The sequence below is a fragment of the Morchella importuna genome (genome assembly GCF_003444635.1).
Source record: "Morchella importuna strain M04M26 chromosome Unknown Morimp01GS002, whole genome shotgun sequence".
Lineage (NCBI taxonomy): Eukaryota > Fungi > Ascomycota > Pezizomycetes > Pezizales > Morchellaceae > Morchella > Morchella importuna.
The window spans coordinates 1,325,227-1,465,943 of record NW_025763399.1 but is presented as its reverse complement, the minus strand read 5'-3'; the positions used below and the strand labels follow the sequence as shown (position 1 = coordinate 1,465,943).

Sequence of the window (140,717 nt, the reverse complement as noted above, 5' to 3'; positions counted from 1 at the left end):
ATTTCCATGACATCACTTAAATATTACCACAACTCTAACACCTTACCCAAGTCTACGGAACCATAGCCCTCTTCTTACTCATAATGACGCTGAGGGGGCAGTAGGAAAGGGAGAGCCCTACGTACGATTTAGCGTCATGCATGGCTAACATCTATTCTTGGTAAGGCCATAACTTTATTCGAACATCAGCTTCGCATCCATCCGACTCAACGACAGGTGCCCTAGGTTCTTCGCGTGCTGCACTAGGCTACCCTCGGTTATCCATGGCCCAGGGCAATTTGGCTTCAATGGCCTATCTTTGTCACCATTTATAAAAATCATATTATTCCATGCACCAAAAGTGTTCGTTAGTACGGTACAGGATTAAGGTAGTCCAGAATGTGCGGTTTAATTAAATATCTCTCAACTTTCGGCCGCCGTTACTAGCTAGCTAATAACACATAAATTTGCCTGCCAAGTCCTACTCTTTAACATTTGACCTAAAGCTCATGCTCATGATGCTCGGGTGCCTCTTCATCGTTTTCATCGTCCTCATAATCAATATCAAACTTCATCTCTTCCTCACTAAAAACGATCTCACTCAACTGCTCGCCTTCATATTCCTCACATCTCCCGAGCGCCAAGATCGCCGTTGCATGCCACACAGCCCTCGAAGTCTTGTACACAAACTCCTTTGCGGTGGCTTTATCACCCAACCAGATAGCCTCAGAGATACCAGGGAATGTAACCGCTGCGTAGCCGGTGTCAAGACCGGGGGCGTAGATCACTATCGTGGCTGTGAGCGGATATTGTACTAGCGCGGAGACTAGGAACACTTACAATGTCTATAAAATTCCCTCCCGGGCAGTCCACCTTGACTCACGAAACCTTTCTCGAATGACTTAAGGCGATTATTAATCGCTCTCCTTTTCCAGTGGGCGTGACGGCCCTTGATATGGTGTGATAGTCTCGTGAGCTTCTTTGCAACCCTTGCAAAGCCCAGCAGCGAGTGATGAAGCGGGCCCAGGTCCAGATCAATGTCAGATTTTTCAACATTGTCCTTCAGGGTCTTGTAATACTCCCATAAAGACTCGGCGTATGTTGCTGCATTTAGCGGTAACAGCGGCTGCTCCACAAGGTTGAGGGCAAGGAGCCCAAGGAACTGACCAGCGGCGACGTGGTGGCTGAACGTAGGGTCACCGTAGGTACTCATCCAGTGGAAGGAATCATAGTTGGAGTGGTAGTGGTAGACAGGGTCTTCATTGGAGAAGGTGAAACCCATATCAATCTAGATAGGGGAAGTCAGTGAGAATTAATATTCTCTTTCTCAGCCTGAGGGACCTTACAGATGCGATACCAGAGTGAACAAAGGCGGTGTAGTCGCTTCCACTTCCTAGAACATCGATATGCTGATTTCTGGCGGCCCAGTCATGATAAATTGTCTTGTGTTTGTTCTTTGGGGAGGGTACTTTTTTCATAACTTCAAGGATGATGTCATGAAGCTCAGGGACTGCAGCAATTGCCCAATTGGGTCCCGAGACGCCAATATCAACATTTAGGTAGGCAACCATGTTGGGGACTGCCCATGTAGAGAACTCCTCGAACCATTCAGTAGAGCCAACGAGACCTAGACAAATATTAGCAACTGGGTCTAAGGACCTATAATATAATCTCTTACCGTATTCTTCGGCATCCCAGGACGCAAAAACACTAGATGTTTAGTTAGTGTATGTGTTGACTGTTATTCGGATACTGATCCATACATTGTCCTTTTAGGCTTCCAACCGTGCTTAACCAGTTTTCCAAAGGCTCTCGCAAGCTCAATCAAGATAGCGGATCCAGAATTGGGATCACCCGCGCCTCCAGCAGTCCAAGAATCTCGATGATTCCCGATAACAATTACCTCATCCTCAATAGTTCCGTTGATGATTCCAATAATATTCCAGATCGGTGTAATCGTATCATTCATGACGTTATCCATATACAGGACCGCATTAGGAGCCGGTCCAGTTGAGTACGATACGTTCGCCAAGCCGCCTTCCCAGCCCGTGATGTTAACATCCTTCGCTGAAACACCCTTTCCATTCAGCGCTTCAAGCAACGGCTTGGCCTCCCTGAATGAGATCGGTAGGGACGGAATATGCGGTGTTACTCCAGATTTATCCTCACGTGGAACACCAGGTTTCGATGGATACCCGGGCGTCGTGGGGTCGCCAGGATACTTGCTCAAAAACTGAACCGATCCTCTCTGCACCGACGACGGATTCCGAGCTGGGCCTTTGGGGTAAGGGGCATAGCCTTCTTCTACACGCATCTTACCATCGTCGCCGGGATCACTATAAATGATGGCACCAATCATCCCAAAATCCTGCGCATTCTTAACCTTTAGGCCACGGAAGGAGACACCATATTTGAGTAGTGCGATCTTTCCTGCAAGAGGGACACCAAGATCTGCGAGCCTTTGGAAATCGGTCAGGCGGCCTCGTCTGTTCCTCTAGTTAGACTCGATTCAATTTATTAGAAGATGAGGGGGCTTGCCCAACGTAAACGTATTCCGCGGTTGCATTTCCTGTGAACGAATACCCATGGAAAGTTGGTATACGATTCTCAAGGCCACTAGTTTCGTCCTCCTTCAAAACATCTTCCTTCAAAGTGGCATTGAAAACGGAACCGTTTGGATAAGAAAGTGAGAGATTATGAGAAAGCGGATAGTTGAGGTAAACATCATATTCGACAATATGAGAAGGTATCCCGTTCTCCGTGAATCTATCACGGGTCCACACGGCCTGTGAGTAGTTTGCACCGCCGAGGTGCGGCCCGCTGGTGTAATAATAGGACCATTCGGACATTGAAACATTGCTCAAAGACTTGAGAATTACATGCTCTTTGTCCTTCAGCGACATGTGGTGGTGGTGGTGAGGATGTTTTTTTGGACGCTCAACAGAGCTCTGGGAGAGGATTTGCTGGTCATCGAGAGGCCCAGAGATGCTCGACCAAACGGGCAGAGCTCCAAGTGTGAGAGCGAGGGTGTACTTCGTGAACGGCCTCATTTTCGGTGGAGTGAGCTGAGAGAAGCTCTGAAGGCTACGGCAGATTATACACCAGCTGGGGTCATTTATATATGACGACGACGGCGATCACGGAAAAAGCATCTCCAACACCTGCCGAATTTCCAGGTCGGGGAATACACCTTCCTAAAGAGAAGCTATAACCAACGAAGCATAGTCTTAGCGCGACCGGACAAAGCCAAAAACACACGGTATGAGATATTCTGTGAAGTGGCCCAATTTGTGCCTGTTTACTACGACGCGTTGGTTGTCGCGTGCTAGTTCCGTGATGATCACTGTATAATACTAATGATGTCATCTATTCTTTTGAGTGCAGTCTAGTAGGTACATTGTATTTCTGCTTTAGACACCGCCAGACTGACGAAGGCCATCTTTGTAAGTCCCAAATAGAGAGGGTTCACTCAGAATATCAATTAAGGAAGCTTGGTATCCTGGCCGCGGTTACTTCAGTATTCAGACCATTGTAGTACAAACAACTGTGAGTATTCGCTATGCAGCAATTAATGTCAATTGACCGTATTTTTGAGTCCAGGACGTATCCCTTAAGCCGTCAGGACCGATTTCAATCTCGTTACTCATACCTAATGCGGAAGTCGTGATATGAACATCGCAGAAAGTGATTATGATGTATAGCTGCTCACGCTAGTTCTTATGATAGATCACCTCATGATGATTACATGTACTTCTCTGCGATGTTCATATCACGAGTAACGGGATTGAATCGGTCTTGACAGCTCAATTCGTAGATGTAAAAATGGAGATCTAAGCAATGGTTTCGTGGTGTAGTTGGTTATCACACAAGTCTAACATTAGTTCCACTTGTGGTCCCCGGTTCGAGCCCGGGCGAAATCATTTTGAAACTTTGATTTGATCTTCTACATTTGTAGAGGTCCTATCTAGCTTTGACCTTTTTGAAACTATTTCATTGCTTATGCTTCCTCAGGTATTGATTTACAAATACTATACTAGTACGTAGAGTAGGTAATTATATATTCTGGAATACAAAAACTATATCCTTTCTACCGTACTTGACTTTTGAAGTTCTAAGCTCGGTTTAGCATCACTAAACCTCTCTTAGTCCCCAACTCACCCGGATCAAGCATGCCAACGTAACTTTCAAAAATTCCCTCGCAATAAGCCTGGTCAACGACAAACTCCATAAAAACCCCGCCTCCTAGTTCAACTTCCCACCGGGGCCCCCAAAGCCGAACAAAGCGAGTCATTAGGTCAAATTCATCACTGTCAACGCACAGATCACCCGAAGCACGCTCCCTGTTTCTTCGTACCCAGAACTGAGTCCACCTCTCAAGGCTTGTTACATCTGAGTACGATCCGTTGACGGTACTTGATCCACCAGCTGCTTTAATCATGGCATATATTTTGTCTAACCGTTGGTCATATGCATCGCCTCTATAGGTGTTGAACAGAAAATCATCAGGGCCACACCTCATACCCATACCAAGATCTGAATCAGCCCATGAGCTGGAACCAATTATGCGGTCTGCCCATCCCTTCACTGGCTTCTTATCGTTTCGTGGTGGAGTCGGACCACTTGGGTTGGCCCTGAGAACCTCCCAGATTCGGTGTATCATGATAATGTCAAGAACAGTGTACCCTTTATTGTCCTTGATATCAAGATCGGTGCCTGAATCAATGAGTGCCTCGACGAGAAGAACATTATGATGAATTGCTGCGCCAAATATTGGGGTTCCACCATAGCAACTCCGGGTGTTGACTAGATGGGAGAGTCTTCTAACGACTTGGATGATATATCTTCGAATTTCTCCACTTCGTTCCTCTGGCTCTACACTCCAGAAGTTTTGGATGCGGTGAAGTACGGTACCACCTTGACAAGGAGGCAGTACCACCAACTTTTCTTGCTCGTAAAAGTGAAGGAGAAAGTCGAGCTTGCTAAGCCCGCTGTGCTGACTTCCCGTAATAAGGACTCTAAGAAACTCGTCCCAATCCAACCCAACATGTCGTCCCGTATCTCGATATAGCTGAGCAGCAGTGTCGAAGCAGTCAACTGTGAGGGCAGTTTCAAAAGGTGTGAGATATATCATTCTAGATGGGAGGTTCACACCAATACCAGCATCGCCATATTGCAACAACTCTCTATCGCTCAGGAGACACCCGTGTTTTATGAGCTCTGCAACAAAGAAGGGGTTCGACACTTTGACCGATTTTGCAAATACGACGGCTACGTCGTCACATGTTGCTGCTCCGTAGTCGAGTAGGAGGGAGAAGCATTCCATGTCACCCAGCCGCATTGCCCACCAGAGAGGAGGGTAAGTATCATCAGATGTTGCAAAAAGACAGTCGGTGAAGAATGGATCGAGAACTAGCTGAATGATGTCGTGCCTTCGGTATACACATAGGGCTGTAAATCCTACCTTCTGCATTCCAAGACGGATATCAGGGTACCAGAGCTGAATGAAGTAGTCGATTGCCTCAAATGTGCGGATTATTGTATAATTGTGCTCAAACCCGTTTCTTTGTATGATATCTAACGGGTCAGATTTCGTTCCTATGACCAGGTAAATTTGTGCAAGCTCGGAGACGCTGAGCTTGTGTCCTTTATCGGCATGATCCCACATAAGAAGGTAGAGGATATCACCACAAAGAAGTTCTGCAGCAGTGTTCATGTGCTCTATAGTATTGCGCCCACCTAACTGCAACAACACTCGAACACTCTCGAGGCTATTCCGTAATATAGATTTCATCATGGGGTCACAAGGCATTCCACCTAAAGGAGCTGGATTTGTTGCAGCGCCCGGAATCTTCTTGATAGCCTGAGTAGCAACATCTAGGACGTCTTCTGGCTTGAACGAAGGGAGTTCCTGGAGGCAAAGCCTCTCAAATACGGGTACCGGATATATGAGGGCATTCCCCTGGGAGTAAGGAGGCATTTGAGACAACAATAGAAGAGCAGTGTTACGATGACCGTTCCGGAAGGCAAGACACAGAGGTGTCAGTCCGGTTTTGTTTTTGACTTGCCATTCACAAAGACCGTTATCGATAAGGCCTTTGACAAGTGCTTCCATACCAGTCGCTGCTGCAAAGTGGATGATCCGGTTTCCAGTGATCATTCCAAGGTCCCGATCCACATCTCTGATCAGACTCTCTGAGTCAGGATCATAGTCAGTAAGGATAGCTTGGACGAAGGCAAGTACCCCTTCTGCAAATTGAGCATAGTCGCATATATTGTGATCTCCTCCTGGAAATATACAACCATCACATGATTTTATCGTGTTCTGCGCTTTTCGGATAATCCGTTCATAAGATTCGGGATATAAGGACTTTAATGCTTTGCATGCCCCGAAGTTATTATTTTGGACGTGTTCCTCTAGCCAGAGAACCACCGGAAGATCTAGAGGACACTCAGCGCCATGAGCCTGATGAAACTGAACCACTATGCCTCGTGCCTCAACGTGGCCAGATCCGCAAGCTTGAATCAGTGCAGACATGGCATTATTGTAATCCCTCGGCGTCCCAAAACCGTGATAATAGCATAGGAAAAGCTGCCATGAAAGAGATCCCGGAGTAAATTCATCGACTGCGTTATGGTTGGAAGCAGATATATTTTTGATGCTGTGGAAAATCTGTCCCCGTAGTCGGTCGTCGATAGTTGCTTTCCGCAAGATGGTCTTTAGTTACATATACTCAGCATACAGAATCTTTCAATTGTTTATGGGTTAGTAGTGGAACCCACTCTGATATCAACTAATGTTATTGGCCCCACGTATCCCGACTCTGGTACCTCCAGTTGACGACCTTTTGAATACCTTTTCTTTTGTCAGATAACTTCAATAAACGCTTGTAGGTAAGACTTACTCCTCACGTGACAGCACATAACCATATCTTTCAAATAAAGGAGTTAGATATCGAACTCTAGTCTCTTTCGGACATAGAGTAGCAGTTAAGACCTCGGTGGCGAGATATATCTCAAACTCTGATAGCGGCAGCTCTGACAAGGATTCCAGCGAAAGTGGGAGGAAGCAGCCGTCTTCCTTTAAACTCGAAATATCCTCATGTGTAAGAGACGCGTTATTGCACAAAGATTCGAGCCATTTGAATGGCCCGTGACCATCAGTGAGGATATACCACACCACCAAGCCAAAAGAGAAAAGATCAGTTTTACACAGTTCTTCCTGGGTTAGTCGTTCACCTGCCTCAGGAGCACTCCAAGACTTCGTCCCTCCTGACAGATACCCATGAGTTTCTTCCTGCTTGAGGATCGTTGAGCAGCCGAAATCAGCGACCTTTGCGATGTACTTGCGCTGAGAACCGGAAAATATAAAGATATTGTCAGGCTTAATATCAGAATGAACTACACCGTGCTGGTGAAGGCAATCAAGAGCTTTAGCTATGTCAAATAAAAGAGCTATCTTCTGCACAAACGGGATTCCTGGATTTCCACGCAATAATCCTGAAAGAGGTCCTTCCGCCGCTTCGAACTCGGGGGTGGGCCACATATAATTCCAGTTATTTTCTATAGATGGATGCGGCCCTGGGAACCACTGTATATCCTCTAGATTTATGATATTTGGATGATCTCGCATGGGTTCCCAGAGACAAATTCGTAATTCGGTGATAAGATCACGGTAGAATCTTTTTTCGTCGAATTGGTCGCTCCCTGGAAATATCCGCGGAATCTTTGCAACTCCTTTATCCGAGATTTGAATGGCATTTGAAAAGCCACCTGAACCGTATAGCTTCTTGGCTGTACCACCGTGTGAGTGTGCAAAGTTGTGTTCTGGGTTTTCTGGGACTGTTTTCCAAAAGCCATCATACAATCCAATGACAGTAAGGAAGTCATCATCGCAACGACGTAGAGATACCGGCTTAATTTCTTTGGTACCCTCTTTGAAAGAATGATAGTAGGAAGATGCGAATGTGGAGGTAGGAATTTGATAAGAAGAGTTCATTTTGACCACCAAATTGTTCGCTTCAAGTTAAAATCTGGCAGCCCATAAGAAGCATTGCGGATGCTTGGACAGTTATATACGAAAATCGGGCCTTCTAGAGACACCGAGGCTATTGCCATAAAAACGCCCAGCGTCCAAAAAAAAATCACACTCTGAAAGCCTTACATGACTCGGGAGACCATTGACAATCACTGTATCGTAGGTCATGATACTTTAAGGGACATTATTACTGTATCAGCTTAAAAAAAATACGATCATTGCCAATTGCAATCACAGCCTACAAAACATGCCAATCAATGCATATGTATAGTAAGCTACTGCCTAGATGTAACGTAAGGTAACTTTTGTTTTTATTTTGTGTATATTATACGCATCTACCTAAAAGTTGGGCTTGCACAATACATACATGGATGTTTCTATAGAGTTCAGAATGGTGGCGGCCATTAGCGGTGGTATTTTCGATCATGGAGAGAACAAAACGATTATTGGGCGGGGGCGAATGTTGAAGTATGGACCACTTAGATCGCATCTACATACCTGCAGATGTCATCAAACTTTGTTCAACCCCACATGAATGTTTTATCCCTCATTGGTCAACCAAGCGAGCTAGCAGAATTGAGTCATAACATTTGTTTTCTTTTCCATCTATCTCCATTTCATCCATACCTGCCGCGATCAAGCCTTTCTGCAGCATCACCATGGGGCTCGAGAAATCTCTTCAGAACGGGTCTGAATATACACTAGGTAGCCATCTGATATTCTGATATGTCGCTAGTTGTCATCTGATATGATAGCTGATAGATGAGCAGCCATACCTGTATTTACGCTTGCCGCCGTTCACCGGGAAAATTGAGGACCAATGACCGGCCTCGCAGAAATTTGGTAGAATTCGTGATCGGATGATATTGATACTCAGCCTTTCTGCCAGTAATAATTCCTCAATAATCATCCCGGGTTCTAGAAGAGTTGCAGCGAGCATTGCTTCTGGTATCCTGGGTTGCATATCATATCATATGTGATGCGGCTTTTGTTTTTTTTGTTTAATTCATTAATTGCATATATGTGATGCGGCTGAGTGATATATCATGACTAGACCAATTGGAACATGTGAAATAGAGCTGAAATGTGCCTCTTGGTCCCATTGACTCAAGATAGGGCTCAACTTTAATCCGGCTACACATTTGGTGCTTTCGAGATAGGCACGATACTGCAGTATTTCCGTGTTATGCATCAAGGTCCGAGTTGCTGTAAAAAGCCTTCGGATGTTCCTGCTTTAGAACTGCGGCCTATACATGTATTTACTGCTCCCTCAAATTTTACCTAGCTGCACTTTGCATTACTTTTATATCTGCATGTGCTGATCCATCAAATGATAGGACATTCTGATTTCTACACGGAATGCCGACCTTCAGCGCATGATATTGGCTACCGAAAGGTGTTACAAGTACTTGTCACGTGCAAGCAATCAGTTTTGGTGTTCAAAAAGTGGTTCTGGCCTATAACATACATGGGCGAGTGGCCTAATGGTTCACATTCGCCTTCCGGAACACCTCGTGGTTGAGCCGACCTTTGAACGTCTATAGAAGGTCGATGGTTCAACCCAGGGGTGGGGGTAGTAGATACCAAATCTGCAGTACCTTTTGTTCTTTTTATTGACCATCCTACTAATTTAGTTGTTCCTGCTAATATCAACACTTCTTTTTCTTTCTTTTCTCCCCAACTATTTGGGATGGATGAAGAGAAGCACCTCCGGCTGATATCCTACCAGCCACCCATATCATTTACAAGACCTTCGAGAAACGCATTAGGACACATTTATTGATATGTTTAATGATGCCATGGTTTCACCAATTATATAAGCTTTTCGTGTGTGTTACAAGCATAACTGCACATGCCACCTAACTATAAGCTTGGCTTGGTGAAGTTTCCTTATTATAAACTCACATTTCTTCTCTCGGCTTCTCTTTCAATCCATGCGTCCTTCGCTTCATATCTTTACGCCCTTTTTCTCTATTATAATCATGATTATCATGATGCGGCCAACAAAAACTCCTCGGGGCTTGGCACAATCACCCACATATCTATCGCACATATTGGATCTGATTGAACACTGCATCGTTATGATAAGTACTGACTACAGTTTACCAAATCTCCTGCAAGATTTCCTTTGGCCTTTTATCACCTGGGCAAGCTTATAATCACGAAAAAGAACAGACCTTGAACAGAACACCCAAATGTACCAGGAAACCCAATATACATGATATCAACAATCATATACTCATCGTGCTATCTACTGCGCTTGCACTTATCAAGGCAAAGCCAGGTATCCAGGCCATCTACAAAGAGAGCGCTGATTGTCCCAGGAACCTCTTCTCGCACTCCTCCCAGTTAATGATATTCCAGATGCCCTCGACATAGGCCGCCTTATTGTTATAATACTACCCACACTGTTAGTCGCCAACGCCAACGAACCAAGGAAAAGGGGGGGGATATACCTGAATATAATAAGCATGCTCCCACATGTCCACCCCAAGGATCACCTGTTTTCCACTCGCAACTGGGTCCTGATCCTTCGTCGTCTCAATCTCCAGCCTCCCCTCCGCATCCTTCACGAGCCACCCCCATCCGCTCCCCTGCAGCCCCAACAACGTCTTTCCGAACCTCTCCTTAAACTTCTCCAAGTCGCCAAACCTCTCCTCAATCGCCTGCACCAACCTCGGCGCCGCCTCGACCCTCGCCTCACCCGTTCCCGCCGGCGCAAGGTTTTTCCAGAATAGCGAATGATTGATGTGCCCGCCGCCGTTGAAGCGGATCTGCGCCTGCAGCGCAATCTGGCTGGTTACGTCGGTGGCCTCCTGAGAGAGTGCGGCGTTGAGGTTGGTGACGTAGGCTTGGTGGTGCTTGGTGTGGTGGAGCGTCATGATTGTGCTGGAGATGTAGGGCTCAAGCGCCTATATATTTGCCTCTTATGTTAGCATTTAGTGGCCTAGAGGAGGGAAGAGGTGAGGGGGCAGACGTCATAAGCGTATGGGAGCGCGGGGAGGGTGTATCGTCCGGTCTGCATCTCGGGGGTATATTTGCTGCTGCGCCTGTTGCTGCTGGTCCTACTGCTGTTGTACTGGGCGTAGAAGAAGAAGCTGTTGGGTTCGTGAGATTGAACACAAACTGTGGGAGCTGCGTCAATATAAACGGGAGGATCTGCATGGTGGGCCTTTTATATATTTATTTTTTGGCTGGCTATCTATTCTATTTTTCTCTTTCCTGCGCTTTCTTGCTTGTTTGTTAAACAGCTTGAAACGTTTGATTTTGGTGAGTGAGAACCTCAATGGACTCGGAGGGGCGCACCTGGGAACCTTGGTGGGCGGGCACACGGGTACCTTGGTAGCTTATTGTTCTAGTAGCTGTAGTGAGGTAGGCTGTAGTAGTGAGGTTGTCGTGAGCTAAGGTGAGAGAGTTACCGTTCGAATGCGGGCGATTGCGGCTGTTTAGTAGCTAGACAATCCACGCTAACCGGGAATTGAAGTATTAGTAGCCTCTTGACTGGATGAGGGATGGGATGGGGTCTCGGCAGCGGGTTTTGACAGCTGCCGTGGGTGCGAGGGGGAGGGGGTGCAGCAGGGCTAGGGCTGGCTTGTTGTGAAACTGGGGGGCTGCAATGTGCATTACTCTAGAGGATTGCATGCATCATTGCATTATTGCATTATTAAGCGGCAGATGGGAGCTGGTCTGACTTACCTACAGGTCCTACGTAAAGGGGACGTTGGGAATGTGCACTAGATCACACATGTCTGGGGAGGTCCTGGTATTTCCTTACGTGCAGCTCAGGAGGAGGAGAGGACGTCAACGAGGAGCCTCGGAGTAGGAGGAGGAGAGTCAGGGTCTTGTCTCAAAAAGGCTTAATTGAGTTGAGCCTAGAAGCACTCCTTCCAGATCTGCTAGCTGGCACTGTACTCTATGTAGAGCGCCTAGAGTATGTAGCTACTAATTCTCGGCCGTGTAGCAACTACAGTCAGCTACTATTTCCCTGCAAAGCTGTGATTGACACTGTAAGGGCTAGGGTTTGTGGTCGAGTGAGTGAGTCAGTTGTTTGCGTCCTCTCTAATAACTAATTAATACGGAGTTACTAGACGCCATCTCGCTTTCGGTTGACGACCTAGCTCCCTGCTTCGCTTCGTCTATTATATTAGACGTCGTCAATGCCACGAGAGACTCCACTCCCATTGCCATGGGGGCCACGCCGGCCATCTAGATAGAGTAGTCTAACCCCCACCCCCCCTCCCTCTCCCTCCCTTCGTTCGTGTCACCTCAGAGGTTGTGTGTCTGGTTAACTAACTCCTTTTTCCTGCTTCCCCATCCCCATCCCAATCCCCATCCTCAATCGTTCCCCAAGCTAGCTAGTCGACGGCCAGGTAGTTACATACTCGGATAACTTCTATTTAAGCAGTTTCCTGCTTCCATGTTTCCGCTTACTGAAACACATCCAGGACAAGCCCGCCAGGCAGCAGCACAAGCACAACCCGTCACTACTATTAGTTAGTTAGCTAAAGAAAGAAAAGAGAAGGAAAAAAATTACTTTTACCTTGTCTTGTTCCACGCCCCCCCGTTCGTACATATTTTCCGCTAGAAGAATGTGGTCTTCCATGAAGAAGGGTGGCGCTCTGTTAGTTTCGTTCCAATGCTTCTTTTTTGCTTCTTTCCTCTTCTTCCTCCTCCCACCCCTCCAATACATACTCTGCCCATGGTAGAAAAGAAAAGAAAGGACAGAAGCTTCGCCCAATGGAACATTTATCGAAGCCCATCTAGAATAGCAGCTCCCGCACTGATCCACGGGCATGTGGCCGATCACCGCGACGCTACTCCTCTACATACTTACCTACCTTCCTACCTATCCCTCCAATTAACCCTAACCCCTGCACAAAACCTTCCCCCCCCAAGCCCAACAACTCAAAACTCGTCCGACAGAACTAATCAGGGCTCCTCTCACTCACCTGCATGGACAGCAGAAATAACAGATATCAACGCGACTTGTCCTCCTCCTCTTCTTCTCTACCACCACCTCTTGATCCTCACCACCACAACCACCACAACCACCAGTACCAAAACCAAGCGATGAACGGCTTCCACACCCTCCCGCACGAGCTGCAGATCCAGGTCCTGCTACATCTGCCACCGACGGCCGTGTTCGCGCTGCGATCGGTATGCACGTCCTGGAACGAGATCCTGTCCTCGCCGCAGATCGAACATGCCATCAACCTATCGCTGCTTTTTCCGACGACCGCGCCCGATCTCCGGGCTCGGCTGTTGCGGCGAACGAGGCTGCTTCGGGGAGATCCGGTGCAGATCTGGGATGTGGATGATGGCGAAGAGACGCTGACGTTGTATTCGGAAGGGTTTGTGGTCATGGCTCATAGTAGGTTTGGAGGCCCAGGGCGGCTGGGAATATGGGATTGTAGGCGGCCGAAAGGACAGGATGGGTGTGTTACAAGGATTGACTTGACGGCTTTGGTGAAGGAACTTTATTTGGAGCTGTGGGAAGGGCGGATCTTGGGGGCGGGGGAGACGGACGAAGAGGGCGGGGGGCAGTCGGGAGGGGACCGCAGGGCGGAGATTCCTTTCAGATTGATGACCCATTATTCGTGGGCCGAAAATGGAAGTGTCTTGCTGGTTCTAGGCGAGCCGGGGAATCCGCGCAAGCCAAAGCATCCAAAGTATGTAGTTTCTTGTATTATTTTTTATATATCAGTATTTATCCTCAAAGTGGCTTGATTGGTTGACGTACTAACCTTATGATCACAGAATATTCTTGTTATTTTCTCTGGCCACTGGAGACTTGATTAGGAGCTGGAAAGTCTCCTTTGCTGGCCGCGTTATATCTGCGCATTTCACCTCGACGATATTACTTCTCGTCACCTCTTTGCCGCAGTCACTCGATATCTGCGATGATCTCCTGCACCATATCACTACATACTCAATCAGTACTGGCGCACAGCTGTACACCCAGCCCATACCATCAATTGAGCTCCCTGCGCCGCCTTCATATCCGCCTGGGTCTGCATGGTGCCACGCTCCCACAGCAACCTACTACCACAACCACATCACCCTTGACGATGCGGACAACTTCTATACGCCTGAGGTGCAGACGAATGCCAAAGGTCCGCGATACCACGTCTACGAAGCACGCTCCGCTCACACCGGTACTCTCACGGCCACAATCTCTCTCTCTCCCGTCAACGAGGCCGTCGCAGCCTCCAATCACTGGCGCTACGACTCCACAATCGTCACCTGTCCTTCATCCCGCGTCCACCACTTTAGCACCTACAAGCCACACCCGGAAACGCTCGCCGATCTCTCCCTCTCCCCCGGTGAGGAGCGCGACATCTACAGCACCACCTACACCAACTGGAACTCGACCACCCTCTCCCGACGCACCTCACTTATCCTTCCACCCCTTGATGGTTACAATATTGCTGGCACCGACGCGCCCGAAATGACTTCGTACCTTTCTTCGGTGCGCTGGGGGGTCGCTGTTGGTGACTACTACCACTTTGGAAAGCGCTGCTGGGTCTACAACGTCTCGGGCGCCAACGAAGAGGTCGTCACCGGTGCAACCATTCCCGATGCGACTGAGGGTCTCCGGAGATGCGCGCCATTGGCCTGCTATCTCCCTAGCACGCCACTAGACCAGCATCTCCATTCACCCACCGGGTCGTCGCCAAAGTCGTGGCGCCGTTTCAAGATGCTGTTGAAGGCATTTGGAGTGCGGCCACCGGCAGGGGCAGTAGGTGAGAGTATTATACTCGGAGACGAGGAGCCGCCGTGCAGAACGCACTCTCCAACATTGCCCGAGGGAGTCGTGTGTAGGTGGTTGCCGGAGGTGCTGAGGGAAGCGACAGTAGTGGGCGGGGACGATGGGGTGTGGGCGGTGGCCGTTAGTAGCGATGAAGGAGGGAGGAGGGCGAAGAGACGGGTGTGGATCTCATGGGATGAGGGATTGAGACTGCCAGGGAGGGGATGGGCGAGGTGGTAACGTTTACTGCTTTTATGTGTGGTGGCTGCGGGTCGGCTGGTTTTTTTTTTTGTATATATATTAGTTGGGCAGGTAGTTTATCACGATTCATTTATTCTGTGGAGATTGCGGTTGCTGTCACAGATCAATCGCCGTATGTAGCAGGACGACTTCTGCCCAGCCGTGTGAGGCATGCCGTAGTATATTGCGGTGGACTCGGCAATGATTCATGGTGAAGAGTCGGAAATTGCGGTTGTGTATGCAATGTAGATCGCCATCGGCACCTCTCTTCCTCCCTATCTGTTCCTTGTGCACATCTATCTTCCTTATCAAACACCCTGATACCCGCTCTAAATAAGCGAAATTAGAGAAGCCTAGCCATAAGCCAGGATGCGGCGGTTGGGAATGACCGAGTGATATTTCATGTTGCGGCGTCTGCCGGGCGGTAACTGGTGACACCGGGTGGTAGATTGCTCTCTGGTGGGACCCAGAGCCTTACAAAGTTTGTTTGCGACTGGAAATATCGCGTAGATAGTAAATATTGCGACATAGCAGTAAGTATAATGATTGCTAGACCCTCGGCGTTTGCACTGCTGGTGGTGCTCTGCCGCTTATGATCATCTGACCAACCAAGACTCAAGGGCAACTGCTGGTGTTGGAGTGACGGTCATTAGCGTCTAGTGGAGAAAATATCAAAGGGGGCTCTCTGTGACCGTTCCTTACTTATAACCGCACCCACTGCCACCTCCTTTTCTTCTTTTCCTTCTTGCGTCACGAACCATCACTGTACTTTCACAATCAATCAAGTCTTTCACCACGAAACCATCTCAACAGCTGGAACATACATGTAGGTGACTAACGTTACTATGAAGAGGTCGGTTGCTGGTCTTATATATTCCATATATCGATCCTCTGATACAAGGAACTATTGAACAGGGCATTGTCGTCTTAAAGATTTCATCTGTGATGACATCAAAATATCAAACCCATCCGGCTCTCTATATGACCTGTCAGCGGTGCAGTGAAACTTTCCACACAGTGATGTGGGACCTTATATTTGCTGTCTGTATATGGACTGATTCCTCAAGACAGACCATGATGTTTAGCAGGTTGTCTTCTAGTTTTAGGGTCCACGTAGATATGAATACCAATAATAGCCTTTCAAGTATCGCCTAAATAGCCCCACTTACAATTTATGTATCGGCTGTAGTTGGTGCTTAAGACCTGTGATGGTGATGGTGATGATGATTGTGATGATGATGGTGATGATTGTGGTGATGATGATGTTGATAATGGTGGTGATGATGATGATGGTGGTGGTGGTGGGGCGGTGGGGGGTGGGGGGTGAATTATGACCCACAAGCTGAAATGTGACAGGGAGAAGGGAGTGAAACGTCCATGCACATACTCTATATGTAGCTGCGGGTGAGAAGATGATGCGTGTGCATACATGTATGTGCTGGGCGGAAACCGCTAGCTTGGCGCGGGCGAGCGCACGGCCAAGCTAGTGCGTTACAGCTACATGTATGTACGGCCTCTTCTCCTTCTTTCTTTTACTTACATGTATGCATGTAGTTATAATTACAATGTCCTGAATACTTGTATCATTCAACAAATTTAGTAGATTTTATTACCATTGCAAGCGGCTAACACCAAAATGAATTAAATAAAAAAAAAAAAAAGCGGCTAACACCAAAACCAGTTCTATCTATCATTACCCCTTCTCCCTCCCCCCACGCTCCCCGGCACCTCACTCCCCCACGCCAAAAACTCCCCCTTCACCCTCGGAGGCCCCTCCACGGGCACATTCTCCAACTCCATGCCCATAATCATCTTAATCTCCGGGCACCACTCCCACACCCTCTCCCTGCGCTCCCTCTCCATCCACACCGCCAGCGGCATCACCGCCCCCGACCCTCCCAAATGATACCCCATCGGCTCCTCCGCCCACACCCCCTCCACGCTGAACCCCGCCTCCGTGCTCCCGTTTGCCATCCGCGCGCCAGGAAGTGTGCCAATCCGCCGTACCAGCCACATGTCCTCCATCTCCCGGTGGTGCGCGTAGCGCCGCTGCGTCCGCAGGATCTGGAGTATTCGGGATACTCGGCGGAGCGAGAGACCGCCGTTGCCGCCGTAGGCGTCTTTGAGGTTCCTGTTGCATCCCACACGGAAAAACGGGAAAATTAATCATTGACCCCTCCCCAGACACAGACACGAATCAACGAGAATGAGAACTCACCACGGCGCACCAACCCAGTCGTACAGCAACCACTCATCCAACGACACGCCACTATTCGCACACAGAATACTATCGCTCTGGAACATCAGCACCCACTCGACCTGCGCCCTGCGCCCGCCGGCCTCCCCGTCGACGTCGTCAACCCACTGCTCCTCCCACTGCCAGCGCTCGGCGCCTCCCAGCCACTTCCAGAACCACGCGCTGGTGAGCGTCTGCGAGAGCGCTTCCTGCCCGGTGACGTTGGCCCTGGGCGGGATGAGCGTGAGCGCGAGCTTGCCGAGAAGGATTTGGTGGCGGATGGCGTGGGAGTGGTTTAGGTGCGTGATGGAGGCGGGGGAGCCGAGGAAGAGGAACTGCCAGTCGGGGGGGACGACGGTGATCATGTGTAGGAGGAGTGGGGCGAGGTGGGCGATGGGGCGGTCTTCGATGAGGAGGGCGAGCTTGGAGGCGTTGTAGGTTTGTTGTGGGGGCGGGGATGGGGGTTGGGGCTGGAGAGGAGGGGCGGGGAGGTGGAGGGGGGTTGGTGGTGGGAGGGGGTTGAGGAGGAGGAAGAAGGTGCTGTGGGCGGAGTGAGTATGGCAGTGTTACTTTGAGGTAGGGATGATATGGGGGCTTACATGGTGAATAGAAGACCGGCATTGATGAGGAGTATCCGCTGGAATTTTGGCTTGAATGCGGAGTTGAGGAACGTACTGAATATCGTCATCGCGATAATACAGTTCCGCAGGTGTCAGAGCGCTCATAGGCGTGTATCATGAAGAAGCCTACTTGCCATGCCTTTTTCCGAGTACGTTGCTCTGCTCTGCTTTGTTGACACGAACAATACCAAGAGCGAACAATGTTAAGCATCGCCGCAAACGACAAAGGAACCAGAAATAGAACCAAGCTTTCTGTCATCCTGGGGAGACAGGTCCAAAAATACCCAGGCCTAATATTTGCATAGCAATTAACGTCTGAAGAAATACGAACCCTCTCCTGAAGACTCAACCGGAGCATCGATCAACCACTATACTAGTCGTTCCAGCACCGTCATAGGCCATCACTCGGGCCCTGGCAATGCCCAAATCGATCGAAAACACCACAGTTTTCCTTCCAATGCAAACAACTAGCCACACCGCGACAGTGCCAGATATGATACCAGAAGAACTGACACCTACATATAAGCGAGTACGTGTCCAAAACGCTAGTTTCTTCGCTGCACTTACGGTAAGTAACCTGTTGGGATTGACCCCCCTTACAATAACCCCAAGCGGTTTAATTCTGACACAACCGCTCTATGGCCAGGCTTTACTTCTTTGCGAGCACACATCTACCCCATCAATCACTTCTACGCGAGAAACCTTAAACACCTACTGGAAACAACCATCGACAGACGCACAGCAAGCACGCAATCTATCACCAAACTAGGAACAACTGTAAGAATGGTTTTAGACCCTTTTATTCAAACGAAATTGGTATCTAACTTCACAGCAGCTCATCCACTTCCCAGCGGCAAGCAGCAAGCCCAGATCTCTACCAGCAAGCCCAAAACCTGCAAGCAGCAAGCCCACATCCTCTATCAGCAAGCCCAAAACCTGCAAGCAGCAAGCCCACATCCTCTATCAGCAAGCCCAAACAGATGGCGTATGTGTCTGTAAGACGTCCCCCCACCCCACCTGCGGCAGATGGAATTTAATGCAACAGATGGGGTGTGTGTCTGCAGGACGTCCTCAAAGTCAAGAGTGCTTAGCACAGAGCTTTTCGAGACAAAACTTCAGGAGAACTTGTTTTGTGGAGGGCACCACAGGCACCGATGACGTCAAACTCATCATACCACAGCCCCAAATGGAATTCAATGAAGGCCTCCACACCAAATGGAATTTGATGAACCAGGTGCGAAGTCTTCAGATCGGTCCTGAGACAAAACGTACTTGACACAGACCTTTTCGAGGCAAGACCTCAGGAGAGCTTGGGTAGAGAGAACCGCAAGCATGACGTCAAACTCATCATACCATCGCACCAGATGGAATTCGATGAAACAGGACTTCCACATCGGGTGGAATTTGACGAAGCAGATTTCCTCACCAAGATGGAATTTGATGAAACAGATGGAGTTTGTGTTTGGAGGGCCGTTCCCCCCCCCCCCACCCCACCTGCGACAGATGGAATTTAATACAACAGATGGGGTGTGTGTCTGTAGGACGTTCCCGAAGCCAAAAGTGCTCGGCATAGAGCTGTTCGAGGCAAAACTTCAGGAGAGCTTGGGAGGAGAGAACCGCAGGCAGGCATGACGTCAAGCTCATCATATCCCCGTACCAGATGGGATTTGATGAAATGGGTGCGTAGTCGCAACTCGAGACCAAAAGTATTCGGTGTCGAGCTTTTCGAGACAATACTTCAGGAGAACAAGCATAATTCTTTTTTTTTGATTGGCGGCCCGATGTTGCTGGAGTTGAAGTTGGCTACGCAAGAAAACACACACAGACTATGTCAGGTCAGCTTCCATGTCAATACTACATATCAAAAAAGTATTGGAGAATGTTATACATAAATTTGATCGTCTTCCTTGGCTCTCGTTATAGTGATACTTCATATAGTGATACTCTCGTTATAATGATAGCAATCGGTGGTCCCGAAATACTTTTTTACCAGTATCTCCTTACTCCTTATAGTGATACTCGCCTTATAAGAATATATTCAACACAGATTTTCGGTCCCGACCGTATCCTTATATCGAGAGGCGGCTGTAGTTCTTTTTTTTTTTTTTTTGATTGGCGGCCCGATGTTGCTGGAGTTGTTGATGCTGGCTCTGCAAGAAAGCATACGCAGGCTATGACAGATTAGCTTCCATGTCGATACTACATATCCACATAAGTATTGAAAAATGTTATACATACACTTGATCGTCTTCTTCTCAATAACAAAAACAGCCACTAACGGGAAAAGACACACCATGACTGTCTGTACAGGTATATCCTCCCCTTAAAAACAACCCTGGAGGGCCATTTTCATTCTTAGCAGTTGGATTAACCTCCGCTGCCCTGTATATATGGATTGAGTTAGTATTGACGGCTTCAGTAATATATTAGGGCAGGGGGGGGGGGGTGCTTTTTATGCATACTTACAAGGGTCTAAATAATGCCTTACGGCTTCCGGGAACATAACCTATTGAACCCTCGTGATGCTGATACGCTAGGAAATCTTGACACATTTCAAGCCGGTCTCGAGACAAAAAACATATTCGCAATTGGTGTAGAGCTGCTCAACAAGTGCGTCGCGTAAACACTGTAAGACGCGTCTCGTCAGCTCACGAAGAACAGTAATTGATTGGCTTAATTCTGGTATCAATTTTTTGACCATCTCCTTCCCAGGTCAGTGTAAACCTACATGCATGTCAAGCAGAAACACACTGAAGTGTCCCTGCCCACCATTTGGTTGTGTTGTGGTTCACACAATACGCGTACGCGAAGGATGGTGGTGAGGAAACAAAACAAAGTGGGAGGAAACGTGTCTTTTAGAAAATAATGGAGTCGAATACCCGGCTTTGAGATAAAAAAAGATGTTTACATCGTCACCTCGTCATGATCTATTTATTACTAAGGTTAACCCGCTTAGGTTAAGCGAAAGGTTCTTGGCAACGCTTGCGAGTGATACCGTATGATGACCTCAACACTCTTAGCACCCGATTACACTGTCATGCCCTCGATATGATTGATCTTGTCCCGAAACCCCGCCAGAAGCTGGAATTAATGTTAATGGTATGTAACTTCTCCGTTCTGACCGGAGAGGTAAGTAATTGCAATTACGGGTTTGAGTACATACTACAGAGTCTGCGCGAGATTACATGCATGTAGTGGGAAATACGTTTGCGCTAGCGCTTTTCTGCAGTACTTTACGACGTCCTCAACCGATATATATAGAAAACAACGATCGCGAGCGGAGAGAATTGAACAACTGAAGTAAACACGACTATAGCGCGGGCATTGGAGAGTATTTATCTTTATGTGGTTCATATTTTAGGCTTGTGGATGTGAATATTCTTGGGCACAGAAAAGTTGTTATTTGCATCTAACGGCTATTCTAACAAAGAGAGTGCTCTACGGATTAATTAACTCCTAGGGACTCTCTCATTCCCGATTTCTTTTATCCGGATCACAAGCTTTATACCCTTTTCACGCCAATGGCTCAACTTGGCAGCAAAGTAGTGGGGCCTTACGTTCCCTCTCAGCAGGCCTGGGGAACCGATAGGGAGATCATTTCAAGCCTGCGAATTACGCGTGTCACTGTCAGTTCTACCCAGGGATAGTTGCGGAATCTCGTTTAGACGAGGGAGAAATGATTGCACAGAGAAATCTTCATGAAAGTCCTTCGCTGCCTCCTTTTCAAGAAATCTCTCGATGATTTCCCTTAGCGATTCGTTGTTTAAAGGCTTTAGCGTGAAGTCATTCATTCCGGCTTCTCTTGCACGATCACGATCGCCAGCCATTTCTGTTGCCGTAACAGCAACAATTGGAACATCCTTATAGGCAACTAGACCAGGATCTTCCGCCTTGCGAATGATCGCAGTAGTTTCGTAACCATCCTGTTCATATATCACAATCAGAACTAAATCAATTATATGCTCGATCAGGGACAAACCAGTAACGGCATCTGAAGATCCATGAATATAATATCCAAAGCCTTGAGCTCCCCTTTTTTCATTCTCGAGATTGCGTTCTGTCCGTTGATTGCGACTTGTACATTACAGCCCATTTTCTCCATCCTCTTCGCAGTCACAACTTGGTGAGACCAGTTATCTTCAACAATCAAGACATTTGTTCCCTTTATTGAGACTTTTTGTTTCTTCCAATAATCATGCCTGATTGCAGAGTGTAAGTCACCGATTCGGAGAACAACACCCATGTCATGAGCTAGACTGTCTTCTCTACGTGGGATTGTTACTGGAGAATTCTTTGGAGGCCGAAGACAAGGTACAGAAAACCAGAAGGTGGAGCCTTGGTCAACAACAGATTGACACCCAATATTCCCTCGAAGGATTGTGGCAAACTATAAAACTTAGAAAGGTTTTCCTATGCATGAGAGAGATACATACGCTTTTCGCGATAGCTAAACCAAACCCTGTGCCATAGTGGCCGGTTGAGATATCGGCAGCTGCAATTTCTTCAAAGGGAAGAAACAATTTCTTCAAATGATCTTCAGAAATTCCAATGCCAGTGTCCTACGGCTGTTAGTTACATCGACGTGATAATACCAAACGATGCATGGTATCACCTTGACCTCAAACCTTAACTCTAAGGACCCCTTTTGGACCTTTTTCGTGATGACTTTGAGACTTACAGTCCCCTTTGAAGTAAACTTATATGCCTAGTAAGAGGTTAGAATATCTTTAAAACCTCATAATCGGCCAAACAAACATTCGATAGTAGATTAATGACAACCCTCCGAACTTTTGCATCATCACCTTTAAGGAGCAGTTGTGTACCATCGCCGAAAGCACTATATATGACCTCTGTGTCATCGACCTTAAACTCAACGCCTTCCTTTGCCATACTATTCCTGAATAGTGTTTCCAAATCTTCAACAAGGTGTTGCAAAACAAAAACATTTTGATCAACCTTAACGTCGTTTGATTCAATTTTGTTGAAGTCGATCAGATCGTTGATGACAAGAACTAAATCATGAGAAATTGTGACAACTTTGGCAAGGGTGAGGTTTGGTATAAAACCTACGGAAAGAATTGACACTTCTGAATATTTGACGGACTAGAGTTCTCTGTTCTTTTCCAGTCTGAATCTCGTATAAGAGCTCCAAAAAAGATATAACACCTGCAACTGGTCTTCTTGGCAGTGACTAATTAGTATTATATACGTATATATACTGAGTGATGGATCCTCAGAAAAGGTGATCTCTGCAATTGATTGCTGCGCATAAATCCATAGACTTACGTTTTAAGACCTCTGGATAGGTTCATGAGAAACACCTTCCTTATTTCCGCACTCCTAGAAATTTCCTGTTCTCTATTCGCACGTTCAGTCTGCTCTACAATTACGGTGAGACCTGCCAGTAAATTGTCTTTTTTTTCCGGGTCTTGCCACAATGGGGTAGCTTTAAGATCGAAGACGCGTTCTTCACCATCTACAAGTAGCCCAACTGTAGCTCTCTGTGGAAGCTTCGTAATAAAAACCTTATTGGTACACCATTCGTCATAAGGCAAGCGCTCAGAAAAGTCGGGACGCCAAACGTCCAAGTTGGAGATCCAATCCCGTCCCTGACTTCTAACTCGTTAGACTCTTAACTTGTGTAAACTAGAAATTTCAATTGATAGAAAGATGGCGAACCCAACAGGCGACATTATGTCCTGGCCTAGCACCCTCCGGCACGCCTTGTTGGTAATGCAGATGTCCCCGTCTGGAGTAATACATGCAAACGAATACTCCATCTCATCAAGAATCATATCTTTTAATTTAGCTACTCTGTCAACAACATCTGTTCCAGTTGTTCCAGCAGCAACGCTTTGTTTTGCCGATGGCTTCCGGCTTTTCCCTCGCAAGGCAGGATTGAATTCGGCATCGACATCATCTGAGTTTGGGACAATGGATAAAGCTATGAATACTCCCGAGTTTGTGGGGTTGTTAGTGGTCTCGAGTATAGACATATACAATTCACCTCCAAGTAGCTCCCCATCCTGTTTAGTAATAATTATCGGGATTTTTTCCTTGCGTGAATACTCATCAATTCTGCTCGAATCTTCGCTATTGTCAATCTCATTGTCTCCAGAGTAATCATCCTCCTTTTTGCCTGTATCATAGAATTCCGAGTAAGCGCCAGAATCGTAACCATATGTATCTAGCTGGGTTTGCTTCCGGATCTTTGCCTTCACAGTTTTGAGTACTTGAGCAAGTGAGATCCATTTCCGCATATCAATTCTTGCCAAATCCATTGGTAAATCCTCTAAATGAAAGCCCTCAATTCCTTCATCGTGTTCATATATCCCCTGAGAGCCTGTTGACGAAAATGAGGACTTCCCACCGGTTGGACGAGTGGTAGGAATAATAGGCGGGGGATGGAAGGTGGGGTCACCTAAATCGATTAGAGAATTACGCCCTAGTAAACGTGTTGCTGATCTGTTTGCGTATACTATAATATTACTGTTGGAGATCAATATTTGAGGTGTGGGTGAATTATCCAGAAGTATGGAAGGGTTAAGTCCTGTCGGCAATGAGAAGGAGGTAGGTCTGGTCCTTATGTTTGCTGAAGCTCTTCTCGCGATGGTAGCTGCAGCTGGCGTGTTTCTCCCCTGGTAGCCACAGTTGGGACAAATCGCGATGATTGTCTTATTTGAGGGGGAGTTCCCTTCATCACTTTCAAGTTGTTTTTTCCCATGGTATTTTTTCCCGAGACATCCCTGCTCATGAGCAGATTCACAGTATTTGTCAGGAGGCACGCTGCGAGAACGGTCATGGGAATGGAAGAAAGGGCTTGAGGAAGAATCAGCTACCTTGAGCATATTGGAATACGTGTTCATCCTTCAGTGCTCGAACTACAAGCGAATAATCGAAATTATGAGGTTTAGGCAGCCAATTCCAGTACCTCTCGAGCCAGCGAGTGTAAAAGGGGAAGGTGATTTATTGCGGAGGGATATTATCTGAGAAAACGTTGTATTTCCCACCTTCCAGAGGTATACAAAATATCGGTGGGGGTTTGGGCGGGCTGGGTTGGTCGGGCCGGGAGTTGGGGTTGAGGAACGTGATTGTAGACACAGAATTTTAGTTATCCGAATGGACCCAGGTGAAAATAACATCTGTCTAAGAAAAGTACGTAACAACTAGCATGCACTTTGATAAAGAAACGTATATACACCATTGTCCTACAATAATTGCAAGTCGAGTGATGGATTATGCTAACCTACTTCATGTAGTTAACCTATTTTTCTCTTGTGCAAAATTATCTAAGCACTCGAGAAATGACAAGGGTGAGTGATACTTCATGTCACGGTGGAAGATGGTTCTCTGCACCAAACAACCCAAAGCTAACCTATGGTAATAATGAAAATTCGTCGCCATAAAGTCCTAGTCGAGATTTCTAACCGGAATATTCTTTGAGATTATGAAGCAAAAAGGTACAGATTGCTTATATGCATACATATGTAATTATCTTCTTTCTTCTCGGCCGAGGATGCACGTTTAGTGATCCTGGCCGATTACTTATACTAGAGGAAAAGAGCTAGAGCCTCATCTACAATGTCAATTGCGTCATTGTGAATTTCAAAGCAATTGCGCGACAAATTATCGCCAGCTCGTACTGTACTATTCTACAATATTATAGATATTGATGCAATCCAAGTGATCTTCCATAATCAGAATACCAAATCCTTATTTATACCTCACATTTCCACGGTGCTTATAACTTATTCTCGGTACAATATTTATATCTCGCAATCGATCTCGACGTTCACAATTACAACTTAACTTAAATCCAATATTTTACCACTTAGACAATCATCCTCTGCAATGGCCGCCATCAAGCCCCTCGCTATCATAGCCGGTGTAGGACCAGGAACCGGTGCCTCAGTCGCTCTAAGATTCGCTCGCGAATACACTGTGATCCTTCTATCTCGCACTGCCTCGTCTTTTGATTCAGTTGTTTCGGAGATCAAGTCAAACGGCGGAGAAGCCTACGGAATCCCCACCGACATCTCGAACGAAAAAAGTGTGAAGGATGCATTTGCACAGATCAAGTCTAATCATGCGGATACGCCGGTAGCTGCTGCAATCTTCAATGCCGCAGGTGGATTTGTCAGAAAGCCATTTTTGGAAGTTACACTGGGTGAATGGGATGGAACTTGGGCCGTGAACGGGTTTGGGTCTTCGTGCCTTGTTGATAGATACAACTACTAACGCTTATGACAGTCGTGGGGCATTCCTTTTCTCCCAGTCAACCCTTCCTCTTCTATCAGCAAGCACGAATCTTCCTCATCCACCAACACTGATCTTCACCGGTGCAACCGCATCTGTGAAGTCTTCCGCTCTCTTTACAACCTTTGCCACGGGAAAGTTTGCATTGAGAGCACTCAGCCAATCTCTTGCCAGAGAGTTTGGACCCAAGGGTGTTCATATTTCCCATGCAGTGATCGATGGGGTGATTGATATCCCGAGAACTAAAGAGTGGTTGACTGAGGTCCCTGATGCCAAGATTAGCTCCAATGCAGTAAGTTTTTCTCATCCTAGTGGCCAAGGGAATGAGCTGACAGCCACAGATCGCGGATGCGTATTGGCATTTGCATACACAGCCTAGGACAGCGTTTACATGGGAGATTGATATCAGGCCATATGTCGAAAAGTGGTAGTTTTGAGACAACATGATTCAATTCTCATTAGCTATCTCGAATTAACTACATATGTATTGAGAATGCGGACCTTTATAAGTCTGTGCCTAGGTTTATCTCGATTGCCTATCATCTGCATCCTTACGGTGTGAAAGCAATAAAGATTTCGATGGACCAAAACTTGTAGCTACATGCTACATGTAGCACAGAGAACCTATTGATTATTTTTAAAATGTGACAAGTCTATGATTATGATTTTAGATATCTAATAGCCTAGTCTAAAAAAACGTTAGGAATTTTTAAGTAGACTGCGCGTATTTTTGAATTCATCCGTTTCAACTTATCCCATGCTCATTCCCACCAGCAAATTATAGGCTTCCAGACTATCCAGTCTCAAATCTTATATAACTAGAAACCTACATGGGTTTCACCACGTCAAGTGTGCGCTATGCGGTTGTAAATCTTTGCGCAACATATCTGCCTGTGATTCCCTTTCGTCACCTATGCATGTAGCTACATGTACCCAGAGAAGTAATCCGGAAATATTGCTCGCTAATAACAATTTAGTTGCAAAATTGCGCCATCAGAAGGTGTTATCGAGTTCCTCAACGAAGCGCCATGCCCTCTTGTACTCTAGGGGGTGCTCTTGAAGTTATTATAGTGATCGATCGAATGTGTTTATAGATACCAAAAAGTCAAGATATATGGGTAGTTTTGAAGTGATCGGTGCGGCCGGAATCAAAGGATCATTCCCTACCAACTATGTAGTTAGTCCGACGGAAGACGTGAAAATTGATTTTGGACTACTCGAAATAGGAATTCCAAATCGAGGTCTCCATCATAAGTTAAAGCCAAGGATGTACTTGCAGTGCTGGTATTCGGGTACTATGATGTAGAGTAGATATACATGTAGTTGCTGATAGAACACCCATACTCAACAGAAAGCACACTTAGATCCCATAGAATGACAACACCATGATTCGCACACTGATCCCAGGACGAGACGCAACCCCTTTGCTTATCTAGTTGATTTTAATAGATGCTAATATGAAATTTCATCTTTTAGATAACTTTTGCATGAATGTAGTCTGAGCGTATCTATGGCGAGCGCATGCGAGGTATCAGCAGTGCTCATTTAACCAGTAGAGTACCAGGATCCAAAACAGGAAGCAAAAAACCAAACAGTTACGTAACGTGCGTCATACCTTTTTAGGTTTTCATTACGAGATCTTCCACGCTGTGGACCAACCCCTTGATAGATCTCGATAAGAGAGAAGGGGCGTTGGTTCCAGCCGCACTGGCTTTGCTTCTGTAGATGATCGCCGAAGCTTAAAGCGAAGCAGTAGATATATGATATCCCGATCCCAACGTTGGGAGGTACATGCTATAACTACCCGCTAGTGGTTTATAACCCTCACCGGAATTAATATTGCATCGAATGCTACCGCAGTACTAGTAGGGTGTGACCTACCGACTTATAACTCAAGATGCTGCAAAGTACCGGTCATCAGTTTTGAGCTATCAAGGGGTTTGTTTTAAGGTTTATTAGACACGCTAACAATTAAAATAATAGGCTATTTGTACGATGGCCGGCCCGACCCATTGCAACGTCGCATAAATAAATTCTCCACATGGAAAGTTAATGTTAACTTCAAATGGCAGGGATATATATAACTATCAAACAAGCTCACCCCGCTAGGGAAACAATCGACAAATAAAACCGAGAAACGCCAATAAGAAACGCAGTCCCAGCACTACATACCCCCCAATATCCCGGCTGAAAAACCTTGTGTAAATATATATTACCATCTAGGCTCACCCCTCGCTGTCCTCCACTGCAGTCCATATCTTTGCAGCACTACAGTAACCGGCATCATAACTCCAAAAGTCAATAAGCCCTGTGCCGAGAAAGTCCATGTGAACCCTACGCTGTCACACCATGGTGCAATGAAAAACGGATTCACAAACGCACTCAAGTTAAGAAGTACGCTATAGAAGACTATTACTGACATTGCGTGCGATGGATAACAGTCGACTATGTAGGCGGAAATGGCAGTGTTGCCGATCTGGATTCCTGCTGCGACTGACTCGGTGTTAGCAGCAAAGGGCGGGAAACCTGAGAGAATTGCAGCAAGACTCACAGAGGAAAAGCGCAACCTGGCCAACCATCCAGTGGTGGCCTTTATCGACACTGATTCCCCACAGAATTAAACCCACTATTCATATCGAATTAGTAAAGCAGGAAGGAGGTAGCTTCTTAGATGGATCATACCAGCGGTTATAATTACAGCAGGATATACTAGCCAAAGTCGCATTTCTGCAACACGGACATCATTGTTCTTCTTAGCTAACAACGAGACTATCCGGTCGCTCAATGTACCAGAGCAAAAAATTTCGCATATCAGAGTTCCAAGAATCAATCCGAGAAAGAGGAGCCCTTGAATATTGGCGGCGTATTGTGGATATGCAACTGGGAGGTATGTAATGACTGACAACACCCACCAATACCTTCAGGACCCTTGTCAACTTTGTCACTTTTGGGATATATACCAGGGGAAACAAACCAAGCAAAACAATAAAAGAAGACTGAAACAGCTATGTTTGGGAAGGACCAAAGCTTGCAGAATTGCATAAAAGCGTCCCAAGGTTTAGGATGCTCAATCCCAGCAATCTTCGTAAAGTTAACGAAAGGAAGGTTCTTAGTTCGCTTAATATCTAAAGAAACCTTCGCCGAAGTCTTTTCGGGATCATCACCCAAACCAACCTCCGTTGTGGTTGTTGGGAGACGTGATAATATCAACTTACGGGGATATAAAGTTTCCGGCAAAAAGAATATTTCCGCAACTAAAAGGACGCCAAAGAGAATTGCTGTGAGCCAGGCTACCCAGTATTGGTCCACTAAGGATACAAAACCACCAACTTTCCGAGAACAGTTAGTAACTAGGAAACCGTCGTCCTAAATAGGAGTTTCGTTGTACATACTCAACGGTCCAATCAACAGTCCCATGTCCAGTGCAAGCACCCACAGGCCTAGCTTTTGACCTCTCTCGTACTCAAAAAATAAATCATTCACAATGGCCATGCCGACAGTCGCTGCAGGACTAACACCAAAACCCTGGAAAAATCTTGCAGCCATGTACCGCTCATAGGTGGGTGCCACGGCAGATCCAATGGTCGCGATAAACGCCATTATCGTCCCTGTAATGAAAATTATACGCCGACCATATATATCTGCGAGGGACGACCAGAATAAGGGGCCTAGTGAGAGTCCAAGTGCTGGGATGGCGACGGTCCAGTTGACCTGGGAGTATGATATTGAATACTGCTCTTGAAGAAGGGGGAAGGATGGAACGGTCGTTGTCGTGATGTACGTGAAGAGGAAATACCTGGGTTTCGAAATTTAGCACATTCCTTTGGCCTTATTATTTCACCGAACCATCACCTCAACACTTCAGCTCCTCAGCGCCCCGCAGAAAGACGGCCTACTCACATCCACATTACAATCCCTAAGATCGTCCATTTTTCTATTCTTGAAAAGTTCAGCGGATCAAGGGGGTCTTCCGTCGGTTTAGGATACAGCTCGATCCCCCCTTTTGCCGGAGCAAACTCTTTGACATAGCCAACAACCTCCTCGTTGTTTATTTCTCCAGGAAAAACATTACTTTTACCCAGTTTCTCAGAGCTTGATGGAAGGGCGTCGCGGGGAGCCTTTTCGCCAGTGCTGCCCCCGCTAGTGTTTGCTGTGCTGTGAGCCATGACTAGCTACTGAGTGGGCCACTCTAAGTTACTCCCAGACACTCCGTTTGAGAACTAGCCGGGGATAACTAGTCGAAATGGAATAGGAAAAACTAACTCGCTCTTAGGGTTCAAATCGGAATGCAGAAAAGATGAGTCTCGCAGCGAGAACTACCTCCTATCCAGATGACGCGTGATCAGAGACAGCTTGCAACTTGTCTGAGGGAATGATCTGTTCTATATGTATCCTTTTGATAGCCAATTTGTTGTACGTGACAGGGTGCAAATCCTCACGATCCCAACTCCTTGAATACACCAGTTAGGGGTGCTTGCCTATAAAAAAACAAATAGAAGATACGCGGGGGTTTGAAACGCTCAGAGGCCGGGATCATGTGACTCTCATGATAAACGATAAGTAACCTTATCCTTATCACAATCAGTAGATCTAATTATGCACGTTCAGTGTAGTTTCCTAACATCGCCGGGAAGTGTCCTATCAAGAGATAGACAGAGACATGAATAATTTACAAGACTAGGGGATTCACAGATTATCAGTCACGCCGTTTCGTGATGAGAGATAACTTCTTTGTCTGCTATCTAATTGCTCTAGCGTAGCCTTATTCAATCATGAGGCGACGTGGATCCCAAGAAAGATGTTTCTTTTTTTTTTACTGAACCATATATATTCATCTATTCGAAAAGCAATTTCGTCCAAGCTTGACTTCTGTGATATCAATTCTTTGTGGTGTTTCTTTTCACTTATTAGGTGAGTTGCCGTTGGTCCGCTGCGGTACACTTCGCTACCATCTACCTGGATCGACCATGCGCTGCGTGCATACAGTCGCGTGCGGCAGTGGGATAAGCGAATGTTGGGCTCTATTAGTTGGCTTCTTGCTATCAGCTTGATGCACAATTGAAGAGAAAAAATCGGATGTGTTAGTAGACATAAACACAGGTTCCTGATAGACCTCGGTCACAAACTAGCTGACCTACAAGCATATTCTGGAGGATCACATTCTAATTATATGCTTATGACGTGGGGTGGATCATTAGCCTATTCGATTGATCAGCTTGGAGGAAATAGACGGGCAAAATCACCCTAACAATAATTTATACTCATATATTCGAGCACTTGTATACATTAGATTAACCTATAAAAATAAATATAGTTTCAACTTCTCGTGGATCCTTGTAACTTGCTTCGTCTTATATCTTGGTAAACAAAAGAGTCAAAATATAAACACTCGGGGCCGGCCAGGTTAGGTTCACTTAGGAGACAAGAATTAGTTTTAGCGGGTATTAGGAATTCAGGAAGTTTAAGTGATCCATCCGTCGTCCTATCACTATAATTTCTAGATAATTGCATCCATTATTTATACGTATGTACTAATCTCTGTACATATAAGTATCTCTAGTTCCCATGAAAGCCGTTTATTTGGTGATTATGCAATGCAATGATTATGGATTTGAAATTAGGAATAGACATAACTGAGGCTTGAGCTTGATTAGATTTAGGTTAGCATCTCTTTGGAGATCACAAATGTTTGAATTTCTCCACCCCGAGATTCATGCATGATGTGACTACCGTTTTGCTATTCTGAAATATTCGCAAAACTTGAGTATGTACTAGTACTTAGCTAGCTAGCCCTAGATAGCTACGGTGACGGAAACCAGCAGTTCGCCAAGTAGTCAGTATTAGTCAGCATAGAAGCTCATGATCAAGCAGCCCCCGTAGACCAACCATAGACCAACCAAGCTTAAGTTTAACTAGCTAGCGAAGCTAGTGATCAGTTCATATCATCAAAATTAAACTCTCACAGCTACTCTGGAGGATTTTCGGTGACAAAAACTGGCAACTACCCTTCGAATTAACGGTACCAGTTCGTATCTACTTCCCTCCATTAAACTTGTCTCCTGAAGAACAGAAGCAAGCTACTCGAGGGTTGGGATGAGCCCTGTCCACCCGGGCTCTGTTACCCTGACACTCGCGACCTCCGTAACCACCCGGCCTCAATGGATCCAGGCCCCCACACATATCCAAGGCATTGATTCATTTACGTAAGACCACGCCAGATAACTCTTGAAGCTGGGATTGGCTCTATTCAACGTCTGGCTCTACATTACTTCCGTCTTTCCGCGTCGATGATTCCTCCGACTGGATGAAATAGTAAAACTCAATTGAGATTCTTCTTTGGGACTTTTATTGGTGGATGATGCAAAACATCCTTTCTATCTACCGGGCTTACATACTTTATGAGAATTTCTACATACCAGTACCTGTATTTGTGATATGGTAATTTTACTCGGTAGATATTCTTGGAAACTTCTAGCTTTGATAATCCAAATATTGTTAATCTAATCTGTCTCAGGCTAACCCAACCACCCATGCAGAAGATCTTATTCTATTCTGCCCTTAGGTAAAAGAATCGAGTAGTGGGCCAATAGGAAGATTTCCGGACCCTTACTACAACTACCTTTACCTGCCCATAAGGATAGTCCGATGCGAATATTACCAAGTTTCAAGTCCAGACGAGTCAGCTAGCTATCGATGCCCCGCAATTGGGGCAAGTAGATAGGTAGGCTACGCACTTACCATCATGTAGTCCCTGCCTGGTGCTATGGTTTACCTTTTTTCGATCTCGGTTCAAATCCAAGAGAACTGAGAAGAATATTGATTCGTCTTCGTACTGCTCCGCTTGACTCGTTATGTAAGAATAAGACTTTGTGGAGGAAATACTATGTTGTTCACTCTGTCTACCTACCTTCTATGGTACAGCTCGCTACTGGTCCTTTACTCTTACCCAAGGAAGAAACCTTTTACTGGTAGACCTCTGTCAACGCCACCATCTTCGGCTCTGTCATTCCGTAACCGTAATCTTGGTAATCTTCATCACTTCTACTGCCAGTCTTTTTCAGTTCAAAAGCTTACTTTTCTCCCAATATTCAGGTGCACCCTTATATCAGAGAGATATACAGTATACGACGCTACTTCTTAGTATCAACGGTAGAAGGATAGATTACCCTATATCATTCGTTCTACTCACAATACAGATTCCACGATGCGAGATCATACGTATACGGACACCCCAATTACGACAAAAACCACATCAACATGGCTACCGCCATTCTTTCGATCAAGTAGCACTTCCAAAACAAGTCCAGATGAAACTTCAACATTACTTCCAAAACCTCTGGATGGCACTTCACATTCCATCACTTCCAACTCTGCCCTGGCAGAGTTTCTTCTTCTGGTCAAAATGAGCGTTCCTGTCATTTTGGCTTACACCCTTCAGAACTCACTGCAAACCATCTCGGTCCTAATAGTCGGACGGATGTCACCAGAAAATCTTGCCACCGCTGCGTTCTCGTATATGTTCGCTATGTCAACCGCCTGGCTAATTGCTCTCGGTGGTACAACAGCATTAGATACACTTTGCTCCTCAACCTTCACTGGTTCTCGAAACCCTCACGAGCTTGGGATCCTACTTCAAAGGGCTTTTATTGTTCTGGGCCTATTCTATGTGCCTGTTGCAACACTATGGTGGTTCTCGGAGGGTGTATTTTTAAGGCTAGGACAATCCGCAGAGCTGGCTCAGCAATCCGCGCTTTTCTTGCGATGGCTTATACCAGGAGGATTGGGATATATCTATTTTGAAGCTACAAAAAAGTTCTTACAGGCACAAGGGATCATGGGGGCGGGAACTTATGTACTATTGATAACGTCTCCAGTAAATGCGGTGCTAAACTACTTGTTTGTTTATACGTGGGGATGGGGATTGATTGGTGCGCCTATTGCCACGGGGATAACATATTGGGCAAGTTTTGCAGCAATTGTGGCATATGCAAGGTTTTCCAAGGGGTGGGAGAGTTGGGGCGGATGGGATAGAGCCTGCTTCAAGAATATGGGAGTCTTCGCCCGGTTAGCAGGATTAGGGGTAGTCATGGTGGGAACTGAATGGGTAAGTCAAACACCAGTCGAGAACTCAAAATGACCGTTCCACTGATATATTTACCCACAACAGTGGGCATTTGAAATTGTCGCGCTTGCGGCTGGCCGCCTAGGCACCGTCCCCCTTGCGTCTCAGAGTGTCATAATGACCACCGACCAAGTCCTCAACACAATCCCCTTCGGCATCGGCGTTGCTGCCTCCACCCGCGTTGGTAACCTTCTAGGTGCCCGTGACGCCCGTGGCGCTTCCCGTGCCGCTAATACCGCTGCTGTCCTCTCAATTACAGCTGGCGCCCTCGTCATGATAATCATGCTCGCCGTTAAGGATTTCTACGCTAAGATTTTCTCCGATGATGTCGATGTGATAAAGCTCACAGCAGAGGTCATGCCACTTGTTGCGCTGTTCCAAATTGCAGATGGATTGAATGGCAGCTGTGGTGGTGCACTGAGAGGCATGGGAAGACAGCATGTTGGAGCTGCAGTTAACCTGGTGAGTTATTACTTGGGGGCACTACCATTGGGAGTTTGGTTGGCCTTTGGCGGATGGGGGTTGAAGGGATTGTGGGTGGGACAGTGCCTGGCGCTCTATTTGGTAGGTGTGGCGGAGTGGGCACTGGTAGGGTGGAGTGATTGGGAGTTACAGGTGCGGAAGGCGTTTGAGAGGATGGAGGTGGATGACCAAATTGAAGAGGGTGGGCTATAATTGAGCCATATCCGACAATATGAAACGATAGACTATGTATAAGCTACTTTTTGCTTTAAAATAGAATTTTAGAATTTCTTTCCAATCGTGGTAGTACAACCTGTTCTCCTTTAAAAACTTGAATAATTACCCTGCGGGTTGTTGTTTGTACCGGAAAAACAATAATCCGAATATAAATCCCTTTTATCCTTCCTGCCATTAGGAAACACCCGTTTCTTATCTCGCAATTGCATTCCAGTGGCGCATGCAGCTCGAAACTCTCGTCCACGCCCACAACTCACCCAATTGGCCCCTCGCCATCTCTCATCATCAGAACAAAAACAAGATATGTAGGTATATCCCCGTCCACTACGGGGTTATTGTAGATACATTTGTTAGTAATCCCTCTTAGCAACCCCTTCAGATAAGAAGTTTACGTAACAACCAGCAGAGTTACAACCACATTCTTTACATAGCCGCTGTTACATCTTCTGTGATGCGATGTGCTCTACCACGATTGTAAATATGCTGGGGAAAGAAGGAAGGAATGGAAAGTATGTATGTACTCTGGAGTACCTACATGTAGATAGGTACATGTGAGCGATAAGGAGTACAAAGTGTAGTATGCAGCGAATGGATAAGGGCCGGTTGATTGGCTGGGCTCCGAAATGGGGCAACGGAGCGACGTTGATAATGCCCCGATGTGGTAACTGGGGTGAGAAGGTGCGCTTTTTGGGCATGCACGGGCCAGCTAGTGGACCGGCGGAAGGCTGTACTACTATCTATATTCCTATTTGGGATATACAATAGAGAACTCGTAGGTCACCGAGTCACGACAGCTTGCAATTGTAGAATATAGGTAGAGTACTTCGTGCACCCCACCCCGTACCGGTTTTTTTTTTCTACCCCGGGTCGAGAGGTCTTATCCGGGATGCTGGGAATCGGAGAATTGTGATTGCGTTTTTGCTATTACTTTACACTTTACCTATTATGAAGATCGTATCATATCGAGTCAAAAACACAATCGCATCTTCGCTGTCCGATGAATACGCCTCCTATGTACCTGGCCAGTGAGCTATGAGGCCAGCATACCTTGCATCTTCAAGAAGAAACTTCGACCGTTGCCACTTCAGGATATACGGGAGGGCAGGACCCCCAATTGAGGTGATCCGGGGGAGAGCGTTTCGTTCTTTTTCCTCTTTCTCTTTTTTACTACTATAAGGAGGAGTACGATAGAGCAGTAGATTTTCCAGAGTATAGAAATCGGATTACCTAAAGCTCCGAGTCTCGCGATCGATGCTTCGGAGTTAAGATTCGTCTCCAGATCCAGATGATAGGATACCGTTGATAGATGCTTTGATGCGCAGAGGAGTTATTGCATCCTGCCATCGATATCGTTTGATAGCTACCCGCACTGTTTCTCCGGTGTGATGTCAATGACCGATCATTGTCTTTTGAAGGGCATGAAATGACAATTTCTTTTACCTAATGGATATAACTTCTGAAACTTCTCTCTTCTTAATAATATTCAGGTCTTGCTCGGATTCCTCAACTTGAGAGCAGCAATTGAACATAAATCGGACATAATCTCTGTTGAAATTACTTCTCCAACAGATGTACATCACTACTCTCATCACTTTAACGATGCATACCACCGCCCTTCTTTTTCTTGCAGCTATATCCTCTGTCGTAGGACATGAGCACACAGGAAGTTTACAAGAACGCCTCAATGCGCAAGGACCTCATCGTGAGAGATTGTGGTATAATACTCTGCCCGGTGACGGCGGCACTCAAGTATATCTTCCTCTCCCTTTAATACTGTGGTTTATTTTAATTTGATTGATAGGCGGACTCGGTATTCTCTGGCATCTCCACATTCGGACGTCTACCATACTATCCGTGCCTAGCTTCCGACGCAGAGAAATTCGATATTGCCTTCCTCGGTATGGGATGCTCCTCTATGCCAAGCGTTTTACTTCTAACACGGAGATACAGGTGCACCATTTGATACCGGCACGTCCTATCGCCCTGGGGCCCGTTTTGGCCCATCCGGAATTCGCCAAGGCTCCCGGCGTCTCAACCTCTACGGCGGATATAATGTTCCACTCGCTACCAACCCATTCAATTCCTGGGCCCGGGTACTTGACTGCGGTGACATACCGGTTACTTCGTTCGTTCCCCATTCTCTCCTGTCCCCTATCCAATAAAAACTGACAGCCGGTAGCTACGACAACGACTACGCAATAAAGCAAATTGAGAACGGCCACTATGCGCTACTGTCCCGCACTCCTGCCACGGACGCGGACAAAGCGGGCCCCAGTCTGAACGGTAAGACGTTGCCAAGGGTTATCACTTTGGGTGGGGACCACACCATCGTCCTGCCGATTTTAAGGAGTGTCAAGAAATTGTATGGTCCCATCAGTGTTATCCATTTTGACAGCCATTTGGATACGTGGAAGCCCAAGGTCTTTGGGGGTAGCTTGTCAAAGACTGCGAGCGTGAACCATGGAACATACTTTGTAAGTCTTGCCCACATAATACCCTGATTGTTAGCTGGTATTAACAGTTAGAACAGTATCACGCAGCCCAAGAGGGTCTTCTCAAGAACGACACCAACATCCATGCCGGAATTCGCACGACCCTCAGCGGCCCCAGCGACTACGAAAATGACGGCTACGTAGGCTTCCAGATCGTCGAGGCTCGGGAAATTGACACCATCGGCGTGGATGGCATCATCAAGAAGATTATCGACCGGGTCGGCACCACAAATCCCGTGTACCTGTCTATCGATATCGACACTCTTGATCCCGCGTTTGCACCTGCTACCGGAACCCCGGAGACTGGAGGGTGGAGTACAAGGGAGTTGAGAACTATCGTTAGAGGGCTCGAGGGAATTAACTTGATCGGGGCTGATATTGTGGAGGTGGCGCCAGCGTATGATACCAATGCGGAGTTGACTACGATGGCGGCTGCGGATGTGTTGTTTGAAGTGATGAGTATCATGGTGAAGAAGGGCCCCTTGAGTTATATGGGCGATGGAAAGAAATAGCACGAGTTGTAAGAGCATTTGTAACGGTATTATGTGATTAGTAGCTATATGAATGATATGATGATATGTTATGAAAAAAACAAAAAGATTACAACTATCGCACTTACCACTTTGGTGGACATAGATCGCTCTTGTTTTATTTCATCCAGATGATCAACCCATTTATATCCGTTTGAATTATCGTACGCAGAGTTTGAATTTGCGGCTCGTGTAGGTAGGATACCCAGTCGTAACAATATGTCCAGAGCAACAAGTTGGGCAGCTAATGACGTGGGTGATGAATATGTAGATGAAAGAGCCATAACGGGGATGAGGGAAGAGAAGGCATCCAACAGCATGGATGGAGCGGATCACGCCTTCACTCCCGGAAACGTGCTAAGCAGCCAAGCATGGTGTTGATGCTAGTCTCATTGCAGTCTCGCTAGCTCTGGCAGTGATGATAAGCAGTGAAGAGAGCTCAAAATCACAAGGAATCACTCGAATGTCTTGGCACCGGTGAAGCAGAGCCCCAAACCCGGTCAACCTTAAACTCAAGCTTAAGCCCGGTCAATCCTTGAGGGTGAAGTTTATATAAGCAGCTCTACTGCTGTCGGTGAGTAAAGATGAAGGATCAAGCTTTTGAGAAGATAAGCGATGTAGGGGTTCCGACAGTTTCAGCTTCGCTTTACAGTCATGGTTGTCCACTCATGCTCAGAAGTCCCATGATGGATATTGGTGGCTTTCTTTTTCCACTGAGCCTTAGACTTGAATTTGGAGACCAGATTGTTGACATGCTGACAGAGGATGTGTCAAAGAACATGTGTTTGAAAAACGCAGAAGTAACAGCTGTATCTAGATCTAAATCGCCGTCAATACACGTGTACGCTTGCCTGATTTGTGTCTGTATACTAACAAGACAACGTGGAACATCAGAAAGGCACCCCGCGGTTCCCCAGAAAACCCATTCCTCATGATCATCTTAACCCCGAAAACCATCAGATCATCCTATCGATCCCAAAAATATCAATGGCCCATCTGACCTTCGGGAAACATTCAATTTTTCAGCTATCACCAGATGAGCTAGCTAGGTAAGTACCGACTTATGTAACAACCCACCCTTACTCAATACGGGATCTAAACATTTGCTCACACATCTTAGAACACAGCCCCCGCAACGTCAAACCATATCTTCCAGAAGGAAATAAAAATACCCTCCACGATAAAGAGGAACGATGCAGAAAAGGGCGGATCATTCATCTCTTATGTCGTGCGTCAAGCCAGACTTCATTACCCGACACGCGCGTTCCTACTACATGTAGAGTAGGCCCCGCCAATTGCAAAGAAAGAAAAAAAGTAAAACCATCCGTTCGCGAAACATCATTTCACGCAGTCTAGGCAAATTTTGATCAGCATGGATACTGCAGGTACGCGGATAGCTACTGCGTAGTATGCATACCAGCTAAAGTTAAATGAAGGTTTCGTGCGCGCACCACCGGCCGGATCGGAGGACCCGTCAATTGTGGAAACTAAACCGATTTCAACACCTCTTACCACTACTAGTGTTTGAGGCTTTGACTTTCGAGATGATCACTATATTGAAAGTGGTTTCCTTTGGAATTGATGACCTCCTGAATTCTTCAGAGAATGGGGACTTATTTTTGCTATTGTTACTGAAGTCCTCTCATGGGGTGCAGGGGGCGCCTCGTTAGGGCAAATTATCAAGGAATGATTCTGGGATAGGGATATGGTTAAACTTAATACACAGCAGCAGTAGGAGGGCGCAGGAAAACTACATGTATCGATGGGGTTCATGTCGCACAGTCCACACCGGATCGCTCCGTGAGTCTTACCGCGCGTTCGGTATGTGCCAAGCTCAGGCAGGATTTACAGACGCTAGTCCTAGAATGGACAGACTGATGATACATGTACTTGGTATTTACCTACCGGAGAAATAGCTACTGACCTAATATCGGGGATGTGGAGGGCAAAATAGTATCGTTAATGCCTTATAAAGGGGTCGGGCCGTTTATCAAGCACGTCTTTTTTTACTCGCCAAATATCATTCACGTCCTTCCTTCCTACGAGCTTCTTCTTCTTCTTCTTATTCTTCGTTTGGTTTCCTATTTTTTTCTTCCTTATTTCTCTTCTTTCCAATAACTTGGAATCCACACTCTCTATCTTTTTTTCTTATATATCTTCATAGCTAATATGAGTAACCCACGTCACCAAGAATATCACCATAATCAAGCTCGGTCTCAGGGCTTACCTTTGGAAGACTATCCTCTGGACCATAGGCACTCTCATCCACAGGACTGGAAATATGGGATGTGCGGGTGCTTCAGTGACTGCGGAGTCTGTAAGTGGCCTATCTTAGTTCTAGAAGTTATATTCCAAGATATACTAACAATCCTTTAGGCTGCACTGGTTATTGGTGCCCTTGTATCCTCCACGGAAAGACCAAGCACCGCATGCGCCATGGCACAATGGAGAAATACTCCTGCTGCAACGCTCCCGTACGTCTTTCTCATACCCCATAGCTTTTATTTCAACCACTAACATATCTTTTTACAGTGCATGGGATTCGGATGCTTAGTAGCATGTCTACCACCACTCTACTTCATCATGGGAATGCGACAGCGAGCCGAGATCAGGGAGCGATACAACATTGCGGGTGGAGGCTGCGGAGATTACTGGAGGTCACTTTGTTGCTCGTGCTGCTCGCTCATTCAGGAGGAGAGGGAGGTTAGGGACAGACAGAAGGAGAAGAACGTCGCTCGCGGATATCAGCAACCACAAGGGATGGTTTATGCGGGAGGTCAATAAGCTTGGCAACGTTTACGGAGATTGGTTTGGGTGGCTTGAGATTGGGGCTTTTTATTTTCTTTTTATCTTTCCCTTCCCGTTCTTACTTTTCTTTTCTTTTGTGGGTATTTTTGGGCGTTTCTTTTGTTTATTTCGTTCAAGGAAGATCGATAGGGCTGGGGAACTAGAGGGGTGACGGCGTTCACCGGGGGGCTTTTCTATATATTGGGGTTTTCATATGTCCGCGAGCTTTCGAATTGACAAACTAATCTGTCAATAACCACTTATTAAAAATCGAATTTCATAACGTACCACCACCACCAGAACCCTTGTCCGGCCCGAGTGAGCGCCCATGAAAATTTACTAACCAGCACCCACCTCCATCTCGGTCCATTGCGGGTTCCGAAATTATCCAACGGCAGCTCTCTATCTGAGATACCGCCGCCCCCAAAAATAAACCACCCCCAAATTCCAATGACTTCATGTGATTTTGCGCTCTGGCATGTAGCACAAGCACAAGCACAAAATGCAATATATATATCTCTAACGCTAAGGATAGCGGGGTGTGTCGCTTAGGTTGGGTTGAGTTGCAGGGTACAGTCACTCACAGGGTGAAGGCGGATCCTGTCTGATGGCGGTCAGGGATTTGAGGCCAATAAAAGAGTTAGGTTTTGGACGCCAAGGGCAAATTACTGCAAACAGAACCATCAGACAGGATCCGCCGTCAGTAGGTGAGCGGCTGTAGGATTATTCTGGAAGCGCAGCGCTTGTTGGTTGGTTACACCGCATGCATGCACGAAACTTCTCAGCTCAGTCGAGGGTTAGGGTTCGGCGTTTCATCCAATGTGATCGGTGTTGCGGACTGAGCTGCCTGGCCTGCACAACGGACTGAGTTTGTCCTCAATGTTTGAATTGAACCGGTCGGTGTGGTGGTCTGTTACTCTATATACGTGCATGTAGGGCCCCAGATATATATATAGAGAGGGGGTTTTTGGTATCATCTGGTTGGGCGTCACGCCAGTTGGGTTTCGTCAAGGTTGGGTTTGGAATGTTTGGAATGTAGGTGGGTGTGGAGGTGCTAAGTTGATGCTGGTGAACTGAGTTTGGTTGAAGTTCGACTGAGCCGGCATGTGTGACGGACTAAGTTGGTGCTGGTGGTTATTTTTGTTGAGCTTAAACTTAGCCGTGCAGCGGACCGATATATTTTGGTCTACCAGTTCGACTGGGACGGGATTTATCCGACTGGGTTTGTTCGATGTATGATGGACTGAGTCCAGACGACACTGATTGGAAGGAGTTGACACCGCGAAGTGAGTTGCGTTGATATAAAACTGATTTATCGATGGACTGAGCTTGGTTGATCATGCATGTGGATTGGACTGAGTTGGATCTACTCGATTGAGCATGAGCCGATCGAGTGATAACAGACTGAGTTGACTGGGACATTGAACTGAGTTGGTGCCGGCGGGCTGAGTCGAGTTCTAGCGGACTGAGTCTGCCCATCCCCGCTCAGTCGACGTACATAGGCTCGACTGAGTCTGTCCCGTCCGACTTAGTCCATTTGATGGCGGATTGAGCCGGTGTGTGTCTAGAACTGAGCGACTGAGTTCAATTGATGCCTGACTGAGCTGGCCGACTGAGTCTATCCTCTCCGACTGAGCTAATTTGCTGCGGGCCGAGCCGGCATGCATATAGAACTGAGCAACTGGGTTCAATTATCCCCGACTGAGTTGACCGAGTCGAGTTGATATCCGACTGAGCCCACCTGAGTCCAACTGAGTTCTTACAGTTCTCGACTGAGTTCATATCTCGATGAACTGAGTTTGTCAAGTCCGACTGAGCCAACTGAGCCATCCTGCATATTGGACTGAGTTTGTGACGTCCGACTGAGTTATGTGAGTGTCCGACTGAGCCTAAGTCCGACTGAGCTCATGCATCCGATACCCGACTGAGTTGGTACCTCGTCGAATTGAGTTCAGTCCAAAGCCAACTGAGCCCAATTCTGTCCGACTGAGCTCACCCCACTCGACTGAGTTCACTTCATGGCAAACTGAGTCCAGGTTTCGTTAAACTAAGTTCCCCACCCCCGGTCCAACTGAGCTTACCTCCTCTAACTAAGCTACACAACGTCCGACTGAGCAACACCATCTAACGTCCGACTGAGTCGACACCTCGCAGAACTGAGTTTGTGCCCACTCGACTGAGCGTTATTGCCGATCGACTGGGCTTTATTGCCAATCGACTGAGCTCAATCGGCCCCGACTGAGCCGGCCTGCACATGGGACTGAGTTTACACTTTCCAACTGAGTCCAACTAAGCCTATTTGCTCCCGACTGAGTCGAGTCAACATCCGACTGAGCCCAGCTGAGCCAAACTGAGTGCAGCCCATGCTCGACTGAGCCCAATCGTGTCCGACTGAGCCTGGTTGAGTTCGACTGAGCTTAATCGAACCCGACTGAGTCCACGCTATCGAACTGAGTAGGACGATACTTATCTTATCCAACTGAGTCCCTCAACGAAAGAGCCGTTACATGCCCCGATCTACTATTTGGTTTCTCCTGGACTAAGTTTGGATGTATCCACACCCGCGGAATGGCCATAGTTCCTTCCACCCAACCTCCCAGTCCTTACTGTAAGACTGAGGAGACTAAGTAGCTACTGGCCTAGACTCGGGCGCCCACCGCCCAGGTTTTATTCCCCGAACTAGCGGAAACGTCATGGTTTAACTGAGCTTGAGCTGGCGACTGATCTCGAGGGAATAGAACATACATGACAGGGTTAGGGTTTGGCGGAGATTTATTTGATACGGCTTTAATTAATTTCGATACAAAGAAAAAAGAGAGAAGAAGAACTTGTTATATTATGAGATCCCCCCAGGCAGCGAACCTTAACTATTCAACCTATCGTTGATAACAAAATACACAGCAAAATGAATGAATAAAAAGGTATTCATGAACCATCACTCGGCCCGGCCGGCCGACTATCCAGCAAAATATACTGCCATCGCTAGCTAGATCCACCACTCAGAAGTAAAGCAAAAAGAAAATAAATAGCCATTCTTATGCTTACGCGACTACGATAAGCGCGATATCGTCCAGCATCATATTCGACGCCTGATACCCGAGCCTGTGCCCGTCGCACGTTCCAGACACGTTCAAGATGACCGGTAAACCAGTCCCAACCACAGTTGTAACCTGTCTAGTCTCCTTCCACCCGCCCCCTACATCATTGCTGCTGAGCGCAACAGTGATACCGCTAAGGGAGAAACTGAACTGGCATCCCCGCGACGATATCAGTGTGGAGGCCTGAAGTGTATATTTCACCCCAACACATAATACAATGCTCTGACTAAGTGATACCTTGCCTTTAATGGACGCCACTGCTTCGAACCTGACGACGAGACTTTTGTAGCCAGACCGCGAGACGCCGCTGGTAGTTTTGCCGGAGGTGTTGGGGGAAGAAGTGATATGCCAGAACGAGGGATAGCCTATCTCAAAGCCAGGGTTTTGAATGATTGCGTAGCAGGTCGTGATGGGAATACTCGTGGTCGATGTGGAGAGTGTTGTGGGTGTAGAAGTGATGATAGGGCTGATAGCTGTAGGAATAATGGTACCGCTTGTGATGATAGTATCGATTGTATTAGCAGTGCTGCCGGTGGGGTTAATTATGGTAGGGTCTGTAGTGCCGCTAGGATCAACAATGGTGGAAAGAATAGTACCACTGGGGTTGATGGCACTAGTTCCAGGGATGCCAGCAGTACCAGTAGGGATGGTGGTGCTGCCTGGAGGGACGGTACCACTAGGGTTGGTAACACTAGGAGTAATGACAGTACCAGTTGGGTTGATTGTACTGGGAGGGTTGGGATTGGTGGGATTAGTAGCAACGCCAGTGGAGCCAATGGTGGTTGGATTCACTGTGCCAGTCGGGTTTTCTGTACCAGTAAAGCTAATAGTGACCCCATTGGGATCGACGACAGTAGGACTGACGGTACTTCCACTGGGATTCACGGCGGTAGGGTCAATGATCGTAAGACTGGTAGTACCAGCACTAGGGTTAATCACAGCAGTAGTGGTGTTAGGCGCTGTAACAGCCCTATACAGGTGTTAATTAGCGACAAAGAAGGCAGTAGGTGGGGGAGGCATACCCAGTGATTGTCACTGTAACAGTTGCTTGGGCAGCGGCAGCAGTTATAGTCGATGTAATAGTCACAGGTTGCGCATTAGAGGTAACGGTAATAATACTTAACCCAATAGTAACTGTTTCCTGGGCCGTTGTAACAGTCACAGTAGCGGTTGCAGGCGCAGTAAACGTTTCGGTCACCGTACCACCGACAGTTTGAGTGCTGGTTTCAGTTATGGTTACAGTAGCCGGCAGAACTGTAGTAGCTTGTTGAGCCGTGGTAATAGCTACAGGGACAGTCGTAGTAACTGTAGCTATAGTACCACCCAATCCTAATCCTAATCCCAAGCCCAGCGCCGGAACCGTAATTGTTATTATACCCCCAGGCTGGGTCTCAGTTATGCTCCTGGTGGATGTTTCAGTCCTAGTGGTGGTAATTAATCCCTCGGTGATTGTTTCTTTTGCTGTGGTGACTGTTTGAGTTACAGAAACGGTAAGTGTTCTGGTGCTTGTGTCGGTAATGGTGTTTATACTTGAGCTAGTGACTGTAGTAGTGGCAACCACTGTTGATGTTGTGGCCATGCAGACGTCTGTATTAGTGGCTGAGATCATTCCAGTACCTGTACCAGTCCCTGTGTTGGTAGAGGCATCCGTGCCTATAACGGTACCACTAGGTATAGATGTAGCTGTAGCTGTGCCAGGAGATGTGGCTGTGCCAGTAACTGTACTAAGTGTGCCAGTAGCTGCAGTAGGTGTGCCAGTAACTATAGTAGCTGTACCCACACCTGTAGCTGTGCCGGTACAAGTGCTCGTATCTAGCCTTTTCTCCCATAATAGACCCCTACGAGGATATCAGTCAGATCTGTCGAGCTATTCAAAGATAATTTGGTATCATTGCGTACTTTGACAATCCTCCACACAGATCCTCAGGGTTTCCTGGACAAGAAAGTCTACATCCAGTCCCCATGCCATTCCAGTCTCCACCCGTTAAATCAGGTTTATTACCACACCAGCACTCGCTATCACCAGTCAATCAGCCAATAAACTAACCTAAATCAAATGAAAGGTGAGAGGGGGGCGTACATTTGATACTCGACTAGCGCCCAGCCAAACCCTCGCTCTGCACAATGAGACATGCAAAGATCTGAGGTCATCTGGTCTAAAATAAAACGATATGGGAGAATTCTGCGATCTGGTAGCTCATTCTTGCACCCATGAAAGTCCCACATACAACCACCTGGGTTTGCAACGCCATTGGAAGGTGGGGGCTCAGTACGGGGGATTAGGGATGCAAGACAGGGGCTGTTCAGAAAGATTAATAGAAGAGGGAAGAGACAGTTGCTTTTCTGGAATCCTCCAGAGAAGAGATCTAGGATAACACCCATTGTAAACGTCTATCTGCTCGGCTTTGGGTGATGATGAGATGAGGAGAGAGATTTTTTGAACTCTGAAGTGGGTTTCTTGGGACGTATCTTTTATACTAAACACTCTAAGAGAATACATATATACTACACGTAGCTGATCTCGGGATGTATCCTATCGGATTACGTTGTACAAAGTTTATCCATACATGTCTGTTGCCTCCCTTTCCAGAGCCACGGGAATAAAGACTCAGATCAGTATCATTGTACCTACTCTATATATCTACATACACCTAGATATATTACTGGCCAGACAATCATCATTGCGGAGCGCGTTAGAAAGATTCATAATCTTAAGACCCTGTGATATGAGCGTGTAACTGTCCTTCCAATTCACAGCTATGTCTAGCCCTAGTTAAGAGCTTCCCAGATTAACATAGGTATCCCGGTTGGAGTCTTCTTTCTGTTGGTAGATGCGTACATGCATGTGGTTAGATCTAGATGTACTTAATTACAAACCCGTATAGTAGATTAAGTAGGAATCAAACAAACCTTAGCAATAGGCACACGATACTCCTAAACCGAAACCTCCAAAATAAATCTTCTCTAGAGAGAGAACGAGTGGAATGAAATATTGATAATTCGCGTTATACGTATTTATGTGGCCTCAACACATCTGAGTAGACCAATACACTACATGTACTCTACATGGCACCCTGCAAAGTGCTCCACGCCACAACGAACATGAATGTGACTAAAGTTTGTTATACAACACAACATACATGTCTTCGGTATACGGTTGGGTACATACGTTATGCATACATGTATCATCAGGGTTTCTGCCAACACCCGAATCAAGGGGTTGGGAACCTGTCTCTTTTTGTGACTATGATGCATATGATAGATTTCTCCATATAATTAATATTAATGAGGCTTGTAGTTGTCTCCCGCAGTGACACACACTTGTTGCAATATTGCTTATCGATCCGAAACCTTTATAGAAGCCGTTCACTTAAACTTTTATTCCTACTTATCAAGGTCTTTTTTGTTCCAGATCTCCAACAATCGGATCCTAAGTACCTGCCGAATCGACCCTGCTGTCAAGAAACTCTATTTGCCGATACAGTACTGCAAGGAATCGCTGACATTCTTTCCGCATATAAACTCCCAACGAAAGTACATATATATTAATATCAAGGGGAAAAGAAATGAGCGTAGAATAAATTAGAGTTATTGCCTCCCAATGTCTCAGCACGGATATAAAAATTACATATAATAAAGGTTAAAAATAGAAATAAAAGTGACAAACTCCCCGATTGTACATATCCTCGATTCACATTCTCCACTCCTGGTAGTTCATCTGTACCATCAATAGCTCAAAAGAACATTCTCCAGTATCAAGAAGGTACCAGCAAAATAGGCATTTAGAGCTCGACCATAATGAATCATACCCTTCAACGCATAGATGGACTCAAGCGAGCAGGTATTGCTTCTTCCTCCTCTCCCTTCCCTTCCTTCCCGCACAAGCACCATGCTGGCCAACGAGACGGCTTTGATTTGGGGGGCTGCGATGGGCTACTAAAACCACGATTACCTCCGACGGAGCCGTAATGTGTGGAACTTGGTGGAGATCTATGTGCAGTCATATCTGTGTATGCTGGGCTCTTGATAGATTCAGCACTAGAGACAACTTTCCGCCGACTGACCGCCGGAACTATCACTGAATCAATGTCGGAAAGACCCATCAGTCCGCCCTCCGTTGTCGTTGTTGCACCAGTCTCGTCCTCATGCCGTTGGTAGGTCGTATTTGTATCGGAGCTATCATTAATACTACTGGTTACCCTATCCGTCACCGTAGGGGGAGGCGGCCAGGACGATTCGGTGCTCTCAATAGGACCCTCTGTTGCGCTGAGCGCAGGGGTACGACTTGTAGTATTATCATGTGAGTCATCGGTAGGGGTTAATACAGAATCGTCAATCTGGCTTTCAGTGATGTGCCCAATTGTTGCACTTGGTTCAGGAACGCGAGATGCATCATCATGCGAATACTCTGTAGGCCCCTCTGTGTGACCTAGAGATTCAACAATGCTCTCTAAATCATCATCAGGCTCGTCTATATTCAACGTCAGTGTGCAGTTCCTTAGTCGCGATAGTGAGGGGAGGTTTACTTATTGACTTGAGATATTCCTCAACATCTAGTTTCTTCTCTACTGTAGCATATTCTAGCACATTCAAGCCTTTTTTATCCTTGACCTTTGGATCCCCTCCATTTTCGCACAGCAATTTGACACTAGAAAGATGACCTCCACTAGTAGCATAATGCAACGCAGTTCTTCCACTATCGTCCGTTTGAATGTTTGGATCGGCGCCATTTTCGAGGAGTGCTCTAATGCTATGATCCCGTCCTTCTCCGGCTACGTGGTGTAGTGCAGTCCACCCGTTTCTATCCTTGACGTTGCTATGACAACCATTCTCGAGAAGCACTCTGATGCTGAAATCATGCACAACCTGGCTTGCTACGTGAATTGTGATCCGCTTGATATTTTCTTCCATGTCCCCGCCATTTTCAAGCAATTCTTTAATTGCGGATCCATCCGCGCCCTTTGCAGCCATGTGAAGTGCCGTATCCCCATCACTACTTCGAGTGCTTCCGTTACAGCCATTTTGAAGAAGTGTCTCAATAGTGGTATGATGGCCAGCAAGAACAGCGAGATGAAGTGCCGTCCATCCAAATTCGTCCTGAACCTCCTTCTCATAATCTTCTGATAGAAGTGTTTTGATTATGTGATCACGACCTTCGTGTGACGCTATATGCAACGCCGTTCGTCCTTTGCTATCTCTAGCATGTCTGTCACAGCCCCCTTCGACCAGCAATTTGACAGTAGTATCGTTTCCCGAACGGGAAACGAAATGGAGAGGCGTTTCGCCGAGATTATCCCGGGCATTAGAATCACAGCCATAATGTAAGAGGACTTCCATAGCAGCTTCATGGCCAGCGTACGTTGCGACATGCAATGGCGTTAGCCCCTTTTGATCGCGGAAATTTATCTTCTGGCAACCTTTTTGAAGAAGGACTTCAAGGATATAATCGTGCCCAAGTTCTGCAGCTATGTGCATCGAAGTCCGTTCTTGGCCATCCAAACTATCCCCATGATATCCATGATCCAAAAGCATCCGGATAATGGACACATGTCCTTTATAACATGCGAGGCGCATTGGAGTACGTTCCTGGGCGTCTCTTACTTCACAGTCTGCGCCTCCCCGAAGTAACGTCTCGACAGTGCTATCATGTCCAGCCTCAGCAGCAAGATGGAGAGGAGTCATCCCCGCAGCGTCGCGAGCGTTCTTATCGCATTTATTGTCAAGTAACGCCTGGACGACAGAGTCGTTGCCGGCCAGAGCGGCCACATGGAGAGCCGTGCGGAAGTCATCATCCCGGGCTTCAACTTCAAGACGCCTCTGGAGAAGCACAGAAATACTACTGTCCCTTCCTGCATGGGCAGCAACGTGTAAAGCCGTGCGACCAAGCTTTGCTTTACTCTTTCTATCGTTCTTGTCCTGAATCAGGCCTTTGATGACAGGATCACGGCCCAAACGGCTAGCATAATGTAGGGCAGTTTCCCCCTCCAAGTCCCGAGCCTGTCTATAACAGCCGTTTTCTAGAAGCATATCGATTATGGGAAGATGGCCGGCGAAGGCTGCAATATGCAAAGGGGATCTTTGGTGCTTGTCTTTGGCCTCTGCATTAGCTCCGCTTCTGATCAAGGCCTTCACTATATTCTCACTTCCGGCATATGCCGCAACATGTAGCGGAGTCCACCCTGCATGACTCTGCATCTCGATTTCGGGGCCCTTGGCTAACAACATTAGATTGGCGGTAGGTTCCTGACCCGAAAAGGCGGCGGTGTGTAAAGCGGTATATCCATCTCTATCTTGTAGTTTTGGATCTACCCCATTCTGAAGAAGAAACTCGACCATGCTATCATGACCCTCATGTGCCGCCCAATGCAAGCCGGTATATCCATGAACATCTGACAGCAAGATGTCCAATGTTCCAGCCTTGAATAGCTCCTGAACAACCGACACAAGGCCAAACCTGGCTAAGATATTGATGGTTGGAACCGTCTGGGGATTTGTCCTCCAACTCTCTGCCATTCGTAAGCTTGTGGCAGTGGAATCTGGTGAACAAAGCTTTAACCATTTAAGGCGAAAAGGCATCTTTTCATCACAAAGAACTCGCACAAGCTCCAGTAGATTGATATCGTTGATGATTCCGATTTGGCGGAGATGATAGGCCCAGTATGTTGCTGCATAGAGAACGAAAGCACCGCCGGATGATTGTGTCAACGCAGCTTCGGATTTCATTTGTGGCGATTGATTATTCCGTGCTACTCCATCCGACTCCTCAAAGACATCTGCAGGGCGAAGCATCGAAATGTACCTCACACATGCAGTCGCAATTGCGTAATTGGATTTTACCGAATCGACGTAGAAGATAAATGTTTCGGGTTTGAATGATAACGGCTCTTGTAAAAAGTCCATAGCTGATCTGTGGACTAAACGAACAGTTTCTCCGACTATCTTAAGCAAAGGACCGCAGTGGAGTCGAAGGTGTCGCTTAATATCTGCGGAAACTTTACGAATTACTGACACCAATGCCCCATCATCCGGTTCTATTGCTAGAGCGACTGCAATCTCGGATAATAGCAGCGGTCGAGCAGCGCAGACAAGGTACATCAGAATTTTGCTTGCGGATTTCTGTCTTCTGATAGGTATTGCCTCAATAATATCCTCATAAATGCCCTCCAATGTTCCCGGCATGCTTGCAAGTACTTTCTCGAGGTCGTCTTCGGCAGACTCGGGGGGTTCTCGAAGGATTTCGAGTACTAATGAAGCCCATAGAAATGATCCATGAGCTCGTGCGATAAGGGTAGACTCAATCATCGACCGCATATCATCGCGCTCCGACCAGAGGTGTTTCAGCTTTCCGACTTCTGCTTGTACCACCTCCGTAATATCTTTATCTATTTGCTCAGATTTCTTTTCCAGTTGTATTGTATGTCCATATTTAAGGCCGTGAAAGCTGCTATGAATCGTTTCCTCGGGCCGTCCTACCATCAGAATTTTAAAAAGTTGAGTGACATGTGACTCTCTAGTTCTTTTTGTTTCAATTATCCGTTTGAAGAGCCGGATAAGTTGTCTTCTCGATGATTTTTCACACTCGTCAAAGCCGTCAATCACACAATATATATCTCCCATAGTCGTGTCAAAACAAACCTTCTCGAAAATGTCGCATAGGGTGCCGAAAGAAAGGTAAATTTGGGATCCCATGGATTGGTAATAGGGAAGGGCATGTTTCTGCAATAAGAATGGATGTGCGGTGAAGACCTGGTGTAATATAGCTCGAAGAACAGCCTCGCCGGTATTCTCCTTATCGTTTTTTGCGTCGCAGAAAAAGTAGCCTGACGTTGACGGGTTGCTCGAGCGAAATTCAACGGTATTCAATTCATCAACAATATAAGAAGATAGAATTGTTTTCCCACACCCAATTGGACCTGAAACCCACAGGGCAACGGACTCCTCTCTATCGAGCCAATTTTTTCTGAACTCTTCATCCTGTAAAAACCACTTACACGTTCCTGGCCCTCGACTTGGTATTTGTTTTCTGTGAGTAAGGTAATCCGAGGTCCAAAAATACCGCAAACAGCTTTCCTCCTTCTCAGAAAGTACTAGAGGAAGAATCAACTAGTCAGCCTATAACAAAAAAGAAGATTGGTTCCAGTCTTTCGTCAGAGTACTGACCTCGAGGCACAACTCCCTGTGTAGCTAAGTCTTGCAATATCGAGGCAAGCTTTCGATACTGTGAATCATCGGCTGATGGAAACTTGGGCAATGATCGGTGGTCCCCTGCGATACTGAGTGTTTTTTCGCGGTCTCCGAGATTCAATTTTGTCGACGCTGGCGGTACCACGAGTGCACTCTTTCGATTACTACGTGGTACAGACGTCTTTTCTGTCTCGTTGACGGTGACCACAGAGAAGCCTTCAAGAAATCCAAAAGCGCGAGCAGTATCTTGTATTGAACGGGAATCCTCAACAAGATCTTTAATATTTGTTGTACCGAGATCAGTGACAACTTGAGCAATCTTGCTAATACGCTTTGCCAACTTTGCAATGTCGGCACCGTCATGAGGTACACCCATAAGTACTACACCACAAGTAGATCGAAGAATCAAGTTATATTTTTCTTCTCGCTTTGCGATTGTGAGAGCCTAAGAAATGTTAAACCAAGAATCCCACAGTCCAGTTGAAGGAGATCTTACTTTCTTGATGAGAAGCCCTCCTATGCTGTGCCCAATAAATATTATTGGTCTTTCTTTCTCCTATGATTCTTTAGCGAATATCCGGGAGAATACAGACGTGGAGCTCAAACCTCCATTGATAGACGGCGGAACCTGAGTTCTCTCAAAAGACCCTCCGCCTTCTCCATTATAGTCATAACACTTTTGCTGTTGACCAGGCTTGAATCATATCCATAAGTCATAACACGCGCACCTGGGAGATCTTTCGGCAGAAAATCCCGGAGCCATGATTTCCCGGATGAATCGTGAGTCCAAGTTCTCACCGGATGTCCTGCCAGACCGTGAACCGCAACAATACTATGCAAAGGAATTCATCAGTGCTATTCCCAGTTCCGAGCCTATTCGAAGGAAATTATGGTTTAAAGCTCATTTTTCCGATGTGCGCGACTACGAGCGCTCGTCGCGCAATCGGAGTGAGGGTAAACCCACAGAAATCGGGTAAAACTTACTCCACTGCTTTTATACCATATTGCTGGCCCGCCGAAAGGTCGCTTTGAGCGGGGTGTAGAGTCCTGAGACCATATGTAGTTTGCGCTGTAGAACTCTATTACTTGTCAGGGTAGGTAAGCAACAGCTCAAGGGGCTCGCAGAAAAGGATCATCAACTTGCATTTTTAAGCGTGAGGTCGCTGTTTTCCCCAGCGATAAAACGACTCGAAACGGTGCGATCGCTTCTGGCCGCCATAGCGAATTTACAGTTTGTGAAGGTTTGACGACCTAGGAGGACCGAAGATATTGAACTGTTGATGGTGTTCGCGAAAAGCGGTCACCTCAACGAATAAACCCCGCTTACCTTTGCAGGCGGCGGTCCAGCATTCTACATACGTGCCTGCCTCGGCTGCCACTATGTACGTATGTCATAGCTGAAGCGCATAGGCCAATTGCAATCAATTGGGTGAATGACTCGTGGCTCACCAGATGGTTGGATCCAAAAGGGCGCCTACGAAGAAAACAAAAACAACCCCGATGAAATCAACCCTTGCCAAGAGCAACACTTGGGCGGATTTGAATGGTAGGGGCTGCCATTTTAGCAGATGCTGGCACTGATGCACATGCAGGTCGCCTCGATCAAATGGGTACGTTTCAGGATAGAGGCTGTAGAATACATCGACAAGATGCCTGCAACCGAGTAACCATTTTAAGCAAACACCCCATCTCCCAGGAAAGATGAAGTCGAAATCCCCGGGAACCCTTTATCTACTTCCCCTATCATATGGTGAGGGAAGCCAACCAGAATATATGCCGAATCCCAGGCACGTCTCCTTCTCACATGGTTGGAGTCGACGTAGAAAGATATAAAGTATCTAATCCGAGTGACAAATTATGAAGATCAAGGGGTTGAGATTCAGGTACAAAATGTACCTGTGGATGATCGCGTGGGTTGGGTTCCGTTCCCAACATCCATGGTCCAGCAGCTAGCAACGGGACGGAACAACAAGTGGGGGATGGGATGAAAAGCGGATGTTCCTGCAGCTATAGTGAGCGAGGTTCTAACTATGAAAATTGTCGGCAAGGAGATAGACATGTAGATTTACATTAGTGCTAGTAGAGTACATGTACTCTATGTAGGTGCGTATGGAATATAATAGGTACATAATCCTAAACCCCTGTAAGTTTTAAGTCCCATGGTCACTCACTGGATGATGAACAACGACTCATCAATCAATTCTCCAGTACCACACTTCTCGATCAAGCCTTCTAAAGTCCTCGACTTTGATAAACCAAACAACGAGGTTTCTAGAAGCCAGGCCCCGATGGCAATGCATCTAATGTCGTCGTCATTTCGAGGATCGATTGGTATCGGGACTGCAAGGGGGAGTACTAATCCTCTCTCCAATCAGCACGAAAAAACCTCCGGCTAGATAAGACCATTGCATCACCATCATCATCGTCATCATCATTATCATTATCATCATCATCATCGAAATGACATGACAAGTCAGATCTCAATTCAAAAATCGGCCTGTATCTGCAAAAGATGGATCCCAGGAAAGGATAGTGACTTGCTGAGATGGAGAATAGCCCAATTGGCCAATTTCGAAAAATACACTTTCTGTGCATATAGGAGCTCTGGGGCAGAGAGAGATATAAGATGCAAGGGATCTAGGGTGCAGATATAACAGGAAATAATCAAGAAGGAAAGAAAGATCTAAATATTTTTATCAGTGCCATGTGAGTGAATATCGAAGCTGCTTGGTTGGTGACGCATGCCGCATGCATGCAGAAATAGTCAGATGAAGAATACAGGAGCCAGTATTTGAACAACAGGACCCAAAGAGAATTTAATTTAAGAACCATTAATGGTACAATGATGTTCAGTCCGGCTGTCCCGAGTTTGATTCGTCTAAGACCCCAGGTTAGTTATGTTTCTGGCGGCCTCATGAGCGGCTTTCGATAAGTATCAAAGACTATAAAGCCGATCTATATCCTACGGCCTGAATGAAGGAATTGCTGACTGTGCCATTTTACATTCCCCAAACTATATTCCTCTTGCTAGATGGACCTTGACTAGTAGTCAGCGCTGTATAAATAAGGACATTCTTGAGGTATGATCTAGCCCTAGGTGCATGTTGCAATATATATATGCATATGGCCCTGGTGGCGTTTCCTAAGGTAGTAAGCTTTATGGGTGTTTCATGTTTTCACTCCTTTTTATACCGGTATATGGATACTGGGCCACATTTTCTCTCTCTGAAGGATATGTGGTTAAAGGTAAAAACTCCAGGCATTGCCTAGTCGTTATAATTATCTTACTGGGTTCATATGTATATACATTAATCAACTTCGCTCCTCCGGATCACCAATACTGCGCATACTTGTAAGAGCCAGACAGGTAAATTATCCTTAACGTCGCGCTTCCCGAGCTAATTAGGTCAGAGTTCATGTTTATGGGATTGCTTTGGTGACTAGGCCACGCCATCCATCCATGTAGGTGCTTTAAGTCACATTAATACACGTACTTTAGAACTATAAGCTTTTCTAGGCACGCTATATTAACCAGCCTTTGCGTACCTCTAGTACTTGTATAAGGAATAAACCCAATTTCATCGGCGAATGCAGGATGTGACGCGGGGCTCAAATCGTTCCATCTGTATGGCGCATGGTAAAGCTTTTGATAAAGTGCAATTTAATATAAATCCCAACCATCATATCACTAATCCACCAATAGACACCGAAATCAATATCCAGATATCGGTAAAAGTGGATAGAAATCCCGGTTTAGTTTACGGTTCTCGGTCCGTTGAATCCCTCGCACGGCGGCTAAAGAACTCTGCGTCATTCGGTCCGAAGCTTAATTTGACATGCACAACCCCACCGGAGAGCAATTATATTAATTGAGAACATATATAGGGAGGTCACTTGGGTAATGCGATTCCATATTCATTAAGACTTCACAACTCCGAGAGAGAGAAAATACGTCAGAATGAAGTCTCTTGCTGTGGTATTCTCCTGTGCGGCGCTTTTCGAAGTGGCTATTGCTCAAGCTTCTGCATGGGCGCAGTGTGGTCAGTATCTTGTTCTCTGAGCCTAATTTGTTGAGTAAGATACTTAATTATAATTCTAATGCTTAATTGAAGGCGGTGTTAGCTGGACCGGCGCTACTACTTGTGTCACTGGCTATACTTGCAGTTATTTGAATGCTTATTACTCCCAGGTAGAGAAATAATGCAGCTCCAATGTTATAGCCAATGATGGACTGAAAGAATTGTTCATAGTGCATCCCGTCGACCTCCACTGTTGTGACGACATCGGTGGCTTCTACAACAACGACACGGTCTTCCTCAAGTTCCACTGGAGTAGTCACGTCTTCTTCAACAAGAAGTACCACAACTACAACCGTTAGTAGCACTACATCCTCATCCACGGCAGTAGCTAGTGGAGGTCCCAGAAAAGAAGTTGGGAAACTTCCAGCGCTAGGATGGAACACTTGGAATGCATATGGAGGAGGTACGTTCAGCTCCAATCCTATTGAAACGGTCTGCTGACCTGGACAGATATCAATGAAACAAAGATTCTCAATGCAGCCAATGCCTTCATTTCACTCGGCCTCAAGGATCTCGGCTACGAGTATGGTATGTTGATGACTTTTATACTACAAGGGTTATATGCGATTTCTCATATACAATAAATAGTCAACATCGACGATTGCTGGGCACAGATGGCTCGTGTTGATGGTAAAATGGTCCCGGATGCAACAAAGTTCCCCAACGGCATAAGCGGACTCGCAACAACCATCCACAACCTTGGGCTCAAAATTGGGATCTACTCTGATGCCGGCCTTACTACCTGCAGCGGTAACTAAGATTCAATTCCAAACTGATCAGTCGAAGAAGTGAACTGATTTTCAAAGGCTTCCCGGGATCGTTGAACTATGAGACTGTTGATGCTGAAACATTCTCGGGATGGGGAATTGATTGTATCTATAACCTCCCTGATAATTTCGGCTGAACTTAGTGCATTCTGACACGCCTCAGACCTGAAATACGACAACTGCAATGTCCCGAGCGAGTGGAACGATTCCGGGGTATACATCCTTTACTAGGTTTCACCCTGCGGAATGCTAATATGACTTAGAATTACGCCGACTGGACTCTCTCCAAATCATATGAAAGATATAAACGCATGACGTGAGTGGATACCTTCTACTTCGAAACATTTCACTAATATATTCGTACTCAGCACTGCATTGAACGCCGTTTCAAGACCAATCCAATATGCGATCTGTAACTGGGGTAACGCACAAGTATGGACTTGGGGCCCTCAAGTGGTACGACGCCCCAGTTTTCACAAAGAGAAAGAGACATAAATAAATAAATAAAGTTTACTTCTTTAACATGTTTAATTTGGTAGGGGCATTCGTGGAGAATGACCGGAGACTCCAGCGAGACTTGGTCATATATCCAATCGGCAATCACCAACAATGCGAACTACCTGGACTATGTGGGATTTTATGTAAGTAAAAACCTCACTACATGTAGTAATGCTATGAGAGTTGTGCTGATCTTGGGGTGTAGGGACATAATGATATGGGTTCGGTCCCCGCTTTCTCTCTATGAATACTAGGAAATTTTGCTGACAAATAATAGATATGATGGGTTAGAACTACCCAATTCAGGGGCCGAATCATTTTTGATGATCCAATGCTAACATATGAATTCCAAACTTACAGAGATTGGCAACGGGTTTGTATCATCCAATTCTTATTACTGTATATGCATAACTAATGTCATACGCCCAGAGACTTGACCATCGCCGAAATCAGAACGCACTTTGCAGCCTGGGCATTCATGAAAAGTCCCATACTACTCGGAACTGATGTAAGCGATATATAATCAACATGTCTCCAAACTCATCAATACTTACATGCGTATCTAGCTCTCTGCCCTCACTGCTGCCGAACTCGCTGTCATCAAAAACACGGAACTTCTCGCCTTCCACCAAGATGCCACCTACGGTGCCGCAGCAAAACAATATAAGGTTACCAGTCCCCCAGAGTATTACAGTGGCCAGAGCTCAAAGGGTTACCATGTCTTTATCATCAACTTCACCAGCGCTGCATCGACTAGAACAATTACCTTTAGCGAGGTGCCGGGTTTGGCGGCGGGGGTAAGCTACAAGGTGCATGACATGTGGACCGGGTCAGATTTGGGGACTTTTACAGGCAGCTACAGTGCAAGTGTGGCAAGCCACGATACGTTGGCTGTATTGATTACCACAGCTTGATAGATGGGTGGTGTGGCGAAGATTTCGAAGTGTACTTAAAACCAATTCATCATTGATTGAGAAAGGTCGTATTCTTTTGGCAGCGCTCGCTCTAGCCTACTCGTAGGCTTTCTCATCTTGGTTGAAGGAAATAAGAAGCATATATAGCGTAGTGCTATATGATAGTGCTTTAGATTACTATCGAACCTTCCATTCAATCACCAGAACATCCATACAATATCTATCTCGGACACTCCCTCCAGTACTCCTAATCAAGCGCCCTCCTTCCCTATCTCTCTTCTACAACTCCTATCCTCTCCTCCGTATATATACACTTCGCTACTTTCGCTGCACCCATTATGCAAGCAGCGGAACGACCTGTAACAATGAAAACATTGCGAACGCCCCCAAATCTTGCCCTTGGCCCTCCCGACGCCCACTCAGATGGAACACCAGGATAGGGGTACGGTACTGACGCCATACCGAAATGATCGGATTCATGACCACAGGTTATCCAGGTACACATGTTGAGCTGTAGCAGATCAGATCTAGATCGAATTTCGGGGCTCCTTTGACAACATCCATAAAATAGTTCAAAGCGTTCCGGTTAACCTCCTAGATTTGAGAATGACCCACAAACAGAGGTGATGTTCATATCCAACGGAAAGTCTCTGCCCAGGCTCGTCGGCCCCGGCCCCATACAGGTTATATGCTTCAATAGGAGCAGGTAATCCGTGTCCGCAGTCCGCTTTCCATCACCATAAACTAATTTTTCTGATGTAGGGTGGCTGCAGCAAATCACCATCCCTCTCACAGTAGCCTGTTTAGAGAAACCGTGGGATCCCAGAAATTTTGTTGAAACGATATATAAACACTTTTTATCGTTTTCAATTAGCGGAGGTGATGAAATTGGGAATATATATATTTTACTATATACCTGTATTTTTGCTCCTATTGATCTGTGTCCTACCAGACAGTAACACCCCTACAGCGGAGGCATCTTTCAAGCTCCAGTACCGAAAACTGGTGGTCCTCCACGGATCTGGGGCGTGCATGGAGCATTCCAGTTAACCTTAACAGCCAGTTTATTATCGTGGTTAGCTTAAGCCATGAGATTTTAAATATTTCATACCTTCAGCACCATAAGACAGAATGTTTCGCCTTGTTGGAGGCGGCGCAAAGTATCCCGGTTAACCCCCAGCTAGTCCTGATATTGAAGCCCATGATGCGAGGGATTTGTGCTTTTAGCACTGGCCCACAGCCAATTGTGTCATCCCAGAATCCATGGGGCGCGGCATGAAGCTTCTTCTACTGCCAGACCTATCAGCTGCTAGCCTTACCAATTTTTATTAATGGGAGTAGACTGGAAAGCGACTTCACCGTACCTCCGGCATGCACCGTTCAATCGAGTCCCCGACTCTCCTTATGGTCATCGGTGCATCTGTACTACAGAGAGGACAACGGCAAATCTGCTGGATATTCGATGATATCTAATATATAGAGAGGTCCACAGTATCATGTGCGAACACTTGGAGGCGGCGAAAAGTTCTACGGTTAATCCCCTGTAGTGTTTATTGTATTAGACTACCAATAACACCCGATACGAGACGGACACTGAGCGTACACCATTAAGCATAAGATTATATCGATTCCAATGTGATATGATCATTCTTTTGTTGACTGATGATGATGCTCTCGCTGCAGATCAACAAACGATTGATCAGTATCCTGACAATAACCCCCGAGCTTATTCAGAATATACTTTAATAGAGAGGATGTATTTACCTGACAGTTCTGCAAAGTGCGTGCCGCATTCTAGCTACATCCAAATTTACACATAAATGTAAAGTTCTTTCGAACAGTTTTCTGTTGATAGAGAGAACTAGGATGATGGGATAAGGACCCTGATGGGTGATGAAGAGAGATGGAGTCGAAGGACAAGGTGTGGAATAGACTTTATAAAAATCCACTAAGCCGCTCTCTTAGTAAGTAAGAAGTCAGTTTACTATAAACGTACCCTAGAATCAAGCGAGCCATGTGTCAATTAATAATCTTGTTTGCGGTGGAGGGGTACGTATAAAATCAACGACTCGGGTACAGAAACTGGGAAATAATATTTGTATACATGCAATATGTACATAGATCAGCTTACATTTATTGAACTCAATCTTGTCTGCAGAATTAGTCTATTCAAAGACTAGAATTGGAAGCCCGGCCTACTTACTACGTACTTTCAAAGCAATGCACGTTTGATTGGTTGTGGTTTCTAGCTGGTCGAGTGATTTCCTGTGTTTGGACTTGAATCACTTGGTTACGCTTGGCATACTTGTACCTATTTACGTATCTCCGCTGTTCAATAAACAGTACTAGCTCAGTCTCTGGAGACTTATGACAACACCTATCACAAGACCTGACCGAACATAACATCTCCGCTATACGTAATAACCGCGTCTACCAGCTAGCCGCGAGTGATATTGAAGCTGTCTTCGTACGGCCCCGCTCATGTGCCATGCATTCATCTACGGACAGCGAATATATCAACTTCAACCAAATTAATATATATATACACTTTACGGTTTCTTGCTAAACCCAAAATGCCACCCTCAGGTTTCAAGAGATTCTTCGACCGTAAACCCTCTACTGAAAAGGAGAAGGAAATCCCCAAGTCCACGAAAAAAACCTTCCTTGGGCGAGGGTTCTTAAAGCTAAAACTCTTTCGGGTGGTTAAGCAAGTCCCACCACCAACAGAGCATATACCAGCTCGTGTACCACGTATGAGATTCTTCGATTTCCCAATCGAAATCATACTCCGAATTGCCGATGACCTCGAGGTCGACGACCTTAACTGTTTCCTCCGGACATCACCACGCCTGGCTAAAATTCTCTCTCCGCTACTGCTGGAACGCGCAGTAACTCACAATCTTATGCACTACCGCAACCGTACTGTTCTTCATTGGGCTTCCGCGCATCACCGAATCGACCTGATCCAAGTACTCCTCGCCTGCGGTGCTAGCGTCAACATCGCAGACGAATGGGGCATAACACCGCTCCACTCTGCGGTCCTCGCCGGTAACGATCTTATCACCTTGGTGCTCCTCGAGAACGGAGCATATATTGACCAGGTCGACAAAGTATGTGAGATGACCGTACTCCAGTGCGCGGCGCTCGTAGGGAATCATAGGATTTCTAGACTACTACTAAATCACGGAGCAAACATCGATGCAAACAGCCCTAAATCCATGCGCATGACTGCGATACTGTTCGCTGTGGTGCTTGGGTATATTAGTGTCGTTGAACTGCTGGTGGGGAGGGGCTGCCGCTTGGATAAGATCCACGAGCGTGGGCCTACTCCAGCGATGTTGGATAAACAATCTGGTCGGGGGATGTTGGTTGAACTCTTGGGAGGCGTCAGCCGGCGATATGATACCACGTTACATGAAGATGCATATGAGAAAACTGTAAATAGAACCAATCAGCTAAGAGAAACTTTGATACGGGATGAAGCTAATTGTACCTGTTGCAGGAAGAGATTTCAACAAAAACTGTTAGCAAGCTTCAGGCTTAGAAGTACAGGAAGAATGTGGCCCGGGTTTACGCGGATCTGATATTTGAATAAAACAATTTCTATGTACATATATATCCAAATCTGCTTTCAAGAAGCGATATACTAATTACAAACTCAAAGCTTAAGCCCTTGCCACTACATATATATATACAGAGCTATGATCGGACCAGTGCAGTTCAAATGAATCATCAGAATCTCGGCTTCAACATCTTGGGGTTTAGGAACTCGTCTAGTAATACGCCTTAGAAGACGTTACGAATATTCGAATTCTTTTACAAAAGTACAATAAAGATACATGTATACGTACTTACATATATATATACCCGTGATACATATTAGTGCTTTGCAATTCCTCAATTTTGGTCTTTCAATCTCCACAAAATGTTAGGGTGCCCGTGGCCACTCTGGTGTAGGTACATGTAATTGCAACTCACCAATTTACATTCACTATACACACAATAAATATATAGGTACCCAAAGATGAAATTCTCAGAAGAAGAAGACTAGCTGCCAGCATATATCGCCCAAGCTAGCAGTCTAGCAGATCCTAGATACACGCGAGGTTCGCCCTATTACGTTTAGGTCAGATGAAACCAAAGCCCTTAGTAGGTGGAGAGAGTCCGCGTTTATCCCGATGTGCTGCGCTGGCATTCAAACAAATAACAAAATCCAGTTAGAGCTTTAACAAATTACAAGTAATACTTGGGGGGGGGGGGGGGATTCAGAGCGGGACAAGGTCAGCTGTATAAAGGATTGCATTGATTGGAAGTTTTTGAACAGCAATAGAGTCGCTTTATCCTTTGCTGTGTATTAAATCAAGAACAAGAAAACCAACAGAGTACTACTAGCTATAGGTCCATGTTGAGGCAATCGAAGTTTTGACCACCGGCGAATGGCGGATTCTAGGTCCAAATCAAGTATAGCGTAGTATGTGTGGCTAAAAAAGTTAATAGATACAAGTACAATGGCGGAAAATGGGGTGTGATTAGAGTAGTAGTAGTCTTGTAGTGATGTGGCTTTTATGAGCATTAAGCTTGCTCATTCGGCTCGGGTTAATTCGGTATTTCCCAAAAGAACGGTATGCTCAAAAAAGCCGTACCAATACTGCTAGCTAGCTCAGCGCTAGTATCAGGGTATGGCACTAGGCTAGACCTACATGATACACGCTATACTCACAACCCTCCTACATGTATATACATACATGTGGACTCATCCCGCAACCCCTCGATAGAATTGCCAAATTATAATTCTATCTTGAAGTTGATTTCAATCTCAACATACACATGTACAAGAGGAATCTTCAGAACACCTACTACTTGTATTAGTTTTCAATTGTATATCGGAGACCTGCTAGTTTCCAGACACCTCCTATGCTTTTGAATATTTTGGTATTTTAATGGTATATTAAAGGCGTGCTGGTATATATACGGCTTTTTTTTAAAACCCCACTTTTTTTCTAAAAAGCAGCTTGTGACCAAAATGACCCTTTTTGAAGAACACCAGTTCTCTACTATAAAAAAGTGCTTCTATAGAAAAATATTTCTTTGAAAAGTCGGTGTCTTTGTTACTATGGTTTTACTACGTCACTTTTAAACCTGCAAAACTTGTACGGCTCTAATCACACCCGGGTTTCCCGTATTGTAGCTGTAAAAAAGTCGCCACTAAGCCCTTTATGTCCGTCTATGCGCGCTACTTGATAAGAATGTGCCACACCTAGACCAGCAAATCTTTGGGGAGGATAAAATCTGATATTTAAGGTAATAACCAGTGTATGTAATAGGCTCCATCAACTAGATACATGTATGTACTACAGTCTATCGTGACATACTATATGTGGTTCACTTGGGAAATGCGGCCAACTCCAGTAGCGTATTTTGTATCCCGTATGAGGTCTGACTTACATAAGCGCAACATAGCAACCTTATTTACAACGTCATCTCCTTGTATCATGTCGATAGATTTAAACACCACCGGTCCTCAAGATACCGAAATTACCTCCATTACGCGTTTTCTTTTCAGGCCCACTAGTCGCGGCCTTCCACTGGAGCTCCCCCGCCATAGCGAGGCCGATATCACAGCTACCTCTGACTCGACGAACAGCCTACTTCCAGGTGTCACTAGCCTAGACAGATCTCATGTGGTCCTCGATGCACTCGTTTCAATTTCCGTCAGTGGCAGTAAGCAATGCTTACCTTTGTCTTTAGCAATCGGTCTGACCATCGTCGGTATCTGCCTCGCTGAAAACAACCGGAAACCGCAAAAGGGTATCAAAGAACATCTGGAGAGCATATGGCAGCAACTCAATACTATCGCCGCTCTCCAGAGGTGCTTGCGGTGTGAAAACAGCCTTCCCGACAGTAACGATAGTAAGGGCACATCTCTAAAAGATGCGGGGAGTTGTCTGTCGAAAGAAAGCACAGGGTATAAGTCATTGAAAGAGTTAAAACAGACCTTGAATCGCGATATCCATAGGTTCTGCTACTTCAAAACTAAACATCGGGTCAAGAAATATCTCGGCGGTATCCCCGCTTTCTGCAAATACTACAAGGCTAACAGCCTAATGCTGGATGTTGGTGACGTTTTGATGATGGTTATTTACTATCTAGATCAAATTTATCAGGTGGTAATGAAAACTAAAGTACCCCTTGATTCAGCGGGCATCCCGTATCTCGACTGGGATCACCTAGTGAGCTGGTTTAACCTGCTGATTCGTGAGTACACAAACAACATGACGGGATCGATGGACCGGACTCGCTACATCATGGCTACATGGAGTAGTTTACCTGAGGTCAAAAGTGAGTCTACTTCATGTTCTCCTTTTTACCCGACTTTTTGATTATCCGACTTTTTACCTACGGGGATGTAGACGATCGTACCCTAAACCAGTTTGACCTAGCAAGAGCGCTACAAAAACTAGTAACACTCAGCTCCCACATCCAGGACTTAATCAACTTCGCATATTCCCCGAGACTCCGATCAATACTCGAGAAGAAACTGGAGGTCGTTCTCGTAGACCCCATCGTAGACCCAGTTCCAGAGCCATCCCTTGGCGAGATGAAGTGCACTGTCCAGCACGCTTTCGCCATGACTGAGTACGCCAAGGACCTCTGCGCCCTTGGAAAGACGGGAGAGACTGCATTGCAGGCCTCCCTAAACAGGCAACTCGATCTCGTCGAAGGGGCGCTAGGGAGCCCGGTACCATTCACTCCTGATTCACCACCACCGAGAATCCCAAGTGCAACCCCCTAAGGCAAAATTCATACCGCCATTGCGGTATATTGCTTTCAGTAAACTCTCGTGTTTCTGTTGCTGGTGCACCTACAAGGAGTACTCGAAAGCCACAAACCGCACCTTCTTGCTACGAGGATCGCACTCTAAGTTGTATTCTCCCTGGTGGGCTGCAACTGATCATTTTGGAGATGATAGGGTGGCGGTGGCTGTGAGGAGGGGCTTGTATTCGAGGCTGGTAAAAGTTATATTCGGAATATCTAAACCGGTTGGGGGATTCGCACAATCGCTTGAGCGATAGCACTGCAGCGTCGAACGAGTTCGGGAGAGACGATAGGATGACTGCAGATGATACTGACGAGGTCAAGGTAAAGGAGAGAGCGATGATATAGGCTGATACGGCTGAGTAAATGTGTGGGAATGGGAATGAGAAAATTGAGGGGTGTGCGGTTACGATATCTTGTCTTATGGGCTTTACAGACTATAGGTCTATAAATGTCTTTGACCCGACAAGCAATCATAATGCTCGAAAATTTAGCTAGAGCATTGAGGTTGCGCATGGAGTTACACGATCGGTCTCCTTCAAATACCTGATGCAACTACTCTTTTTGCCTTTGCTTTGTTAATGTGTTTCCTATTGGCGGGAAGGGGAGGTAAGCAATGATCAACAAGGTTCCAGTTGGTGTTGAGTCCAAACTTAAGTAGTCAGATACTGTATATCTACATATTTATAATTTGTTGATAAAGTGTTAGGAGAGGATTTGTCTGTCTTGTAAAATTAATGAATCATATGCATTTTTTTCATTTTGATACTATACATATAATATAAACTATCAACTAATATATAAAATCTTTGGTAGTATAGTGGTTAGTATACTCGCTTGTCATCAGACTGTCCGCGAGTGACCGGGGTTCAATTCCCCGCCAGAGAGACAAATCAATGAGTAACATGTGTCTCACACGTTAATTCTATTTTTACTTTTCGGATAGTGTTCTATTCTACATCCAACGCACTCCATGAGTCTATTAGGAACAGGTAGCCCGCCCGGCCTTTTAACTAAAGTCGGATAGTTAAATAATTCTTCTGTTTTCTGAACCTATCCCTTCGTGCGTTTTCAGGACCGGGCACTAAAGGAAGGTTATCCGGCTAGTAAACCTAACCCTCACTCCGCGAACCTGTTTTGGTGTGAGGTCACCGTTTGTGACTTCTTCTTTACTTGTTCTGGCGATTCCAGAGACTGGAAAGAGTTAGATTTAATGGCTATCACCACGCCGTCGTGGGCCTAATATGTCTCCATCTGCGGAAAACAAGGGATGTTGCCTCGTCTGTTCACGGTGCTATGTATCTCTATGATAGCCGGAAACAGGCCCATAAACAGGCTTGATTGTATGTACGCAAACCACACCTTCTCAATACCGCAAGATTTGGAGCGTAAAGCCCGGGCGTTAGAGAAGATCCTAGTATGTAAAAAGCACCAATTATTGCTCGAACTGTGGCGAATCCTTCAGTTTTTGGTGAGAGAAACTTACCAGGATCTTATTTAACACCCGGGTGCAACGCTCCAACTTTTGCGGTACATCGATCAAGGCCATATTAACTCCATGGTGCATGACCAAATGGTTACGCACCTTGGAGAACTCTGTGACCCTTCGAGAACACAATTAACAGCCCACCCAAATGCTTAATTAAAAAGCGATCGTTGCTCTAAACATGCTGCAAATCCGTCCTTACCAATTTGCCTAATACCCCGCACAGTACTCCTGACGCCTGTTATGGGCGATTTTCTATCGATCTAAAGACAAGCATTTTGGAAGGAAACATATCCCGGTGATGTGACGGTTCAATGCCTGATTCCTGCATATTAATACATAGTATGTAAATCTCTATTGATCAATTGAACAAGCGACGCTCAATGGGATGGCCTCCGGCGCGAGGCCGGCCCCGAGGATGCATGATCACCACGCCAGCATATACGTACCGCAATTTGAGAGGGGACGAAAAAACGTTTTCGAAACCGCGCATACAGAGTGCGTTTCTTTGATAATAATTCAGACTTGCTTTTTTTCTTTGTCATTCGACCAGGGGTAAGGTCAGCACTTAAAGACTTAAAGTTAATGCCGTTTCAAATAGCTGCAGGAACCGCCGGCGCATACAGTACCCGCTGTCGACTCGTTGATTCTCTATGATCTGACCGTCATATTAAACGTAGCGCGCTCTATGGAACATCCTGTATCAATTACCCGTGAGGCTTAGCTGAAACTGGAATTCTCTTTGGAATTTAATCCCCAAATAGTCTCAACTGCGGCTTGCTATTCAAGTATGCACCATACTTATGAGTTTTGTAAACCTCAGTTTACCTAATCCAAAGAAATACTTTTCATGGGTGCTGCAGCGTTGATCAATTGAGCTCATGTAGTCAATACTTGCCCAAGAGAAAACAGGCTCTACAGGCTATGATTCTGCACCTGGACACTTCACCTACGCCACGTGCCGACAGCAGCGACCAGCCCTAAATCTCCCCTCACCGGCTTCTGTGCCTCATTACCAACACGGGAGCTAAGCATTCCCTACCATTAGGTAGGTACATGTTCATCGCCTGTCTTTATCGCCAAATATAGGGTTAAAGTGTTACCGAACCAGAAATTATTTGGCTCTCTTTCAAAAGCACAACCCGAAACAGGCACAGGGGCTTGATGATGATGCAAGGGTCAATCTCGTATAAGAGCCAAGCGAATCCTCACTATCTTGAATCATATTCTCCATCATAATCTACTGTTCTTCGACTCTTGCGATCAAGATGTATACCAAACAGTTCCTTCAAGCTTCGTTATTAGCTTCTGTCGCTTCGGCGCTTGTCAGTAAAGATGGTGTAACTGTATGTTCAACTCAACCCACCCCAGGCTGACATGATTACTGACAATTGAATAGGGTAAACTACCAGCCCTAGGATGGAATTCCTGGAATGTAAATGGACAAACAAACAAAGATTCCCTCCATCAATTACTATTCTGATCAAATCTATCAGGCTTTCCGTTGCGACATCAACGAGGAGAAATTTCTCACAGCCGGTCAAAAGCTTATTGACCTTGGGCTTGCAAAGGCTGGTTACAATTATGTCAATAGTACGCATTGTAGTCCTCCGTCATTATCCTTCTTCTTACTGACCATGTCCTCAAGTCGACGACTGCTGGTCCATAAAGTCTGGAAGAGACAACACAACTCAACGTATATTGCCAGACTTGACAAAGTTCCCCGATGGTATTGACGGTACTGCAAAGAAGATCCACGACATGGGACTTAAAATCGGTATCTACAGCGATGCGGGGAAGACGACTTGCGCTGGCTACCCCGGGTCACTTTATTATGAGGATATTGATGCGGCAACATGGGCTGAGTGGGGGATTGACTGTAAGCGCTGGACTTTCAATATTGATCAAAGAGGAGCACACAAATTAATATCGTGCCGCTAGATCTCAAGTATGACAACTGTGATGTCCCCTCCGAATACTGGACCGGTGATGAATACCACGCCTGCCACCCAGATTATAATCACCCCACAGGCCCTAACGCCACTTGTGTCAACGACCCTGGCCTCGCACCGGCGGGATACGACTGGTCTAAGTCCCGCACAGCAGAGAGGTACACCCGCATGACTACAGCGCTTTTGAAGCAGGACAGAAATATCCTGTACTCTATCTGCAACTGGGGACAGGCCGCGATCGAGACCTACGGAGCAAATATAGGACACAGCTGGAGAATGACCGATGACATTTTCCCTGTATGGAGCGAGGTCATTCACATTATAAATTACAACAGTTTCAAACTCAACTATGTAGATTTCTGGGCCCATAACGATGCCGTAGGTTTCTCTCTGTTCGATCCGGCTTCTATAAAATATGCCCTCTAACACCGCAATTCACAGGACATGCTCGAAGTTGGCAACGGCGACCTCACTCCCGAAGAAACGCGCTCTCATTTTGCTCTTTGGCAGCGATGAAAAGTCCACTTCTCATTGGCACTTCCCTAGACTCTATCTCTAGTGACAACCTCGCCATCCTGAAAAATAAATACCTACTTGCTTTCAACCAAGACGATGTAAACGGTGCACCAGCAATGCCTTATAAGTGGGGCATCAATCCAGACTGGACCTATAACGACACACACCCTGCCGAGTTCTACAGTGGTGCGAGTAAGGCCGGGACGCTAGTGCTGATGCTCAACACGCTCGAGACCGAGGCGGAAAAGGCAGCGGTTTGGAGTGAGATTCCACAGTTGAGCAATGGCAAGTGCTTCCAGGTCATCAACGTGTGGACGGGCGAGGATCTAGGATGCGTGAGCGAGAGCTATAAGGCGAAGGTGGCAAGACATGATACAGCTGTCTTACTTGTGAGTAAGAGCTCGAGCTGTGATTGTAAATGACTCGCAGGGGATGAGGGGTCAAATCAGACCTCAACAAATGAAACTCAGGCACAGCAGAGTGGCAGTATAAGTGGTAATAATGTATGGGGCTGGGGTATGGCGGGTGCGGTTGGTGCGTGGGGAGTTTTGAACCTATGGCTTCATGTAGGTGGGATTTAATTATGCATACATGTAGCTATGTACTATGACGATTTGCTTTTCTCTGTAGAGAGCGGTTTGCCTTGTTTTTGTATCATAATTTTTGGTTTACCCAACACACAGATGCATTTGTAGTAATGTCAAGAAAAGTATATTAGATTCTATCTGAGCTTAATTATCATGTGTCTACATACAATGTATGTACTTTTTAAATAGGGATTTTAGGGCTAATACGCCTTAGAAAATACCTTACGTTTTTTTCGTAACGCGTGACAATTATATACGTTAATCCTATTTCCTTTAGGTACCAATACTAGAACATACATGTATCTAGAGTATATGGAAGGCTTAGATATATGAGTACATAAGATGTACATGTTGCAGCTGGAATAATGGGAGGAATCCCGTGTCCCCACCCCTGGTACACCCACCTTGCCAGTCGGCTGGGTTTTGGAAGTTTTCCCCAGTCACTTGCTCAAATGAAGACAGCGGCAATCCCTTGAGCATTGCCATAACCTCATGGTTGTATGCGAGTATGAAAGATTATGGTTTCGAGTGATATCTGATGATTCCAATCTTCTTCTTGGCACTAGAGGTATAATAGGGCCAGATATTTTTTGTATTAAAGGTTCAGCACTACTATATCATCAATAAAGACAAGTTTATATAGGTTAGCGTGAGCTCAAGGCTGGCTATCGCCTATTATGGCCCGGGTCTACCGCCAGAGACCTCTCAAAAGTAGACAGCCCGGCTTATTAACAAAACAGCTTGAGATATGTACTATTGGCCAGATTGTCCATATTGACGTGACTTAAGGCTATTTCGTCGGTTTTATTTCGCAAATTTATCCTCTACCAGACCCATTAACTAGCCGGAATGCTCTAGAAAACCATATCATTATTCGCTGACAAGTGTGTACATACATGTATCTGTTCACTGGAGCTGCGCTGTGCTTAGCAACGTACGTAGTACATACATGTATCTATATAATTGAGTTATGTCTCGTACTCCTACTCGCAGCGCCGGCTTTCGAACCATCCTTTCTCGCACTTGTAGTCTAGCTTCAGCTTTGCCGCTCTTTATCTAAAGGGCTTGTTTAGAGGAATATTAGCAGTACAGATTAAATCATAATTCCTGCAATGTAGAAACCTCCCGAAATGCGGAAAGGATAACTCCTTGATCACATGACGGTCGACATTCAAGCTTGAACTGCTCAGCACGATGGTTACTCAAGGATGACTAACTTAATGCGAAGCGGATATGCCTACTTAAAGGGCGCACCCATCCCCTAAGATGTGGCTAGTGCCGGACCTATCTTAAAAGCATAAAAGTCAACCGTTGGACCTACAGCTGAACCAATTGATTTCTCATCAATCCCCGATCACGATTTTCTGTGGCTCTCAAATGGCCTCCGCATATAATTTGTGGGCATATTCAGCTATGTTACTTCTGGCTTACGTGACAACAACTTTAGTCTAATCTACATGTATGTATCTTAGGATTTATCTTAGCCTTAGACTACAGCTGCAGTGGAAGCCATCCCGTGGATATTTTTGAAGGTTCATAGGCGTTCAAATGTGGTCTGTAGATCCCCCCGGGGGCGTCTACAGAGTTGTTATGAGCCGTTTCTATGCAAGATCTGTAAATTTATCTTCAAGGCTTAATTCAGGTTTAACATCACAGGGTGGCTTTCAGTACTAGATATGAAATTTAGGAACAAGATCTGGAGAGAATTTATGGGATATGGTATGCACCTTAGCTGTTTGACCGTTGGGAATATTGGAGACCAATTCAATATTGTGTGACATGTCACGAGGTGCGTCACAGATGCGCGCCTATCCCTTCTTCTGTCAGAAAATGCTGCCCATCCAAGAAAAAGCAAATCTGGTGTGGCTTTACTAACAGATCTCGTTATCTCTCTTATCAAATAACAGATCTCCATAAAATTTTTAATTGCTCTAATATAGGGTGGGCAGCATCGACAGACGAAGGGATAGCTAGTGATTCAATCCGGACTTAGAAGGCTCTTGCCGGTCTGGTTAGTGAGCATACATGTAGTTGGTTGTTTGCTGGCAGAACCTGGCAGTTGCTAAACCGCGGAGTATAAGGCTATTGCCCTAGTCCTTGTCTCGTAGACTTAATGAGACACGGTATTATCCCATAGTCCGTTAAAGCTGCCTATTGATTCGGGCGGCGTATTTTCAGCTGTGGCTTGTGTCTGGATCACACACATATTCGGCTGCCACCCTTCCTCTTTTAGTAATTATAATATTCTGTCAAATAGAGCAGCATCTAAGCACCGGATTATGGGATACTGCTGAGAGCCCCGGAGCTTATGTCCTAGTCTGAAGTTTAAACTTTCTTGGCTTCCCGCACTTCCTTCCCCGCCGCGCCCCTTTCCTGTATCACCTGCAGTCCCTTCTACTCCCGAGTGTTAGGGTCCTACAATTATAAGCATCGCCCTGCTCGGGAAATTTGGTACCCCCCACTGCTTAATTAGGGTGCAAGGCTCAAATGAGAAGTTCGTCTAGGTATATCATATTTGACGACTGTAAGTTGACCCACGTACTCACCTTTCATGAAGACTCCAATCAGGAAGCTTGTTGTGGAGAATTATGTATCTAGTATCTACATGGCTCACTTTCTTGTCAATGCTGAGTCTATCTCAGTATCGATGGGTTTCTGACCGACAGTTCTGCAGAGATGACAGTTACATACTCATTTAAACTATTACGGACACTATCTCCATACAACACGTAGGTATAGGAAGAAATATCACAGAGTTTATTTGTAGCCTTCGGCGATGACTTTCGATTGCTACATGATAATGCATATGTTACAAAGATGCAGCTGGCCTTATAAGTTTTTGCCCTGGTTCTGGTTGCGAAAACATCGCGCTATTCGATTCTAGGGCCTATCGTACCTGCGGAATTAGTACATGGGCGAAAGAGCAGACTAATTTCACAGGAATTGAAGCTACAGCCGGTCGGTCAATATAAAATTCCGGCTGTCGCTTAATTCAATACCTTCTGGAGCACTCATGCATGCAAGTCTCAGGGTAATACTCTACCCTACGGCTCTCTTTTCCTGCAATGATCGACATTGCCGAAGCTTATACAAGAGAGGCTTGCTGTGCTTCATGTGATGGGATAGATAGAGTCTTTCCATAAAAAAAAAGATGAACATATCGGTGAACGGCGACGCCCCTGTGCTCTTTCTAGAAATCAAAGGGGTCTAAGCTTCGTCTAAACGCAGGGCTAATCTGGATACGCCCCCGACCCAAGAATCTCCGCACATACAGGGAGGTACTAATTGATATGACGAAGCGCTTTTAATATCGATATGGTTGGGGACACCTTGAGCCGGAGTGTCAAAGTTGCCGAACTTCGAGGCTTAATGGCCAACCACCACAGCACATTAAAATTAAAATGACTCTGTAGGGTAATAGAGAAATAGATAAATAGCACTGTAACAGAGCCCAATTAATTTTATCTGTTGTGGTTGTTGAGCTATTGAATTTCTAAAAGTTGGGTTTTTGGTGAGAGGCTGACTGAATGTCGCACTTCCACACCAATAATTACCCGATTAGGAAGTACTTTAGTACATAATTACCCGATTGGAAATAGACCACTGATGGCTGGCCAATATCTTGGCATAAATATACTGTCTTGGCATTTTAAGTGCGATTTGGTGCTAGACTAGGAAGGTGATCTTCACTGGGGACCAATGTCGCACCCTTCCGTCTCTAGGTGTCCCCAACCATATCGCCTTCCGGGTCAGGGGCTCTGTTTCTTGGGACGGGAGCTTCTTAGGATAAAACTACTGATCCATGGTTACTGTGCTTGGTGCAATCGGTTGGGGATTGAAGCGATACGGAATTAGACCTGGTCCATTAGATAATTATTCAGATCAGAATCTGGGCTAAAGCATCTGATGCCACCAAAGATGAGGACCTCGATAAGTCATGCACGGCCCCAAATAAGTATCGTCCTGCCAATTTTCACCCCAGCTAATACTACTCTCTTAAGGCAGGAGTATCATGTGCTCTATAGGCTATCTTATTGATCGAAATCTAACACCGAGTGATATTATATGATACGGGCATTATCATCAATGAAGGTTTACCGGACCTGTTCACTCTACCAGTATGGGCGCTATCGGGTTCCTTAATCGATACCCTTATCGTACTTGTAAAATAGGTATCCCTTAAGCTGTTACTTAAGTGCCGCCAATATAAGACATGGTAACATCAGGCAAGCCTCGCATACAAGCCACAGAATTGAGGCACGATTAATTGGTAAAGTTGGAAGCTTTCACAGCATAAGGGATACACGATTACTTGGCAAAGTTGGAAGCTTTAACAGCATAAGGGATACACAACGCGTGTAAGTAAAGTCGAATTTAATATAAAAACAAGACGAACTGTGGGCTCAAATGTTAACTAGGCCTTAATTTAACCACGAGGTCAACTAAGGCTATATTTCATCTCTACGCATAGTGCTTATTGAGACTTCCTAAGATGTAAAAACACTAGGAGAATAAGGATCAAGCTAGAACAATATCGACACTCACCGGGCCGGAGCACAGATAAGGATCGGCATAATATCTTGGTGCCCCTATAAAAATATACATCCGCCACTAGAGTAGAGATCACCCCAGAAACCTACCTAAATCGATCCGAGGGGTAATGTTACGAATCCGACTAGAATGTAGATCCCGAAGAAAACAAAGGAAAAAAGACTGCTTGTGTTGAAGGAAAACTCCGGCCGTAAGAGTCGAATCGATTACAGTTACGGAATATTACGTTCCACAACATACCCAAAAGACAACATATGCAAGTGTTGGTCTCCCAAGTACCCTACTCGTCAGAGAAATACTCGCGACCAGCAACAAGAACCCGAATATGCAGCTGCAAGTCTTTGGTGTATTTTTGACTTCTACTCCAATGGAAGTTGCAGATTAGGACGTGCATTTTCGGGTTCTTGTTGCTGGTCGCGAGTACTAGTATTTTGCACGGTGCATACATAACTAGCTCCCGCTGCTAAGTTCTGCAGCTGACCGTAGCGGTTTTAATTTATGGCAAACTCCAACAAGCAAATATGAGGCTTGGGCTGCTATAGAAGGGGCTATTTGATCGGTACCGGTATTTACGTTTAAATGGCAACTTGGCCTGAATTCTATCGATTGTGCCCTGAGCTCCGGGATATTCACAATCTTTGTTTCGCTCCGCCATAATAGCGGCGGAAGGGCCTATCGATCGATGGTAGTCCAAACTCTCTGCCAGTCCTAGGGGACAAGGCTCAGGTTACGCGGCAAATAAACATGCCTTAGAGCTGAATCTAATAAGATGTCAAGACAATCAATTGAGATCATCGGCGATGAAAACATATCATCTTTTAAGAGCAAAAGGTTAATTCCGAGTGGCATGCGAGTTGGAAGCAAGCTACAGCAGACATTTCAAACAATACACTTATGGTGATAATCTTTTACCCCCCCAAAAAGAGACACAAGAGACCAACCACAAGGTTTGTTTTCTTTTCCCTCGTGCATTACACACCCCTTCATTTCAGTCAGAACTTTGCTTCCAGGGTCATAGCTTATCACTCGATTCCACGGCACGGCACAAAACACGTGGGCATATAGCTCGCGCGCTATCACTCACCTGGTCGCTTATGTAACCCTAAGCAGAAAGGGATCGCCCTGTGAACAGTACTTACTTGTGAAGCTTGTGTTGGATACCTACTCTCTGTATCGTATGTCCCTAACCTTTCTGTGATTCGTTGACCAACGCTCGTTCCCAGGCCGAATAGCTATCACCTGGTCAAAGCACTGAGCGCCCCTAACTAACTGGTGTCTTAACCTCAACTGCCGCTATATACAGTTATTTCCCGGCGCGTAGGGTATGCTTATTGGGTGGATCGATGAGATTAGAATCAATGGACGTGGGGAGTGCAAGTAGGAGTCGAGAAGAGAAGGGAAAGATCCACGGTTGCACTTTGCATTCTTGGGTGACACAGTCTGTGCTGAGTGCTGGATATAACCGTTTGCTTAAACCTGGTAAGTCTACTCTAAAACTAAAACCCTCTACCTTGGGAATGGGGGTTGTGATTGTGGCTGTAGATTATGGTGGCGATCTTCGTTAACTGTTGGTCCAACCACCAGAATAGTTTAAGGTGCTCACCTCCCTACATATTGACCCATGCATCTTGGAGCTTTGAGGATCAGAAGGCGAATATGAATACGTGCCCGTCTACTCTAACTAGAGTACCCAACCAGCTACGAATATTATGAAAAACCCGAGAGTCAGTGTACTGGGTTAATTAATACGGGCCTAAGAATTTACCCGTTCACTCAGGCTTGGCATAGTGAATCCTCAGTGCCTAACCAGGTACTCGGCACCCTGTTTAATTCGGCCCGTATAGTAAGTACTGTGTATGTACCTGAGTACAGTAATTTCGTTAATTAATAGCACAGACAGACATGCAGGCACTAGAATCTGACGTTTCGTTTCGTTTCGTTTCAGTCGGGACTACCTCTCCCCTGGGTATCCAACTCTGGGGAGGGGGGGGAAGAGACTACCCGTGCGCAAAAAAGCTTGACTACAATATACTCTACAGTAATAATAATAATAAACATTTTCTGCTACAGCCTCGATGAATGGTATAGGTAGTGGGGGTTACATAGACAGAGCTGCAGTATTAAGGTAAGCGACCTGCAGATCCCAAAGAGGCATCCTACCGAGATAGCTGGAGATAGGTACATGTGTGGCAGTTGAACCTCACACCGCTTTCGTGGGTGACTGAGACTGCTTCTTTCTACTGTCATAAGCGAAGCAGTTGGATTAGGGCCATTAAGTGTCATGGGTACAGCCGGGATCTCCGCTGTCGTTGACTCGGTCCCAACACTGAGGTTTGACAGTTGTGATACTGTCTGTCTCTCTGGCTGCCTGTATGTATTACCCACTTGTCTGGCCTTACACACACGCACTCACATGAGATGAGAGGCATGACAGCTAAGGAGAAAGATATGGTGGGATTCAGATGTGAATGTTGGTTTTATTTCTTATTTACAGTATAAAAAAAAATGAGAAAATAGAAAAAATAAAAACAGAACCTAAAGAGACTACATGCAGACCTCAGACAAGTGGAGAAATTGAACGATGCAACTTATCACGGTTTCCAACGTTTTCTTCAGACTGCAACTGCATATCAGGTGGACATAGATAAAACTCGCCCAATATGTATATTCAATTCCCCTGACCTGGCCTAGGACATTGGACTCCGCGGCAGACAAAACAACCAGAACTAGACAAAAAAAAGCAAGGCCACAACTACAGTACCGTTAGCATACCCTGGTAAGTCGGTCAACAGCAGCAGCCGTTCGACGTTCGTTCGTGCCACACCAAAGCCTGCCCTGAGCGCAAGCTGTCTGCCTGTTTGCCTACTCCTATCATTGGACATATCCCATACACCAACGGGGGGTTGCGTTTGCTGTTCCTACTTGGTAGAGCAGTAATTGTCCATGCAAGACAATAATTATGAATATAACTATTACAACCCAACTGGGTTTTATGTCCATCTGCCACCAACCACCGACCGAACCGCTGATCTTGTCGATTCTGAGGTCTGTCTGGCCTTCTTTTGTTTTTTCAGTTTTTCCGACTCTCCCCCGTACCTACATACATACATACCTACATGTAAGTGAGAGGAGTGAGATGTCTTAACGCTCGTCCCCTTCACCTGAATTCATCTTATTTCAGATGGAAGGATTGGAAGCCGGTGGTTTGGTTATGTATATAAAGATCCGGTCCTCATCCCGACTTCAAGAACCAGTCAGTAGTAGGAACCAGTCAGTAGGAGAGTTGGATTAGTTGGAACAGTTAGACGATTAGAATCAACATACAGCGGCTTTGACAGCTACAGAATAATCATTTACGACCCATTCGGAGAATATTATCAACTAGTCACCACCACCTCCCGCCAAAAATCACAGAAATGGCCGACGCACAAGCAGCAGCAGCACACGCAGCATTCGTAGAAATAGGAAGAAGGTTTTTAACAGAGTCTTGGTCCTACCTCGGTACAGCAGCAATCTTTGTTTTCCTACGCACCTTTGCAAGATGGAAGGTGGTTGGCTTCCGGAATTTCAAGCCTGACGACTACCTCATGTTCTTTGCTCTCGTTAGTTTCCTCTCTCGACCCCTCGAAGCTCCTGGGAAAACGTTGAAGAAGCTGATTATCAATTCTCCGTAGTTCTGCTTTACTCTAGAGTCCACAGCAGCCCATCTGGTTATTACCTGGGGGGGCACCAACAGTTATCTGACCGAAGAAGAGCGACTGGCCCTCTCCGATGACGAGTTCTGGCGCCGTACCAATGGCAGCAAGGCCTTTTTGCTGGGATGGAACTCGTACTGTGGGACGGTGTGGACGCTGAAGTTGTGCATGATCTTTTTCTTCCGGAGGGTTACGTGAGTTTTTCTGCCACTCAAGAATGTGGTGACATCGAGGTGCTAATATAATTTGGTGATGTTTAGTATTGGTCTTGAGAGAGCTTCGATGATCAAGTATGCGTTTGCAGCAACGGGACTGACATATGTGATTATGATGTTGACACTGTACTTGACGTGTCGGCCATATCACAAGCAGTGGCAGGTTATTCCTGATCCTGGCAGTGAGTCCTTTTCCTCCATTATTTCCTCCTTAAGCTTTGAACAGCTTACTAACAGAATGGTACTGCAGAGAAATGCTGGGTCGAGTACAACCTTTACTACGTCATCAGTCTTGCCCTCAATCTGTCCACTGATATCTTGATCATGGCCATCCCCATGCCTGTAAGTTTCCTAGTGCCTTTTTCCAAAAGAACCACAGTAGAAAAACCATAACTAACTCTCTTCCCAGCTCCTCCTCAAGGTCAAGGTGCCAATGCGCCGCAAAGTCGTCCTCATCGGCATGTTCTCCGCCGGCTTCTTCGTCATGATCGCCGCCACCCTCCGCTGCATCTACGCCTTCACCAACACGCAGGCCAACGGTCTCGTTATCGCCATCTGGTCCTGCCGCGAGGCCTTCGTCGCCATGATTGTCGGCAACGTTCCCATGATCAAGCCCATCATCTCGCGGTACGGGGGCAAGTGGACCAACTCGAGCCTGAGTAGTAGTGGCAAGAAGGGCGGCAAGGGCGGCAAGGGCAGCAATATGAATGACAGCGTGGAGCTGAGCAGCCGCAGCACCGGCAATCACCACTCGAACGACAGCGAGAGGCAGATCTGCGGGACGGACTCGGACAGCATGGAGCATATTGTGGGGAAGGAGGGCGGGCTGGAGATCGCGACGAGTAAGACGTACGAGGTGACGTACGAGAACAATGAGGAGGCGGGGTTGGGGTATACGGCGAGGGCGCATGCGGGCACGGCGGTGGTGTGAGCGGGTGGCCGAGTTGATGGATGAGATCCGTGGAGTGGGCTTTTTTCCTTTGTTGATGGATTTCTTTTGTAGGGAGTCTGGGTTTTGTGTGTGTGTGTGTGTGCAAATGTGCAGGTGCAAGTGCAAGTACTGTTTGTACCTGTACAAGAATTTTTTTTAATTCTTGAGTGTATTTCTACTGGGAAGGCTGGTTTGATTTTTGGCGGTAAAGTGTGTACTTTTCCCCTCTTGCTTGTTTTCTTACGATACTACGGTATACTACAGTATATACGGGGAGCTACAAAAGTTTTGTGTAAAGACATATCCAATTAATTACGAGTTATGAAATAAAACTGCCTCTCCGCAATCAACAATATTCATGTAGAGCATAGCACCGTACTAGTACTTGTATCTACGTAACTGCAATACTTACTAGCATTTAGTATTAGATTGATTACTTCATTTGATTGTAATTCAGTATTAGTATTAATAGAGTCCTTTCTGGGGCAATGGCGAGCCTTGTCCAATGGCGAATTGACCAGTCAAAGCCGACAAAAGAGAACCGGCCGCTTTTGCTTTAATGGCTGGATATCAATTCTATCCCATGGACCGTCAGGCCGAATTGAAATAAATGGAACCTAACGCGGGGTGGGGATCGTGATCTGTTAAACGCAATATCTGTGTGCATGCTTCATCACACATAAACTCCATGATGGTTTCTGTTGTAGGCGTGCCCTTCATCACGATTTCCGAACTGCGTTAGGTTCCATTTATGTGTTTCGCCCCAGAAAGTGTTATAGAACTGTGCTCCAGTATTACTTATCGCCCCTACCTTCACCCTAACTCCTGAATACCAGCACCACCCACTGAGACCAAAACACCCATCACTCGTGTCTCTCCCTTCCTACTACATACATACGGCCCGTGCCCTCTACCACCCATGTACATACACCGCCACACCCAACCACCCCACGCATCAACTGTGGCGCGGGGATGTAATGAAACACAGTTACATAACACGAACATAGCGTTACACAGTCCGATACCCATCCATCCATTAATATTAGAGCAAGAGTACGGACCGTGAAAAAGGCCCGCCCACACACTGGATCTGCGGGATCTCAAAATAATTATATGCCCGACCACCACCACCCGACCGGAGCAATTCTTACTCTAGGAAGAAGCAGCCAGGTGGGACCCAAATCTCGGTACGAGCCAGCGCCACGCCTCCGATTGATTGACTGATCGCAGCGATGCCGAGTGGAGTAGCCAAGTATGGACGTATATAGCTAGAGTGGGGAGGAAAATGATACTCTCTCGGTCTCTTGCGAGCGCCAGAAACAGCTTCCCGGTGGATGGCTGTCTGTGCTTGAGACATGGTTACATGACAGGTGTTTGGGGTTGGGGTTGGGGACTTGCGGGATATGGAGGATGGAGGATGGAGGATGGAGGATGGAGGATGGAGGATGGGGGATGGGGATGGGGGATGGGGGATGGGCGATGGAGGATGGGGGATGAGGGGGTTGTTCAGCTGGGGAAGGGGATGGAGTCAGAGAAGGGAATGGATTGTACTGCACCCTTAACCCTATAGCCTAACTGCTAGAGAGAGGGGATCTTCCTCTTAACATGACGGCGGGGGAGGTGCCGGGTGTTTGTTCTTCACATACTCCACCTAGCTATGTACTTGTTCTAAATATCCCTACTCTACCTTCCTACTCCGACCTACTCTCACCAGCTAGAGTCCGAGTCTCTCTGCCTGCCCATGATCAACTCTACTGCTCTCGATCCCCCCACTGTAGCCTAAACTCGGTACCCACACTGTTAATAGTTAATTAATATCCAGCTCCCCTCCCCCAGTGCCTGATCTACAAACGCCATTGACAGCGACAGCGACAGCAAACAAAAGACCACACCATGGCCCGGTTTAATGCCCTCCGATCATGCCCTGCTTTACCCCGCATTACCTGCGTGCCTGCCTCTCAATGCATCGCGGGTTCCGTCGCTCTCGCGAGAGCAGCAGTAATTAATAGGTAGCTGGTGATATATACTTTGGCTGTTTGGTGAGGACGGTAGCGCCCGGGACCAGGCCGGCGGTTGCGAGGAAGGCCCCATTGCTGTTCGGCGCGGGGGGAGTATCCTCCCGGTGGTTATGGGGGTAATCACATGGTGGTGGTGGCGGTATAAGTAGTGGATTGGGGGTTGGCTTTGTAGTCTGTGGAGTAGAGATCCTTGATATCTGCTGTGATGTATTTCCTCAGAGCTGCTGTCGTGGCCATTGCGCTGCAACTTTCGGGTGTAGGTTCTTCTTCTTCTTCTGTTTTTCTTTGTTTACAGTTGAAGCAATTGCAGATATACGGACGGACGGTGTTGACTGAGATATTGACAGGTTGCGAACGGCGATGTTATCGAAGGTCCGCATCCCCCCGCCCCCGCCCCCGCCCCCCGTCCCCGTCCCCCGCTAACTCCCCGCAGACCGCATCCTCGCAAAAATCTACGGCGTCGCCACCAAAGGCAAAACCAATGGCGTAGTCGTAAGTCTCTCCGTCCTCCTCTTCCCCAATGGACCCTCACAACCACCACTAACCCCGCCCCGCCAGCCCACCCCCACCGGATGGCCCGAATATGTGATCGGCACCGCCACCTCCTACACCTACCAATCCTCCGGCGCCTGGACCACCGGCTTCTTCCCGGGCACCCTCTGGCTCCTGTACCAGCGCTCGCTCACCAAGACGCTCAAAGTATCGTCCGCGGAGCTGCTGTCGCTCGCGCGCACGTGGCAGGCGCCGCTGCGCGCAAACAAGGACCGCACCGACACGCACGACCTCGGCTTCATGATCCATGACTGCTTTGGGTGGGATGCGATCCTGACGGGCAATGCGACGGCGCGCCAGACGGTGCATGATGCGGCGATTGCGCTCAGCCAGAGGTATAATAGCGTCACAAAGACGATTAGGAGCTGGGGGAGCATTAGTGATACGGGCAGCTTTACGGTCATTATTGATAATATGATGAGTGCGCATCATCCTTCTTTTTCCCGTGTGGTAGTGTTGTGGGTTCTGAAGTGACTGACTGACAGCGGGCACGAACAGACCTGGGAATGCTCTACTGGGCCGCCCAACAATTCGGCAACACCACCCTCTCCGACATCGCCACCTCGCACGCCACCACCACAATGAACAACCACTTCCGCACCGACGGCAGCACCTGGCACGTCCTAAACTACAACCAAGTCACCGGCGCCGTCACCGCAAAATACACCAACCAGGGCTACTCCGACTCCTCCACCTGGGCCCGCGGCCAGGCATGGGCCATCTACGGCATGGTCAGCGCCTACCGCTGGACCAAAAACACCGCATTCCTCGACACCGCGATCAAGGCCGCTGACTACTTCCTTGCCGGCCTCCCCGCGGACGGCGTCCCGTATTGGGATTTTAATGCCCCCGTCACGGGATTGAGGGATACGTCTGCCGGAACGATTGTGGCGAGTGGGTTGCTGTATCTGGTTGAGCAGGCGCCGGCGTATAAGGATAAGTATTTGCAGAGAGCGATTGACCTCATTGATGATACGATTGCGCTGAGTCAGTCGCCGCCGGCGGTCTATACGGCGAGTCCGTTTGCGGTGTCGGATATTGGGTTTAATGCTTTCCTTAGTGAGTTTTCTTTTTTCTCTCTGGTGTGGGGTGGTGGGATGTGGACTAATAGAGAGCCTGTAGTGAACGGCACGATCGATAACAATCCGGCAAAGACACACACGGCCGCGAGCTCAAACACGGGGCTGGTGTACGGCGACTACTACCTCATTGAGGCGCAGAACCGACTTCTTGGGATGGGGCTGCTGGCTGCGTGATAGGTTGTGCGGTAGTTAGTCATGGGTGGTCACTCGGTGTATCCTTGTGAGGGGAGATCTGGATGTCTATGTGAATATAGATAGCACTGCAGTGTTGTTTCATAAGCTCTTGTGGATATCTAGTCGTTTGGGCGCACCGGGGGGGGGGGGGGGGTTGGGGAGGGTCTATGGGGGTTAGGCTGTTTTATCGTCGAGCTCTATATATGTATCATCAGAAAAACGAAGAAATGGAAAAAAGAAAAAAATTGACATTTCAATGTAGCCCCAGACAGAAAAAAAAGTAAATACATATAATCTCCGTGCTTTCTGCAATAGAAGGGATACGTGATGCGTGATACCCCCACGGCCATAGACATGATGCACCCCCACCCCCCCTCTCCCCCGCCCAAACCACCGCGGGTAGTGAGAAGCTCGGCTCCAGGAATTGGGATGATCTCCGGAGTGCATAGGAGGTTTGTCGCAAAATCCGAGAAAGTTCGTTACGCTGCAGCAGGGGTATATGGGCCAACCGGAGGCAGCCTTTGGACGTCAAAATGCAAGTTATATGCAATTTTTGGTGTGTGCTGCAGCGCAACGGAGTTTCTCAGATTTTGCGGTATCGGGCCTGGTACCGGTGGGGAGGATGTGCTCTATTAGCATCTTGGCCCGCGGTAAATAATTACAATCATGGGATATCACTCGGCATTCTAATATGGGCTGCGGTGGTGGGTTATCGGGGGAGGTGGTGCTCCGGGTTTTAATTGCGGTTGGTGGGGTTTGATTCTGCGTCACGAGAGTTGAAGTCGGCAAAAGATGGTGTTTGAGGTTTCTGGAGGACTGTGTGGTGTGGATCACAGCCGTATCTATGAGCTTTGGAGGTTGAGCTTTGGTTGGTTTCTTGGGCGGGTGTGGTGGCTTCCGGTGTGGTGCATTCGTGGATTTGTTTACTTCTTAGTCGATTCAGGTAATGGTGGTTTGTGTGTGTTGAATTGAGTACTATCTTTTTGTAACCTATAGCATGAATGGCTAAGGTCCAGCAGTCCCAAACTGTCTTTGGGTCTATCCAGTCTATCTTTGTGGTGGTACGAAATGTAATGTGAAGAGTCTGTATATTGATTTATTATATATAGGAAGGGTAAATACGCTCCATGTCAAACTTAAGCCCCAGAGACATCACTAGGCAGCCTAGGGGCGGAACGAGGTAGTAAAGTTTCATAGATCGAGCTGGAAATATTTACCATCATATAGTCGATACGTATCACGTTATGTTCTTTTTCGTGAGTAGATAACTATAGCTGTAGTCTGCAAACAAACACCGTTTGGTCAGCTATGGAAGTGAGAATAGCGGCTTGGCTTGTATACATAGTAGTCGTCGATATCAGAGTACTCTGTGAGCTGCTGTGATCGACGAAGCCGTGGTGACAACAACCCCTCGGAAGGTAAGGATAGATACATATATAAAAAAATAATTTCTCGATAAGATTCCCGTTTCCGATTCGTTTGCCGCAGTCCTATATATCCGGACAGCTAGCTAGCGCAGTAATGGTTGCATTTGGAGAGAGCTCTACCGACATATAGCCCACATCGATCTTCCGCACAGACTTGAACCAGTCCGCCCGGCAATATCTTTGTAGTATTGAACTAGAGATCAAGAGCTATAGCTAGATGATATATAAGCCTGGCCAGATATATATCATAAGAACACACCGGCCTCTAATAAGCTTAATCTCGTTTCATCCATCCCCGCTATTCTCGAGTCCAGTTATAATCTCTGCGCCAACCCCACTTTGACAGTGCAAGAAGAACCTCATGAGGAAGCCCTTGCAATTGCAGTAGTCTAGTGTGTAGCGTAGGACAATGCATTATGGGATGATATCGACAAAACCGGATTGACGCTGGTCGGATTTAGCTCCTATGTCTCTCCCTCGACGTCCCTGTTATCAAACAGACTCCCACCCCTGGTTACGGCAGTGGCCTGGAAAAAACAGAGGCAACACCAAGCGGGACCGATCGTGCCGATTTCGGGGGCCACATGAGCACGGGGATGGCGGGAGAAGGGTGGGAAGAGTGATATTGTGAACCACCCGGCATCATAGCAGCTGAGTGAAGGTGCATGTCTCGAGGCGGTGCGGTAGAGGAAGAGTACGTGTGGTGCGGTGAGTCAACTGGACAAGGTAGCGAGGATCGATGGTGTTGAAGTTTTGTTTTCCTGTTGCTGTGGTGGTGGTCTGTGGGGTCTGGGGAAGAATCTAGAGAACAATTGTGAAATTAGTGAGATCACATAGTACCAGGTATACCAGATGGACTTGACAGCTTGCACCCTTCTCCATACCCCAAACCGCATGAAAAAGGCGCACTCGACATGTTTGCGTACCTACCTCATGAAGTACCTATGGCATCTCCTCCAACGGAGCTGCATTCCTCATCACACAAGGGTACCCACATATCTCGCATCCAGCAATGAGATCTCGTATCGTGACCACCCTCGTATCCCAAGCCAAGCGTCAATGATCGTCCCTCACAACCCCCCCCCCCCCAAAACTTCCCAGGGTTAGGGTTCACCACCCCATGACCTTGCAATAGCTCCCCCCGCAAAAAGATCAGACTAGATATTAGGAACCAGGGTCCGATAGCTCGCGGACTAACCAGATGGGTAGCAAATTAGTAGACCACTATTATTCAAATATTTAGTAGCAGCTAGTTAGTAGTAACAATACCTGGGGGAGGGACTGGAGGAGTCTAGACCGTCAAGCTTAAGTGCGACGTCGTACTTTATCGAACGCCGGATATCGACGGGCCTGTCTCTCCTCCCCACCTCACCTCATCGACTGATTGACATGACTGAAGTCTGACTGCCGCCCCTAGAGTTGGGCTAGCAGCTAGCTCCAGGGTTTATCACATCCGCCTCGAGCTCTCTCATCCACTCTCTCCTACACGTACGGGAGGGACCGCAGCCTTGCCATGATATGCCCCACGCATACTCTACCTACCTACCTACTAGGTAGGCGGGGTGCTCCTCTACATAAGACACTTCTAAGACAGATAAGACCATCAAGACAAGACACCCACCTATCTATCCCCCACCTCTCCGCAATCCTCAAAGCTACCTAGCAGCCTCACCATTTCAGCCGGCCTGCGCCGAGCCAAAAAATAAAGTACTTTCATATCTCGATCTCTGTCTTTTGCGTCTCTGACTGGCCAGAGCCCGTGCGGCACGAAAAGCCCCGGGCGGCTATCCTGAGGCCCCCACTGGGCGCAGCACGAAATGGCGCTTGTTCGCGTTTGGTAATGCGGGCAAAGACATGTATGTGTGGGGCTGCGGCCGTCATTGGTGAGGTGGAGAGGCCGGCCAATGATTGTGCGGCCCCGTTTTTTGGGGGGCTTTTTGCGAGTTGTGATATCACGAGAGACGATGTAGGGGTGGTCATTCGTTCGGTTCGGGGTTTGGGTGGGTGGGAGTGATGAGGGTTCAAACGGTTTGTGCGATGAGTTTGTGTGTGTGTGTACTATGTAGGTAGGTATTTTTTTTTGTTTTGTGCACCTTGTTTGGAGGCGGTGGAATAAATATACCGGATAAATAACTAATGAGAAAGAAAGGAGAGAGAGGTAGAACGAAAAGATGAGGAACAAAGATGAAAGATTCCCATGATACGGGACACTGGCAGAATTGTGTAATCTCTACAAACAGAAAACCCAGATAAGAACATAGCCGTCCCTCTCTCCCCAAATCCATCCGCACCGTATCTACAGAAAGGAAACAAAAAGACAAACCGGGCCGGATAATATAATAACCGAACGGGACGAAAGAAGGAAAAAGAAAAAAAAACTAGTTCTCAGTTGCATCCTCGGATTTCTCACCGACACGGGCGTCGAACTTGGTAAACTCGTGGGCGATGGAGCCCTCCACGAGGACCTCATAGATGTTACGCACCAATTCGGGTGGGAAGTCGACCTGTTGGGGGGGCGGGTTTGTTAGCTCCTGGGACGGTTGAACGGCGGAGGGACTGAACTGTGCAATGTGAGGGTGAGAATGAGGATTACTGTAGTTAATACATACCTTCTCAGCCTGGACAGCAGCCTTTGTGATGACGTCTTGCTTACGCCACTCGTCACGGACCGTCTTGCGGCTCGGTTTTATCCGCGCTGCCGCCTCGATGTAACGCATTCGGTCACCTTCATGGATAACACACAATCAGCGGGGAAGAGAGACATGAGCGGGGGATGGAAGGAAGGGATCGAAGGGAGGACAGCTAGAAAGAGGGCAGAGAGAGTACTGAGGACCTGAGGGAATAGGGAATAGGGAAATGGAGGGAGACAAACCCAACAAAGTCACGATGCGTCTGTCCAGATCATCAATACCGAGCCTGACCTCCACCATAGTCGTCACCGTGGCAGGGTTGAGAGTAGCTGGGTCAATCTCGACCGCCGCCATCTTGGGCGCCGGAGTGTTCTCGGAAACGGCTGTCGTTGCTGCTGGAGGCATGGCTGGGGAGTCTAGAGTCGATGACGAGGGAAAGAATGGAGATGAGGATGAATGGAGAAGGTGGAGCTGCCGCTTATGGAGGTTTTTTCGGTGGGGGGAGGAGGAGACTTTAAAAGGAAGGCATGCACTGCGTTATCGCTAGGGTAAGGGTTATGGTTATTTATCTTGTATCAACCTCGCAATCTTCAGGGTGCCGCCGCAACTAAGCGAGAAGGTGTTGAATTCCGGGGAATGGCCACCACCTCCGACTGACCCACCACCACCACCACCACCACCACTACGATACTAGCACCTCCACCACCCACCCACACACACACCGTCCATCAGAAATCCACATGCATGCCCACGCGCGATTCGTTTCCTGGATACCTCCCGCTGTCGCCGTATTTGGACTTGCCGGTCCAAGGTACGCAATGCACGTCTGAGGACAGAGCACCTGCCCAGGTCTAGGCGCATAGAGGCAAGCCCAGATTTTCCACCGCAGTGGTACTTGGTCCTGAGTAATCTGCAGCTTGGCTGTAGATAACTGCCGAATTCGCAGCGAGTCAGAGTACCTCAAGTGTCTAATGACAATTGGTACCTGCTCTAGTTAACAACCAATTTAAGTACCTACTCGTAGCTTCATAGCGTTTCCGAAGACGACCAATATTGCATGGCATACAAAAAGGTGGATTTGGTGCTTTTTTGTATGGTATGCAATAGCAGTCGTGTTCGGGAACGTCATGAATCTACGAGTACATGTACCACCCTACTCTATTAACATTACATAATTTAACTCTACTCTATGCATGATATAAGATTACCTCCCCCCTCCAGTGATTACCAAAATTCCGAGTACTATCCTGAAATCTTTGTTACTCTCCAGGCCACCCAAGTAACTACATGTATGTACTGTCACGAGCAAGCTTTTCCTACATGAACTTATATAGTGCTCACATTCGGCGTCAATGTCAGCAAGAAATAGTCTATTACTAGTACTAGCCAGCAGCGTATAACTAAGATTTAATGTTAATTTCTCGATTAGTATCTTCAGTTTCTTCCTAATTTGGCTATGGTCTACAGTTCTATTTCTGAAATCGCAAAGAAAAAGAAGGTGGTGGGAATAAGGCGCCTGTACCATTTCCTTTTCGGTGTTAGCAGTGCCCTGTCAATGGAAGAGGGGCTCAGTACATAAAAAAAATATCGTCTCATCATATGCATGATACTCAGCATTTAAATAGGCAATGGCTTGATTCTTGACAAGTCGAGGTATGAATACACAGTGCTGGCTAGCTACTAGAGGAGGTGCTAATATTACTTTATAATGCCATGCCACCAAGCCCTCAGCACGCCAGATATTCAAGACATGGTACTATCACTACCGGATAATCCATATCCAACTTTCCTTCGCTCTATATCCTCGTGGTTATGAGAAACGAGTGTTTGAAGTTGCACTCACATGCAAATTTGGTAAGAGAAAACATGACATATAAACGCACTATGAAAGGAACTGCTATGAATCCGCTGGTAATCCCCATGCCCGTGATACATGATATATAAACGCCTCATGCACAAATGAAACCACAAAAACATCGTTCCACGTATAATATAACTATCCACCGCGCTCAGAGCCATCGACGCACCCGGGTCCTGAGAAGTCTTCGTAATATATGCGTTATCATGACAATATATTAACGCCTTTATCAATGAGCGTCCCTAGATTTACGGGATAAGATCACCGGCTTTAGGTCTTTAGCCTCTTTCAGACGTCCCTGCTTGCGGTAGGTCCTCGCCAGATTATTCATGAATGTGAGAGTGTGTACATGGTCCGTACCAAGGAGCCTCTCCATACCAGCCAAAGACTTCAGATACAGCTCTTCGGCCTCTTTCAGACGTCCCTGCTTGTAGTAGGTCCCCGCCAGATCATTCATGGATCCGAGAGTGTCTACATGATCCGCACCAAGGAGCCTCTCCCTCCCTGCCAAAAGTTTTACACCCAGTCTCTCGCTATCTTTATAACGTGCTACCGCGCAGTGTGCAGATTCTAGATGTGATACCAACGCCATAAAATCATCTGTCCCACATTGCGGGCCTAATCTGTTGTGTAGTGTGTCTAAGCAATCTTGAGCGTGCATTGTAACTATTTCGATATGTGCTATAATGCGTTTTATGAATTGTAGTCGATAGTTTTTGCGTACATCTTTATTGTACCTTTCATCCATAGATTTAAGAGCGCGACAGACCAATAAGAGAGCTGAATCGGCCATCTCTTCCAACTGCTCCTGACTCATACGCTTGCGGGCCCACCGGTGAATCAGTGGATGGATGTAAAAACACTCGTCTAGGCCCTTTTGACTGGCTAAAGAGTACGAAAAAAGACTTTGTCGGCACCCATCCAAAGTCTCCTCTACAGAGTGGCTAATTATTAGTGAATTGAATCACACTTTATCTAGAAATACAGAGCTTACCATCCATACTATCTTCTAGCCCGTAGCATAACATGTCGTACCATATATCATTATTTGACAGAAAAGAGCATAATAATAAAAGCTTGGCCGCGTCTTTGTTCTCCTCCTCAATTGCTTGGAATGATATTTCCCAGGTGGTGAACACAGTATCATCTCGATACCTCCAAACATAGCTGGGGGTTTTTTCCCAAAAAGTTTGTCGAAATGGGTCTCGAAGCATTCCAAGTACCTCCGCAGCGATAGTTTTTGAGCGCAAATATATGCACCAGCTTGGTAGATAGCAAGAGGTAGATATCCCAATTTTTTTGCAATTTCTGCGACCACCATAGCTTCTATATCAATGTACTAGCATATGTTAGTTTAATAGCGCGTGCAGATGCTACTTTCCTTCAGAACTGGTTGGTAGGTTGACTTTTGTACACTTTAGTAGCAACTCGATTCCGTCAGCCTCCTCCATCTCTTCAACTGGTATTCCTGATCCAGCCCCAAGGTCTACACATTCGGGTCTTCTGCTTGTCATAATAACTGTTCCGTGGTTGCACGTAGGGATGAAAAACGAAACCTTAAATGACTCTAAATCATCAACATTATCAAAAACCAATAACCATCCCGTGTTCTCTTGTTTGCAGAACCAACGCTTCACTGCATTATTAACTGTCTCAACATCCGCGCACAACTTTCCATCCGAGTCTAAGCCTTCGGGTATACCAAGGGACTGGGCGATTTGGAGATAATCAAGGGAGGTGGTACTCTGGTTCATGGCGTAATGCTGAACTATTCGCTGTAGTATGCTCCCAAAGCTGTGGTTGGTGGTCGCGAGACTAGTGGCGTTGACCCAGAATACAGATGTGTAAGAAGAGTGGTTTTTGTATACATATTGGAGAGCTATCTCGGTCTTTCCGACCCCACCGGTGCCATAGATAACCGTGGCTTGCCGTTTGGGGGGATTCTTGGTGGCAATAGTGCTGGTAAGGGCTTCGAGGAGGTTTTTACGGCCGGTGAAGCGGAGGTTTTGAAACCACTGGTAGGCAAGTTCAAATGGAATTTGATAGTTGGTAGGAATATTTTGGGGGCCTGGATGGGTATAGGCGTTGCGGTTTTTGTTTAGCTGGTTATATTCAAACCGTTGGGGTTTTAATTTTGTACGTCCTGTATCCGAATCCAGTGAGTGACATGTATACTGAGCATACATAACAACTAGCCCCATATTTACTAATTACATGAGGGATATCTTTTAAGACCTGGCGCAAGTGTCCAATCACAGAGTGGTACGGAGAGTCTCTGTTGTTCGTAAACTTGACCATCATCGAGTGATCTAATTGAACCGGGATTCTGTGTTCATTCGGAAGGTTCAACAAGGCCGAATTCTCGTTTACCATTTTATTTGCTTCACCATCTCTCTTGTATATGCCTATGGGATGCTTCATGTTTTTGGATTAGCTTCTTCATATTTAGTTGGTTCAGTAGGAAATTCATACCCTCTTAAGTGTAGGCGTGTTCCTTTTTTCGTAGAAACTAATTATTCTTGGAATTCTTGGCAATAGATGAGCCATCTCATCCTTATGAACAGCCATGAAATCTGACTCCGGTTTGAGGTATCGCAGCAAATTCAACATTTCGTTCCTTTCCCCTAATTTTTCTTTAACCATTTCTTCCAACTGAGACGTGTCAAACCCCTCATGAGGAGTTCCGAACAATATCAAGGCGTGCATGGAGTCAAAAGATTTTCTTTCAATCCGACTACCTCGAGTCGCGCGGGATAGTGTCTAGTAGGGGCTAAGTTAACAATTCCGTGAGTTGTGGAAATAAAATATTTAAACCTTCAATACAAGAAGACCACCAAAGCTGTGCCCGATGAATATCATGGGTCTATTCCTTGTCTAAAAAATCTCTTAATACACAAAGCAATAAGAGTAAAGTGGAATCCTGTGGGTATATACGTACGTTTCCTAGGCTTCGTACATGTAATATACCTTCCATGAACACCCTGCTATGATCTAGCACCGAATATCCTCCAGTAGACCTTTCGAGACTAGTGTCATAACCATATAACATCACTCTGATTCCTTTAATATCGAAGGGACGAAAGTCCATCAACCACATCCTCCCGGTCCCCCCATCCTTCCAAGATCCAAAGGCATGTCCTCCGAGACCAGATACTGCTATCACGCTGATCTTACTCAGTACTCCACAGGATGCACTATTTTAGGGGCCTAGCTATAATCAGGGCTTACTCTGCAAGCACCTCTCCGCCTGGTGTATTTAATGGTGTGAACCCATAAAAGTTGCAATCTACCCACAGATAGAGATCATTCCCCTCTGAACCACCACCAACTAATGATACACATTTGGGTGTAAACTGATCAATACCCCTGAAGAATCCCGGCTACTTATTCAAGTTCAACAATGTAGCCTTCGTCGAACCATCGGGTTCCGGGTGTAATGAGAGTTGTTCCACACATCCACGCAGATTCTCGAGCGATTCAATCTTTTGCAAAGCATCCAGTAGGGTGTTTTTATCCCATGTATCTGGGATTCCGGTTATCCGCCAGCATTTTGTCGCTTGTGTTGAAATATGAACCCCAGATAGCTCGGAGGAGATGGCAGTCATGTGTTAAGCAACGGCCGTGTCGGAGAAGATGGATTATATATGGATATACTGCTGTCGCTGAAGATTAGAGGGAGAAGAGGGGTAAGGTAGATCATATTAAGTGGTTGCTTGCTTTACGTGGAGGAAGTCCATTGGTATTTAGCCCAATCATCCTTCTTTATGTATTGTCCTAATACAGTTATGTACCCCGCTTTAAACGTAGGTATAAGGCTCTGGCATTAAGTGAGTGAACTGGTGTTGATTGGTTCACTCACTAAATCCCAGAGCCTTGTACATACACGCGACCAGCAACAAGAACCCGAATATGCAGCTGCAAGTCTTTGGTGTATTTTTGACTTCTACCCCAATGGAAATTGCAGATTAGGACGTGCATTTTCGGGTTCTTGTTGCTGGTCGCGAGTACATGTAGGAACCTGTTATCTGGAATGGGTTAGGGTTTGAAATTTGTCTAAAAGGGCATGCAGGCAAGATTTGACTTAGCTGGGTTCTGCCGGCCACGCATACGCATAGTACAAGGCTCTGGCATTAAGTGAGTGAACGGATCCTTACTAGTCAACACCCCATTTAGTTCGCTCACTTAATGCCAGAGCCTTGTATGATTACATACATACTTGGACATCTGAGTGATCTTTCATGATTTGCATGCCTACATACCACACCAAGCGGGACTTTATTCACTTGTTCGTATTAGAAGCTTAGGTGTATACATGTAATAATACTCAACCTACATATTACTACTACGTAAACATCTAAGTTGATTGTTCTACCTTCCATTAAACCCCTTTTAAAGAAATTCTCTGCACTAGCACTAGTCCAAGTAAGAATTCCGTGTTTCTAAAGACACCCCTTCTTCCAACGCTTGTAATTCTTGATCCAGAAGATGAGTCTCATCGTTCACAAAGTAAGCAATAGCTTTCATAGCTTTGAGCCGAGTGTATACGTGGTTTCCTTTCGGTAAGGTGCAAAGACGATTCTTTTCGTGGTTTTTACTGTACTTTCCGAGTAATCTAAACAATTCCTATCAAGTATCAAGATTATTAGAAAGAAATTCACGCGGTGCGATGTCAAGTGCTTTTACCTCTGAATTAGAATAAGGTATGACTGTATCGGCCTTTCCACAGACCATGAGAACTTGCCGATCCCGCAACTTGTCCATAGCCTTGGTCGATACAAAAACGTCAAACCGGGAACCCCTCATGAATGATGTCCAATTGGGTCCCCACGCAACACAGCTGGTGTAGGCAGATATGAGAACGACCTTCTTGAAGCGATACTTCTCCCTGGCCGCAAGCGCTATTGTTGGTCCACAGCCTATCCTTGTCAGCTACCAGACGATGATAAGCCGAGCCGTTAATCTCGGCCTGGTCTCATATCCTTCATGTTGTAGGACTAGGCTCTAGGGCCGCGGTCAAACTTCACAATAGAACCTACCAGCGGAATTTCCAAGCAAACATATTTGCTCCTCCTCCCAGGACTTTGCCTTTAGCATCTCTACGAGCTTCTCAAGATCTGCCATGATCCTGTCCTCGGTAACAGGGCCGGGTGTATTTCCGTATCCAGGGTAGTTATGGAGAAGAATCGAGAGCCCCCATTCGGTACCCCATGTTCTCCACTGATCTACTGATTTCTGATCTAGTGTTCTTTGTTGTCCATGGCTAACAAGAATCATGGTCTTGCTCCCTTCGATACTGGCCCTATTAGATATATATAGTTCCTGGGGGTGTGTGGGGTGTGTGGGGTGTGTGTGTGGGGGGGGGGGGGGGTGGTGGTGGGAAGCCTACTTGATCTCGACATATTCGATACCTAATGATGATTTCCCATCCCTGGATAAAACCTTGACTTCTTGAGTAATCTCTCCATTCCTGACTCTTGACATTATATTCCCCGGGAAAAAGACTTTTGTAAAAGCTCGGGATATGAGAATCGTCAAGATAAACATTGGTGGTGCGATAAGCAAGCGATTAAGAAGCGGAGTGCTGGGAAAGCTACTTTGTGATCAGTTACGTATACTACCTTATTCGGGAGTATGTAGGATCGATGGTATAAGTGGGTATTTGGTGGTGGAATAATGCTCATGATTAGTTGATATCGAATATAAATCCTTGACTTATCAGCGCAAGGCACCAACAAACAGCATTAAAGGCAGCAGCAGAGCTAGAGCCTACATTTGAATTATACTTCATACCATTGTATTTTTTCAAATTAAAAGAGAAAAGACGTAAGGGGAAATACATACATAAAAAGGTGTAATTCAGACAAATTAGTCTAATTTAAAGAAGTTAATTCTAGTATGCCTTCCAATAGAATGATCGCGAACCGCGCGCGGCTCCTTTGAGAATTAACCGACTGGCTTTCGGGATACGGTATACGACGTAGGATAGCCAAGCCTGCTCGATCGCGATTTCTCAGCTGCTGATTCACGTCACACGCCTACAGAGACTCGGTCAAGGCAGATGTCGCTCTCTTGCCCACGAGCGAGCGAGAGATGGCAGTGTCTGTAGTTGTTGAGGTGTTTGTGGAGATATCCGGTGGCATGTGTGGGTTGATGATCATGGGGGCCGGCCGCAGTAGCTGAGTGCGGAGCTTAATCAACGGCTATGTAGTACATGCAAAGTTACCCTGTGCCTATAGACTATAAAATATTGGTCAGCTTCGGTATCAAAAATATTATATTTTGTGATTAGAATTAGTTCTTATATATACATAATCTCTATCTAGGATATTTCTACATGATACCTACATATACATGTATACGTAGCGATCATCTCGAGCAGTTGTGCAAAAGTCTAGGCATAGCTGTCACCTATAATTAAGGTTAGTACTGAGTTCTACGCCTGCCGGGGTGAGTCAGTTAATTCAGTGAGGACCGACGACCGTTGCGACTCGGCCACTGACAGGCGCAACTAGAGTACGTACATGCAGAGTATTTTTGTTTACGGATATTATATCTTTGGACATATATATATGTAGCGGCCCGGGAATTCCATGGGCGAATGCACAAGGTTAATATTCGATCGCTAGCGATGATCAGGTGCCCAACATGAGCGCGATCGAGTATACGCATATACCGGTGTATACGTATATATACATCTATAGCTACCGCATATACTGACCTAGGCTCGTCCGGCCCCAACGTCCCTCTGCTTAATTCCGCCGGTGAGCAGCTTATTGCTAAGTAGGGGATGGGTACGAGGCTAGCTTAAGCGCCCCTCACTATAGCACAAAAAAATGCTACGTGTGGTCATCAAATTCACGCGTGAACAGCACAAAGTTCGATGTTCGAAGTAGTTCGCTACCAGTATTAAAGGATCTCCATCTACTAGAGTGAGGTTATCAGCGTGGCAGCAAGTCGTTGAGCCCTCTCAGCTGGAAAGATTATATACTAATATTGCGTCTTGGCCCGGAATTGTTCAAACAATTCATCACAAGATATCACTCGGACAACCATCTTGAGTGATTGTTGAATCATAGTTTCTTAACCTAGAAATATAGTTAATTGCACAACACTGTGAAGATTTTGAAATCTTTACTCATTTATGAGTGTCTAGCTAGGGTGGTCTGTACTGTATCTGTTTGCAACGCCTCGCTTTTCTCTTCGCTTTACTTACGCTCTAACGTTTCGTATAGAAACACTGCTCGGACATATATCTTTTAATGATATTGCCCAGCCAACAGACCAACCACATCCTTTAGACGGTCAGTCCAAGTCGAAATCGTGACCGAACCAGATATGGCAGCGATGCTGGTGCACGCGGTTCCTGTTTTATTCTGTCCTCGAATTTCCTTTCACACGCAAGAAAGCCCCACCTCCACCATAGAGAACGAGCAGCAACTGCGTTCAATTTAGCACACTCAGCCATATCTAGTTCGGTCACGATTTTGATTTAGACTAACCGCCCAATTAGGGATATTCGTTCTTGAAGTGTTTAGTTCAAGCTATATTTGGGACCTGTACCATCGACTTATAACGGACTATCAATATCTAAGATAATGGACAGCTATAATCAGCTAGATACGCACCTATCGTTTCCCTCACTCTCCATTCCCCATACTAGTACCCATAATCTACTACCTTTATAGCTAAGAGTCGTCATTGTATACAATGTTGACTATATTCTCAACCTCTCCAGTCCTTTTAAAGATTGGTCCTCATTATTCGATCGCCGCCAATCTAACATATATACCAGCGGATACTCGGGTTGGTTTTAACTAGGAAGTCTATCCCCACGGCCAATAGACCCGCAGAGTACTATATATATGCTTACGTAGATCTAGGAAATTTACCGAAAGAAATATGCATGATGGCGCCCAATCCTTCCGTCACTAACATAGAAAGATAATAAGTGTGTATTCAAGAATTGGTCATCTATATCCTCAATTTCTAGCGTTGAACCTATATGGTTCACATATCTTCCCCAGTCAATATTGTTTGTTAGCACATTAATGACAAAATAGATCTTACAAATTCGCAACTCTGCAGCTGGAGATATTAGATACTAAACAATACACATGGCCCACAGTGACCATTCACCTGTATATATCCTCCCGCAATATTCATCCTCCAGTACTAATATTACATATATTACGTAGTATATTATAGGTAACGTCCACTTTCAGCAACCAGCAAAGAAAAAAGAAAAAAAACCCTCCCACTTATTCTTTACCTCAGCGCATATACTCGTTGTTTAAATCTCTTGACCATATCTGTCGAAGTTGGACTGAGTCTTATAGTACTACTGGGCTGCTTTGCAACGGGGCCAATAGCCATATATATGATATTACAGTACTCTAGTTTTCTTCTGGCCACTATACTTTGTAGCGTCCACAACACAACTACCTCATCTTGGTGTGTTCACCTCAAGCATGAAACCCCAACAACCTCGAGACTCCATCTGTTGGATATATCATTTCAAGTTTTACTTCAGTACGAGCGAGTGACACCCTATGATGTACCCCCGGTCTGCAACGGGATTAATGTCTAGCTAGCTACATGTACTTAATCACGTTATCGACGTTGACGCATTCCGATAATAGCAATAGCCTGGTTTTTTCCGAGTTGGAGGAATTGCATTATTTATCAGACGGTATGCACTTGTGTAAATGTTGGGTTCATGCAGTTGTCCATGAGTATATACCTAAAACATGTCTAATGGAGCTCAGGGACTGAGAAGTAGAACTTTTCCGTAAAGCACGCGTAGATAGTCGCGGCAAAGAAACTTACGCACATTGTTTGGGGAAATAGCCAGTGCTAAGCGATAATTCTGTAGCGTTTAAACTGATGATATTGTAAACCGGATTCCCTTGACTTGATGGTTGATGATACCCTCAAGTCTTCGCAGAATCAAGCCCTATTTATACATGTTGGAACCTATGCCAAGGCCCGCTTTCTAATACTAACTGAAACAACGATAATAGAATAAGATAATGCTCCCGAAGATAACCCAGATAGAAAAGCGCCCCCGCATAGTTCCGTTCTCCATTCTAATTCCGACACGTAACCATGAACCTTGCAATTGCCAGTCATCGGGCTGTACCATACTATTATCCTAGACCTACTTCTCTAAGTAGAACAGCCTACAGCCGTAAGCCCCGCTTCCTATTCTATTCCGGGTGAGAAACCCAATAGTAAGCGTGCCGTCATAACAGTATAGTACTAGTGTGGTAACACCGCATGCCCCCACACTACCCGATACTTTTCTATGCTTGTCCTTCCGTTACCCGACCGTCCTCGCATCACAACCCGTCACTCGTATTCCCCACTTTCTTGAGTATTTAGAATAGTGTTCCGTAGTTCCTGTAACACTACTCCCCCTTCCTAGACGTCGCCCTCGACCGTTAAAACCCTTCTATGATAAAAACCCTGTGGGAAAAATCATAGAGTAGGGAAAGGTATCGAGCTTAGTCTCGTCTGTTCCGTTGTCGTTTATGAGCCCGGTCATTATCGATCGCTGGGCCTTGACTTCGCGTATGGGGTCGTATGTTCGAGGTTGGCTGGAAGTTCTCGTCTGCCAATGCCTCCTGTGGCTCGGGTGTTGCCAGTCGTTTTCGTGTGTTCTGTTTTCTGGTGGGGTCTGGGTCCTTACGATAGGGTCGCAGCAACATCTCGTGAAAGACGTCATGGACCTTCCATTCTATCGGAAGCTCAAGGCGGTAAGCCCGATTGCCCACCACTGCCGACACTGTGAATGGTCCCGTGAACTTGTCTGACCACTTGGAGTACCCTCCAAGGTTCCGAGTATCCAGCAAGACTTTCTGACCGATAGTGAACCGCTGTGCTGCTGGTCCTGGCTTTGACGCCATCCTGTCGAAAGTTTTCTGTAGCGTATCTCTCGCTAACTCGTGAGCCGTGATGATCTCGTCCAAGTAGTTGTTTCCGTTGGCATCTAATCGTTCGATCTCTGCATCCGTAGGCCAGTCCGTTCGGGGGTGGAAGCCATAGTTGCAGTAGAACGGTGATTGTCCGGTCGACGTATGCTTCGCATTGTTGTAGGCGTATTCGCAGATAGGTAACAGGTCCTTCCATTTCTTGCCTGTTCCTGCCGTATATGCCCGAATATAACCTTCCATGTGTTGGTTGGTTCGTTCCGTCTGGCCGTCGGTTTGCGGGTGGAATGAAGTAGAGAGCCTCCTACGAACCCCCAATCTTTCCGTGATTGCCGTCCAGAATGCTGACACGAACTGTGTTCCTCTATCAGAGACGATGCTCCTAGGAAGTCCGTGGAAACGCCAGATGTCTTTGACAAATGCGTTAGCGGTCTGCTTCGCGTTGATCCCCGTCATTGGAATGAAGTGAGCCATCTTCGTAAAACGGTCCACGACTACCAATACGTTACGGAATCCTGATTTCTCCTTGGGCATTTCTACTACGAAATCCATTGAGATATCAGTCCAAGGTGTGGTGGCTAACTCTAGGGGTTGAGGGAGTGACAAGTGTCTCCGACGTTGCTTGGCTCTCTGGCATACATCGCAAGTCTTGACGAAGTTGGCTACATCCGTGGACATTCCTGGCCACCAGTAGTTCCTATCGATCAACTCAAGGGTTTTATCCCTCCCTAGATGCCCCGCTACGGGTCGATCATGATGTTCTTCAATGACTTGCTTGACCGCGTAGCCCGGTACTACCCATCGACCATCGTGGGTGGGGTCATTCGAATCGGGATTCCATTCAGCGGCAGGCTCTACCTTTACGATAGCAGCCTCCGGTGGTCCAAAGATCTCAAGGTTTGAATCAGGGAGGTGTTCATCCGGAACCATCCTCCGAACCCATCGTCTTTCCTGTTCATACCAATCCTGTAGTGGCTGAGGCAGCTCTACGCTCGGTATGTCGTACCACTGATCCAACTGATTCCATTCCACTTCGGGGTTGCCAATCACTTCAGATCCAGTTTCTACGCTGGTCCGTGATTTTCTGACAAATTGTTCTGCGCTGAGTAGCTGTTTTACGGGCTGCTCACGCATTACTCCCCCTTCCATTGCGAACTCCGGACGCCTTGTGAGTGCATCTGGCTTGCCGTTCTTTTCGCCTGGTCGGTAATGGATCTTGAAGCGAAAAGGTGCTATCTTCTCGGCCCATCTGGCTTGTCTTCTCGACAACTTCTTGGTCGTTGTGAAATACTGCAGGTTTTGGTGATCCGAATGTATCTGGATAGGGATGTCCGTCCCTTCCAGCCAATGTCTCCAAGTTAAGAGGGCAGAAACTATTGCGAGCATCTCCTTGTCGTAGATCTCATAGTTGACCTCTGCCTCGTTGAACTTGCGAGAGTGGTAAGCTACCGGATGTAGGATACCGTCCTCGAACATCTGGGAGAGTACTGCGGCCTCGGCCCAGTCACTCGCATCAGTCTCCACGATTGCCTCGCGGTGTTCGTCATAGTGTCGGAGTATTGGAGCAGACGTAAATCTCCTCTTGAGCTCGTCGAACGCGTCCTGCTGTTCCCTGCCCCATTTCCATACGGAACCTTTCTTCAGGAGATCGGTCATGGGTCTGCAAACCTCAGAGTATCGGTGGATGAACCGTCTTAGGAAATTGGCGAAACCGAGGAAGCATTGAAGTTCCTTGACCTTGGTTGGGGCTAACCAACCTTCGATCGCCTGGACTTTCTTTGGTGATATTTGGTTCCCTTTTCCTGATAGTATAAATCCCAGGAATTCTACCTCCTGTTGATACCATTCCGTTTTCTCGAGGTTCCCGTATAGATGGTGTCGTCGCAGTCGCTCCAAAACTTCTCGTACAAGAGTCGTATGCTCTTCTCTAGTCTTTGAATACATTAGGATGTCATCCAGGTAGACTACTACGCCTTGATCTAGAAGATCCTTGAATATGGTATTGACCATGACCTGAAACGACGCAGGAGCATTGGTCAAGCCGAAAGGCATTACTCTATATTCGAAGAGGCCGTATTTCGTTCGGAAAGCGGTTTTCCATTCTTCGCCCTTAGCAATCCTAATCAGATTATAGCCATTTTTCAGGTCTATCTTCGTGAAGTAGAGTGCTCCTTTCGTTGCGTCGGCCAGCTCGTTCATGAGTGGCAGTGGATAACGGTTCTTGATTGTGATTCCATTCAAACCACGAAAGTCGACACATAGCCGAAGCTTACCATTCGCTTTCGGAACGAACAGGACGGGTGCCGCTGCTGGGCTAGTGGAGGGGACTACTTTGCCGGAGGGCAAGTTCTCGTCCAAATACTCCCGGAGTGCCTTATCTTCAGGTGGGGAGAGCGAGTAGATCGGTCCCCACGGAGGCTGCTTTCCTTCCATAAGAGGAATGGTATGATCCCATTCAGAGTGATCAGGTAGTCGAGCGGCTCCTTCCTTGGAGAACACGTCGGCGTATTCCTGAAACCCCACCGGTATAGCACTAACGAGAGCCTCGTTTACCGATGCTCTTGCCCAAAAGGGGTGTTGCTCGATCGTCGTCTGCTTCTTGGGTGACGCCCTCAACAGCCTGATGACCAGCTCTTCTGGGTCTTGATCGTATATGTCCTCGACTGATACGAAACATCCATTGACTATACAGTTGTTACTATGGAAGCTAACACTGTTGCGTCCCCAATGGATGGTTGGTTGATGCTCCTTGAGCCATCGATGTGGTATGACGAGGTCCTCTCCTGCAAACGAGCCAACCTCACAGGTAATAGCCCTATCTAGATGGTTGCCGATGCGGAGGGAGAGAGGTTGGGTGGTGTGAGTGCCGGAGTTGGGCATAGGGGTACCATCGGCCTGTCTGATGATGAGAGGCTTTGGTCGAGGTTGAGTGGGTATTTTCGCACGGTGGATACAGTTTCAGGACATGATCCAGTCCTCAGTGCCACTATCTAGGAGTGCGTGGACTGTTGCGACATGTTTGGTACTAGTTGCGGGGTGATCCCAAGAGATCTCGATCTCGAGGCGGGTTTCTTGTGTGTTGGAAGACATATTTGTATTGTTGGTCTGATAAAGGGTTTGTATTGGTTCTAGGTGTGGGTTTTTCGATGGTTTTCCTTGTTGAGCGCGGGGTGAGGGGGTTTATATAGAGAGTTTGAGTGTTTGATGAAGATCATGGTACAACACTTACGCACCAGGCGTTTCGGGGTGTAACCCCATCCTCAGAGTGTGTGTAAAGAAAATTGAATTTCCGCGCGTATAACAAAACAAATATAGAAAATCTCGTGGCCAACCCATAAAAATAACCGTAATACATAAAACCCTTGTTTCCATAACCCAAAGTAGAAAGAAACCCGTAACGCAACATGAGATACCGAAAAATAGAAATACCCAATCAATTTTGATCCTCCAAAGTTGTAATCCTTGCCCTAAATGCCTCATTCTGGGGGCCCAATTTCCGCTTCTTTTCACCCTCCCTTCCGTGGTCCTTTCCTCCGGAAGGATACCGTTTCCTCTTCAGGTCGGTTAACCTGACCTTACTCGTCGCCACGCAATCTTTCGCGAAGTGGTTATCTCTACCACAACGGAAACACTTTCCTTCCTTTGCCACTTCTCCTTTTCGTCCTTGGTGACACCTAAGTCATCCGAGGCCTTGGAGTTGTGTGCTGGCGCGGAAAAAGTTTTCCGAGGTGCGGGGTTGCGCGATTTTCGCCGTTCCGATTTTTCCTCACGAGGTTTCACGACATCCTTGCCACGTAAGATCTCTTTCCGGGCCTTCACCTCGTGATCCTTACGTCCGACCTTCCTAACCCAGGCTAGCCATTCCGCGAAATCTTCTGGTTCCTCGATCGCATTCGAGAGGCGTTGTTCCAGCGAGGAGTTTATTCCTGTTGGGATCATGGATTTCATTACGATGGGTCCGACCTTCGCGTCCCATTCCAGATTCTGCATCTCATTGATGTAGTCATCGATCATGCCAGTTTGACGGAGCTTATCCATCTTCTGTTTGGCTTGTTCTTGACTTGTTCGATTGCCGTACTGAATCCGTAATTCGTTTTTGAAATTCTCCCATGTTCCGATGCTGGGGTCTACCGATAGTCGCTCCACGAAGTTTCGCCAGAATTTTGCCGCACTCCCGGTAAGTTCCAGGGATGCCCACAGGATCTTGGTCTGGTCGTCCCACCTGACCTTCCTCTGAAGTTCAATTAAGACTTCCATTTGGTCGATCCAGTGCCGTACATCTTCGTCGGCTTTTCCGGAGAAGGGGATTTTTGCCTGTTTTGGCATATCTCCCAGGGTGGCGCGAGGGGGGTGCATGAGTTCTACCTCTTGCTGCCTATTACGGCGTCTTCGCTCCTCCCGTCTTCTCTGCCTTCGTTCACATGCTCGACGATCGTCCTCTGAATCGGAGGAGCTGGATGAGTCTGAGGGGGATGGGCCTCGTGGTCTTGCGCGGTTTCCGCCGTTGCCGTTATTGCCATTGCCTCCCCTGCCTCCCTGTTCACTCCGTTGGCTTTTCCTTGCCTCAGAGCGAGGGGGTATGGGGGGCTGACTTCCTGATCCTTCCGGTCTCTCTCCGGAATTGCTAGGGGGGTTCGGTGGAGGTGGTGGGGGTACTATGCCTTCGCCTCCTGAGCCTTCGGGGGCTGCTGCCGTTCTATTGGCGGCTACCCGCATCTGCTCGATTATCTCCTCCAGGTTCTTCTTCGTACCTGCGAACTGGTCTTCTAACGCAGCTTGTCTGTCCCGTTCTATCTTCTCGAGGGCGGCTGCGACTTCCGCGGGTATCTGCACAGGGCCATCTTTCGGAAGTTGCTGGACGAAATTGGTCAGCGCATTTATGTGCTGATCCTGTCGCTCCTGCCTTTCCTGATGCGCCCTAGTAGCTTCCACGATCTGCCCAAGGACTTGGCCGAGGTTGCTGGTAGTGGCGGTGGATTCCGCTCGTAGCTGAGCCATGACCTGGTTGAGCTGGCTGTCGCGTTCGGCTCTGTCCTCAGCGAATTTGGCGTGGAGGTCCTCGACGATTTTGTTGGTGTACTCCTGCTGCTGCCGGGTGAGTTCCCTGAGTATGGGGATATCCCGCACGTGCATGCTGAGTTCCTCGATCCCGCGGCTGAGTTGCTGCACCACGGGGGCACCTTGTCGCTGGACTTCTTGCCCAATAAGGTCGCCAAAAGGGTTCTCTACCCGCCGTTCCTCTACGTCCATGTTGGTATCCTCGTCGTCGTCCATTACCCGAGGCACCGAGGGCCTCTGAGTAGAGGATCTCTCTCTGATGGGGGTGACGTATGGGGAGAACTCCCTGTGGTCTGCCTGCCGCCTCCTCGCCTGCCCATATGATTCTTCCTGCCTCGTCGATGCGAAGAGGGAGCCTATCGGCACATCTCTCTCTTTCCTGTGGCGCCTCTTCGCCTGGGTTTCTAATATACCTCGATCTCTCAAGGCGATTGAGCTCTCCATGTTGTAGTCTTCCTCCGACCGTTGCTGATGAGCCCTTGACATTGCTAAGTTGCTCGAGCTTGAGCTGTGGTTGCCTTCTGCACCAGGGTTGAGCAATGAACCAGGGGGCTGGATGAGCAAGTCCGAAAGATCGTTGTGAGAGAGTGATCTTGATTGGGAAGAGTTCTGGGTAGTTGAGGATTTCGGGATCGTGTTACTCGAAGGTAGCGGTGGTTCCTGCTTCTGCGAAGAAACCTGAGTAGTGAAGGTATCCGCAGTATAGATGTTCGGCGCTTCCTCTTCGAACGATGAAGGATGTAGCGCAAAGGTAGTTATCGATGGCTGCTGTTGCCACTCGTGGGTGCATATAGTACCTTGGTCCTTCTAATAGACTAAGCGCTTATTCTTCTACTGAGAGCACGGTGACTATCCGCCACTAAGCAAAATACTCAGAGTATTGGTTTAAGCGAGTAGTTGTCTTATCGAGACTTTGGTAGTGTATGCGATAGGTAAAGAGTAAAAGTTAGGGATAAGGAACAATATAGTGTTTGATTATTATGCTTTTTACAGTGAGACTATTTGATGCCTCTACCCACATCAAAAAAGTGCAAAAGCGTTTAACAAAATAACTCCTGATCTTTGTTCTTAAAGTTCTCTTAGGTCCTCGGTGATTACAATAGTGTATGATGATAGCAGCAAATCTGCATCGCACTATGAATACCCCCGTGCTGACTTTTCATCATCTTCGGCTACCTCGTTACAATACCCTTACTCGGTTGGCCATTCAGGCTTGTTCCTTTCACGTGATATTGTCGACCGGATTGCACCCGACTGATGGTTGATGATACCCTCAAGTCTTCGCAGAATCAAGCCCTATTTATACATGTTGGAACCTATGCCAAGGCCCGCTTTCTAATACTAACTGAAACAACGATAATAGAATAAGATAATGCTCCCGAAGATAACCCAGATAGAAAAGCGCCCCCGCATAGTTCCGTTCTCCATTCTAATTCCGACACGTAACCATGAACCTTGCAATTGCCAGTCATCGGGCTGTACCATACTATTATCCTAGACCTACTTCTCTAAGTAGAACAGCCTACAGCCGTAAGCCCCGCTTCCTATTCTATTCCGGGTGAGAAACCCAATAGTAAGCGTGCCGTCATAACAGTATAGTACTAGTGTGGTAACACCGCATGCCCCCACACTACCCGATACTTTTCTATGCTTGTCCTTCCGTTACCCGACCGTCCTCGCATCACAACCCGTCACTCGTATTCCCCACTTTCTTGAGTATTTAGAATAGTGTTCCGTAGTTCCTGTAACACACATAGCATAGCCACGAGATCGAGAGCGGATAAAAAAAAGGCTCTAAGTCTCTCCTATAGTGAGAACCAAACGGCGGATCGAGCTACGTATACTTGCACACGCGTTCTCGTGACAAAAGGCGAGTACTAACCTTTTCGCTAGTAGGGTCGAAGTACAATACTGGAACGTTTGCCATAAATTTAACATTAATGGCGCAGATATGTTAATTCTGGTACACAGAGCTTCAAAGACGTAACCAATACTAGTAACGAAGATATATACACCATTGGCAATATGAGTACATTACTTCCCCGCATAAAAGGAGTGAGTAGATATTACTCTCGAATACCGACCTCGCGTAACCGACTTTGATCGATAGATTGGTATCCCTTGACTGGAATATAGCTAGCTTGGTTAATAGCATTATCTTGCGCTATACGCGCGTGTACTCAATGCAGGACAACTATAGCACCCATCACAACGTTGGAAACCGGGGAATACGAGTGATGGACTGTGCACCAAATTAAAAAAACACGCATATATATCTCCATAACTCTCGTTCAAGCCTAGCTGATAACCAGAGAGATTTGACCACAGGCATGCACATGAGGGCAGAAATTGAATGTAGTTACCCAGCCAGGCTAAACTTGTACACCTTGAAGAAATAATTCCACATATATCCGATCCGACTAGCTAGTACGTTCCTATATATCTCTCTGCTTTAAGCATGATTAATGAACGATCGAACCATAATGACTCTGCGCGGCAACTTAATTCCAAATCAATCATTAACCACCAGTAAATCATCTAGGCCCATGTAGGTATAAGGCAACGTTAACAACATTCGTAATCAATCAACCCAGATTAAGAGTCCCAATTCGAGCAAAAAAGCACAGTAACCCCCTCCCCCCTCCCCCTCCCCCTCCCCCTCCCCCTCCCCCTGGCCTTCCAAACATCAAAATGAGATGACAATAATACATAATAAAACAAAAAATGGGTTTTCAGACTCCATCGGCAGCGACGGGCCGCACGGCCACCGCATTCGCGTGACTCCCTCCCCACACCGCGGTACCCCGAAGTACCCCATCGCAAATTAAATCTTCCTCAAGATAAAACGTCCCTGACACGCGTCCACGTGCGTCTGTACCACCGTCACGACTCACCCCCTTCCCTTCCCTTCCCCCCCTTGTCGTCCCTGGCACTCGAAAAATGTACTGTGTGTATTTACCAGGATCAACCCTGTAGCTGGGCCTCATCTCATTTTTTTCCAAGGGCCTTCTAGAAAGAAAAAAAAAAAGGGAAAATTCATCTCTCCCCTCCTACTGCATTCAGTTTCAAGATAAACTATTGTTAGCCTAGCTACCTAGCTCGATCATGCTCGCCCTAATCCTAGAGATTTCTTCAGCCTCACTTTGAAGCTGAGGTCGACGTGGATCGCGACGAAATGAGTAAATTCCTCAGCCATGGTGGCGCTTCAGCTAAACACATATCCTGCATACTAGTACATACACAGCTATCTTGACGTCAATTACCAACCCCCCCCCCCCCCCCCCCCCAACAACCCCTCCTCCAACACCCCCGGGGGCTGATACCTCGCCGACTCTGACGATCGATGCTGTGTATGTATCTCTCAGGATACACACGAAACCCTCCACAGTATGCATCAGTTACACATACATAACCTCTAAACAGCCCAGACATTGGGATTGGGGCTCGGAGCACAATACACCGGCCATCGAACGACACGAGTGCCAATCCACAGCGCTCACCGCCGACCACTCCCTGAACCCAGGAGGAGGGTATTCCGTTTCCCCGCTCTGGGGGGGGGGGGGGGGCACGTGCAAACTAAGTAGGCCAGTGCTGCACTCGATGTTTCCCGGCGTTGTGGTATCGGAATCCAGGAACAGGGAAGCAGCGCACGAGTTTGTAACACCAGGATTTTCCGGAAGGCTTGGTTCGACACCCCCAGTGCTGCGAAAAATAGACAAGGCGAGAGAGTGAGAGGGAAAGAGAGCTGTTTGGTGAAACGTTAGTTTGGAGTTTCACAATGGAATGTATTAGATAGGAGGCCGGGTAGGTCTGTAGGACAGGGAACCCTCGAGATAGTAGCTAGCCACTAGCGAGGGAGAGGAGTTAGATGGCGGGGTCGAGAGAGCCAGCAGTGAGAGTTGAGATGAGGTGAGGTGATGGAGATGGGATGAGGCGAGGCGGACTCGAAGGAGAAGGGATGAGTGGTACGGGGGAATGGAACGATGGATGTGTGTAATGACACGGTCGAACGGGGCCTTAGGATATCAATTTCGATGGTGTGACAATTATACAATAGTCAGTCATCTTGAGAGCTGGGATGGCTTGAATACATGTAGGGCTGTCCTACTAATCTAGTCTATGATCACTCAAAGCACATTAGTACATGTATACAATATGTATCCAAGTACTTTTGCATACGCATTACATTCCTTACGGAATCATTATGGAATGGAAGTACAGTTACAGTTCAAGCCAACTGGAACTCGGCCCTGGGATGATCAACCTATTAGTAGATGGATCGCCGTATCAAGTGGCGCGGCTATTCCACTTAGCTCATGAGATATATATCGCATTACAATCCGCAGACGAAGACGTACATCTACAGTGAAGGTACATCCTGGGAACTGAGGGGAAGTTGCATACCGAGTAGATATTTTTGTCTTTCTTCGGAATTCGGAAACAGGGCTACATAACATAGGTATTCCTAGCGAGCGAGAATCGGAGCATTGACAGCTCTCGGATGCGCCATCACCCAAGCCCAACGCAAAGGTACCACGTATCTCAAGACTTCAACCAGCATAAGTTATATACAGGTATATGCATGTATGTGTACAGTACCGTTACATGAGTACACGCAGTAACTTCTATAGATAGCTAGCTCAGGGTTATGTTTATGTGGATTGGAATGTGCACATGTGACAGTTTGGGCGTGACATGAGATACCTCGCAATCGATGAAACGAAACATGCTCATTCTTAGGCGTGATTCTGTGAATACGATACTGGACTTGCTGATTGAATGGTTGTATATGTGCGTCATGTGTCATCACTCGGCTGCAGATCTCACCAAGGGCTGCTAGCTGGGTACTCCATCCAGACACATTCCATTTTATATATGAACAGCATTTTTATGAGTTTTGTTCCTACCCAAACGAGATATACATAACTTGAACTTTGTGAACATTTGAACTCGGGACTGCAATTGAGGCTCTTCTGATGTAATGAGGCTCGTTCACCTGGTGCCGGGTAACCCCGTGATGACCTCACCCAAGACAGCACTGCTCTGGCTGGGCAAGACACACGACAGCATAGCTTATAGCTACATGGGCTTATAGCAGATATCGACGATAGTACAGCTCCCAATTGCAGACCTACAGCAATCACCATTAGAGAAGCCATACACAATCCCTTCGCTCTAGAGGTGCTTGAATATTTAATTAAATCAACAATTGCTTCAACCGCTCATAGCGTCCAACCGCGAATCTGGGCCCCCGCACACGAATCCGTTCCTCGCTTTCCCACCTCCGCTTCCTCCTCTACCCCGGCCTCCGCGCCCGCTTCTCAAATCGCCTCTACAAGCTCGTCACATACGCTAACAGCAGACTCCGCCCCCGTGGGCCCGTCCGCCCTTCTCTCTCACAGAGCTTTGTCAAGCGTGGCCATCTCAAGTGGCGTAACGATCACTGGGAACGGACCACCTGTCTGCGGACTCGAGCAGCCCACCGACATACCGAGACCACGGGCGGCGCGATGCAGGCCTCTGGGGACGCGGGAAATACCTGGGGGAGCTATTATAGGTCGTTTACTGGTGGTGGGGACCCAGGGGACAGAGAGCCGGGTACTAGGAGAAAGAGGATTGCGGGTTACTTGAAGGCTGCCAATGATTTGAGGCAGAGCTATTACTCGGGGTATGCGAATCGGGCTAGCGAGATGGAGGGCGAGTATAACAGTGGTGCGGACCAGTCGTCGGGCTCGTGGCCGGATATGGAGGTTACAAGGAGCGGCGATGAGGAGCTTGTGCTGTTCCCGAGCTATGCTAGACGGCGGCCGGATGAGGACAATGTGGTTGATGTGGAGATCCGAGGCTGGCTATTTGCCCCGCACTCGGGCCCTCTGAGCCGGAAGAACCGATACCTCCACTGGGTCGCCCTCAAGCTTTGTGGACTGCCTGCGCAGGCTTCTACTCAGCCCGGGGAGCCCGACAGGGACCCCACAGCTGCAGAGGCGGAGGCTGCGGGGGATGCTGCCGCAGCTATCGAAAAGAATGGCAGACCCCCGTCTCTCTATTCGTCCGACAGTAGGATGGAGACTCTGTCCAGGACCAACTCCGCACCCATGAGTGTGGCCGCAGCAGCAGCAGCAGCAAGGACGCTGTCCTGGCGCCCAGCCTTGGTGACTAGCGCAAGCACCCAATCATTGCCGCAGGTACCGCAACTGGACCCCGCCGAGGTCGCATCTGCGCATGCTGCGCTTGCTGCACGTCTCGCGCCCTTCATGCATCGTCCCATCCCCAATGCTCGTATCACCATAACCTTCAGCGACGAGTCCTCGGAATCCTCGCAGTCATTCACCGTACTCACCTCTGAGACCGGCCACTTCTCCTTCCAAGAGGATCTTCCCTTCATCCCTACCACTGTCCGCGTCATTGCCTCTGAAAAGATCTCGGCAACTGAGGATGTCATCATTCATGAGCCGACCGGAATATCGCTGATATCGGACATTGACGATACGGTAAAGCATTCAGCCGTGTCCATGGGTGCGCGCGAGATATTTCGAAACACCTTCACGGAGCCCTTATCGAAGCTTAGCATCCCCGGTGTTTCAGGCTGGTACAAGAGGCTATCCCAGGAGCCGTATAACGTCAATTTCCACTATGTGTCAAACTCGCCATGGCAGCTATACCCAGTGCTCAAGTCATTCTTTGAAGAGTCTGGGCTCCCGCCTGGCAGTATGCATCTCAAAGAATATAGTGGCATGCTTCAAGGCATCTTCGAACCCGTGGCCGAGCGCAAAAAGGGCACGGTGGAGCGGGTGATTCGAGACTTTCCGCAGCGCCAGTGGATCCTGGTGGGGGATTCTGGCGAGGCAGATCTGGAAGTCTATACCGAGATCGTCGAAAAGTTCCCGGGTAGGATCCTGGCGGTTTTTATCCGGGACGTCACAACAACACCGGCACCCGACGAAAAGGAATTCTTCAATCCAAACGAATCACCCGAGTACGCCAAGGCAATGCAGGAATGGGCAGAGGCAAAAGCAGCCAGTGTGAAACAGCCAAAGATCCCCCCGCCAATACCTCCAAAGCGCAAATCCGTCAACCACACAGCTACCACCCAAAACCAGCCAGAAGAACACTCCCGAGAAACATCAGTGGAAGGGGCCAAGACACCCCCTCCCAGGCCTCCCAAGCCCTCAAGCCTCCGGGACACCATGACGGCACCAGCTGCCAAGTCATCCTCCACCACCGACCTCCTCTGTACCCGAAACTCCCCACCGCCGCCCCCGCCGCCACGACGCACGGCGACTTTCTCGCCCAGTGAGACCCCCAGTACGGTGACACCGGCGCCTGGAAAACTCCAACACCCTGCCACCACTGCTTCCTCGTCGCCCGCACCGATTACGCCGAACCAGCAGCAGCAACAGGCGCAGCAGGAGGTGCTGCTGAGTAAACGCGAAGAGCTGTGGAACCGTCGCTGGGAACGGGCTTTGATGATTATGGGGCACTACGACGTTCAGTTGCATAGTTGGAGGACGGGCGGGGATGTAGAGGCCATGTGTAGAGCCATTGTGGAGAAGGCCCTGTGGGAGTAAACGTACATGATGGGGTTGGAGTTAACTACATGTAGTTCTTTTTGTTTTTACCTGGTATTATTATTTTTTTCTTGCTTCTGTGGGTTAGGGTTTGCATGCACATTGTTTATGGACCGCAATGGAATGGAATGGTGGCTTCTCTTTTTTTTGCTTTCATGATAAGGGAGAGCGCTCTGTACTATATTATTTTTATCTCTCTCTCCTTTTTGCTGTTTCCTCTTTGGCTTGTATATTGATGATTGAAGGTTTCTTTGAATACATACACGGATGGAGCGTCTCCTTCTTCGCATCTTTGCGCTTTTTGTTTCCTACGGCCGGGTGAGAGCAATGATTGGGCCATTTGCATGTATGTAATCATGCTATTTTTCTATATCCGGATCCTAATTCTTCGCTGCCTGGAGAATTCTAACGGACCTTGTGACAGCCACAAGTACAATCCTCTATGTAGGAGCATACAAGGCCTAGTGAGATATAAAGTATAGTAGCTAGAACACATCTCCATAGATCCGACAGCCCGAACCAGTTATACCATGTACATACGTGTAGGTTATCAAGTACCCTAACTAATATACCTGTATCTGTACCCAAGGATGTTATGTAGCTGATTCAATGCCACCCCGTCAAGCTGCATCACCACCCATCACTCATACTCGCGCGGTGAAAAAACCAAACCAAACCGAACCACACCCCTTCGCCAAGATACCGCCATGCATGTATACACAAATCCGCAGTTTCAAATCCGCATTCCTCGCCGGTTAATTAAACTGATTCACGAACGCAAAAGATCTCGACGCTCGCTCGGGGGCGGCGTACGTTGAGCCGAGCAGCGCAGGCAACTACATCCGCCGTATGGACGTATGTACAACAAACGACAAAACACAAGAGAGAAAGAAAAAACCTGAAACTTCGTATCCTCATGGTTGTTTTGGTTTAAATGATTTTTTATTTACTATTATTCATTTTACCCTCCCTCTCTCTCTCTCACTTCTCCTCACTTGTGGAACGATTATGACAGGTGATTCACAGGAAAAAAGGGGTGGGGGGTAAAAGATCGGCCTATCTAACTACATGTATGTATGTACATGTAGTTTCTAGAATGTTTGCGCGTAGTAATCGGTGCCAAGATTCGTTACTAAGAGATCTAGATGTTTGGGAATCTGGAATCGGGGGAGGAGAGGGAGAGAGAGGGTTGTTTCGAGTGCGGCTAGGGATGAGGCTGAGATTGTGCAGGGGTGGTTAAGGGTAGAGCGGGTATGTATGTGCGATATTCGTAGCTAGAATAGATGTAACCCCCTTCCCTGGGTGGGTATCACGGTGACGCCGGAATCACGCAGTTACGCTGCATACATGGTGGAGTATAGAGTAGGGGGAGATCAGGATGGGAGATGGGGGAGGGGGGGGATATATTGGCTAGAGTTAGAGTAGTAGGTAGGTCATCATCATGCCTGTCTGTTCTGTCGGGCTGGATGGCTATTGTATGTATCCATCTGGCTGGCTTGCAGATGCATATGGTGGCACCTGCCGCCGGCAGTTATTTCCCTGCCAAAGAAAAAAACACAGTTCCTTCTCTACGTCTTCTCCCGCGGCTTCGACGCCTCCCCTTCACCACCGATCGATTGCATGCTCCAGGGGTGTGGTTTTGGGGGAGGGGGGGGGGTTATGGCGAGATGAGATAGAGATGATAGAGGGGGGGTTGTGCGTTTCCAAATCCGTCTATCATCTCTAGAGTAGAGTACATCTATTATTATTCCTTCTAGCTTCGAATTTGTATGAAGGAGAATAAGGAAATAAAAATCAAAAAAAAAAAAAAATTCACGGACGAGCGTTGATGTTCCCGAGATGAGATGCGTATGAGATGGGGGATTGAAGGGGGAAGGAACAACCCTTCGTTCGATCGCGCCCTCACGACATCTACTCTCTTTCATCGCGCACGCGTCTGCCGAGGCAGCCACGACGGGTTCGCAATGCCATATGTACATACCTACGCCAGCTACCTACTTCATACCTACATCTTACGCAATAGCACGAAGGAAGGATCCGAAGCCAGCCCAGCCCAGCAGCAGCCAATCTTGTTTGGCAGTTTCCTTTATATTCCGCCCCAATCTTAATCGCGACTTTATCCACCGGGGGGGTTATTAGGGCGGTTATCAGCTTATCCAGCCAGCCAGGTCAGGTGGAAGCAAGGGAATGAGTATGTAGGCAGCCAGTAGGTCGTCACATGGGTCTGCCTCCCTCGGGCAATTTGAAATCTGGGAGTTTGAATTGGCGGTCGAGGGGATCGTGTATATATTGACATCGTGAGGTTGGATCGAGGCCGGTGATTAGTTAACGATGTGTGTTGTGCTGTACATGTGTGTATGTACTAGGGTGTAGCGAAAAGTGATCAGAATCTGATAAGACAAATACACATATTCACCGTAACATTCACTTATCAGATTCTGATCACTTACCCTCAACACCCGGTACATACATGTATGTAGGTGCTTGGGAAGGGTTAGGGGTGGCTATTGTCTGGGTTAGGGGATAGAGACATATGGAACTCGAGTCCGCTAGTAAGGGAAGGGAAAGCGTGTGGGGGTGGGGATATGTGAGTGTGGGGGGTGGTGGGGGGGGGGGAGATCAATCATCTGGCATCACTCGACGAATTAATGACTACATGTAGCCAAGCAGAGCTGAGCCTCAGTTGTTTCAAGGTTATGTATGTACATGTATTCACCTTCCCAGCTTCATCTTCTCCTTCTCAGGTCACACCAACACTGCCTACGAAAGGCCCGAGCAGAAGAAAAAAAGAGATCGAGAGCAGCTGCGCAGACCAGCCATGGCCAGCTGTTGCTTGAGAGCTACATCTTGCCTGTTAGAGGATGATTGATATTGTAGAAATAGGGCATTGCAACATCGGTTATGTATGGAATTACTCATGTATAAGGGATGACTAATAGAAGGAACAGGGATTCAGACAAGGCTTAGTGTCAGGGATTATGTAATCAGGGGATCACGTGGTATTAGAATATCTGTATATATAGAGCGCTCAAACGCCCACATTGTCGCTGGAACTACAGCGGCGCAATAGTATCTTCTTCGCACTACAAACCACATCCTCCCTCAAAGTCACGTGTTCAAACCACACTCAAGTCATTTTGTCACACACTCCGAACTTCAGGTTATGAGCCCGGGTTTTGCCAAATAAAATCCGCACAACACTCGCCACCTCGCTTAACTCAATTACACTTCATACAACATCATATCTGACGATGGAGAATCATCCAAGGCCGTGGAGGTTAAGTCCTCAGACAACACGAGCCCCAGTAACATTCGCATCAAGTTTGATGGACTCCCGAAATTAAAGGGACAATCCAACTACCAAACTTGGGCGTCTGCCTGGAGGATTACATTCGATGCAGCAGACTGGTGGGAAGCATTGAGCATCGAAAACCCCACAGAGGATGACACAGACCTCACCAAGGCCGAAATCAAAAAGGCCCGAAAACAAATGCACAGCCTTCTCATCGGAGCTGTAGCCGAAGACATACAACCAAGAGTCGTCTCCGCCGAAAATGCATACCACGCATGGAAGGCGCTCAAAGACCTCTACGATCGCGTATCACCAAACACGACGATCACACTCCTCAGCCGTGTTCTAGACACGAAGATGCAAGAGAACGGTAACTTAACCGAGCATCTCGAGACCTTCAACACGAACTGGAACACTCTCAAGACCAGGTGTCAGAGCGGCGATCACAAACTCGCTCAGGCCCTGCTACCCCTCACCAAATCCAACGAAGCAATGGCAGCATTCCTACTTGCCTCTCTGCCAAAGTCGATGAGCAACGTCGTCGATAACATCCAGACCAAACAGGATGTTACATACGAAGATGTACGCCAACGGCTACAAAACCTACAAGAGGAAACCCCTCTCACCGGCAACAACAGGGTACTTCACACCAGAAATACCCCCATACCAAACAGCAAGGAATGCACCTGGTGTAAGAAACGGAATAACCCGTACCAGGGCCACGAGTACAAGGAGTGTAGATAGCTCAAAGAACAGAACAAGACAAGGGATTCAAACAGAAGAAGACCAGGCAGAGATAACTCAGCATCGGTAGTTATCAACGAATCATCCACAACAGTATGCATGGTACGCACCGATACCTCACCTTCTCTGCCCCTTACCTGGATCCTTGATTCTGGAGCTACTTCTCACGTAACACCTTTCAAAGACCAACTCTTCAACATCAGTCCTCACACCAGCACAGTCCGAACAGCCGACGGCACCATCCACGCTGTCACCGGATTGGGAAGCGCTAGTTTCGAATGCTACCTTCCCAATGGAAATAGATCCACCGTTGTCCTCACCGACGTGCTGCTGGTCCCAACCATGGGAAATGTGGAATTGGTCTCAGAAACCGTACTCGATGAAAAGGGGTTTAGAACAGAGTCAGGAGGAGGAAACAAATTGGTCACGAAAGAAAAGAAAGGAATAATTTGAGCGAAATTGGATAAGGGACTTTGGAATGTACAAGTAGTTAGCAATACAGTTCGCTTGACCACTTACTCTGAATGGCATCAAGCACTAGGCCACCCTGCGACACTAGAAAACTTGTACGAAGACATCCATAAGCTACCCCCCAAACCAGAAACATTCCATTGCAGTCAATGCGCACTATCAAAAAGTGTACACAAGAAACTTGCACCAATTAGTACAAGATCCCAGCGAGAATTCGAACTAATCCACTCTGACCTATCTGGAAAATTCGGAACACAATCGCAAGGAAAAGCACTGTACTACATGTCCTTCATTGACGACTATACACGCTTCGCCTGGATATATCTGCTAAAACAGAAAGACAATGCGATAAAGGCCATCAAAGACTACGTCACGAAAATCGAGAAACAGTACAATACAACAATACTGAGATTTAGAACGGACGGTGGTGGCGAATACGTCAACAAAGACACAATGGATTACTTCAACCTACAAGGAATAGTCCACGAACAGACTCCCCCATACACTCCTGAATCAAATGGAGTTGCAGAACGATTTAATAGGACGATAACAACAATGGTCAGGTGCATGATCATGAACCATCCTAAATCGTTATGGGGTGAAGCATACTCAACAGCTGTCTACCTCAAAAACAGGCTACCCCACAGTACGCTAAAGGGAAAGACCCCCTTCGAAGCCCTGAAAGGTTCAAAGCCTAGTATCCAACACCTTCAACCATTCGGAAAGAAATGCTATGTCCACATCCCAGAAAACTCTAGGCCAGCAGGAAGCAAACTAGCACCCCGAGCACACGAAGGAATCATCGTCGGATACTCAGACAGTACCAAACACTACCGCACCTGGATAGGATCACAAAATAGGTTAGTTGTAAGTCGAGATGTCACATTCCCCCCTCCTGAATCAGGGGAAGTCTCCGTGGAACTCGACTACACCCCTATCCTGAAACCAGAAGCGGCACCTGCACCAACAGACGACGGATATGAATCAGAAGACAGGCCTGATCAAGAACCCGAATCGTCAGCACTCGAAGAAAACCTTGAAACAGACGCAAGTAGACTGGGGGCCGGGCTTACGAGGCCCACTCCTGGACGTCACCTCGAACAAAGTAATAAACAGGAAGCTAATCAGGAAAACACAGAAACACCTCCTCCGGAACCACCAAGGAAATCGAAACCTTGGAAACCAACAACCGAAAAGGAGAAAGAATCTGAAGTCCCGCATCCTGTCATAACAAGAAGATCGAATCGCATCCGTGAAAGAACGGAGAAACAAGCAGCACTTGATATCGAAGGGAAAAGGAAGGAAATCCGACAGAAAATATCGGAATTAGGAACCACCTATGACAAAGAGGTATCAGAGATACTAGCCGATGAAGATATGGACGAACAAACCAAGCAACTAGCAATGGAAGCAGCCAGTCTAGACCACAAAAAGGACAAAGCAAAGCTCCAAAGCCAGTACGACAACCTTGATCCCACCATACATCGGGTACACCTAGTAACTGAACCTACCACCTTCAATCAAGCAATGAAAAGCGATGATCAACACCAATGGAAAAAGGCAATACAGACTGAAAAAGACGCCCTTGACAAGGCCCACACCTGGGACATTGTCGACAGACCAACCAACCGAGCAGTAGTCAAAGGAAAATGGGTATTCAAGGTAAAACACAACGCGGACGGAACAATCGAAAGATACAAAGCAAGATATGTCGCCAAAGGCTTCACCCAAGTACAGCACCAAGATTATGATGAGACCTTCGCCCCTGTTGTCCGATACGATTCCCTACGACTCCTACTTGCACTAGCTGCACACAACGGTTGGACACCACAACAAATGGACGTCAAGTCAGCCCTCCTATACGGTATACTAAAAGAGGAAATCTACATGGAACTACCTGAAGGCTACAGGCAGGACCATAAGGTTTGTAAACTTCGCAAATGCATATATGGACTAAAACAATCACCCCGTGAATGGTATGCTTGCCTAGCAGACTCCCTTCAACGGAAAGAATTTGTCCCAACCAAATTCGACCCATGTGTCTTCATACATAAGAAACACCAACTATACATATCGGTGTATGTTGACGACATCATGATATTCGGACCCGACTCCCCATTCAGAAACGAAATCAGACAACTACTTAAGGCAGATTTCGAATGTACGGATCTCGGTAATGCGAAATTCCTACTGGGAATAGAAATAACGGTAACAAAGAACGGTATCACGTTGTCACAACTAGCATACATCAACAAAATCCTAGACAAATTTGGAATGAATAACTGCAAACCAGTTGGCACACCACTCGAACCAAATCTGAGTCTTCGTAAAGGAGAACCAGAAGATCAAATCGAGAAACCAACTGAGTATCAATCCATAATTGGATCACTCATGTACGCCAGCATAGCAACCAGACCTGATATCACCCATACCGTTACCGCCCTCTCTCAGTACTCCTCATGCCCAACTGAGGACCACCTACGAGCAGCCAAACGAACTCTCCGATACCTCAACGGAACCAAGGACTGGAACCTGTTCTACCCGAAAGGAAACACTAGAACATTCGATGGTTTCTCAGACAGTTCCTACGCTTCAGACCTAGATGACAGAAAATTGTTCTCAGGATACGTGTTCAGACTAGGAAAATCAGCCATAAGCTGGAGAAGCCGGAAGCAGAAATCAATCGCAGTCTCAACAACAGAAGCCGAATATATGGCTCTGTCCCTAACAGCTCGACAACTGGTATGGATTCGCAACGCCTTGTGCGAACTCCAACAACAATACCAATACAACATCCACGCCGACAACACAGGGTCTATCGAACTCTGTCGGAACCCACATATCCACGACCAGTCCAAACACATCGACGTTCACTATCACTACACACGTGAACAACTCGAAGCCGAAACCTTCAAACTCCTCTATGTCCCAACCGAAGACAATGTTGCAGACATAATGACCAAAGGACTACCGAAACCAGCTCACCAAAAATTGTCAGAATTGATACGATGTGGCAAGTGAGGGGAAGTGTAGAAATAGGGCATTGCGACATCGGTTATGTATGGAATTACTCATGTATAAGGGATGACTCATAGAAGGAACAGGGATTCAGACAAGGCTTAGTGTCAGGGATTATGTAATCAGGGGATCACGTGGTATTAGAATATCTGTATATATAGAGCGCTCAAACGCCCACATTGTCGCTGGAACTTCAGCGGCGCAATAGTATCTTCTTCGCACTACAAACCACATCCTCCCTCAAGGTCACGTGTTCAAACCACACTCAAGTCATTTTCTCACACACTCCGAACTTCAGATATGGTCATTATCGGTCTCTTCTGTGCTAGTGGTTCGCACAGTGCGCATGTGGCATTGGCTCGGAAAGGGATCCGGGAGAAAGCTATACATAGTACTCGGGGCAGGTAAGAAGAACCTGAAAATGACTTTTGATGGTAACAACCTCTGATTCGCGGTTGGCGAAAAGCTACACCAAATTGAGCACCTGCTTGCAGCTTGCATTTTTCAGGTTCTTATTGCCTGCCCGGAGTAAGGAGCAAGTACGTGCGCTGGAGAAATAGAGTGACGATATTCGAGATGCGAGAGAGAGATACTAGATCGACTAGAGGGAAAAACAACAAAAGGGACCCACTGCTCTGAGAATCGCTAATACTAACCCATGGGGCCGGTAAGAACGAACGTACCCGCCGTACGTCGACTGCTTTGGCCCTTGATCAGAGCGTCGCCAGTACTGCATTTAGTAGGCATGTGGGGCAGATGTCGGGAGTGTTAGACTACAAGCATAGATCAGTGGAAGTAAAGTGGGTACATGAGGTAAGAAGAAGAAAAAGAAGAAGAAGTATGTACATACATGTATGTATACTACATACTACATGTATGTAACGTACAGAACCTTCAGCTGTCCCAACTCTCCCAGGCAAGACAAGACACAAACAAACAACCAAACAAAAAACACACCACCTCCGCCCCCAGCCTATCCCATCATCTCATCTCATCTCGTCTCACCCCACCCCACCCCCACAGACTCGGGACGTAGATACATGTCCCACCCACAGCTACCCACCGTCCAGAGTTGTGAAGCTAGAGACTTGATTCAACAATCAAGGCAAGGCATGATCATTCGTGTTCGTGTACGTATGTAAAGTACATACATGGAACCCACCTGGTGCATCTGGATCACAAATGTCGGAATATCGGCGTTCAATCTCGAGTCTGCATGTCACTGGCTGAACTGAGGCAGGCATAGCATGCACCTTACATATTATTATACATACATGTACTCTACATGCTTAATTGCCATGATGTAGTACCTGCTCTATATGTATGTACATACATGTACATCTAAGATTCCCGATCTACGATCTGCTGGGCTGTCATCGGCTCCACACACGCAGGGAAGGCCGGGAAGCATAATTCGTTTTTGCATCCGCTGCATGCAGGCAGGCATGCATGCGGGTTGGCTACCGTCTTGGGAGGCGAGCTGAAGCAGCATAAGGCCCAAACACATCCTCATCAGATGGATGATGTACCTACTCTACTTACCGATATTTCTGGGATATACGCCCATGGGCTTAAAGCAAAGTGGTGGGAGGGAAACTGGTGGTGTATGCATATTCCCGTGACTTAAGCCAATCAGCAAGCACTTTTCTACCAGTACTTTGCTTTAAGCCCATGGGCGTATATCCCAGAAATATCGGTACTCTATGGTGTCGTATGTGCGTGTGTGTGGGGCTTCAATCCAAGGCAAGACACGATTTCCGACGGAAATATGCAGCTCTTTTGGCGCGTACGAGACAGTTCCGACCATTGAAATTTGACCTCTATAGATTTGTTCTGCTAGGTATGTAGGTACCTATGTTTTGTTTGTTTGTGTTTGTTGGTGCGAAGCGAATTATATGTAATACAGCCACAGCGACAACGATATGAGCGACATGACAGGACAGATCTCTTTCGTGCCCCGCGGAGCGCCCCGTTGACATTAATATCGAGAGAGAATCAGGTCAGGCTGGCCTGTTCTGCGCTCTGGTCTTCGACTGATCTGGAGTCTCGAACTTTTGTAGCCGCCAAACAAATGACAGTATAATACATGTATCGTATGGAGGATACACAGGCGGATGATATTCACTTTCCACCATCCAAGCACGTACATACGCCTCTGCCCAAAAAAAAGGATCTCCCTCGCGTCTCAGCAGAGCGGAAAAAAAAGAAAAGAAAAAAGAGAAACAAAAGAAAAGAATAATCTACCGAGAAAAAGGAAAGAAGAAGTCGTTTTCTGCACACGAAAATCCAGTGTAAATACTAAATAGGTACTTTTCAAGAAAGTACCGATAGAGTAGATAGGCACGCCGCTGCAAGCCACAGTCGCGCACTTCTACGGCGGGAGTTACCCACAAGTAGGGTGTTCTAACCTCCATGACACCCCGCGTGCTTCCTATTGGATAGCCTTACTTGCTGCCTGTTCTGGAACGATCACCGAACAAAAATTAAAACTTCAGGTAAACATTTTTGCGATAGATAGATTCGATGGGGTGAGCGCGCGCGCGCTATGGTAAGTTAATCGGAAATATCAATTAATCCCCATGGTTGTCTTGGGGGCCTAGATTGTCACAGGAAATGAAACTGCGGCTTTGATCTCACGGGCTGTCCAAGGCAGCAACTCTAGGCCAGCCTCGACCACGACTCTCGGTGCCAGCATTGAGTCTGTGGTTTTATTTTCCCCTTCCCTTCCAAGTAATGCATTGGTGACCCAATTACCAATCCTCTAGATATGAAACGAGGGTGAGGAGGAAGAGGGAGGAACAGGAAGGGGGAGTATGGGGAGTATGAGGATGATGAGGAGCAGCAGACCGACGAGGGTGAGCAGATGAAGGCCCTTCAACTCTTGCTGCTCGTCTCGACAGTTTGACAGCTTCAGATCGATCCACACCACTCTCAGCGCGCACCTCAGCTAAAAAAGCCATGCCTACCTTGTTTCGACCTCTAGCTCTCCCATCGCTGTTTCTCGTCTCAGAGCGCTCAAGGGTGCGAAAGGATCTGACTGGACAATGCCACTGTACTTCCCTTAATGAATGTATTTTCTGAGTGCATCAATCCCTATCCCAGATCCCAGAAACTTTCCCACGTGGGTGGTGGCTCTATCTATCTGGCTGTCTAGCTGTAAACCCCACCACATACACTTGGCTTATTTTTTCCTGTTTCTTCTTTGACGGGAGTGAGGGAGGGAAGTAAGTACTGGCGGGGAATACGGATACGGTGAGTACCAGCTACAAACTGACTGCGGCCGGAGAATTTAATTGGGGTTGTTACGTTTTTTTGTCACTTTTTTTCTCTTTCTTTTGGCTTTATCATGGTAATATTATCCTGACAGGCGTAGCAGCGGGTATCTGCAGCTAGCAAGTTGCAATTAGAGTTATGGGCAAGATTAAAAGTACATGTACGTAGGTATCTAGCCTTGCTTGCAAACATTCTCCTCGATCCCAATGTAAAATCGCGCGATAACACCCCGACCCCCAATTTCAGTACAGCCGCCGTAGTCCTACTAGCTACATAGCTGGCTAGAACATGTATGTAACGAGCTAGCCAGCTTTCCCAGCACGGCCATCACGCCTGCCTGTCTGCTCTGTAGTACTGTACTCGCGATCGTATCAACCCAACGCGCAGGGCCTCCTCCTCCACGCACGTCACGGCGTCTCTGAACAATACCTGTATGATCAACAACAATATCAACAATATCATCATCACTCACAGTCATCTGACCACACATGATCTGTGATCTATATCCAGAACTTCTCGAACACCCTCCATTTATGTAGGCTGAGGTTGTTGCTGCATGCACCACCACACACACCACCCACCCCCCCCCCCTCCCTCCTTCCCCACCTAAACTAAATTACGCTCCTTTATGCAAGCGAGTAGCCGCCAAGAATATATCGCATATGCAGGTACAATTTGGGGCCTGTGCGTGACGTCTTTGAAAGCCGCGGATGGGGCTACGCTACCTACTTGGGTGGGTGGGTGGCCTAACACTTTGGGGCTAGGGAGGGAACTCGAGTCGGCCCGACCCTTGGCCGTGCCGGTGTTTGACGTCGGGGTACGGGGTTTCATGAACTTTTGGGTGAGCGAGTACTGCAATTGGCTGTGAGAGAGGTACTATCAGCGTTACCTGTCACGCTGCTTGGTTCAATGTAACTTATTGCTTGGTTGGTTGCTTGGTTGGTTGCTTGGAACAACTACATGTATGGCTCGAGAAGCTATGGTGGGTAGGTTTGTAAACTTCGGCGTTTGCAGCCAATCAATCTATAGGAATTGGGAGAACTACCCCCATAATGGTACTAGCGCCTAGCCTGACGGTGGAATTTTCTCTAATTCCCATACAAAAAAAGTTCCTCTGAAGTTGACACACCCACCCCCTATGCCTTATCGCGCCATAGTACAGTTACTAACCAAGAGTACAGTAACGTACTACTAGCTGATGGCTTGAGCTAATTCGCTGGGGGTAATAATGGTAATTGTATTGTAATAAACAGATATGCATATCCTCAGACAAACAGGCAGAAAAGAAAACAAAACAAAAGAAACCCATTTCCATGTTCATTCCGGTAATCACCGCCCGCCCCATTGAACCAAAAGAGAGAAGAAGAGAGAAGAGAGAGATCGAGAGAAGAGACAATAACAACATAAAAGAAAACAAAACAAAAGAGAACCCTAGACTGATAATATCAGATCATACTCGTAATGAAGAGTGGAATAAGGAAATGAAAAAGAGACTAAAACTAACTAAACCACCATGGAGGACATCCATCCCTCCTCCCTTCCCCAAAAAAGCAACAAATGATTGAAACAAGCACTCCCCGAAGATTGACGACACAATTGCGCGGCCGAAGAAATGGTACGAAATAAGAAAAAAAAGAAAAGAAAGGAGGAAAAAGAAAAGAAAAAAGGAAAGAAAAAAACGTTAACCCCTGATCCCTACCAGAAACCCTTACTGATGTTTCCCAAAGAATGCCCCTCCCCACACCCACTACCACCGACCACCACAACCACCACCACTACCACCACCACCTTCGAATTCCATCCTACCTACCCACCGTCATCTTCAATCACGACCATACTTCTCCCCCCATCATGCACTAACCCTCTCCCCTTCATCCTGGATCGGACCCTGGTATACAAAGGAAATGCCGAAAAGAAACAAAAACACCGAAAATGGAATGTATACATAGGGAAAAAAAAAAAAATAGATCGAAATCAGTGCTTGCAGCAGGGATGGGCCTTCACCGCCGTTTCCCAGCTCCCAGGTACATCTTCACCACAATCGAGATCGCAGAATTCCCGAGACCTCAGCATTGCCGCCGCCGTGTCCTTCTCCTTCTCCTGCTCCTCCTTGGAGAGGAAGAAGAGGTGGAGGAAGCCGAAGCCTACCGCAGCAGTAGGAGCACTTCGTCTGGGGGAGATGATCTCGCAAGGCGACACTGCAGATGAAGCACTACTACAGCCATCATTGGTCTGTAGCTCACTGTCTGTGTTCTCTCGTCCGGCAGCCTGTTCCATCGCGCACTCCCAGTTAGCTATACGGCGAATTGCAGATGGAGAGATGGAGGGCAAAGGGGCTTGCGGGGGAGGAGGCACATACCACGCATTCGGCGCAGGCAGAGTGGTTGACCCAGACCCAGTTCTCGCAGTTGAAGGTGAGGAAGTACTTGCAGCGGAACCTGTAGAATCCTGATCCGCTCATGGTGATGATTTGATATAATATATTGATATAAATAATTTGGGATATTGTTGGTAGGAGAAGAGAGAAGCGGCGGAAAGCAATGTCAAGTATATTTGAACACTCCAAAGAAGATGAGGACGCTATACAGTTTATATATTTATAATATTGACTGATGCAGAATTTTGAGAGACGAAGAAACGGACGAGCTGATGGCGCTGGGAAGAGAGATATCGAGATGCTTTATATGAGAGCTGAGAGGAACTGAACTGCAACTGAACTAACTAACAACCCAGCTATATATCGAATTGGATGACTTGGTCTTATTGTGCCTGTGATCTGATGAACTGGAAAAAAAAAAAACCAAGAATGCGAGAAAGACCCGTTCCCTTTATATGTAACCCCCCCCCCCCCATTGGCACAAAAGCACACGGGCCACCATAGCACCGCAAAAGCTGAAGCTAAAGGGCCTCGTGGCTCCGGGGTGAGCATACATGGGATCATCTTTTTCTTTTTTGGCGAGGCTAGCTGGGGAGATTTGCTAGTTAGTAGCCAGCTAGTTAGCTCGTACAGTGAAGACCCCCCCCCCCCCCCGGTGTTTGCCCTTCCTCACCCTCTCCTCATTCTACGTCTACTTTTACTATTATTACTTCTACTCATTCACTCACTAAGAATAACATACCATCTCCACATCCGCAGCTTCCACTGTCGGTATCCTCTAACTGAAGATCTTCCGCGATAAAGCCCGAATAGTGATGCATCACGAGCTTGAGTCACTATTATATTAGTGGGTTCCTTGCGGATTCTAAAACCTGGATCAAGCTCACCTGAACAGCCTCGTTGTTGGCAGATAATAATATACACTATAGCAGGAATGAAGGAACGTAGGCAGGTTCATGTAGGTAGGCCACTTACTTCACTTGCTCCATGATCCATAAGATACGTTACTCTGGGGGGGGGGGGGGGAGGTATGTGTCACACAATAAGTTCGAAGGTTGAACGTGCAGGGTATGTTACAACGGGGAGAGTTGTTTAGATCCTCCTCCTCCTCCTCCTCCTCCTCCTCCCGCTGCTCCTCCATGGTGGGACATTGAGAGACATTACTTTTCTTTTCTTTTCCAAATGTGTTATCGATACTAGCTGCACTTCCATTTTCAATCATGGGTAATAACGGAGTCGTTGGAAGTATCTTTAGGAGAGGCAGTACCATATTCTTCATGCTATGCTTACGGCGCATAGCGAAGGATGGTGATACAGGAAGTGCGAATTAATGCCACTGACCGTCTTTCTCTATCTTTACCTCTATGTTCAGTCTCTTTTTTACCTCTATCACTCTCTCGGCATGATCCATGAGTATCAAGTTATTTTTCAAAATCCGAGTGCAATGCCATCATCTCCACTATAACATGAACCATCGTCTATTTTTATAATACCTTTTCCTTAGTTATTTTTTCTTGAATTTGCCGTCCTCTCTCAAATTCAGGCTATTCATCCTACTTTACACACACAAGGAGTATCAGTAACGACTCATCCTCCGTTACATCTGGCATATGTCATCCTCTCTCTCACTCACTCACCTCCAGCCACAGCCCACTTCGACCACCAGCACTGTAAGTACTCTATTCTCCCCTTACCCATACACATACACTCAGCCCGCCAGTACCACAACCGAACCTACAAACTATATTGTATGTCTGAGAAGTCGGATGTGCTCGGGCCGGAGGTACTCCCCCACCTAAATTGTACCTAGTTATATACGGGTTTCTGATCTTTGATCACTAAGCTATTATATTATTCCCCCGTTTCGCAACTCGAGCTATGTGCCTGACATATATTAACAAGCTATATGTAGCTAGCTAGCGCAGCCCGCCGACGCGCTCCCACCAACCCCCCCCCCCCCCCCCACATCTACCACCTCCCTCTGGTAGATCGATTGATCACTCGACTCTTGTCTAACTAGTGGCTGGGTGGATTTATGTTCATCCCATATTAACAGCCCCCCCCCCACTCCCCCCTCCTCCCCCCCCCCCATCCCCTCCATCCCCTCCATTCCCATCCCTCTTCACGCCCAGGGACAGCCCTGGTACGTTTGAATTCCTGGATTTGCAGGCCACTAACCTCAGCTGAGAGTGCCCGCGCCGCAATATATCTCCCCATAGCCTCGGGAACCTGCCCCAAGGATCTGGGCTACACAAGAACTAGACATGGGAGGGAAGGGAAGGGAGGGGTACTGGAAGAGGGAGGGAGCGTCTACACTCGGACTCGCCTCGTATGGGGTTGGAAGGGGGGGGGGAGAGAGGGACTGGGGACTGGGGACCGCGGGACTGGGGGATTTACCGCTGTTTTAGGCTGGCTGGCGGTGTCGCTTGTTTCTTGCGGTGGACCGCGCGGTAGTTGATAAGCGGCGACCAGCCAGGCCAGCGCTGCTGCGAGCACTACTCTATACTATAGTGCATAGTTGGCTACGAGAAGTGTATGCAACATATTCTATGTATTCTATGGGAGGATGTGTACGGATATGCTTAACATGCAGCGGGCTAGCTCGGGAATCAAGCTTGCAGAGCTGGGCGAGGCGGAGATGATCGCCCGGTCAATGGTCAAGATTGTGTTGCAGGTGTAGGTACATAGTGTATGTATATATGTAGCTTCAATATATACATGTCGATCGCGGGGAAAGTAGGGGTGGTGGATGCGTGACTGATAGATAGCTATAGCTGCGTACACAGATCTTAATCTTGTTGAGCATGAGGTTGGTTATGGAGTGGAATGAAACACGGACTGGGAATTAGAGCCCATCACGAGGCCGATGTTGCGGCAATTAGTGTAACTTCTTATGAGTTGTTGAGATATGGTGAGTGATTGAGTGAGTGAGAGAACGTGAAATTCAAAAAAAGAGGTAGAGCTAGCTAGGGATCGAAATCGGGGGTATGGGTTTGGATCCAACGGTATGGCCGGCCGGGGGTTTCGGGATTCATGCCCTCAGCTAACAGGAATACCAGACTGATGGGTATACAGGAAATCAAGCTTCAAGGGGGTTGGTCACCTGGGCAGCTGGGGAGAGAGGGAGAATTCACTGTCGTTGCCCCGGACCAATCAATAGAGCTGGATGGAGGGGTGAGTGATAGGATTTGCATATTCTTGGTAGGACTAGGAATATAGCAGCTGCAGAGGTCAGCTAGATGGCTAGCCTCTAGTAAATAACAGGCCTGAATGTCTCGTATTCGACCACGTACGTATGTGTCCGTAGCTAGCTAGCTAGCTATCAAGAAAGTTGGCATGGAGTTCTACTCGCCGTCATGATCGTCACCTGTATACTAGCTACATAGCTACATGCAGTAGCTAAGCTATGAACATCAATCACGGAGAGAGAGAGAGAGAGAGAGAGAGAGAGAGAGAGAGAGAGAGAGTCAAAGCCAGCTAAATTAAAGTAGCTATTACCAAAAGGAGGTCATTTCAAATATCACAAAGAACGTGGGGTCCATAATTAAATAATACAAGCACATATTAATTACCGACAGCGGCAATCACTGATCTGAAAGTCTTCTCCCCCATAAGAAGTAGTTAGTTGCGCAAGGATAAGAGGCATACACACAGGTGAATGTGGTGCGCATCTTCGTCTCCGAACCAGCTGCTGCACCGTGCAGTGCATACCGCGGGCACGCCAGAACCATCCCTGCTGTAGCTCGTACGTACAGCAAGACACACAGATTGATAGACTCGAACATCGCAACCACAACTACAACTACAACTACAACTACAACTACAACTACAACCACAACTACAACCACAACCACTACCACCACGACTACCGGCCGGAAATGCGGAGCTGGCAGCTGGGAAACTTTGATATTTACAGATGGAGGGCAGCGCCGAGGTGCGACAGTATAACGGCTAGCTAGGGAATTTGCAGTGTGTGTGAGACGGATGTGAACCAGAGTCGAGATTATTAGCATACTAACCATCCCATTTGCCGTTGAGATTGTGAGCTCTGTATCGCTCTTTCTGTTCATCCCTCTCTCCCGGGCACTGGATGGATGCATTGCATACTTGTGTCCAGATCAGCAATGGTTAATTACGCGGCTCCTTCTTCCGTTTTGCAAAGTGATTGGGGGGAGGGGGGGTATAAGCTAGGTAGGCTTGATCTAGAATGGCCATATGGAGGTTGCTCTTTGATACCAAGTATTGATCTTCTTGCAGAGACTCGAATGCGGAAGCGGCTCCGCTCCGTCGTCCAACTAACTGTGTAGCTGGCTGGCAGCAGCAGCTCGGGGCCGGTCCGATAATTGTGCATGCGTCGATATATGTATTGTCTTGATATGTACGAACTGCTGTTATCAGATTGGAAGTTATCATATCGTCAGGATATCCGAAAGTGTACTGGGGGCCGAGATACATAGGCCAGGCCATGATCAAACTCGCTCGGGAACCACGGATGCAACAGATCTTGCAATCCTCAGTGGGCATAGGGGGGCAGCAATTGTGCCAATTAAGCTCATGTCTGTGTCCGGCGACGTTAATGCATATGCTCAGTAATCGTTCACGTCAATAATGAATAGCAAATAGCGAGTAACTAGTTAACTCGTCGGGGCCGTAAGAAGGTGAGGGGGGAGGGCCTAAGCGTAGTAGTAGCTAGTAGCAATTAAATCCATGTAGGTATATTGTAGCAGTTGTTGTAGTGATAGAGTAGACCTCTATAGATGATCGATCATCCTACATATTATCAGGCTAGCTCCCCTGTTCCTGATCGATTGCTCCGCTGCCATGAATGCAGCGAAGTGCTACATAGTATTCACGGCCCGACCTGCTGACATCCGAGGCGGCTTAGACAGAAATCCGTCAGTGCGAACAAAGGGCCAAGCATCTTTCCTGCCGATCCCGGGGCACGTGGTGACAGTGGTGGTGGTGGGTTACATGGTGGTTTGAGGTTTGAGGTTCCTTCTACGCACAGGGGAACTTGCAATTGGTAACCATCTCCTGGTGTCAAATTTCATCACGAATGCCGCCGAGAGCGTTTATCTCGTCGATTTACGGGGGCTAGAATCTCAATGTTTGGACCCGAACATCATCTATAGGTGGAGAGTCTAATGTCCGGTATGGTTGATAGATAACGTTAACAGTCAATTCGTGATGGACGCAATTTCACCTCAGCTGGATCTGGTCAATTCCTCTGCTGGCTGTCTAGAAATGCGTTTAATTGCCTGGCTGGCTGACTGGCGGTAAACTCTATGTTTGTGCAGCAGGAATTTAATAAATCATACGATATTTATTCATGATGACAACATCGACTCGTACTGTACTTCCTTCTTTTTCTTCTTCTTCTTCTCTTCGTCTTTTACTAGTACTAGTTCTCTCGGGGGTCTTCTTCGGGCAAGGCAATATTATTACCTAGCAAAATTGCTAGCCACTCAGGCAACTCACCCCTTCGCACACCCATTTAAACTACAACAAGACAGTCGAGTCGAGCCCAGTCGAGTCGAGTCGTCGGGGATGGGGGCTTGAAGATGATTTACACACAAACAGCCCACATACCTACTCACAAACACAAACACAAACACAAACACGCACCCACGCACACGCGCGCACACACAGAAAGCAGCTAGAAGCACACCACACCACAGCGCAGAATAGCTGTAGGCGCCCTCGGATATTAGATATTGGGTGCCTGCCCATCATCATCCCATCCCATCCCATCCCATCCCATCCCATCCGTTCTCATCCGTCAAAAAAGAAGCCTTGACGCAAGCAATTGGGGAAGGGAAACTACTCTTGGTCTAGAGGCGGCCATACCATGATCTGGGTATACGTGATATGGAACCTAATCGCGGACTGTGTTTGGGGAACGTGCGTCCGCATGAAACAACTCTGATCCTTCCGCCCTCTCCGCTCAAACGTCAACTTTAATGTCCAAAGTCAAAGTCTGCCCGTCACATGGAGCGTGGGGCTGGGGGAAGGAGGGGAGGGGTCTAGAAGTGACATGTCCCCGGCTAGGCTGCATAGGCATAGGTACTACCTGCCTATGTACCGTACAAGCGCATCTATACTGTGGAAGTGAGAGGAAGCATGGCAGAAGGGGGATAGAGAGAGAGATAACTCAACCTGACTAAGGGATTGATCGAGTGCAGTCGTTATATGGCTGCGGGTATGTAACGTCCATGATCCAACGAATGCATTCATCATGTAGGTACATGTATGTACCTGCTGTGCCTGTACCAACTGTTTTTCGCGTAACCCTACATGTAAGGTACCCGGTACATACAGGTACCTGTCAAACAAAAAAAGAAAGAAAAAGAAAGAAAAGAAAATAAACGGAGGAAAAGAACGAGTATGTACATACGTGAGCACAATAAATTGGTTGATTCGCCGATCCCACATGTTTTTGCGTTATAATCGGGTTTCTTACTATTTCCTGAGTCGGAGAGAGAGCTCAGCTAGGGAGGGCCATGAGGAAGGAAGGAAGGAAGGGAAGGGATCAGTTAGCTGTAGCTATGCGGTTCGACTCGGAGGCTAATCGACTCGCCTCGCGCGTTTGTAGACTGTCGCCCGACCAATTGACCACGGCCCCCTTATGACAGATAACGTGCAACTACGTCTCGCTCTTACTTGGTCAGGTCTTAATCGTAAATAGCTCCGAGTCTATCGGCCGCGAGTGTTAGATATATATTTGTCGATCATCCAGTGGATCCATCTCGCTTGGGGCTTAGGTCCTGCATATTACATGTGGGTACTTACTGTACTCTACCTGTACAGCTTGCTAGAGACCTCTGACCAGGTAAACCAACCATGGCAGTATATATGGCTATACTCTAGATTATCGTAGCATGTACTAACTTTGTACACACCTACGTCTAGGCACATTTCACTTACACGTATGATCATGACATACATGATCTGCTACGTACTGTCTATATATCTGTGACGGCAGGCTACGCTTTCTCATACAGTTACGTGTAAATATGCTTGTAATTACATTCCTACATGCGTACCCTCAGTGAGATCTTTATCTTTGATATGATACTAACCTCTGCTCGATCGATCAGCTGATCTACACGATATGTATGTGTACACCATGGGACACACCAATATATTATAGCATACACACGCACACAAACGCACGCGTATGTAATGGTATAATAGAGACGGTCTAATATAGATGCTCTGTATGTAGGTACATGTACTTGAGCATAAACAATCAAATAAGCACAATAACCAGGTTTGGGGATGAGGCAGGGGAGGTTTGCGTGCTTACCGTACCACTTACCGCCGCTGTCCACAATCACGATACCTATACATGTATCGTACAGCATATATACATATACATATATATATATATCTACAGGTACATACATGTACTTACATGTCTAACTTCACAATATGCGTGCAGGACAGCTTGCGGGTTAATTAGTGAGGCCGCAACCGACAACCGAGATCCCGGGTCGCCCGGTGGTATCACAAGATCCTTGCTACGACATCGCATATTCCAAACGATGATAGATCCAAGGAGCCATGCATGCATGTATCTTTTTTTTCTTTCTTTCTATTTTTCGACTTTTTGCGGGAGTGCCCCCTGAATTATCAGGGCGAGGGCCGAAGTCGAGGGCAGGAACATATCGAGGGGCGTCGGTCATTTGCGGGGCGCTCTTCGACAATGTGACGCTCGACTAGGCGATTGATGGAATGTCATGGGCGGTGCTAGTACATGGCCAATATGATGTTATAATATTGTACTCTGCTTGGGGGGGGGGGGGGGGGCTGCTTAACAATCAATGGGTGGTCCGGAGAGCTCGAGACTCTGGCGACTGATGTGATGATGACTTGGCCGGGATGGTGTTATACTGCAGACGTACCCGTGAGTCCATGATCTAGGAATTGAGGTGATGGGAAAGGGTTTCTTGCGGGTTCGGTAATCATCATTACTGGCTTGCCTTGCACTGTACTGCATACTTTACATACTAGTATTTCGCTGACGTTTTTGGGCTGGGCCATTATTGCATACACCCAAGGTCATGAGCTTGGCGTATTTTTGTATGGCATGCAATATCAGTCGCGTCCACAAACGTCAGAGAAATACGAGTACATACACATGTATGCCTTGCTTGCATGCATGGATCACTAGACTACTCGTGGATGGTATGCATCACTCTGCTCCTCAGTGATTGGTCGGTGTTGTGGCGTTGGCCTGGCTGCCAACCCACGACATTCCCTCATGCTCTCAGTCAGTAAAGAATCCAAAGACAATCCCGGAATCCAAGATGAATTGGGTCACGGTCCGTGAGATATTCAAGTTACAGCCTGAATTATAGACTTCACCGGAGCTGAAAGCTAGGAAAGACCGAGAGGGCGACGCCGTTCGTATTCCTCTATTCATCTGGCTAGCTGGTTGGTTTGCGAGCTTTCATGTGGCCACTACGACGTTACCGGCGGGAGTAATCGCTTCTGGTGGGTTTATGCTCGCTTCGTCGTTTCAGAAACTGGGCTGATGTGATATCGATGCTGGTGATACATGGTGTTGCTGGTTGAGGGGGAAAAAAAGACACAGCCTGGTCTTGTTCCTTTTTCTTCCCTTCTCTTTCCTTTGTGCATCGTGGGATGAAGCTATGGATCATGCCTTCTCACTCGTGGCATGGTTTCCTGATCTAATCATCGCTCTAGTCTTGTTGTTGCATCAGGATGATGCAGGGGCGGTGGTATAACCATAAATACGGCCCGAATGATCATCTTTCCTCATTTCTGCAATATATATTGCATATGTGCTTGTAGTCGTAATTGTGTATTTGATTATCATCATGGTTTTATGCAGGGAACACATACCTAGTATGTACTTCGGTGAATGATTCAGGGGTCTCTTATTCGTAGTGAGTGTACAAGTACGTACCCAATCATACAGTCCACTATATTCAAATTTAGTCAGGCGATTTTTATCGAACTGGAAACTTGCGCGGATAGAAGAGCTTCGATTCAACGATCCGGTTCGGGTGGGTAGGTAAGTACATGTAGTACATACAATAGTATCCACATCCACCTTCGTAACTTAGCCGTCGATTTTCATATGGTGCCTTGTAAAATTGTATGATACCCCCAATTATAAGGCCTAATAACGAACCCGGAGTATGTACGTGGGTTCAAAACTTTTGCCGGGGGCATGATCCCGCTTTTGGAGACCGGTCAGCCACGTGCTCGATCTTAGTTTCGCTAAATATTAACAGACTTCCTAGTTCGTGGCCTTGACTCTAGCCCCTCGGGGCTTAAGAAATAATAAGATTTTTAGAGTAAAATATATGTAGCTGTATCATGTTATAACTCTCGATCAGAGTACTGTGCGTGTATGTTTCGCTCCCCGCAGCTTTTCAGGAATTAAACAATTGAGCCGGATTATAATTGACCCCAATTATTAATTCAGGCGTGTTCAAAGGCTTAATAGAATACAGTGGTGATTATTTTTTTCCCCCCACAGAGCATGCACGCATCTCCTCGCTCGGTGGACATGATCGTTCTGTCAGTCCCACCGAAACCAGACACAAGAAGTACAAGAGATGACACCGCAACGCACTTGAGGCAGTGTCAGAAAAGCAGCGAGAGCAACTAGTCCTAGAGAGGCCGATCAAACATAGTTGCCGCATCTTATTGCAACTTCTCAGCGCAAAACCTTCACTTCTCTATTGAGTTTATCCGGAGCAAGGCCGAGCCTCCCTACCGCTCAGCGAGTAATGCGTAATTCGAAACAACTGTATGTTTTCAGCGCGGTTTTGGATTGGCGAGGGAGCAGAATGGTAACATGATTCTGATCCCGGGACTACTAGTCCTATGTGCCCTAACTTGTAATAACGAGAAATTATCCGTTGGAGCAGCATGTAGACGTGTGGTACTGTGGTCCTGGATAGGAGTCTCGGAGATAGTGAGTCTAGTAATATTATCTCACGCGCAAGCAAGTAGTAGTGGGGATAAACATGAGACGGGTCGTATTTATTTTTCTGTTTTCACCTGGCTTCAAGACAGGCTCTTTCTTGTCTGATCAGCATAGTTAAGATTGTTTTTATATTTATCTCAGACACCAAGTTAGTACCTTTTGAAGAGACAAACGACGGGAACCAAGAGAATATCTTTTTTTCTTCTTTTTCTCTAATTAGACACTGAAACGTACGTATGTACACCTGTTGTCGAGATGGGCCTTTACTAACTGTGGGGCAGCTATCTTTTTCTTCTCACATCTCCAGCTCACACAAAGTTTTAGACACGTTCGAGTGATTAGCGATGATCCGCTGCAGATAAGGGAATCACTCCCGTTGCGATGCCATTGGCTGATCCAAACAGTGGGTTTTGCCTCAAGTCGGCGCTGCTTGATTCAATCAATTCGTAATATATCCTAACGAAAATCTTTAAGCCTTTTATTTTTTCTTTTCTTCCCCCATTAGAATCTGCCGGAGGAATGATAAGACGTTCTTTTCTTGATAAATACCCGAAAGACACGTGCAAGGTATATATGGATGTATGCAGTCTCTCCTATTGATGTCTCATGTATTGTAACATATTCCACTCTGTTGGTTTCTTAAATTCCGGTTTAAGTTATGAAACTCCGTGTCCCGCGTGTAAAGAGAAAAAAAAATAAAAACGGCTGGAATGCAAGAGGAAAAAGAAAATGTAAGAAATCTGGATTAATAGCATGTGTTTGAGGCATGCAAAACTTCGTGATCAGTTCTAGCTAGCTTGTAATAATGCGTTAATTGACCATCAAGCGAGCTAGAAAAGGATGAAAGATCGACTCATTTCAAGCACAAGAGTCAAGGTCAGGTTGATTTTCCTGTGTCAATTGTGTCAGGTGAGCTAGCTTGCTTGACATCGACACCTAGCCTGGTCCCTGTACTCTACGCTATATATTTGTAGATCATTGATATTTCCGCATAAGGAGTAGGTAAAGAACAAAAGTCGCGCGCGCGGTTGCCAAGAAGAAGTGAGAAAGGGGGAATGGAGAAGAGAGAACCGGAATTTTATCGCCGGGGAAAGTCGGAGAAACCGTTAGCCGCAAGACATGCAGGAGTGACATGCATCAATCAGGAGGATAAGACATTATAAGCTATATAACACAATTAATCGACATATCATCTTCTCCATCCTATAGCTAGATAGCAGAGGGTAATATGTATCCTCTTACTAGCCATGTATGTAAGTAGTCATGGACGTTGAGTACTTATGTGCATGTGGCCTCGGGAAACATCTACCAAAAGAGTGCATGTATGAGAGTCTATGAGGCTTCATTGGCAATTAATTGCGTGTAATTACATCTCTGAACCAGCGTGCATGGGTGGGGCGCGGGGGGGGGGGGGGGGAGGGATAAGTGATCATGAGCTATGAAGCTACATAAGCACGTGTATAACGGTCATCTTAATCAACCGGATAACACGAGTGATAGTGAGTGATGACGAACGGAAACAAGGGGAAGGGGGGCCCCCTGGGGGGGGTGTGTGTGTGTGTGTGTGGGTTAGGCATTAACCAGGGCTTAACAGCTGCTACACCTAAACATCAATTAAAGGTTATGTATATGCGAGATTGTATTAATTTCTGTAATATTCGTCTAGCTCAGGCAATTGCTATACATACACATTTACATGTACGTACATACATATGTAGAAATGCATCACGACCACACCTGCATGTACACATACATGCCTTGTAACAAGAACAGTTTTTATTCCGGAACGGCGCGGATGTGCGCACAATCACTTCGCACTGGATATATATCTGCATATGTCACCTGCCGTGATCAATTGCAGCTTCCTTGCGACTGTTAACAGGAATACCCGAGCTCAGCCCTGAGAGATACATGTGGAGAAACTGGGCAAGCTGGCCGGAGCTACATGTAACTAAGATCACTCGCGTGATCGAACTAGTATGCATGCACGGTATGTCGACTCTCAATTGTTGGAATCACATAGCTCGAGCGCGAGCCCACATTATCTAGGACAGACGTAGTACTGGGTAGCCTACGTCCGGGAACAAACCGGCTTCCAACTTGCGCAGCTACCCGAGGACAGACCTAGACGGAGTCAGAAACATTCAGCATAAATTAAAGATACATGTAGTCTGAAAGGACGTCGAGTGATCCACTATGAATCAGTTGATTAATTGCATGAACGCTTGGAACTTGGATGATCCGTGAAACGTTGTAGTTAGTACCTAATTGCCTGGCTGCATGCACATGCACGTGGTTCGGGAAGAAATACATGTAGTTATTTAGCACTGTTTGTGTACCGAATATTTCTTTTGGGGCATTTGGGTCGATCAGTGAAACATGTATTTCAGTGGAGACTCAATCATGGTTCAACACGAAGTATCGCAAACTGGACATCTTTTGCACAGCCTTCTCATCATTAGCGATCGCTTATGCAGAGATCCTATATCATTGTCGTCTTGTATCAGCATATATCTCATGAAATGAGTGTAGCAGGATGTTGATTCAAGTTTGGGCATGTATTTTTAGCAACACTTCCCGGGATATATCACGTACCACCACTGCCTCCGAAAGCCTGAACGTTTCATGTGTGAAAAACGCGGGGAACCCTGCCTATTGAAGATATCTCCTGTAAAATAGTATTCTGCTAAGGTCAGAGGTATATATATGTAGTTATTATTTGCAGTTATTATTTGTATTCATAAAACATTTCGCGAACACCCAAGATTAGTTGGATACTTGTAATGAACCGTATAATTATAATTCACAGGTACGAGCTAATTTGATAAAATAAAAGAACCTGTAGAACAAGAACCTGCTACCGTGTTGGTGTCATCGAGCTAAGATTCTGCACTGAGATGCATGTCACTCTGCTAATACTCGTTTACCACGAAAAGAACCAGAAAATGCAAGTGACGGAAACAGGGATACTTTGTATGAGAGATCACCGCCACTCCATACAAATAATCCTTACCCTGAGCAACTGCATTTTCTGGTTCTTTTCGTGGTAAACAAGTATATCAGATCTAACGGCCCCATACCACTATTGTATGTATGTGTACGTGTTCGGGCGCGCGGGAAAAAAAAAAAAAAAACATGGGGAGGACGCGATATATGGACGGTGAACCCCGGATATAAAAACCGCCACTCCCATGGTATGACATGGAAATCCTTGTCCGTTTGGGGTAGAATGCAGTAAGATAATACAATTTCGCCGGTCAGCAGTAACTTTAGCCTTTAAAGCTTTTTTTGACCCAAGAGCCTGGGCGCATGAGTGTTGCGCTTTGACCACGCCTTCAAGCATTATGACAGGAAGATCCGTCGAGTCAACCAGGTCTCCACACAATAAAAATACAGGCCGGTCTCTAACGCCGATATGGTGCATGTCTGGTATATAAGCGACGGATTATTTTGATGCCTGAAATCGTGATAGAATCAGTGGGACCGACCCCCCCCCCCCGGGCCCGGCGAGGACAAGCATTTGTGCTCCCGATGTTTCTGTAATTATATAATATGATATAGAAGCGAGATTGAAAATAACGTTGGTGGCGTAGAATAAATAATTAAAAATATATATCGGTGTGTTGGGTGGCCGGCCTTGCATCACACAGTATCACTCACTGCTGCTTATAATTATATGTTGATTAGTTTCATCATATGATATCACTCATCGCTGTCTCTATGATATAATATGATAATGATTAATTTATTGATTCTGGTATAATATTCCTTTAGCTCTAACGCGTCTTGTATTGCTCTGATAATATCTCTTCTGTATGGTTGGACGTTTGCGCTGTCGCGGATACGGGGGAGGGCAGCAGCTTGAACCCCCTAAGTAATTCGGAGGCTGGTATATACGTTGCATTTTGATATGATACCGAGTAGTATTCCTTGTTAGACTTAAGTTTGTAGAGCTTCAATGTGATCGGATAGGTAGTTAATAGTGTGCTAAGTTTCCTTCAACGTCTACAATTACGGACATTCTTCTCAGAAAAGAAAATAATTATTCTAGGAGATATAATCTACGAAACCATTTTTTTGAAACATAATGGCTTTTTGCCTGTCAAAACTACGTTTTGAAGCACGAATAACCTAACCCTGAGGAATCGCTGATATCGAAGCCGTCGACTTGCTCAAAAATTATTCCAGCTAGAAAGCCTATTAGCCCAGCTACTCTATAGAATGTGGTCATTATAACTATCGAACTTATATTTTAAAATTCTCTATGTAAGCATAAGTATATCTAAAACTATGGATAAGCTCAAGTTATCAACGCGGAGGGCAAGTTTAAGAAAATTGTTGGTGGCCGGCTCATATATATACATGGTGCGCGGGCGGCGCCATAAGTCTTCTTAACTGTCAAGAGCTAAGCATATATGACGACAAGAAACACTTGTATTACTAGTGATATAACGCCGTGCCAGTAGCTATTAAATGACAGGTGTAGCCAAGGACCTCCTACAAACAAAGATATATTATATGGTGCCCATTTATACACATACTCGAGCGCGCGGATAACTGCATGCAATTTATAGTGATCGGTACGAGACGAGTTAGTTGTCTTTAGGCTAGTCTCGAGACATTGCGTAAAACCAGACGAAACGTGAGTGCTGATATGGACAAGACGAGACAAGATCTCGAGATCGAGACCTTTTAACTTTTTCTCCTCATGTAAACATGAATATATGGTCTCCAGTCTTATTTCTAAAAAGCCAAGGAAATCTGATATTTTTTATTTGCATTAATTAGTGTGATTGGGGGTTTTTGGGTACCTTCCCCGCTTTAAGCTGGTTATGTTATATGATGAAAAGTTTGGGGACTTTGATCATGATGATTGATCGAGACTAGGCAATTCTCTCATAAGTTTTGGGATTTAGCTAAACAATACAAGACAAGGCGAGAGTTTGCTGGGTCTCTTCTTGAGCCCATCGATCACTACCTTAATTCAATACAACGATTCTCGTCATAATCATGGCGTTCACAGGATCGAGTATTGCATAGCATACGTCTCGTTTAAAGACACATTGCGCTAGATCCATTAATCTACGGGCTTGGCTATGTTTTTGCGGTTGCAACGTCGTCAATATTTGACCACGTTGTTTTCTGCGGGTTACTTTGTATTTACAATGTAGTGGCCAGCATTAAAGTGTTCTACCGTGTGGTCTCCAAGACACCATTCGAGAGCCGAACAAGGCCCAATCCTGTCTTACTTTGTGGGGTGAGGGTAACTATCCCTTCTTCTCCCGTTCGCCCCTAGATGCATACACAAACGACTTGATGAATTAGAAACAAATCCGTCCCGGAATAGGCTTGAGAAAACCGAGTGAGTATTTGTGAGCCAAGACCCAAACGAAATGAAAGCTTTGCACCATGATGTCTTTATGTCTTCCCTGATCCTTAGTTCTTATCTATTCCATTGCCTAGCTGCTCAAATCATACCCGATAAACATTTAACAAACAGTTGAAGTTTATGTGCTGTTGCGGGGAGGGGTTTGGGGGAGGACTAAACTATATTTTTATCACCAACACCTATGGCACTATTAGTATACTTATACTTACTCGATGATTCTTGAGATGATTTCTGGAGGGAGAATGGTGTCATTGATTAGGTTTACTAGTGGTGGATTGGTGGCTGATTGGAGGAGTTTTAATTTCGGAGGTGTGAATATAGTGAGTGTCGTGATTATGGAGCTGGAATGAAGGAAGGTGAAACGAATAAATGTGTTTGGGGTGCTGTACTCTAGTGGTGATGGTGGTATATGTAGGTGGGCCTGTGTATGTACAGTATGCATGCATAGAATGCTTGGATAATATTTCTATGCAGCACTACCTCTACCATGGTACGAAATGCATCAGTAAATGCATCATAAATGCATCAGTGAAAGTCGTCAGTCAATTTATCAAGCCTTGTTCCTAAAACGTGTGGATAATGGATCAACTAATGCATCAACCAATGCATCCTTAATGCATCACAGTCTCGTTTTGCCAAGAGTTCGGGAAATACTTATATCAGGAAAATAGAAATGCAAACAGTGCCGGATTTCTGAATCATGCCAGTGGGTTGAAATGCATTAGTAAAGGAATCAGTAAAGACATCAGTAAAGGCATCAGTAAAGGAATCGGTAAAGAGATTAGTAAATGCATCATACCAAAGAACACTCTTGCCCTGATGCAAAACAAATGAATGTGGAGGGATTGAACCTGAATCCT

General features: G+C 46.7%; 30 protein-coding genes across 30 annotated transcripts; 15 read left to right on the top strand and 15 right to left on the bottom strand.

The window, feature by feature from the left end:
• Positions 1-479: 479 nt before the first annotated feature.
• On the bottom strand, positions 480-3,029 carry LAJ45_01253 (uncharacterized protein; the record flags this gene model as incomplete). Its single annotated transcript, XM_046110848.1, has 6 exons — positions 480-766; positions 820-1,267; positions 1,326-1,606; positions 1,658-1,689; positions 1,743-2,465; positions 2,518-3,029. 6 exons carry the CDS (start codon positions 3,027-3,029, stop codon positions 480-482), a joined length of 2,283 nt encoding a protein of 760 aa, XP_045976026.1.
• A 1,061-nt stretch (positions 3,030-4,090) lies between these two features.
• LAJ45_01252 (uncharacterized protein) lies at positions 4,091-7,975 on the bottom strand (the record flags this gene model as incomplete). The annotated part of the gene is made up of 2 exons (XM_046110847.1): positions 4,091-6,694; positions 6,938-7,975. The coding sequence occupies 2 exons, from the start codon at positions 7,973-7,975 to the stop codon at positions 4,091-4,093; spliced, it is 3,642 nt and encodes a 1,213-aa protein (XP_045976025.1).
• Positions 7,976-10,311: 2,336 nt separating this feature from the next.
• LAJ45_01251 (uncharacterized protein) lies at positions 10,312-11,039 on the bottom strand (the record flags this gene model as incomplete). The annotated part of the gene is made up of 3 exons (XM_046110846.1): positions 10,312-10,413; positions 10,471-10,926; positions 10,992-11,039. The coding sequence occupies 3 exons, from the start codon at positions 11,037-11,039 to the stop codon at positions 10,312-10,314; spliced, it is 606 nt and encodes a 201-aa protein (XP_045976024.1).
• A 182-nt stretch (positions 11,040-11,221) lies between these two features.
• LAJ45_01250 (uncharacterized protein) lies at positions 11,222-12,202 on the bottom strand (the record flags this gene model as incomplete). The annotated part of the gene is made up of 5 exons (XM_046110845.1): positions 11,222-11,245; positions 11,321-11,369; positions 11,434-11,481; positions 11,711-11,748; positions 12,092-12,202. The coding sequence occupies 5 exons, from the start codon at positions 12,200-12,202 to the stop codon at positions 11,222-11,224; spliced, it is 270 nt and encodes an 89-aa protein (XP_045976023.1).
• Positions 12,203-13,084: 882 nt separating this feature from the next.
• Positions 13,085-15,002, top strand: LAJ45_01249 (uncharacterized protein; the record flags this gene model as incomplete). Its single annotated transcript, XM_046110844.1, has 2 exons — positions 13,085-13,683; positions 13,772-15,002. The coding sequence occupies 2 exons, from the start codon at positions 13,085-13,087 to the stop codon at positions 15,000-15,002; spliced, it is 1,830 nt and encodes a 609-aa protein (XP_045976022.1).
• Positions 15,003-16,685: 1,683 nt separating this feature from the next.
• On the bottom strand, positions 16,686-17,926 carry LAJ45_01248 (uncharacterized protein; the record flags this gene model as incomplete). Its single annotated transcript, XM_046110843.1, has 3 exons — positions 16,686-17,133; positions 17,221-17,778; positions 17,838-17,926. The coding sequence occupies 3 exons, from the start codon at positions 17,924-17,926 to the stop codon at positions 16,686-16,688; spliced, it is 1,095 nt and encodes a 364-aa protein (XP_045976021.1).
• A 350-nt stretch (positions 17,927-18,276) lies between these two features.
• On the top strand, positions 18,277-18,627 carry LAJ45_01247 (uncharacterized protein; the record flags this gene model as incomplete). The annotated part of the gene is made up of 2 exons (XM_046110842.1): positions 18,277-18,426; positions 18,505-18,627. 2 exons carry the CDS (start codon positions 18,277-18,279, stop codon positions 18,625-18,627), a joined length of 273 nt encoding a protein of 90 aa, XP_045976020.1.
• Positions 18,628-18,838: 211 nt separating this feature from the next.
• On the top strand, positions 18,839-19,134 carry LAJ45_01246 (uncharacterized protein; the record flags this gene model as incomplete). Its single annotated transcript, XM_046110841.1, has 2 exons — positions 18,839-18,853; positions 18,904-19,134. 2 exons carry the CDS (start codon positions 18,839-18,841, stop codon positions 19,132-19,134), a joined length of 246 nt encoding a protein of 81 aa, XP_045976019.1.
• Positions 19,135-19,501: 367 nt separating this feature from the next.
• LAJ45_01245 (uncharacterized protein) lies at positions 19,502-20,154 on the bottom strand (the record flags this gene model as incomplete). Its single annotated transcript, XM_046110840.1, has 4 exons — positions 19,502-19,684; positions 19,747-19,764; positions 20,025-20,029; positions 20,097-20,154. The coding sequence occupies 4 exons, from the start codon at positions 20,152-20,154 to the stop codon at positions 19,502-19,504; spliced, it is 264 nt and encodes an 87-aa protein (XP_045976018.1).
• Positions 20,155-21,457: 1,303 nt separating this feature from the next.
• On the bottom strand, positions 21,458-24,706 carry LAJ45_01244 (uncharacterized protein; the record flags this gene model as incomplete). The annotated part of the gene is made up of 9 exons (XM_046110839.1): positions 21,458-21,781; positions 21,838-22,245; positions 22,292-22,417; positions 22,471-22,563; positions 22,614-22,870; positions 22,929-23,038; positions 23,145-23,471; positions 23,538-24,604; positions 24,698-24,706. 9 exons carry the CDS (start codon positions 24,704-24,706, stop codon positions 21,458-21,460), a joined length of 2,721 nt encoding a protein of 906 aa, XP_045976017.1.
• A 1,003-nt stretch (positions 24,707-25,709) lies between these two features.
• Positions 25,710-26,545, top strand: LAJ45_01243 (uncharacterized protein; the record flags this gene model as incomplete). Its single annotated transcript, XM_046110838.1, has 3 exons — positions 25,710-26,056; positions 26,109-26,406; positions 26,456-26,545. 3 exons carry the CDS (start codon positions 25,710-25,712, stop codon positions 26,543-26,545), a joined length of 735 nt encoding a protein of 244 aa, XP_045976016.1.
• A 1,794-nt stretch (positions 26,546-28,339) lies between these two features.
• LAJ45_01242 (uncharacterized protein) lies at positions 28,340-30,280 on the bottom strand (the record flags this gene model as incomplete). Its single annotated transcript, XM_046110837.1, has 7 exons — positions 28,340-28,382; positions 28,535-28,607; positions 28,666-28,740; positions 28,797-29,032; positions 29,089-29,443; positions 29,507-29,910; positions 30,015-30,280. 7 exons carry the CDS (start codon positions 30,278-30,280, stop codon positions 28,340-28,342), a joined length of 1,452 nt encoding a protein of 483 aa, XP_045976015.1.
• Positions 30,281-32,997: 2,717 nt separating this feature from the next.
• On the top strand, positions 32,998-35,318 carry LAJ45_01241 (uncharacterized protein; the record flags this gene model as incomplete). Its single annotated transcript, XM_046110836.1, has 7 exons — positions 32,998-33,139; positions 33,207-33,263; positions 33,311-34,218; positions 34,282-34,698; positions 34,783-34,900; positions 35,150-35,240; positions 35,303-35,318. 7 exons carry the CDS (start codon positions 32,998-33,000, stop codon positions 35,316-35,318), a joined length of 1,749 nt encoding a protein of 582 aa, XP_045976014.1.
• Positions 35,319-36,534: 1,216 nt separating this feature from the next.
• On the top strand, positions 36,535-37,939 carry LAJ45_01240 (uncharacterized protein; the record flags this gene model as incomplete). Its single annotated transcript, XM_046110835.1, has 5 exons — positions 36,535-36,684; positions 36,737-36,833; positions 36,886-37,060; positions 37,115-37,409; positions 37,466-37,939. 5 exons carry the CDS (start codon positions 36,535-36,537, stop codon positions 37,937-37,939), a joined length of 1,191 nt encoding a protein of 396 aa, XP_045976013.1.
• A 2,187-nt stretch (positions 37,940-40,126) lies between these two features.
• LAJ45_01239 (uncharacterized protein) lies at positions 40,127-40,741 on the top strand (the record flags this gene model as incomplete). Its single annotated transcript, XM_046110834.1, has 3 exons — positions 40,127-40,274; positions 40,334-40,431; positions 40,490-40,741. 3 exons carry the CDS (start codon positions 40,127-40,129, stop codon positions 40,739-40,741), a joined length of 498 nt encoding a protein of 165 aa, XP_045976012.1.
• A 3,044-nt stretch (positions 40,742-43,785) lies between these two features.
• Positions 43,786-46,224, bottom strand: LAJ45_01238 (uncharacterized protein; the record flags this gene model as incomplete). The annotated part of the gene is made up of 3 exons (XM_046110833.1): positions 44,828-45,680; positions 45,742-45,858; positions 45,923-46,224. The coding sequence occupies 3 exons, from the start codon at positions 46,222-46,224 to the stop codon at positions 44,828-44,830; spliced, it is 1,272 nt and encodes a 423-aa protein (XP_045976011.1).
• Positions 46,225-47,654: 1,430 nt separating this feature from the next.
• Positions 47,655-53,245, bottom strand: LAJ45_01237 (uncharacterized protein; the record flags this gene model as incomplete). The annotated part of the gene is made up of 7 exons (XM_046110832.1): positions 47,655-48,313; positions 48,369-51,929; positions 52,003-52,471; positions 52,523-52,582; positions 52,633-52,858; positions 53,011-53,105; positions 53,171-53,245. 7 exons carry the CDS (start codon positions 53,243-53,245, stop codon positions 47,655-47,657), a joined length of 5,145 nt encoding a protein of 1,714 aa, XP_045976010.1.
• A 2,739-nt stretch (positions 53,246-55,984) lies between these two features.
• On the top strand, positions 55,985-58,284 carry LAJ45_01236 (uncharacterized protein; the record flags this gene model as incomplete). The annotated part of the gene is made up of 14 exons (XM_046110831.1): positions 55,985-56,066; positions 56,139-56,215; positions 56,277-56,508; positions 56,556-56,633; positions 56,694-56,855; positions 56,912-56,977; positions 57,036-57,085; positions 57,136-57,188; positions 57,241-57,328; positions 57,412-57,513; positions 57,576-57,591; positions 57,731-57,743; positions 57,800-57,878; positions 57,937-58,284. The coding sequence occupies 14 exons, from the start codon at positions 55,985-55,987 to the stop codon at positions 58,282-58,284; spliced, it is 1,446 nt and encodes a 481-aa protein (XP_045976009.1).
• Positions 58,285-60,857: 2,573 nt separating this feature from the next.
• LAJ45_01235 (uncharacterized protein) lies at positions 60,858-61,828 on the top strand (the record flags this gene model as incomplete). The annotated part of the gene is made up of 2 exons (XM_046110830.1): positions 61,038-61,721; positions 61,787-61,828. 2 exons carry the CDS (start codon positions 61,038-61,040, stop codon positions 61,826-61,828), a joined length of 726 nt encoding a protein of 241 aa, XP_045976008.1.
• A 1,948-nt stretch (positions 61,829-63,776) lies between these two features.
• LAJ45_01234 (uncharacterized protein) lies at positions 63,777-65,077 on the top strand (the record flags this gene model as incomplete). The annotated part of the gene is made up of 2 exons (XM_046110829.1): positions 63,777-64,623; positions 64,695-65,077. The coding sequence occupies 2 exons, from the start codon at positions 63,777-63,779 to the stop codon at positions 65,075-65,077; spliced, it is 1,230 nt and encodes a 409-aa protein (XP_045976007.1).
• A 2,777-nt stretch (positions 65,078-67,854) lies between these two features.
• On the top strand, positions 67,855-69,054 carry LAJ45_01233 (uncharacterized protein; the record flags this gene model as incomplete). The annotated part of the gene is made up of 6 exons (XM_046110828.1): positions 67,855-67,932; positions 67,986-68,021; positions 68,083-68,179; positions 68,235-68,465; positions 68,528-68,916; positions 68,980-69,054. 6 exons carry the CDS (start codon positions 67,855-67,857, stop codon positions 69,052-69,054), a joined length of 906 nt encoding a protein of 301 aa, XP_045976006.1.
• Positions 69,055-69,170: 116 nt separating this feature from the next.
• Positions 69,171-69,476, top strand: LAJ45_01232 (uncharacterized protein; the record flags this gene model as incomplete). The annotated part of the gene is made up of 1 exon (XM_046110827.1): positions 69,171-69,476. One exon carries the CDS (start codon positions 69,171-69,173, stop codon positions 69,474-69,476), a length of 306 nt encoding a protein of 101 aa, XP_045976005.1.
• Positions 69,477-77,608: 8,132 nt separating this feature from the next.
• Positions 77,609-79,033, top strand: LAJ45_01231 (uncharacterized protein; the record flags this gene model as incomplete). Its single annotated transcript, XM_046110826.1, has 5 exons — positions 77,609-77,794; positions 77,867-78,081; positions 78,148-78,284; positions 78,353-78,444; positions 78,512-79,033. 5 exons carry the CDS (start codon positions 77,609-77,611, stop codon positions 79,031-79,033), a joined length of 1,152 nt encoding a protein of 383 aa, XP_045976004.1.
• A 2,223-nt stretch (positions 79,034-81,256) lies between these two features.
• On the top strand, positions 81,257-82,859 carry LAJ45_01230 (uncharacterized protein; the record flags this gene model as incomplete). Its single annotated transcript, XM_046110825.1, has 6 exons — positions 81,257-81,307; positions 81,399-81,423; positions 81,485-81,543; positions 81,610-82,024; positions 82,102-82,662; positions 82,726-82,859. 6 exons carry the CDS (start codon positions 81,257-81,259, stop codon positions 82,857-82,859), a joined length of 1,245 nt encoding a protein of 414 aa, XP_045976003.1.
• Positions 82,860-86,664: 3,805 nt separating this feature from the next.
• On the bottom strand, positions 86,665-87,321 carry LAJ45_01229 (uncharacterized protein; the record flags this gene model as incomplete). Its single annotated transcript, XM_046110824.1, has 3 exons — positions 86,665-86,790; positions 86,896-87,011; positions 87,159-87,321. The coding sequence occupies 3 exons, from the start codon at positions 87,319-87,321 to the stop codon at positions 86,665-86,667; spliced, it is 405 nt and encodes a 134-aa protein (XP_045976002.1).
• A 1,682-nt stretch (positions 87,322-89,003) lies between these two features.
• LAJ45_01228 (uncharacterized protein) lies at positions 89,004-92,379 on the bottom strand (the record flags this gene model as incomplete). Its single annotated transcript, XM_046110823.1, has 10 exons — positions 89,004-89,707; positions 89,769-89,783; positions 89,998-90,100; positions 90,181-90,917; positions 90,982-91,189; positions 91,247-91,534; positions 91,589-91,648; positions 91,713-91,938; positions 92,003-92,102; positions 92,193-92,379. The coding sequence occupies 10 exons, from the start codon at positions 92,377-92,379 to the stop codon at positions 89,004-89,006; spliced, it is 2,628 nt and encodes an 875-aa protein (XP_045976001.1).
• An 808-nt stretch (positions 92,380-93,187) lies between these two features.
• LAJ45_01227 (uncharacterized protein) lies at positions 93,188-94,255 on the bottom strand (the record flags this gene model as incomplete). Its single annotated transcript, XM_046110822.1, has 4 exons — positions 93,188-93,397; positions 93,458-93,690; positions 93,811-94,067; positions 94,161-94,255. 4 exons carry the CDS (start codon positions 94,253-94,255, stop codon positions 93,188-93,190), a joined length of 795 nt encoding a protein of 264 aa, XP_045976000.1.
• An 8,012-nt stretch (positions 94,256-102,267) lies between these two features.
• LAJ45_01226 (uncharacterized protein) lies at positions 102,268-104,247 on the bottom strand (the record flags this gene model as incomplete). The annotated part of the gene is made up of 1 exon (XM_046110821.1): positions 102,268-104,247. One exon carries the CDS (start codon positions 104,245-104,247, stop codon positions 102,268-102,270), a length of 1,980 nt encoding a protein of 659 aa, XP_045975999.1.
• Positions 104,248-108,742: 4,495 nt separating this feature from the next.
• Positions 108,743-111,329, top strand: LAJ45_01225 (uncharacterized protein; the record flags this gene model as incomplete). Its single annotated transcript, XM_046110820.1, has 2 exons — positions 108,743-108,760; positions 108,990-111,329. 2 exons carry the CDS (start codon positions 108,743-108,745, stop codon positions 111,327-111,329), a joined length of 2,358 nt encoding a protein of 785 aa, XP_045975998.1.
• A 12,772-nt stretch (positions 111,330-124,101) lies between these two features.
• Positions 124,102-124,588, bottom strand: LAJ45_01224 (uncharacterized protein; the record flags this gene model as incomplete). The annotated part of the gene is made up of 2 exons (XM_046110819.1): positions 124,102-124,395; positions 124,487-124,588. 2 exons carry the CDS (start codon positions 124,586-124,588, stop codon positions 124,102-124,104), a joined length of 396 nt encoding a protein of 131 aa, XP_045975997.1.
• Positions 124,589-140,717: the final 16,129 nt, after the last annotated feature.